This window comes from Ranitomeya variabilis, chromosome 2 (genome assembly GCF_051348905.1).
Source record: "Ranitomeya variabilis isolate aRanVar5 chromosome 2, aRanVar5.hap1, whole genome shotgun sequence".
In the NCBI taxonomy this organism is placed as follows: Eukaryota; Metazoa; Chordata; class Amphibia; order Anura; family Dendrobatidae; genus Ranitomeya; species Ranitomeya variabilis.
Window position 1 is genome coordinate 340489787 of NC_135233.1, and position 144179 is coordinate 340633965.

Genomic DNA, 144179 nt, shown 5'->3' on the forward strand with positions numbered 1-144179 from the left:
GTCTCAAAGATCCGTCCTTTTTTGCCACAAAAAAGAATCCCGCACCAAGAGGGGAAGAAGACGGACGAATATGTCCTTTCTCCAGAGACTCCTTGATATATGAACGCATAGCGGTATGTTCAGGTACCGACAGATTAAACAGTCTTCCCTTAGGAAATTTACTGCCTGGGATCAAATCTATAGCACAGTCACAGTCCCTATGAGGAGGCAGTGCACTGGACTCAGACTCACTGAAGACATCCTGATAATCAGACAAATACTCCGGAACTTCCGAAGGTGTAGAAGAAGCAATAGACACAGGCAGGGAATCCCCATGAATACCACGACAGCCCCAACTTGAGACTGACATAGCCTTCCAGTCCAGGACTGGATTATGGGTCTGTAACCATGGCAGCCCTAAAACAACCAAATCATGCATTTTATGTAAAACCAGGAAACGTATCACCTCGCGGTGTTCAGGAGTCATGCACATGGTAACCTGTGTCCAATACTGCGGTTTATTTGCTGCCAATGGTGTAGCATCAATACCCCTAAGAGGAATAGGATTTTCTAATGGTTCAAGAGTAAAACCACAGCGCTTAGCAAATGAGAGATCCATGAGACTCAGGGCAGCACCTGAATCTACAAACGCCATGACAGGATAAGATGACAGTGAGCAAATCAAAGTTACAGACAGAATAAATTTAGGTTGCAAATTACCAACGGTGACAGGACTAACAACCTTAGCTATACGTTTAGAGCATGCTGAGATAACATGTGTAGAATCACCACAGTAGTAGCACAAGCCATTCCGGCGTCTATGAATTTTCCGCTCATTTCTAGTCAGGATTCTATCACATTGCATTAAATCAGGTGTCTGTTCAGACAACACCATGAGGGAATTTGCGGTTTTTCTATCACATTGCACCGAATTAGGTGTCTGTTCAGACAACACCATGAGGGAATTTGCGGTTTTGCGCTCCCGCAACCGCCGGTCAATTTGAATAGCCAGTGCCATAGTATCATTCAGACCTGTGGGAATGGGAAAACCCACCATAACATTCTTAATGGCTTCAGAAAGACCATTTCTAAAATTAGCGGCCAGTGCACACTCGTTCCAATGTGTCAGCACGGACCATTTCCGAAATTTTTGGCAATACACTTCAGCCTCGTCCTGCCCCTGAGACATAGCCAGCAAGGCCTTTTCTGCCTGAATCTCAAGATTGGGTTCCTCATAAAGTAAACCGAGCGCCAGAAAAAAACGCATCAAGATCAGCCAATGCCGGATCTCCTGGTGCCAGCGAAAAAGCCCAATCCTGAGGGTCGCCCCGTAAGAACGAAATAACAATTTTTACTTGCTGAGCAGAATCTCCAGATGAACAGGGTCTCAGGGACAAAAACAATTTACAATTATTCACGAAATTCCTAAACTTAAACCTGTCTCCGGAAAACAGTTCAGGAATCGGTATTTTAGGTTCTGACATAGGATTTCTGATAACATAGTCTTGTATGCCCTGCACACGAGTAGCCAGCTGGTCCACACTTGTAATCAAGGTCTGGACATTCATGTCTGCAGCAAGCATAGCCACTCTGAGGTAAAGGGGAAGAAGAAAAAAAAAAAAAAAACTCAGAATCTTCTTTCTTATAATCCCTCTTCTGCAATGCATTAAACATTTAATACTGGCCTGGCAAACTGTTATGACCCCAATGGCGAGGGTCTCAGAGGAACGTGGAAGTCTGCAGAATACAAAAATCCAGCTCATAGGGCAGTGGTAACTGGGTTGACCATATATCTACTCCTAACGCCAACACTAGAAGTAGCCGGGGATCATTCCTACGTTGATTCTAGATGACACGCGCCAGCCGGAGAATCTAGCTACCCCTAGTAGAGGAAAACAAAGACCTTTCTTGCCTCCAGAGAAGGGGACCCCAAAGCTGGATAGAAGCCCCCCACAAATAATGACGGTGAGGTAAGAGGAAATGACAAACACAGAAATGAACCAGGTTTAGCACAGAGAGGCCCGCTTACTGATAGCAGAATAAAGAAAGGTAACTTATATGGTCAACAAAAACCCTATCAAAATCCACACTGGAAATTCAAGAACCCCCGAACCGTCTAACGGTCCGGGGGGAGAACACCAGCCCCCTAGAGCTTCCAGCAAAGGTCAGGATGTAGATATGGAACAAGCTGGACAAAAATACAAAACCAAAACAAATAGCAAAAAGCAAAAGGCAGACTTAGCTGATATAACTGGAACCAGGATCAGTAGACAAGAGCACAGCAGACTAGCTCTGATAACTACGTTGCCAGGCATTGAACTGAAGGTCCAGGGAGCTTATATAGCAACACCCCTAACTAACGACCCAGGTGCGGATAAAAGGAATGACAGAAAAACCAGAGTCAAAAAACTAGTAACCACTAGAGGGAGCAAAAAGCAAATTCACAACAATTGGCCAACCACCTAATGTGTATGGGGACAGAGATGACTCCAGCTTTTTTGTTGCTCAAGGTGAAAATTCAATAGGCATGCCTCCCTGCCGTTCAATATAACCTGACTATGTATAAATACAATCCGATCATTGTTTTTTGGATTGTACTTTTAACGTAATCATTGTATAGTAAAAGGGACCCATGATCATGATTCTCCAGGTTAATGAGATTACGCAATACCAAACTTTTCATAGATTTTTACTTTTTGTAAAAAAAAAATGGTTTGAGATGCCATTTTTAAAGACTTGTTTATTTTTTATTTTTTCATGGAGCTGTGTGAGGGCTAAGTTTTTGTGTGGTGAGTTGTTGCTTTTAGTAAAACACAATTTGAGAGTTACACATAACAACATTTTGATTTCTTTTTCCTGCATTTTGTAATGGAGGAGTGGTCACAAGAGCAGTTCTTTTACTTTGATTTTCCAGTCCACTAATTGCAGATGATAAAGTTGATGCACAGGTTGCACACCTCCGAGTCCCTGTTTGTCCAATATTTATTGTTTTCTAAATTTTGATATCAATATACACCCAGAAGTTTATAACAATCTGTCAATAACTTAAATATTATTTTAAAGCATCCAAAATGCCTCAAAACCCATCTGGGAACTTTTCTAAAAACCACCACTTTTTTCGCCAGGGATATTTGCTTGGATTTGCTTTTTGAAATCTAAACAGTCGAAGCAAATTTGGGACTGCTGGCAACTATTCACATCCCTGACCAAGTTATAAAATTGTTAAAATTCAGACTTTCTGACATCTCTAAAAAAGTAATAGAACATAGAATAAATCCTTTATTAAAATGTTATTCTCATTTTATCAAATTGGTATAGTTAAATAACATTAAAATACATACATACATTGTTTACAGCTTGGTGGTAAGGACACCGAACACCATAGCTTGACAAAAAATGTGCAGTAGATACATATGTCAACCTTTTATATCCTTCCTCTTCCTGTCAGCTCCTTGTCTGGTGCTGTTGCTATCAGTCCTGCAATATCACAAGCCTGTGGCCCACACCAATTAGCTGCTTTCCCAGAGCAGTTTTCCTTATCACTGTTCACTAGAGTTGAGCGACTTTTACTTTTTTAGGATCGAGTCGGGTTTCGCGAAACCCGACTTTGTCAAAAGTCGGGTCGGGTAAAATTGACCGATTATTGCGAAAAGTCGGGGGCCGACTGAAACATCAAACCCAATGCAAGTCAATGGGGAAACAAAGTCGGCAGAGAGTGGAGGACAGGAAAACACCTACAGTGCCTATTTTAATGCCAAAAATATCAATTCTTATTACTGAAGCTTGTCAATCTTAATTTACTTTATAATAATAGTTAGGCATTGAAAATTGGGGGTCATTTGGCTAAAGTTGGGGTGGGTATGGCTGGTTCAAGTTTTTCGTGGGCCCAGGAAACGCGGACTACATCACGGCGGTGGAGCAGGGAGAGGTAAGTATTTCAACTTTGCAAGTGCTGTGATCCTGAGCAAGCAGGGGGGGCCCACTCATTCGCATTGGCACTGGCATAGGGCCCCTCAAAGTACGGCGGTGTGTTTGACGGTGGGGGTGCCTCCCACCGGCGGAGAAACTTTTGCGTACTATGAGGGGCCCTGTGCTAGTGACGTAGCCAATGAGTATGCCCCCCACCTGATGAAGGAACCTGCACTTTCATCTGGACCTTCCTGTTTGTCCCCTTGTAAGGTGGTATAGTATGCGGGAAGGAGAACCTGACTCTCAGCAGGGTCAGATTGTGGCTGTGTAGAATGCAAGGGGAATGTAGTGGTCTGGGTCAGTGTACCAGCAGACTCATCTAGCAGTGGCTGGGCAATGGGCAGGAGGAGGAGGAAACACAGATATAGGCCCAAATAAAAAAGTAGGCTCAATGCAGTTTAAAATTGGTTACAGGGGTACACAGGCGGCATAGCGTAGTTCAGCGGAGGACAATTGTAAGGAGTGGCGCAGATAGACACAGGTAGTAGGCCTAAAATCAAAAAGTAGGCTTAATGCAGTTTAAAATTGGTTACAGGGGTACACAGGCGGCATAGCGTTGTTCAGTGGAGGACAATTGTAAGGAGTGGCGCAGATAGACACAGGTAGTAGGCCTAAAATAAAAAAGTAGGCTCAATGCAGTTTAAAATTGGTTACAGGGGTATACGGGCGGCATAGCATTTTTCAGCGGAGGACAATTGTAAGGAGTGGCGCAGATAGACACAGGTCATAGGCCTAAAATAAAAAAGTAGGCTCAATTCAGTTCAAAACGGGTTACAGGAGTGAACTGGCGGCATAGCGTTGTTCAGCGGAGGACAATTGTAAGGAGTGGCAGACACAGTTAGTAGGTCCAAAAAAGTAAGTAGGCTAAATGCAGTTCAAAATTGGTAACAGTAGTAAACTGGCGGCATAGCTTTGTTCAGTGGAGGACAACTGTAAGGAGTGGCTGACACAGTTGGTAGGCCAAAATAATAAATTGAGGTAAATGACTGCCAAAAAAATGTTCCAAAATAAACAGGTGGCATAGCTACGTACAGGGGTGGGCTCCTCTGCTGAGTAGCAGACAGTGGTAGTTGGCGCAAAGTATTAAATGGTCTAAATGGAGGCCAGGGCCCCTGTATATTTTAACTATCATCTATCATTAAAACAAATTTGTATTGGCAGTGCCATTGAAGGATTTATCAGCACAGACTACACTGTGGTGGAGCAGGGAGAGGTAAGTATTGCAAGTGGTAGAGCACTGTTCGACCAGGGGGGAACACTCTCTCGTGGGCGGCGGTACTGGCACAGGGCCCCTTATATTATGACGGTGTGTCTGACGTTGGTTGTGCAACACCACCATCAGAAACACTTCATTGTACTACGAGGGACCCTGTGCCAGTGCCGTCGCCCAAGAGTGGGCACACCCACCTGTCCAGGCAAACGGCACTCGCACGGGTGCTTGCGCTAGGTGGTGACCACGGCCCTGTGGGGGGGAGTCAGCCCATTTAGGGAGGTAAAAAAATGGCCTATGGTGGACATTCAGCAGCTGCAAATTGAGGAATTATAGCAGTCAGTAAGAGGAGGCCAAAAGCAAGACATTTTTCAGGCAAGCTACATGTCAGCAGGGGAAGGTGGGGCAAAATAATTTGAAATCCATGATTGGTTCATTTTAATGAAGGTTAGATCATCAACATTTTGGCTAGCCAGACGAGTCCTTTTTTCGGTCAGTATTGAACCAGCAGCACTAAAGACTCTTTCTGATAGCACACTAGCAGCTGGGCAAGTGAGCTCCTGTAATACATATTCTGCCAATTCAGGCCAGGTGTCTATTTTAGATGCCCAGTAATCAAAGGGGAATGACGTGTGAGGGAGAACATCGATAAGGGAGGAAAAATAGTTCGTAATCATACTGGACAAATGTTGTCTCCTGCCACTTTGAATTGATGCAGCAGTACCTGTTGTGTCTGCAGTCATTGCGAAATCACTCTACAACCTGGTCATAAAACCCCTCTGTCCAATGCCACTTCTGATTTGTGCACCTCTAACACCTCTGCCATGTTGCCCCCTGCAGCTCGTGTGAGAACCATCACCGCCGCTGTGTGCTGTGAATGCCTGAACCAAACGGTTTGGTAGCCAATATTTGCTCAAGGTTCTCATGTGGCATGATATTTTGTAATTTTCCTTTATATCGTGGATCCAGGAGGCAGGCCAACCAGTAATCGTCATCAGTCATCATTTTTATAATTCGGGGGTCCCTTTTTAGGATACGCAAGGCATAATCAGCCATGTGGGCCAATGTTCCAGGTGTCAATTCACTGCTTGTGCTGGGTTGAGGAGCACTTTCTTGCAAATCAACATCACTTGTCTCCCACAAAAACCCTGTACCTTACCTTGTAAAGCCACCAGTTTCTATTGCCCCCTGAGAAGCATCCTCCTCCCATAAATATTCATCCCCATCATCCTCCTCCTCCTCCTCTTCGTCCGCCACCTCGTCCAGGAGAGTTCCCTGAGCAGACAATGGCTGACTGTCATCAAGGCTTCCCTCATCCTCAGCTGCAGATGCCTGCTCCTTAATGTGCATCAAACTTTGCATCAGCAGACGCATTAGTGGGATGCTCATGCTTATGATGGCGTCGTCTGCACTTACCAGCCGTGTGCATTCCTCAAAACACTGAAGGACTTGACAGAGGTCTTGTAGCTTCGACCACTGCACACCTGACAACTCCATGTCTGCCATCCAACTGCCTGCCCGTGTATGTGTATCCTCCCACAAATACATTACAGCACGCCTCTGTTCGCACAGCCTCTGAAGCATGTGCAGTGTGGAGTTCCACCTTGTTGCAACGTCGATTATTAGGCTGGGGAAGCTTCAACGATCGCTGATGGTTCTGCATACAGCTGGAGTGTACGGGCGACCGGCGGATGTGTGAGCAAAGTCTTCGCACCTTCAGGAGCAGGGCTGATAACCCCGGATAACTTTTCAGGAAGCACTGCACCACCAGGTTCAAAGTGTGAGCCAGGCAAGGTTCTGAAAGGGCTATGGCAGCCATAAAATTCCTTCCGTTATCACTGACTACCTTGCCTGCCTCAAGATGTACACTGCCCAGCCATGACTGAGTTTCTTGCTGCAAGTACTCTGCCAGTACTTCTGCGGTGTGTCTGTTGTCGCCCAAACACTTCATTTCCAACACAGCCTGCTGACGCTTACCACTAGCTGTTCCATAATGGGATACCTCGTGTGCAACACTGGCAGCTGCGGATGGAGTGGTAGGGCGACTGCGCTCTGTGGACGAGCTTTTGCTTCTGGAGGAGGAGGAGGGGTGTCGAACGCCTACTGCCAACTGTTTCCTAGACCGTGGGCTAGGCAGAACTGTCCCACTATGGCTGTCCCCTGTGGACCCTGCATCCACCACATTAACCCAGTGCGCCGTGATGGACATGTAACGTCCCTGGCCATGCCTACTAGTCCATGCATCTGTTGTGAGGTGCACTTTTCTACTGACTGATTGCCTCAGTGCATGGACAATGCGGTCTTTGACATGCTGGTGGAGGGCTGGGATGGCTTTTCTCACAAAGAAGTGTCGACTGGGTAGGTCATACCATGGTACTGCGTAGGCCATCAGGGCTTTGAAAGCTTTGCTTTCAACCAACCATTAGGGCATCATCTCTAATGAGATTAGTCTAGCAATGTGGGCATTCAAACCCTGTGTACATGGATGAGAGGATGAGTACTTCCTTTTCCTAACGAGAGTCTCTTGTAGGCTGAGCTTGACTGGAGAGCTGTGCATATGGTGGAACTATCGGGGGTGGTGATGGACATGGCAGATTGAGAGAGGGTTGGTGATGATATTCTTGATGTTGGCCTACATACAGTGTTTCCTACCAAGAACCTGGTGATTCCCTGACTGCCTTGGCCTTGCGACGATACCTCCACATTTGCTGCAGGTGGTGTCCTAAATGGTGGGCTTACAGTGAGGGAAGCAATGTAGCGTTGCTGACTACCTTCATTCTGATCGGGTGCACCAACGTTACGGGATGTTTGGTAGTTAGTCCAGGCTTGCAAGTGCATGCTAGTTAAATGTCTACGCATGCATGTTGTATTAAAATTTAGTGGATTCTTCCCTCTGCTAAAGGTCTTTGAGCATTTCTTACAGATAACTTTGCACTGATCATTCGGATCTTGGTTAAAAAATTGTCACACTGCACTCTTCCTACTATCGAATACCTTTTCAGGCATTGCACGCTGTGCTACTTTCACCGGATGGCCACGCTGTCCTAAAACTGTTTTTGTTTTAGACACACGTTTTTGGCCTGATACGGGCCTGCCAGATGAAAGCTTTTGCGATGTTGATGCCTGCTGCGGATCATCGTCCTCCGCTTCAGAGCTACTGCCAGCGGCACCCTGTTCCCCAATGGCTGCCAATCTGGGTCAACAACTGGGTCATCTCTCACCTCCTCTTCAATGTCCTGTGCACCTTCCTCTGTGTCACCGTGTAAGGTGCTATAGCGTTCGGGACGGGGCACCATAGTCTCATCAGGGTCAGATTCTGGCTCAGTACACTGCGTGGGCAATGTAGTGATCTGAGTCAAAGGAACAGCATAATAATCTAGCTGTGGCGGTGCATCTGTGCACTCCATGTCCAATTCATCTTGTAATGGGCTGTTAACTATTTCCCTTTCTAACCCTGGCACGGTATGTGTAAAGAGCTCCATGGAGTAAACTGTAGTGTCGCCTGCCGCATCCTTCACTTTTGCTTTGGGTGAAGGACATAAAGAAGCGACTTGTTCCTGACCGGGAGCATCCACTGACGACTCGCTGCTTTTATATTTCGAACTTTCTGAAGAGGAGACGAAAGAGCTAGAGGCTGAGTCAGCAATGAAAGCCAAAACTTGTTCCTGCTGCTCCGGCTTTAAAAGCGGCTTTCCTACTCCCAGATAAGGGAGCCTTCAAGGCCTTGTGTAGCCAGACGATGACGCTGTCTGAACAACTCGAGCCTTAGGTGCTATTTTGCTTTTCCCACTACCACCAGATGCTCCACCACCACCACCAACATCATTACCAGCTGGCAATGACCACCGACGGCCTCTTCCACCAGACTTTCTCATTTTTGGGAAAATGTAACCAAACTAACAACCGTTATATGGTACTGTAAAACAAGAAGGTGGAGGTAGAAGGTGTATATAAACTTGTTGGCAATTTAAATCTCCCTTTTTTGTGTGGGAGACTGCTGCAAAAAACAGGCACACTGTATTACACTACACAATATAAGTGGCAGAACGTGGCTGACAGATATACGACAAACAGAGCTGACGCAGATCCACTTAGTGGCAATTTAAATCTCCCTTTATTATGTGGGAGACTGCTGCAAAAATCAGGCCCACTAAATTACACTACACAAAGTAAGTGGCAGAAAGTGGTTGGCAGATATACGACAAACAGAACGGACGAAGATCCACTTAGGGGCAATTTAAATCTCCCTTTATTATGTGGGAGACTGCTGCAAAAACCAGGCCCACTGTATTACACGACACAATGTAAGTGGCAGAACGTGGCTGGAAGATATATAAAAAAAGGGACTGTACTACAATAACAATCTCCCTACAATGATCTCAGGACAAGTATGGCAGCCAACAATAAAAAGGACTGCTGCACACAAAAATGTGGGCAAATAAACAATAGAACTGTGCAGAAAGGAGCAACAGGATTTTTGCTTTTAAAAAAGCAGTTGGTTTGCACAGCGGCATACAAACAGCAATGCAGCTATCAGGGAGCCTTATAAGCTACAGAGCTGATGCACAAAAATCTAGCCTCCACTGTCCCTGCAAAGAAAAGGTGGTGTTGGACAGTGGAAATCGCTACAGCACAAGCGGTTTGGGGGTTAATCTTCCCTCCCTAAGTATATCCCTGCTTCTGACGAAGCTGCAGCAACCTCTCCCTATGCTCAGATCGGAAGAAGTAAGATGGCGGTCGGCGTGCATGCCCCTTTATAGCCCCTGTGACACCGCAGAAAGCATGCCAATCACTGTCATGCCTTTCTCTAAGATAGTGGGGACCGAGACCTATGTCATCACGCTACCCACACTCTGCGTCCTCATTCATTGGCTGAGAAATGGCGCTGAAAGCGTCATACAAAACGCGACTTTGGCGCGAAGATCGCCGACAGCATGGCCGATCCCACACTGGGATCGGGTCGGGTTTCATGAAACCCGACTTTGCCGAAAGTCGGCGATTTTTCAATTTGTCCGATCCATTTAGCTCAACCGTACTGTTCACTGTTCTTAGGAGCTGCCAAGTTTTGTTGTTTGTTAAAAGACAATCTTAGTTCAAAAATGAAAGTATAGAGATAAAAATTAAGACTTTAAAACTCACACACTGTTGGACCTGAGTGTATCATAGTAGCAAATTCAGGTCAGTAGCAGTAGGATGCTGCTCCACCAGAACTGTTACTCAAAGAGGAGTCCTGCCTCCCCCCACCAACACTCAACACTCAAGCAACATGGAAGAAAGGAGACTGGGCAGCTGTGCACTCCTGAAGCCATATGTTCAGCAGTGGCATAACTATAATTAGTGTAGGGGTTGCAGTTACACTCAGGCCATGGAGCCTAAGGAGGCCCAAAAGGTCCCCTTGACACATATGAAGAGATAAACACTAGCAAAGACCTGTGTTAGGTGCCCTGTTGGAATTTTACTCTGTGGGTTAACCCAATAATGGCCACCGATACGCTTTTTAATGGAGGCAGTTAAGAATACTTAAGCCTCAGCGCCACTTTTTAACGGGCACTGAGAAATAAGTGTATAGCACCCCCGAGAGTCGGTAGACGAGACCCCAGAAAACATGATTCAGGTTTGTTTTTACCGACCCCAGTGTTGCGATCACCATTATTAACAGTACAACGGCGACCGCAGAAATGAAAAAAAAAGTCAGATTTTCCATTTAAGTTCTCTCCTCTAATGTGATTGCACATCAGAGGAGAGATAAATAGGATCCCCTGATCTCCCCCCAGTACTGCTGGTGTCCCTGCAACCCCCCACGAAGTCCCCTGGGCCGCCGGTGTCTTCTTTCTGGAGAAAATGGCAGGTGCATGCGCGGTACGACCATTGAGATCTGCAGGCCGGCACCCGGCAACAATAGGTAATTTTTCCTATTGGTTCATTTTGATCTTTAAAATAAAGAAAAATAGTAAATCAAACCCCTTTTTCACCCCCTTAGTTAATAATAATAATAATAATAATAATAATCTTTATTTATATAGCGCCAACATATTCCGCAGCGCTTTACAGTTTAACAGTTTCAAACACAACAGTCATAGGTAAGGTAAAAGTAATATAATTAAGGGAAATGTATTTATTTCCATTTTTCCACTAGGGTTAGAGTTGGGCTAAAGTTAGAGTTGGGCTAAAGTTAGGGTTGGGCTAGGGTTAGGATTGAGCTAAAGCTAGGGTTGGGTTAAAGTTAGGGTTAGGCTAAAGAGGGTTAGAGTTAGGCTAAAGATAGGGTTAGGAGATAGGAGAAATTGCACAACAGTATCTGTGGTCCATTCTCTCCTGATACCCTTGTGAAAATAAAAAAGGTTACAAAATAATTTTTTTGTGAAAAAAGTAAAATGTTCATTTTTTCATTCCACATTGCTATAGTTCTCGTGAAGCACCTGAAGAGTTAATAAACGTCTTGAATGTGGTTTTGAGCACCTTGAGGGGTGCAGTTTTTAGAATGATGTCAGTTTTGGGTATTTTTTGTTATATTGACCCCCTAAACTCACTTCAAATATGAGGTGGTCCCTAAAAAAAATGGTTTTGTAAATTTTGTTGGAAAAATGAGAAACCGCTGGTCAACTTTTAACCCTTATAATGTCCTAACAAAAATAAATTATGTTTCCAAAATTGTGCTGATGTAAAGTTGACATGTGGGAAATGTTATTTATTATCTATTTTGTATGACACCTCTCTCTGATTTAAGGGTACAAAAATTAAAATTGCTAATTTTTCAACATTTTTGCCAAATTTCCATTTTTTTCATAAATAAACACAAGTTATATCAAAGAACTCATACCACTAACATGAAGTACAATATGTCATGAAAAAAACATTCTCAGAATCAGTGGGATACATTGAAGCGTTCTAGAGCTGAAACCTCATAAAGTGGCAGTGATCAGCATTGTAAAAATTGGCCTGGTCATTAAGTTCCAAACTGGCACTGTCACAAAGGGGCTAAAGTTCCGTCACTGATGTTCAAACATACCTAAAAGCCTCTGCAATGCAATTCAATGATTGAGTCTTATAAAAACACTTGACCTATCAGACATATATTATTTTTCAGTATTTAATATTAATCAAAGCCATAGAAAATAAAATGTTTCTTTCTTATTTTATCATTTCCTATGTTCAAGAGTTTTTTGTGCAGCATTTAATAACAGATTTTAACTTTTAATACAACCAGTAATAATCCCTATCATTTTCCAGTAAAAGCAGGTGAGATAATCATGACTTTCTTACTTTACAATGTATGCAAATTTATCTTTCTATCTTCTAAGAGATGTATTTTGCAATTTAAACATCAGGACTTAATGATTTTCCTGTAAATATAAGAATATTTAATAAGATGGCATCAAAACAATGCTGAGAGTTTTTGTTTCTGAGATTGTTTGGTCATTCAGTTTTCCGAGATGCCCATAGATTTTAGATATCTTAGATAACTGTTGGTGGATTGCTTATTGATTCGACAGCTATCTTTTCCAACTCATTCATACACCTTGCACTGGTGTTTCCTTTATTGAGAAAGTGGACAAGTGACTGAAAAGAATGGATTGGGTGCTTTAATTCAGTCAAGAGAGAGTTGGGAGGCCATCAACTAATACATCTTAAATGTTTAGCAAATCTTACTGCTCTTCATGCCTTTCCCCACGTGATTTCCAGCCGGAGACCAAAAACTGAAAAGGTGCAATGGCAGCTGGAATGGAGATAAATTCTCTTCAGTGATGAGTTCCATTTTTGTCTTGGACAGAGTGATAGCTAGAAATTGCTCTGGAAACTATGTGCACAATGCCATGATCAGGTCTCTTTACAGTTGCGGGACCTTTAAAGTCTTCATTCCAGGTCCACACCTCGGTGTTATGTTGATTTGGTGGTGGAAACAGTGGTGCATTCATTTCTTAAAGGCAGGGGTGAGGAACCTTTTTTCTACCAAGGACCTTTTTGATATTTATACCCTAACACGCAAAATTGTTATTAGTGGGGAACCACACAAAATTATTAACTTGAAAATAATCATGGTATATTTGGTAAAATAGTTAATGATCTCACCCATAATGTGATGGCTAGAACTGCCTCTCTTTCATAAGATGATTGATGTTAGGTGGTATTTATTATCTTGCTACTCGCAACTGCTTTTCCACATTTGTGTCAGTCTGGAGTGCAGTCAACTCATTGTGATGATAACTTTCGTAAAGAACTCGCATTAGTACGTTGTTCTGAGCACAGATTACACTACATGACTTCTCACAGTTGGAAATTCATTACTGCTCACGTTATATTTATAGAATGCAAGCAGTGGGAGGTCTGCAGTATATACATCACATAGGAATCAATGGGGCTGGAGTATACACATCACATAGGAGACACTGGAGTTGGAGAAGATATAGACTGCTCAAAAAAATAAAGGGAACACTTAAACAACAGAATATAACTTCAAGTAAATCAAACTTCTGTGGAATCAAACTGTCCACTTAGGAAGCAACACTGATTGACAATCAATTTCACATGCTGTTGTGCAAATGGAATAGACAACAGATGGAAATTATTGGTAATTATCAAGACACACTCAATAAAGGAGTGGTTCTGCAGGTGGGGACCACAGACCACATCTCAGTACCAATGCTCTCTGGCTCATGTTTTGGTCACTTTTGAATGTTGGTTGTGCTTTCACATTCGTGGTAGCATGAGATGGACTCTGCAACATACAATACAAGTGACTCAGGTAGTGTAGCTCACCCAGGATGGCACATCAATGCGTGCTGTGGCAAGAAGGTTTGCTGTGCCTGTCAGCGTAGTGTCCAGAGGCTGGAGGCGCCACCAGGAGACAGGCCAGTACACCAGGAGAAGTGGAGGGGGTGGTAGGAGGGCAACAACCTAGCAGCAGGACTGCTACCTCAGCCTTTGTGCAAGGAGGAACAGGAGGAGCACTGTCAGAGCCCTGCAAATGACCTCCAGCAGGCCACAAATGTGCATGTATCTGCACATATGGTCAGAAACTGACTCCATGAGGATGGTCTGAGTGCCTGACATCCACAGATGGGGGTTGTGCTCACAGCCCAACACTGTGAAGGATGCTTGGCATTTGCTACAGAACACTGGGATTGGCAAATTCGCCACTGGCATCCTGTGCTCTTCACAGATGAAAGCAGGTTCACACTGAGCACATGTGACAGACGTGACAGAGTCTGGAGACGTCTGTCACGGGGATACAAGGAGGGCGAGAGCTAATAACCCGGGCCCCTGCAATTTCCCTCAGACTAGGGAAACCCTGTCTGACCCTCTACCTGAAGTTTACACTGAAGGTGTGCATGTTCAGGTCTCCACCCTCACCCTGACTCCTGATTCAGCCCTAGACTGAACACCACCCCCCACCACCCAGTGAATGCAATAGACCAATACCCACAGTTATAACAAACAAGGATAAAGGAAAATATACACCATGCCGCAGTCAATCAGGAATACACTATAAAGGTGCAGGGCAAAATAAATACAAATATAGGAAGGAGTAAATAAGACAAAGGAAAATACACCACCAGCAACGATTCTCCAACAACCAGCTCTCCACTCCGGACCGAGATAACTACGGCTAAGACAGAAGCTATAATCGGCGACGCCCAACGATCAGGAGAACCATTTAAAGGAAATGGGCATGGCCCAGCTTCCAATCCGAGGATCAGATAAATTAACCCCGGAGCAGCCAGATGAAAACTAGCCGACGCCAATGAGCAAACAGTGGTCAAACGCGGAATTACCGCTGTCTGTCAGACGACCTAGTCTGGACTGTGTCCGACATGACAGTACCCCGCCTTCTACGAGGGACCCCAGGGCCCTCACGGCTTATAGGACCCGGCTTGTCCGGATGGCGACGATGAAAACACCTGACCAGCCGATCCGCATGAATGTCTGAAGCTGGTACCCAGGACCTCTCCTCAGGCCCATAACCACGCCAGTGTACCAAATATTGTAAAGTGCGGCACACCACACGAGAGTCAACCACCCTGGAGACTTCAAATTCTAGGTTACCATCCACCAAGACTGGAGGTGGCATAGGCGCCGCGTCCACAGAACCCACCACCTTCTTAAGAAGAGACCTGTGGAACACGTTGTGTATTTTATACACCGTAGGGAGCTCCAGTCGGTACGCTACTGGGTTAATGACGGCGGTGACCCTAAATGGACCAATAAACCGTGGACCCAATTTAAGGGATGGTATCTTGAGTCTTATGTTTTTTGTGGATAACCACACCCAGTCATCCACACTCAGGTCCGGACCTGGCACACGCCTACTGTCAGCCACACGTTTGTACCTAGCACCCACACTCAACAGGCGCTGTTTCACTCTCCTCCAGACTGATGACAATTGTGTTCCTAACTGGTCTTCCTCCGGAACGCCGGAAGAGCCTCTCTGACTCAACGTACAAAACTGAGGATGTAGCCCGTAAACACAAAAAAACAGAGACACCCCAGACGACTCCTGGCGGTGATTATTGATGGCAAACTCAGCCAAAGGAAGAAAGGTAGACCACTCCTCCTGGTTATCAGAGACAAAGCAGTGCAAGTACTGCTCCAAATTTTGGTTCATACGCTCGGTCTGACCATTTGACTGGGGATGAAACGCAGACGAATGAGACAACTTGATCCCCAGCCGTGAGCAAAATGCTTTCCAAAATTTTGCTACAAACTGAGTACCCCTATCTGACACGATGTCAGACGGAACTCCATGAAGCCTGACCACCTCCTGCACAAACACCTGAGCAAGAGTCTTAGCGTTAGGTAAAAAAGGCAAAGACAAAAAGTGCAACATTTTTGAAAACCGATCCACAATCACCAAAATGACCGTGTTCCCAGCTGAGGGAGGCAAATCAGTGATGAAATCCATGGAGATTTCCGTCCATGGCTTACTAGGTACCTCCAGAGGAAGTAGTGTGCCAACAGGACGGGAGCAGGGCGTCTTCGCCCTAGCGCACGTGGTGCAAGCTGACACATATGAGACCACGTCCTGTAGGATTTTGGGCCACCAAAACCGACGTGACACCAACTCCAAAGTACCTCTAACCCCTGGGTGGCCAGCCAGGACAGTATCATGATGCTCCTCCAACACCTTTAGGCGGAGATGAAGCGGTACAAAAGATTTGTTGATGGGAAGCTCAGATGGTACCTCCTTCTGAGCCTCGGCAATCTCAGCCTCAACCTCGGTAGTGAGAGCCGAAACCACAACACCCTTTTGGAGGATGGGTACTGGATCTTCCCAAGGTTCTCCCCCCGGAAAACACCGGACAGAACATCCGCCTTAGTGTTTTTAGACCCTGGTGTGTAAGTGACAACAAAGTTGAACCGCGTGAAAAACAATGCCCAGCGAGCCTGCCTGGGAGACAGACGCTTGGCAGACTCCAAATACAGCAGATTCTTATGGTCGGTAATAACAGTGACCTGATGTACCGACCGCTCCAAGAAGTGTCGCCATTCCTCAAAGGCCAACTTAATAGCCAACAACTCCCTGTTGCCGATATCGTAGTTACGTTCAGCGGACGACAGTTTTTTGGAGAAATAGGCGCACGGACGCAAACCACTCAAGGATGAGCCTTGAGATAGTACCACCCCCACACCAACCTCAGACGCATCGACTTCCACGACAAAGGGTTTAGATACGTCTGGCTGCAGAAGAATGGGGGCTGAAACAAAACTGTTCTTGAGAAATTCAAATGTGCGAACAGCAGCCTCAGGCCAAACGGAGAAATTGGTACCCTTCTTAGTCATGTCAGTTAGCGGTTTAGCAATGATAGAAAAATCCTTGATAAATTTCCTATAGTAGTTAGAAAACCCAAGGAACCGCTGAAGTGCTTTCAGGTTATCAGGGCGTTCCCAATGCAGCACCGCTTGCACCTTAGCGGCGTCCATTTTAAAACCAGAAGCAGACACAATATAACCCAAGAACGGCAACTCTTGAGCAAAAAATACACATTTCTCAAGTTTAGCATACAGCTTATTCTCTCGGAGAAACTGTAACACCTGCCTGACATGATCTAAATGAGCATCACGGTCGCAAGAATATATGAGGATGTCATCTAGGTACACGATAACGAATTTCCCCAAAACATGCGAGAACACATCATTGATGAAATGTTGGAACACTGCAGGTGCGTTAGTTAACCCAAAAGGCATCACCAAATTTTCAAAATGACCCTCAGGGGTATTAAAAGCCGTCTTCCACTCATCACCTTGACGGACTCTTATGAGGTTGTACGCCCCCCTGAGGTCAAGCTTGGTAAACCACTTAGCACATGCCACCTGGTTGAACAAGTCAGGTATCAGTGGCATAGGGTATGGATCACGAACCGTAATCTGGTTCAACTCCCTGAAATCCAAACACAGGCGTAATCTGCCATCTTTCTTCTTCACGAAGAAGAACCCTGCTGCCACCGGAGAGGATGACGGCCTGATGTGCCCTTTGCTCAAACTTTCAGAAATGTAATCCTTGAGCGCTTGTCTCTCCGGACCGGAGATGTTGAACATCCTTGCTTTAGGCAACTTGGCCCCTGGTTTAAACCTGATAGAACAGTCATAGGAGCGGTGTGGCGGCAACTCTGAACAACCCCTCTCAGAGAACACATCCGCATAATCCTGAAGTGACTCAGGAAAGCTTGAAGTCACAGTGGACACACATGTGGTCAGGCAATTCTCCTGACAGAAATCACTCCACTGGATTATGTCCTGAGTTTTCCAGTCAATCACCGGGTTGTGTGTAGACAACCATGGAAAACCCAGAACCAATTGTGCCGGAAGACTCTTGAGCACCTTACATGTGACCTGCTCGAAATGAAGAACCCCAATGTGGAGTTTAACCTCAGCCACGAACTCAGTAATCTCCCCCTGTGGAAGAGGAGCAGAATTGATGGTGACCACACGGATAGGATGAGGCAGTTTTTCAATCTTAAAACCAGCAGTGCGCGCAAACTCCTCATCAATGAGATTTGTGGCAGAACCACTATCCACAAAAATAGTGATTGGTATCTCTCTGCCAGCGACAACAACTTTGGCAGGGAGCATGCACTGAGAAATCATCATGGAGGATATACATAAGCTCAGATTGGACTCCTCCACACCCTCTGAGCTCAGAAGTTTTCCGCCGTTGCGTTTTTCTTTAACAGCAGAGGACAGATATTAATAAAATGACCAGTTTTACCGGAGAAAAAACAGGCTCAATGCTTCCGGAGTACAGGGGTACGATTCTTAACATGTGACACCCCTGCGATTTGCATAGATTCCGTGGGCTCACCTGCAGCAACCTCACGTGAACCTAAACCTTCACCCACAGGTGGCGTCTCATGATTCCCCTGACGCAAACGGCGATCAATGCGGACAGCAAGACTCATAGCGGAATCTAGTGAAGCAGGAGTCTCGTACATCAGGAGGGCTTTTTTAACCCTATTAGAAACTCCATGAATAAAGTGACTCCGCAATGCTGGCTCATTCCACTGAGTGTCAACCGCCCAGCGGCGAAATTCAGAACAGTAATCCTCTGCAACACGCTCCCCCTGGCAAATAGTGCGTAACTTAGGTTCTGCTAGAGCCATTCTGTCTGGATCGTCGTAAATGTGTCCTAGACCAGAAAAGAAACTCTCCACTGAGTTAAATGCAACAGAATCAGACGGCAATGAAAATGCCCATGCTTGGGGATCCCCGCTCAATAATGACAACACCAGGCCCACACGTTGAGCCTCATTACCAGAGGAGATCTGGCGCATACGGAAATACAGTTTGCAAGCTTCATGAAAAGAAACAAATTTACTGCGTTCCCCAGCAAATTTTTCAGGCAAAGGAAACTTGGGCTCATTAACTCCTCCTGTCGCTCCAGCCTGTATATTAGATACTGCTAGTCCCTGTTGCTGCACTGCTCCCTTCAACTCAGTGACCTGTAGGGACAGCGCCTCCAACTGGCGGGTTATGGAAGTCATGGGATCCTTGACAAAACACAGAGTAGAGAAAAAAAAAAAAAGGAACCCCTTTTTTTTGTTGTTAGGCCAATTATAATGTCACGGGGATACAAGGAGGGCGAGAGCTAATAACCCAGGCACCTGCAATTTCCCTCAGACTAGGGAAACCCTGTCTGACCCTCTACCTGAAGTTTACACTGAAGGTGTGCATGTTCAGGTCTCCACCCTCACCCTGACTCCTGATTCAGCCCTAGACTGAACACCACAGCCCACCACCCAGTGAATACAATAGACCAATACCCACAGTTATAACAAACAAGGATAAAGGAAAATATACACCACGCCGCAGTCAATCAAGAATACACTATAAAGGTGCAGGGCAAAATAAATACAAATATAGGAAGGAGTAAATAAGACAAAGGAAAATACACCAGCAACGATTCTCCAACAACCAGCTCTCCACTCCGGACCGAGATAACTACGGATAAGACAGAAGCTATAATCGGCGACGTCCAAAGATCAGGAGAACCATTTAAAGGAAATGGGCATGGCTCAGCTTCCAATCCGAGGATCAGATAAATTAACCCCGGAGCAGCCAGACGAAAACTAGCCGACGCCAATGAGCAAACAGTGGTCAAACGCGGAATTACCGCTGTCTGTCAGACGACCTGGTCTGGACTGTGTCCGACATGACAACGTCATGGAGAGCATTCTTCTGCCTGCAACATCCTTCAGCATGACCGGTTTGGCAGTGGGTCAGTAATGGTGTGGGGTGGCATCTCTTTGGAAGACCACACAGCCCTCCATGTGCTCGCCAGAGGTAACCTGACTGCCATTCGGTACCGAGATGAGATCCGCAGACCCCTTGTGAGACATATGCTGGTGCAGTTGGCCCTGGGTTCCTCCTAATGCAGGACAATGTCAGACTTCATGTGGCCGGAGTGTGTCAGCAGTTCCTGCAATATGAAGGCATTGAAGCTATGGACTGGCCTGCACGTTCCCCAGTCCGGAATCCGATTGAACACATCTGAGACATCATGTCTCGCACCATCCATCAACGTCACGTTACACCACAGACTGTCCAGGAGTTGGCGGATGCTTTAGTCCATGTCTGATAGGAGATCCCTCAGGAGACCATCTGAAGCCTCATCAGGAGCATGCCCAGGCATTGTAGGGAGGTCATACAGGCACGTGGAGTCCACACACATACCACTGAGTATCATTTCCTTGTCTTGAGGCATTTCCATTGAAGTTGGATCAGTCTGTAACTTCATTTTCCAGTTTGATTTTGAGCATCATTCCAACTCCAGACCTCCGTGGGATATTAGTTGTGATTTACAGTGATCATTTTTAGGTTTTATTGTTCTCAACACATTCCACTATGTAATGAATAAAGATTTACAACTGGAATATTTTATTCAGTGATATCTATGATGTGGGATTTTAGTGTTTCCTTTATTTTTTGAGCAGTGTATATCATATGATAGAGTGTGGCTGGAGTATGTACATCACAGGAGACTATGGGGCTGGAGCACGGACATCATAGGAGACAGTGGGGCTGGAGCATGTACATCAGAGGAGACAGTGGGGCTGGAACATGTACTGTGGTTGGAGCATGTACTGTGGTTGGAGCATCTAAATCACAGGAAACAGTGGCCGAGCACTTCGGACCCTGGGACTCTGACCTGGGGTGGAGAACAGGTCATTGTGGACTGTAAAAAGTTAATGGGCCTGAGGTTTCTCACCCTGCTCTCTGGACATCTCAGGACATGTCTACCATAGAGCACATCTGGAATGTCATTGGTTGGCAATTGCAAAGGGAACTGCCAGATATGGATTATTTGCAACACCAAGTATATTAAGTGTGGCAGAACTTTCCTTATTAATAACCACATTAATATACTCCTCAAAAAATAAAAGGAACACTTAAACAACACAATGTAATTCCAAATCAATCACACTTCCATGAAATTAATCTGTCCACTTATGAAGCAACACTGATTGCGAATCAATTTCTCCTACTGTGCAAATGGAACAGACAAAAGTTAGAATGATAGGCAATTAGCAAGAAAACTCCTATAAAGTAGTGGTTCTGCAGGTGGTGACCAGAAACCATTTCTCTGTTCTCATCCTTTTGGCTGTTATTTTGGTTGCTTTTTCATTTTGTCAATACTCTGACCCCTAGATGTACAGTAGCATGAGGCGGTGTCTACAACCTACAGAAGTTGCTCAAGTGGTGCAGCTCATCCAGGATGACACATCAATGTGAACTGTGGAAAGAAAGGTAGCTGTGTCTGTCAGCACAGTGTCCAGATCATGGAGCAAATACCAGGAGATAGGCCAGTACACAAAAAAATGTGAAGGGAGACCACTTAGCAGCAGGACAATTTGATTTTCCACATTTTGTGTATCATTCCAAATGCAGACCTCCATGGGATATTAATTTTGATTTACATTGATCATTTTTATGTTTTAATGCTCTCAACACATTCCACTATGTAATGAATGTGTTAGGTGTCAAGTTCCCGCAGATGCAGAGGGGGAATCTCGAACCATATCCTCTGTGGTTACCCATTCTTCCACAGCCACAGAGGAGCCTGCTCATCAGAGACATCGGTCCCAGCATCTTGCTCAAGCTGATGCTGTGCGTCTGGTTACTGCTGCAGTTCCAGGTCCAGCTATTGTAACCAGCATTAGTCAGCGGCGAGCAGATGTTCCTGGGACTAAGTCCTGCTTTTGCCTACTGAGCATGCCCGTGGGACGACCTCTCATTGGAGGTCAGGGGTCACTTGCCCAGGTCCTCAAGCAGCTCCGATTGGACCACTGGGAAGGTCCCGGAAGGCTGCAACTATAAAAGGTTCACATGACCGCTCGGCCATGCGCTAGTATAACATCTAAATATGGTGTGTATGGATGCATGTATGTTCTGGTGAAAGCTCCTAATTGAATCCCTTCCCCAGCATTGTTGTTTGAGTGTGGGTGATTGGAGCTGACTAGGGCCAGTTAAGTGCCATCCAGCACTGAGCACGTTTTCTACAGCGTCATTAGCAGCATTCGCCAGTGCGGCACTGTGCGCAATTAGTGCGCTTTCCGGACTCTAGTTAGGGAGGTTAGTGGTGTCCGCCAGAGCAGCGCTGCATGCACTCAATGCACTAAATTTATTATTATAGTTTTTCCCTTGCACTGCAGGTGCAGCGTCGAATGCTAGTGGGCCTAGAGAGACTTTAACTCTGTGTCCTTGGGATAGAGTTCTGTGACAAAACACTAGCGTTCATTCAATAGTAGAGCGGCTCTTTGATGCAGCTGGGTCCGTCTCCATACATACCGGGTGACGTTAACCCATGTGAGTTCTCATTATACCGCCATATACTGTCCGCCATTACCGAGCAGCAGGTAATATCTCTGCACGGTGGACCCCGGGCTGCGAATGCACCTTATATCTTCCTTTATGTTATTTGGTGCGTTCCCCTAGCCCTAACAGAATGAAGATTTGCAACTGGAATATTTCATTCAGTGATATCTAGAATGTAGAATTTTAGAGTTCCCTTTATTTTTTTGAGCAGTGTAGAGGCCAAGGCATGTAAACACATGTATTTCTGCCCTTGGTGCTAATAGTCAACACTATTTAAATCAAGATGTTTAAAAAATATTGTTTTCATTTTTATATAATTTGCATATTATTACGATGTCTATTGATTCTGTGATTTCCATGATTTCACAACTTTTCCTTCTTGGTGCTGCAAATTTAACGTTGAGGAGTATACAAAAAGTCACGTGTCTTTTTATAAATTTGCTGGAGCTTGTATTTTATGACAAGCTCCTCTAAAAAATGCTGCAACAGTAAGGCCGGCCTCACACTAGCGAGTTTTACGGACGTATGAGCGCATAAACTACGTCCGTAAAATACGCATTACACACGGCCCAATGATTCTCTATGTCCCAGCTCCTATCTGCCGTATATTACGCATCCGTAATATACGGTCTTGTACGGCCGTAGAAAATCGCAGCATGCTGCGTTTGTCACCGTATTGCGCAAAAAATCACCAATGAAAGTCTATGGGGGCGAGAAAAATACGGATTCCACACGGACCAGCAGTGTGACTTGCGAGAAATACGCAGCGGTGTTAGTGAAAAGCCAGTAATTCAATTGCCGGCTTTTCATTTCTCCTTCACAAACCCGACAGGATATGAGACATGGTTTACATACAGTAAACCATCTCATATCCCTTTTTTTTTTGCATATTCCACACTACTGTTAGTAGTGTGTATGTGCAAAATATGGGCGCTGTAGCTGCTAAAATAAAGGGTTAAATGGCGGAAAAAATTGGCATGGGCTCCTGCGCAATTTTCTCCGCCAGAGTGGTAAAGCCAGTGACTGAGGGCAGATATTAATAGCCTAAAGAGGGTCCATGGTTATTGGCCCACCCCTCGCAAGCCTGCGAGAAAATATCGCAGTACGGATGCTATACGGATTACATATGGAGGATGCCATGCGCAAAATACGCTGACACACCATGCCTACGGATGAGATACGGAGCACTATTTTGGGGACTTTTCTGCGCATTACAGCCGTAAAAAACAGACCGTATTTACATACGCTGAGTGTGAGGCCGGCCTAAATAAACACTTTAAAACAGAATAACCCCTGTTTGTAACCATGCAACTGCAGAAGTTAGCTAGTGTAATCTCCGAACTCGTATTATTCTCTACATGTATGTAATGATAGTGCTACTTCAAGATTACCGTTATTCATTTGCAACCTTTAACCTAAGCAATCTATATATAATTCAAAGTAGTAATCATGCTTAATTATACAAACTCTGGTTGGCATGGACTTTTGCTGAAAGCTTTTATTTCCTTCTAGTCTTGTAAGAAAAAAGTTGTAATCAATTTAAATTCTATGCTCCTTAATTATAATGTTTATGGATGTTGTACAAGTTGTAGTACAGCAGTCTATTGAAATCTATTGGCCTATAATGCATCTCCATGAGCTTATGGCTTCATATTGACATAACGAGATGCTTTTCTAGTACACTCCTATTATTATGTTAAATTTTCTCTATTATGGAGCTGTTATACCAGAAAGTATTGCATCTTGAGGAGAATATAATATCTATATGTGGCAGGACACAAATTGAGATTTGGGTCTTTAACCCCTGGTTCTTATTGACGCGGGATGGATTATTACTAGTGTTGAGCGATATCGTCCCATACTTGAAAGTATCGGTATCGGAAAGTATCGGCCGATACCGGCAAAGTATCGGATCTAATCCGATACCGATACCCGATACCAATACAAGTCAATGGGACTCAAGTATCGGACGGTATCCCTGATGGTTCCCAGGGTCTGAAGGAGAGGAAACTCTCCTTCAGGCCCTGGGATCCATATTAATGTGTAAAATAAAGAATTAAAATAAAAAATATTGCTATACTCACCTCTCCGACGCAGCCTGGACCTCACCGAGGGAACCGGCAGCGTTCTTTGCTTAAAATGCGCGCGTTTACTTCCTTCCGTGACGTCACAGCTTGTGATTGGTCGCGTGCCGCCCATGTGGCCGCGACGCGACCAATCACAGCAAGCTGTGACGTAATTTTCAGGTCCTCAATGCCTAATTCTAGGCATTCAGGATTTTAAAATTACGTTCCGGATTGTGATTGGTCGCGTCGCGGTCACATGGGCGACGCGACCAATCACAAGCCGTGACGTCACGGGAGGCAGGAAATGCGCGCATTTTAAAATTACGTCACGGCTTGTGATTGGTTGCGTGCCGCCCATGTGACCGCGACGCGACCAATCACAGCAAGCCGTGACGTAATTTTCAGGTCCTGAATGCAGAATTAGGCAATCAGGACCTGAAATTACGTCACGGCTTGCTGTGATTGGTCGCGTCGCGGTCACATGGGCTGCACGCAACCAATCACAAGCCGTGACGTAATTTTAAAATGCGCGCATTTCCTGCCTCCCGTGACGTCACGGTTTGTGATTGGTCGCGTCGCCCATGTGACCGCGACGCGACCAATCACAAGCCGGAACGTAATTTTAAAATCCTGAATGCCTAGAATTAGGCATTGAGGACCTGAAAATTACGTCACGGCTTGCTGTGATTGGTCGCGTCGCGGCCACATGGGCGGCACGCGACCAATCACAAGCCGTGATGTCACGGAAGGAAGTAAACGCGCGCATTTTAAGCAAAGAACGCTGCCGGTTCCCTCGGTGAGGTCCAGGCTGCGTCGGAGAGGTGAGTATAGCAATATTTTTTATTTTAATTCTTTATTTTACACATTAATGTTGTTTCGATACCGATACCCGATACCACAAAAGTATCGGATCTCGGTATCGGAATTCCGATACCCGCAAGTATCGGCCGATACCCGATACTTGCGGTATCGGAATGCTCAACACTAATTATTACGTCCACGTGATCATGCACACAAAGAGACTGTGCACGCATGATCGCCACCTGGTGTCAGCTGATTCTGACAGCTGACACCATGCACTAAGTGCCAGGAGCAGTCCTGCACCGCTCCTGGCACTTTAACCCCCTAAATAATGCGATCAAACAAGATCACAGCATTCTGGGAGCAGGCAGTGGGATAACAGCACTTGGATCGGAGACCCCGCAGGGTCTCGACCGTTGCCATGATGACCTGAAATAGTCATGATTAGTGTTGAGCGATACCTTCCGATATCGGAAAGTATCGGTATCGGAAAGTATCGGCCGATACCGTCAAAGTATCGGATCTAATCCGATACTGATACCCGATCCCAATGCAAGTCAATGGGATGAAAATATCGGAATTAAAATAAACCCTTTCTTTCCTTGTAGGTTAATTCTACATGAAGGAAAACAACTAAGAGTAATGTAGGATGTATTGGGGGAGGTGGCGGAGACATTAAAGGCACAGAGGTTTAGCCCAATCAAATAGAATAGCAGGATTTTTATATTTTTTTATGACGTTCGGCGTTAGAAAGATTTTTACTATGTTAATTTTTTATTTATTTTGCCAGATATTGATGTTTCACTACTTCCACGCCCTTCACCTTCTTTTTTACTTCTCCCACACTTTCCTCTTCATTATCCTCATCATCAGCTTCTTTGACATCAACTTCTTCACCTTATTCATCTTCTTCTTCATCTTCTACCTATTATTTTTTTTCTTACATTGTTCATATTCTTTTTATTTAAGTATTATCTTCTTCGTATTCAACTTCTTCATCATATTCTTATTTGTGACAGCCAGGCATTCCCGTAGTTGTTATCTATAAAAGTTTGAAGATTACACCTTCCGTTCTGCCTCTCACAAAAGAGTTACATTTGTCCGCGTTCAGTTTGGCCTGCAGCATCAGGCTTTATCCAGGGGCACCATGAGGAGGAACGGACTCACCCCCATACACTGCTTAGTCTTCTTCTGCTTATAATTTAGATAATATCTTTTGCTCTGATATTTAGTCTTATGCTTAATGTTCTTCTGCTCTTTGTTCTGCAGCCTCTTGTTCTTCTGCTTCTCGGTCTTCCAGGTCGTCGTCGTCGTCGTCTCCATGGTCGTTGTCTCCGGGGTCGTCGTCATCGGGGTCGTCTTCAGGGTCATCGTCTCCAGGGTCGTCGTCATCTCGGTGGTTGTCGTCTCTGGTGTTGTCATCATCTTAGGGGTGGTCTTCCGGGTCATCGTCTTTAGGGTCTTGAACTTGGAAATGTAGCAGAAGGTACAAGAAGGCTGAGAAAATGCTGAGAAACAGCTGATGGAACTGGAACTCGGATGGCTACCCGAAGGTCCAAGAGCCAATGGAACTACCGAGGACCAGCTGACGTTACTGGAACCCAGTTACTAAGCAGGAGGTACCCGTGCCTGAAAGCACTACCAAGGACCACCTGACGTTGGTGGAACTCGGATACCCAGAGGGAGGCACCTAAGCCAAAGGCTCTGCCCGGAACCAGCTGACGGTACTGGAACCAGGATGGGGAGCAGAAGGTACAAGAGCAAAAGATACTGCCGAGAACCAGCTGACGGTACTGGAACCCGGATGGGTAGCCGAAGGTCCAAGAGCCAATGGAACTACCGAGGACCAGCTGACGTTACTGGAACCCGGTTACTAAGCAGGAGGTACCCGTGCCTGAAAGCACTACCAAGGACCACCTGATGTTGGTGGAACTCGGATACCCAGAAGGAGGCACCTAAGCCAAAGGCTCTGCCCGGAACCAGCTGACGGTGCTGGAACCAGGATGGGGACCTATTCAAGCTTGTCTTCCTAGAGCCCCAACTAGCAGTGTTGGAGCAAAGGGTCAGCAGGGGGAGCGGAGTGTAGGCCGAAGCCTGCACTGGCGGCAGCTTTGGGTCTGTTGTGTCTGCATGGCTGTTGCAGGACACGTTGCCGGCTACACAGCAGGGGAACAGCTGGCGGTGCTGAACCCCACTGACACATTGGCGAGGTGTTTGGCTTTGTGCAGCCAGCACATCTGGGCCCCAACTGGCGGTGTTAGAGCCCAGAGTCAGCAGGAGGAGGAGAGGGAGCGGAGTGTAGGCCGAAGCCTAATTGAACCAATTTCAAAGGTAACCTTTAACCCCCCCTCAGGTGTTACAAACTAGAAGAGCCACAGCTTATGCAGCAGTAGTGCTGCACAAGTCAAAGGTTGCTCTTTTAATTTTTCTCCTTGCACACGCTGAATGAAACACGTATAACATTTAGCCCTTTATACAGTCAAACTGTGTTGGAGGCGAGAGTTCCCTTCGTAATGAGACGCAGCACAGATGTCAAGAATCCCACCTTGGTGCTGGGCGCAGCCTCCTGAGCGTTGTTATTTGCTGTACAGGAGTCTGCGCTGTCGTGTTATCCCTTGGCCTTGCGCTGTTAGCGCTGCCCGTCTTCTGACATCATGTAATGTCGGCCATTGCAGTTTGCGATGACCATGAATCCCAGCCCCGCAGTGTCTTTACATAGTTAAAACACTGCGGGGCTGGGATTCATGGCCTGGCGCAGTACATATGTTCGCCTCTCACACTCGGGTCCTTACACCCGCTTCAGACTGTGCGGCGTCAGCTGATCCCTTATCGCATGCCACGGCCATGAAGCCGTACAGTCTGAAGAAGGCGGAAGGAGATGAGGGACAGGCGAACTTATGCACTGCTCATGCCCATCAATCACACCCTCGCAGTCCAAATAAATAAGACACCGAGGGGCGTTGTGTGGGTCAGGGCGGCCGCAGAGGCGCAGGCAGCCAAACAATGATGCCAGAAGACGGGCAGCGCTACCAAGGGGGTTGCAGCGTGTCATTACAAAGGAAAGTCACACCTCCGGGACGGTTAAATGGTCACACAGAGGACACATTTTAGACGTGTTCAGTTCCACATGTGCGAGGAGAATAAGTTTCTGAGCCACCTTGCACACATGCAGCATTACTGCCGTACAAGGTGGCTGTAAAACATAGAAACACCTGGGGGAGGGGGGACAGGTTTCCTTCAATTTCAGTTCTTGTGTCTGCGTGGCTGTTGCAGGACACGTTGCCGGCTACACAGCAGGGGAACAGCTGGCGGTGCTGAACCCCACTGACACATTGGCTGGTGTTTTTCTCTGTGCAGCTAGCACATCTGGGCCCCAACTGGCGGTGTTAGAGCCCAGGGTCAGCAGGAGGAGGAGAGGGAGCGGAGTGTAGGCCGAAGCCTGCACTGGCGGCAGCTTTGGGTCTGTTGTGTCTGCGTGGCTGTTGCAGGACACGTTGCCGGCTACACAGCAGGGGAACAGCTGGCGGTGCTGAACCCCACTGACACATTGGCGAGGTGTTTGGCTCTGTGCAGCCAGCACATCTGGGCCCCAACTGGCGGTGTTAGAGCCCAGGGTCAGCAGGAGGAGGAGAGGGAGCGGAGTGTAGGCCGAAGCCTAATTGAACCAATTTCAAAGGTAACCTTTAACCCCCCCTCAGGTGTTACAAACTAGAAGAGCCACAGCTTATGCAGCAGTAATGCTGCACAAGTCAAAGGTTGCTCTTTTAATTTTGCTCCTTGCACACGCTGAAAGGAACACGTATAACATTTAGGCCCTTACACAGTCAAACTGATTTTGAGGCGTGAGTTCCCTTCGTAAAGAGACGCAGTACAGCTGGCAAAAATGCCACCTTGGTGCTTTGCGCGGCCTCCTGAGCATCGTTATTTGTTGCACAGGAGTCTGCGCTGTCGTGTTATCCCTTGGCCTTGCGCTGTTAGCGCTGCCCGTCCTCTGACATCATTTCATGTCAGCCGGTGCGGTTTGCGATGACCATGAATCCCAGCCCCGCAGTGTCTTAACATTGTTAAAACACTGCGGGGCTGGGTTTCATGGCCTGGCGCAGTACATATGTTCGCCTCTCGCTTGGGTTCTTACACCCGCTTCAGACTATGCGGCGTCAGCTGATCCCTTATCGCATGCCACGGCCATGAAGACGCACAGTCCGAAGAAGGCGGAAGGAGATGAGGGACAGGCGAAGAAATGCACCATTCATGCCCGTCAATCACACCCTCGCAGTCCAAATAAATAAGACACCGAGGGGCGTTGTGTGGGGCAAGGCGGCCGCAGAGGCGCAGGCAGCCAAACAATGATGCCAGAAGACGGGCAGCGCTACCAAGGAGCTTGTTGCATGTCAATACAAAGGAAAATCACACCTGAGGGACGTTTTAATGGTCGCAGAGGACTCATTTTAGACGTGTTCAGTTCAACATGGGCAAGGAGAATAAGTTTCTGAGCCACCTTGCACACATGCATGTTATGGTTCTCAATGGCAAGAGAACATAGCCCAGCAAACATAATAACTAGCTCTTGGAAGGATGGAAACTAAACTGACCATGAACTAAACCGGCCGCACAACTAACAGTAGCCGGGTAGCGTAGCCTGCGTTTTATCCCTAGACGCCCAGCGCCGGCCGGAGGACTAACTAATCCTGGCAGAGGAAAATATAGTCCTGGCTCACCTCTAGAGAAATTTCCCCGAAAGGCAGACAGAGGCCCCCACAAATATTGGCGGTGATTTTAGATGAAATGACAAACGTAGTATGAAAATAGGTTTAGCAAAATTGAGGTCCGCTTACTAGATAGCAGGAAGACAGAAAGGGCACTTTCATGGTCAGCTGAAAACCCTATCAAAATACCATCCTGAAATTACTTTAAGACTCTAGTATTAACTCATAACATCAGAGTGGCAATTTCAGATCACAAGAGCTTTCCAGACACAGAAACGAAACTACAGCTGTGAACTGGAACAAAATGCAAAAACAAACAAGGACTAAGTCCAACTTAGCTGGGAGTTGTCTAGCAGCAGGAACATGCACAGAAAGGCTTCTGATTACAATGTTGACCGGCATGGAAGTGACAGAGGAGCAAGGCTAAATAGCGACTCCCACATCCTGATGGAAACAGGTGAACAGAGAGGATGATGCACACCAGTTCAATTCCACCAGTGGCCACCGGGGGAGCCCAAAATCCAATTTCACAACAGTACCCCCCCCTCAAGGAGGGGGCACCGAACCCTCACCAGAACCACCAGGGCGATCAGGATGAGCCCTATGAAAGGCACGGACCAAATCGGAGGCATGAACATCAGAGGCAGTCACCCAAGAATTATCCTCCTGACCGTATCCCTTCCATTTGACCAGATACTGGAGTTTCCGTCTGGAAACACGGGAGTCCAAGATTTTTTCCACAACGTACTCCAACTCGCCCTCAACCAACACCGGAGCAGGAGGCTCAACGGAAGGCACAACCGGTACCTCATACCTGCGCAATAATGACCGATGAAAAACATTATGAATAGAAAAAGATGCAGGGATGTCCAAACGGAAGGACACAGGGTTAAGAATCTCCAATATCTTGTACGGGCCGATGAACCGAGGCTTAAACTTGGGAGAAGAAACCCTCATAGGGACAAAACGAGAAGACAACCACACCAAGTCCCCAACACAAAGCCGAGGACCAACCCGACGCCGGCGGTTGGCAAAAAGCTGAGTCTTCTCCTGGGACAACTTCAAATTGTCCACTACCTGCCCCCAAATCTGATGCAACCTCTCCACCACAGCATCCACTCCAGGACAATCCGAAGATTCCACCTGACCAGAAGAAAATCGAGGATGAAACCCCGAATTACAGAAAAAGGGAGACACCAAGGTGGCAGAACTGGCCCGATTATTGAGGGCAAACTCCGCTAAAGGCAAAAAAGCAACCCAATCATCCTGATCTGCAGACACAAAACACCTCAAATATGTCTCCAAGGTCTGATTCGTCCGCTCGGTCTGGCCATTAGTCTGAGGATGGAAAGCAGACGAGAAAGACAAATCTATGCCCATCCTAGCACAGAATACTCGCCAAAATCTAGACACGAATTGGGTACCTCTGTCAGAAACGATATTCTCCGGAATACCATGCAAACGGACCACATTTTGAAAAAACAGAGGAACCAACTCGGAAGAAGAAGGCAACTTAGGCAGGGGAACCAAATGGACCATCTTAGAGAAACGATCACACACCACCCAGATGACAGACATCTTCTGAGAAACAGGAAGATCCGAAATAAAATCCATCGAGATGTGTGTCCAGGGCCTCTTCGGGATAGGCAAGGGCAACAACAATCCACTAGCCCGAGAACAACAAGGCTTGGCCCGAGCACAAACGTCACAAGACTGCACGAAGCCTCGCACATCTCGAGACAGGGAAGGCCACCAGAAGGACCTTGCCACCAAATCCCTGGTACCAAAGATTCCAGGATGACCTGCCAACGCAGAAGAATGAACCTCAGAAATGACTTTACTGGTCCAATCATCAGGAACAAACAGTCTACCAGGTGGGCAACGATCAGGTCTATCCGCCTGAAACTCCTGCAAGGCCCGCCGCAGGTCTGGAGAAACGGCAGACAATATCACTCCATCCTTAAGGATACCTGTAGGTTCAGAATTACCAGGGGAGTCAGGCTCAAAACTCCTAGAAAGGGCATCCGCCTTAACATTCTTAGAACCCGGCAGGTAGGACACCACAAAATTAAACCGAGAGAAAAACAACGACCAGCGCGCCTGTCTAGGATTCAGGCGTCTGGCGGACTCAAGATAAATTAGATTTTTGTGGTCAGTCAATACCACCACCTGATGTCTAGCCCCCTCAAGCCAATGACGCCACTCCTCAAAAGCCCACTTCATGGCCAAAAGCTCCCGATTCCCAACATCATAATTCCGCTCGGCGGGCGAAAATTTACGCGAGAAAAAAGCACAAGGTCTCATCACGGAGCAACCGGAACTTCTCTGCGACAAAACCGCCCCAGCTCAGATTTCAGAAGCGTCGACCTCAACCTGAAAAGGAAGAGCAACATCAGGCTGACGCAACACAGGGGCGGAAGAAAAGCGGCGCTTAAGCTCCCGAAAGGCCTCCACAGCAGCAGGGGACCAATCAGCAACATCAGCACCCTTCTTAGTCAAATCAGTCAATGGTTTAACAACATCAGAAAAACCAGCAATAAATCGACGATAAAAGTTAGCAAAGCCCAAAAATTTCTGAAGACTCTTAAGAGAAGAGGGTTGCGTCCAATCACAAATAGCCTGAACCTTGACAGGATCCATCTCGATGGAAGAGGGGGAAAAAATATATCCCAAAAAGGAAATCTTTTGAACCCCAAAAACGCACTTAGAACCCTTCACACACAAGGAATTAGACCGCAAAACCTGAAAAACCCTCCTGACCTGCTGGACATGAGAGTCCCAGTCATCCGAAAAAATCAAAATATCATCCAGATACACAATCATAAATTTATCCAAATAATCACGGAAAATGTCATGCATAAAGGACTGAAAGACTGAAGGGGCATTTGAAAGACCAAAAGGCATCACCAAATACTCAAAGTGGCCCTCGGGCGTATTAAATGCGGTTTTTCACTCATCCCCCTGCTTAATTCGCACCAAATTATACGCCCCACGAAGATCTATCTTAGAGAACCACTTGGCCCCCTTTATGCGAGCAAACAAATCAGTCAGCAGTGGCAACGGATATTGATATTTAACCGTGATTTTATTCAAAAGCCGATAATCAATGCACGGCCTCAAAGAGCCATCTTTCTTAGCCACAAAGAAAAAACCGGCTCCTAAGGGAGATGACGAAGGACGAATATGTCCCTTTTCCAAGGACTCCTTTATATATTCTCGCATAGCAGCATGTTCAGGCACAGACAGATTAAATAAACGACCCTTAGGGTATTTACTACCCGGAATCAAATCTATGGCACAATCGCACTCCCGGTGCGGAGGTAATGAACCAAGCTTAGGTTCTTCAAAAACGTCACGATATTCAGTCAAGAATTCAGGAATCTCAGAGGGAATAGATGATGAAATGGAAACCACAGGTACATCCCCATGCGTCCCCTTACATCCCCAGCTTAACACAGACATAGCTTTCCAGTCAAGGACTGGGTTATGAGATTGCAGCCATGGCAATCCAAGCACCAACACATCATGTAGGTTATACAGCACAAGAAAGCGAATAATCTCCTGGTGATCCGGATTAATCCGCATAGTTACTTGTGTCCAGTATTGTGGTTTATTGCTAGCCAATGGGGTGGAGTCAATCCCCTTCAGGGGTATAGGAGTTTCAAGAGGCTCCAAATCATACCCACAGCGTTTGGCAAAGGACCAATCCATAAGACTCAAAGTGGCGCCAGAGTCGACATAGGCATCCGCGGTAATAGATGATAAAGAACAAATCAGGGTCACAGATAGAATAAACTTAGACTGTAAAGTGCCAATTGAAACAGACTTATCAAGCTTCTTAGTACGCTTAGAGCATGCTGATATAACATGAGTTGAATCACCGCAATAGAAGCACAACCCATTTTTTCATCTAAAATTCTGCCGTTCACTTCTGGACAGAATTCTATCACATTGCATATTCTCTGGCGTCTTCTCAGTAGACACCGCCAAATGGTGCACAGGTTTGCGCTCCCGCAGACGCCTATCGATCTGGATAGCCATTGTCATGGACTCATTCAGACCCGCAGGCACAGGGAACCCCACCATAACATCCTTAATGGCATCAGAGAGACCCTCTCTGAAATTCGCCGCCAGGGCGCACTCATTCCACTGAGTAAGCACAGCCCATTTACGGAATTTCTGGCAGTATATTTCAGCTTCGTCTTGCCCCTGAGATAGGGACATCAAGGCCTTTTCCGCCTGAAGTTCTAACTGAGGTTCCTCATAAAGCAACCCCAAGGCCAGAAAAAACGCATCCACATTGAGCAACGCAGGATCCCCTGGAGCCAATGCAAAAGCCCAATCCTGAGGGTCGCCCCGGAGCAAAGAAATCACAATCCTGACCTGCTGAGCAGGATCTCCAGCAGAGTGAGATTTCAGGGACAAAAACAACTTGCAATTATTTTTGAAATTTTGAAAGCAAGATCTATTCCCCGAGAAAAATTCAGGCAAAGGAATTCTAGGTTCAGATATAGGAACATGAACAACAAAATCTTGTAAGTTTTGAACTTTCGTGGTGAGATTATTCAAACCTGCAGCTAAACTCTGAATATCCATTTTAAACAGGTGAATACAGAGCCATTCCAGGATTAGAAGGAGAGAGAGAGAGAAAGGCTGCAATATAGGCAGACTTGCAAGAGATTCAATTACAAGCACACTCAGAACTGAGAAAAAAAAAAAAAAAAAATCTTCAGCAGACTTCTCTTTTCTCTCCTTTCTCTGTCAATTAATTTAACCCTTTTAGGCCGGTCAAACTGTTATGGTTCTCAATGGCAAGAGAACATAGCCCAGCAAACATAATAACTAGCTCTTGGAAGGATGGAAACTAAACTGACCATGAACTAAACCTGCCGCACAACTAACAGTAGCCGGGTAGCGTAGCCTGCGTTTTATCCCTAGACGCCCAGCGCCGGCCGGAGGACTAACTAATCCTGGCAGAGGAAAATATAGTCCTGGCTCACCTCTAGAGAAATTTCCCCGAAAGGCAGACAGAGGCCCCCACAAATATTGGCGGTGATTTTAGATGAAATGACAAACGTAGTATGAAAATAGGTTTAGCAAAATTGAGGTCCGCTTACTAGATAGCAGGAAGACAGAAAGGGCACTTTCATGGTCAGCTGAAAACCCTATCAAAATACCATCCTGAAATTACTTTAAGACTCTAGTATTAACTCATAACATCAGAGTGGCAATTTCAGATCACAAGAGCTTTCCAGACACAGAAACGAAACTACAGCTGTGAACTGGAACAAAATGCAAAAACAAACAAGGACTAAGTCCAACTTAGCTGGGAGTTGTCTAGCAGCAGGAACATGCACAGAAAGGCTTCTGATTACAATGTTGACCGGCATGGAAGTGACAGAGGAGCAAGGCTAAATAGCGACTCCCACATCCTGATGGAAACAGGTGAACAGAGAGGATGATGCACACCAGTTCAATTCCACCAGTGGCCACCGGGGGAGCCCAAAATCCAATTTCACAACACATGCAGCATTACTGCCGTACAAGGTGGCTGTAAAACATAGAAACACCTGGGGGAGGGGGGACAGGTTTCCTTCAATTTCAGTTCTTGTGTCTGCGTGGCTGTTGCAGGACACGTTGCCGGCTACACAGCAGGGGAACAGCTGGCGGTGCTGAACCCCACTGACACATTGGCTGGTGTTTTTCTCTGTGCAGCTAGCACATCTGGGCCCCAACTGGCGGTGTTAGAGCCCAGGGTCAGCAGGAGGAGGAGAGGGAGTGGAGTGTAGGCCGAAGCCTGCACTGGCGGCAGCTTTGGGTCTGTTGTGTCTGCGTGGCTGTTGCAGGACACGTTGCCGGCTACACAGCAGGGGAACAGCTGGCGGTGCTGAACCCCACTGACACATTGGCGAAATGTTTGGCTCTGTGCAGCCAGCACATCTGGGCCCCAACTGGCGGTGTTAGAGCCCAGGGTCAGCAGGAGGAGGAGAGGGAGCGGAGTGTAGGCCGAAGCCTAATTGAACCAATTTCAAAGGTAACCTTTATCCCCCCTCAGGTGTTACAAACTAGAAGAGCCACAGCTTATGCAGCAGTAATGCTGCACAAGTCAAAGGTTGCTCTTTTAATTTTGCTCCTTGCACACGCTGAAAGGAACACGTATAACATTTAGGCCTGTGCACAGTCAAACTGATTTTGAGGCGTGAGTTCCCTTCGTAAAGAGACGCAGTACAGCTGGCAAAAATGCCACCTTGGTGCTTTGCGCGGCCTCCTGAGCATCGTTATTTGTTGCACAGGAGTCTGCGCTGTCGTGTTATCCCTTGGCCTTGCGCTGTTAGCGCTGCCCGTCCTCTGACATCATTTCATGTCAGCCGGTGCGGTTTGCGATGACCATGAATCCCAGCCCCGCAGCGTCTTAACATTGTTAAAACACTGCGGGGCTGGGATTCATGGCCTGGCGCAGTACATATGTTCGCCTCTCGCTTGGGTTCTTACACCCGCTTCAGACTATGCGGCGTCAGCTGATCCCTTATCGCATGCCACGGCCATGAAGACGCACAGTCCGAAGAAGGCGGAAGGAGATGAGGGACAGGCGAAGAAATGCACCGTTCATGCCCGTCAATCACACCCTCGCAGTCCAAATAAATAAGACACCGAGGGGCGTTGTGTGGGGCAAGGCGGCCGCAGAGGCGCAGGCAGCCAAACAATGATGCCAGAAGACGGGCAGCGCTACCAAGGAGCTTGTTGCGTGCCAATACAAAGGAAAATCACACCTGAAGGACGTTTTAATGGTCGCAGAGGACTCATTTTAGACGTGTTCAGTTCAACATGGGCAAGGAGAATAAGTTTCTGAGCCACCTTGCACACATGCAGCATTACTGCCGTACAAGGTGGCTGTAAAACATAGAAACACCTGGGGGAGGGGGGACAGGTTTCCTTCAATTTCAGTTCTTGTGTCTGCGTGGCTGTTGCAGGACACGTTGCCGGCTACACAGCAGGGGAACAGCTGGCGGTGCTGAACCCCACTGACACATTGGCTGGTGTTTTTCTCTGTGCAGCTAGCACATCTGGGCCCCAACTGGCGGTGTTAGAGCCCAGAGTCAGCAGGAGGAGGAGAGGGAGCGGAGTGTAGGCCGAAGCCTGCACTGGCGGCAGCTTTGGGTCTGTTGTGTCTGCGTGGCTGTTGCAGGACACGTTGCCGGCTACACAGCAGGGGAACAGCTGGCGGTGCTGAACCCCACTGACACATTGGCGAGGTGTTTGGCTCTGTGCAGCCAGCACATCTGGGCCCCAACTGGCGGTGTTAGAGCCCAGGGTCAGCAGGAGGAGGAGAGGGAGCAGAGTGTAGGCCGAAGCCTGCAGTGGAGCAAGTTGAAAGGGAACCTTTAACCCCCCCAGGCATTTGTAGCTGAAAGAGCCATCGTGTACAGCACTAATGCTGGAAAAGGTAAACTTAGCTCTTTTAATTATGGTCCTTGCACATGCTGAACCTAACACTTATGAAATGTGTCCCCTCCTACCGTGATACCGTCCGGTTGGTGGAACTTTCCTTTGTCATGTGACGCAGCACAGCTGTCTTTCTTACCCCCTTGGCGCCGTGCGCCGCCTCCTCAGCGTTGTTTGAATCAGTCCCGGAGCCTGCGCTGTTAGGTTAGCCCTTGGCCATGCACACATTTTGCGCTGCCCGTCTTCTGACATCATTTGGTGTCAGACTGGCTGTGCCTGTGCGGCTGCGCTGGCCAAGATCCCGCCTCGCAGTGTCGTCTAATGTAATCCCACCGCGGGCCTGGGATCCGTGGCCATGCGCAGTGCATATCCTCACCTCTCACTCCCCTCCCTACGGCTTCTTCAGACTGTGCGGTGTCACGGCCGTGGCATGCTATTAGGGATCAGCTGACACCGCACAGTCTGAAGAAGCCGTAGGGAGATGAGTGAGAGGCGGAGGTTCAGATATGCACTGCGCATGTCCATGGATCACAGGTCCGCAGTGGGATTAAATCAGAAGACACTGCGAGGCGGGATCTTGGCCAGCGCGGCCGCACAGGCGCAGCCAGCCTGACACCAAATGATGTCAGAAGACGGGCAGCGCAAAATGTGTGCATGGCCAAGGGCTAACCTAACAGCGCAGGCTCCGGGACTGATTCAAACAGCGCTGAGGAGGCGGCGCATGGCGCCAAGGGTGTAAGAATGATGGCTGTGCTGCGCCACATGACAAAGGAAAGTTCCACCTACCGGACGGTATCACGGTAGGAGGGGACACATTTCAAAAGTGTTAGGTTCAGCATGTGCAAGGAGCACCTCGAAAAGAGGCACTTTTTCCCTTTGCATCATTACTGCTGCACAAGGTGGCTCCTTCAGTAACAAACGCCTGGGGGGGGGGACAGGTTCCCTTAAATTTAACTTGTTGTGTCTGCGTGGCTGTCGCAGTACACGTTGCCGTATACACAGCAGGGGAACAGCTGGCGGTGCTGAACCCCACTAACACATTGGCGAGGTGTTTGGCTCTGTGCGGACAGCACTTCTGGACAGCAACTAGCGGTGTTGGAGCCCAGGGACAGGAGGAGGAGGAGGAGGTGGAGGAGATAGGAGGGATTGCCACACACACAGCTGGGGAACAGCTGACGTTACTGAACCCCAATAACAGAGGAGGGACTGTTGGGACTGTGCGTACAGCACTACCAGGCAACAACTAGCGGTGTTGGAGCCCAGGGACAGGAGGAGGAGGAGGAGGTGGAGGAGATAGGAGGGATTGCCACACACACAGCTGGGGAACAGCTGACGTTACTGAACCCCAATAACAGAGGAGGGACTGTTGGGACTGTGCGGACAGCACTTCTGGATGGCAACTAGCGGTGTTGGAGCCCAGGGACAGGAGGAGGAGGTGGAGGAGGAGATAGGAGGGATTGCCACACACACAGCAGGGGAACAGCTGACGTTACTGAACCCCAGAGGAGCGACTGTTGACTGTGCGTACAGCACTTCTGGACAGCAACTAGCCGTGTTGGAGCCCAGGGACAGCAGGAGAAGCAGAGGAACACAGTGTAGGCCGAAGCCTGATTGGAGAAAGTCTAAAGGGAACCTTTAACCCCCCCCCCCCAGGCGTTTGTAGCTGAAAGAGCCAGCTTGTGCAGCACAAAGGATGCAAAAGGAAAAGGTGGCTATTTTCATTATGCTCCTTGCAAACACAGAACTTAGCTATTTTTGTTTAGCTCCTTGCACACGCAGAACTTAACACTTATAAAATGTGTCCACTGATACTGTAAAACCGTCCCGGAGGTGGGACTTTCCTTCGTAATATGACGCAGCACAGCCGTCATTCCTACCCCCTTGGCGCCGTGCCCCGGCTCCTCAGCGTTGTTTGATTCCTTCCCGGAGCCTGCGCTGTTATGTTATCCCTTGGCCAGGCACACTTAGCGCTGCCCATCTTCTGACATCATTTGGTGTCAGGCTGGCTGCGCCTGTGCGGCCGCGCTGGCCGAGAGCCCACCTCGCAGTGTCGTCTAATGAAATCACACCACGGGCCTGGGATCCATGGCCATGCGCAGTGCATATCCTCACCTCTCACTCCCCTCCCTACGGCTTCTTCAGACTGTGCGGTGTCACGGCCGTGGCATGCTATTAGGGACCAGCTGACACCGCACAGTCTGAAGAAGCCGTAGGGAGATGAGTGAGAGGTGGAGGTTCAGATATGCACTGTGCATGTCCATGGATCTCAGGCCCCCAGTGGGATTAAATCAGAAGACACTGCGAGGCGGGCTCTCGGCCAGCGCGGCCGCACAGGTGCAGCCAGCCTGACATAGATGATGTCAGAAGATGGGCAGCGCTAAGTGTGCCTGGCCAAGGGATAACATAACAGCGCAGGCTCCGGGACGGAATCAAACAACACTGAGGAGCCGGGGCACGGCGCCGAGGGGGTAGGAATGACGGCTGTGCTGCGTCATATTACGAAGGAAAGTCCCACCTCCGGGACGGTTTTACGGTATCAGTGGACACATTTTATAAGTGTTAAGTTCTGCGTGTGCAAGGAGCTAAACAAAAATAGCTACCTTTTCCTTGTGCAGCATTACTGCTGCACAAGGTGGCTCTTTCAGTAACAAACGCCTTGGGGGGGGGGACAGGTTCCCTTACATTTCAGTTGTTGTGTCAGCGTGGCGGTCGCAGGACACATTGCCGGCTACACAGCTGGGGATCAGCTGACGTTACTGAAACCCAATAACACTGGGTCGTATGTTTTGACTGTGCAGACGGCACTTCTGAGCCTCAACTGGCGGTGTTGGAGCCCAGGAATTTAAGTTCAGGTGGTAGAAAGATGAACACAACAGGAGACCTGGATAACGTAGACAGTGACCTAATTATTTAATCAGGAAGAGGAGTGGCAAATTCCTGCGAGATCCAGGCCTTGTTCATTTTCAGGAAAGTAAGCCGGTCAACGTTATCGGAGGATAGTCGCATGCGACGGTCAGTTAGTACACCACCTGCAGCACTAAAGACGCGTTCCGATAATACACTAGCCGCAGGGCAAGCCAGCACCTCCAATGCATACTGGCTTAGCTCTGGTCATGTATCCAGCTTTGAGACCCAAAACTTGAAAGGTGAAGAGCCGTCTGGGAGTACAGCAAGAGGGCAAGACATGTAGTCTGTCACCATCTGACGGAACCGTTGCCTCCTGCTGACTGGAGCCGTCTGTGATGGTGTAGACTTTTGTGGCGGGCACAGAAAACTGTGCCACAGTTGGGCCATACTGGTCTTGCCTTGGGCAGAGGCACTGCTTCTGCTCCCTCTTTGTGCAGAGCCTCCACCACTGCCTGGACGCACTGAGCTGCTTTGTAATGCACTAGCAGCACTTCTCTCACTTGGAATGGAGAAGATGATGGAATTCACCAGTGTGTCTTGGTACTCCCGCATTTTTCGCTCCTGGTTCAATGGTGTGATGAGGCTTTCTACGTTGTCCCGGTAGCGAGGATCGAGGAGGGTGAACACCCAATAATCAGACATGTTGAGAATGTGGGCGATGCGGCGGTCGTTTCTCAAGCACTGCAGCATGTAATCCACCATGTGCTGCAGACTGCCAACTGCCCAAGAAATGCTGTCCCCTGCTGGAGGCGTGATCTCTGCCCGTTCGTCATCACCCCACCCTCGCTGTACACACTGAGTACTGGACAATTGTGTAACTCCCTCCTCTGGACGGATGTTTTCCTCCTCCATTGACTCCTCCTCATCCTCCTCACAAACTGTCCCCTGCCTATGCGTTTGTGAGGAACCACGTGGCGCTGACTGTCCAGAAGATGATGGAAATGGTGAATCCTCATCCTCCACCTCTTCCACAACATCATCCCTTAGCGCTTGCAGTGATTTTTCAAGCAGGCAGATAAGGGGGACAGTCATGCTGACTAGTGCATCATCTGCACTCGCCATCCGCGTGGAATAATCGAAGGGACGCAAAACCTGGCAGACGTCATTCATAGTGGCCCACTCTGTGGTTGTGAAGTCTGAACGGCGCGGAGTGCGACTTCTTTGCGCCTGATGCAGCTGGTACTCCATTACAGCTTGCTGCTGCTCACACAACTGCTCCAACATATGTAACGTGGAATTCCACCTGGTAGGTAGGTCACATATGATGCGATGTTCCGGCAGGCGGTGTCGGCGCTGCAGAGCCGCAATGCGCGCTTTTGCAGTGCTGGAACGCCGCAAGTGAGCACACTCTAGGCGGACCTTGTGCAGCAGTGCATCAAGATCCGGATAGTCCCTCAAAAAACTCTGCACGACCAAATTGAGCACATGTGCCAGACATGGGATGTGAGTGAGGTTGCCGAGGCCCAGAGCTGCCACCAGATTTTGGCCATTATCACACACTACCATGCCTGGCTGGAGATTCGCTGGCACAAACCACACATCGCTCTCCTGCTTGATGGCATTCCAGAGCTCCTGCGCTGTGTGGCTTCGATTCCCCAAAGAAATTAATTTCAAGACGGCCTGTTGACGTTTGGCCACGGCTGTGCTCATGTTGGTCGTAACAGGTAAACGTTCATCACGGGTCCATGTGGAGGTGGACTGTGACGGCTCCTGCAGCGATGATTCTGAGGAACTGGTGTAAGAGGAGGAGTCAATGCGTACAGAATGGATTCCTGCAATCCTTGGAGTGGGCAGGACACGTCCTGCGCCACTCGCATGGTCTGTACCCGGCTCAACGACATTAACCCAATGGGCAGTGAGGGAAAGGTATCGCCCATGTCCATGTTGACTGGTCCACGCATCGGTGGTGAGGTGGACCTTGCTACTGACGGCGTTCAGTAGCGCGTGTTTTATGTGTCCCTCCACATGCTTGTGCAGGGCAGGGACGGCTTGCCTGCTGAAATAAAAGCGGCTGGGCACATTGTACTGTGGGACTGCCAATGACATCAAGTCACGGAAGCTGTCAGTCTCCACCAGCCTGAATGACAGCATTTCCAGTGACAGAAGTTTGGCAATGCCTGCAGTCAGAGCCTGTGCTCGTGGGTGGTTTGCCGAGAAAGGCCGCCTTTTCTCCCATGCCTGTACTACCGATGGCTGTACACTGGGCTGGGAGTGTGTGGATGACTGGGAAAGTGGTGCTGCGGGTGGAATTACAGCGGGTCTCTGGACAACAGGGCCAGAGGTTCTTCCACGGCGATCCTGGGAGGAAGCCGAACCAGCTGCGTGTGAGCAGGAGGAAGAGGCAACACGAGCTGAAGAGGTGGTAGCTGCCGCTGTTGGTTGGCCTAGCTCTTCAGTGTGTCTTTCTAACTCCGCCGCGTGCCTGTTGCGCACATGTTTCCACATGTTGGAGGTATTGAGGTTGCTGACATTTCGACCTCTTTTGACTTTGTGATGACACACCTTGCATTTGACATAGCAAATGTCATCTGCAACTGTGTCAAAAAAGGACCAGGCACTGCAAGTCTTGGGAGCGCCCTTTTTGGCTTTTGGAAGAGACATGCTCCTAATGGGTGCCAAAGCGGAGGCTGCAGGATCCGCAGTCTTCCCCCTCCCTCTCCCTCTTTGGGCCGTACGGGGAATCTCTTCCTCAGAGCTGCTCCCACCACCTTCCTGTCCCTCACGCCAAGATAGGTCAAGGACCTCATCATCTACACTACCCTCTGTCCCCAACTGCTCCTCCTGGGTAGTCTCAGCAGCAGAGCACGCACCAGTAAGTGGCACCTGAGTGTCATCAGCGGATGCGTCCTGCGATGTGGTGACCGGAGCCACTGGCCCACCCGCCTCTTCAGACTCAGAGAGATAAAGCTGTTGGGCATCACTGCACCCTGCCTCTTCTTCCATTTCTCCAATGCTGCTTGGCTGGCCCCCTGTTTCCAAGCCAAGAGATTCAGAGAACAGAAGTAGAGACGGCTCCTGTCCTGGGCTCTCTGTCTGCCTGGGCAATTTGGCAGGTGGTGAAGAGACAGATGGCTGCTCTCCAGTGCTCTGTGTCTGAGAGGATGTGGCACTAATTGAAGTTGATGCATTAGCTGCCATCCATCCAACAACAACTTCAATTTGGTCTTCACGCAGCAGCGGTGTACGGCGCTCTGTGACAAAGCTGCGCATGAAAGACTGTTCCCTGGTGAAAGTGGGTGCTGATGTGTCACCGGTGCCCGCAGCAGGCACAGAATCCCCACATCCTCTCCCTGCTCCGCGCCCACGCCCACGTGCCTTACTCACTGCCTTCTTCATCTTGGTTGACTGATATAGATAAGCAGAAAAGTACTAACGGCTTTGTGTGCTTATTCCTGAACAACTCCTAACAGGTATAAGAAACACTAATTTTCTAAAGTGTGGACTAGACTTTAATATGAGCTAATGAGGCCTACACAAATGTAAAGTGGTGTCACTGGTGTGTTTGGTGAACTTTATTATTTATTTATTTTTGGGGGGCTGAACTGACAACAGAGAGAGCTGCAGTCACACGGAGACCGTGCAGACAGCCGTAAACGGCGCTGCAAGGCCCAAAAACCCTCCTCTACGTTATCCTATGTAGTGTTTTTCCACAAGTTAGCTGGAGACGGGTGGAAAGACACTAATAGGAATTTTTTGAAAAAATGTGCAGCAGCCTGCACTACTTAAAACAAAAGGAAAATTGATTTTACGGTATGACGCAGTGAAGAACCCTGAGCTGGAGACAACCAGGCTATGGCTGCTCACAGACTACAGGGCGAGCTGCAGTCACACGGAGACCATGCAGACAGCCGTAAACGGCGCTGCAAGGCCCAAGAACCCTCCTCTACGTTATCCTATGTAGTGTTTTTCCACAAGTTAGCTGGAGACGGGTGGAAAGACACTAATAGGAATTTTTTGAAAAAATGTGCAGCAGCCTGCACTACTTAAAACAAAAGGAAAATTGATTTTGCGGTATGACGCAGTGAAGAACCCTGAGCTGGAGACAACCAGGCTATGGCTGCTCACAGACTACAGGGCGAGCTGCAGTCACACGGAGACCGTGCAGACAGATGTAAACGGCGCTGCAAGGCCCAAAAACCCTCCTCTACGTTATCCTATGCAGTGTTTTTCCACAAGTTAGCTGGAGACGGGTGGAAAGACACTAATAGGAATTTTTTGAAAAAATGTGCAGCAGCCTGCACTACTTAAAACAAAAGGAAAATTGATTTTGCGGTATGACGCAGTGAAGAACCCTGAGCTGGACACAACCAGGCTATGGCTGCTCACAGACTACAGGGCGAGCTGCAGTCACACGGAGACCGTGCAGACAGCCGTAAACGGCGCTGCAAGCCCCAAAAACCCTCCTCTACGTTATCCTATGTAGTGTTTTTCCACAAGTTAGCTGGAGACGGGTGGAAAGACACTAATAGGATTTTTTGGAAAAAATTAGCAGCAGACTACACTACTTGGAAAAAAAAAAAAAAAAAAGAACAGTATGAGGCAATGAACCACCCTCCCTGAACTGAATACAACCAGCTATGGATGGCCTATGGCTGCACTCAGACTAGAGAGTGGGCTGCACTCACACACACACACAGACCTTGCAGATCGCTGTGAAAACAGCGCTACAAGGCAAAAGCAAGGTGATTAGTAGGTGAACACAGCGGTTGCTAAATTAGCCTTTGAAAAGCACAAAGAAGCAAATCGCTATCTCTAAACTGGCCCTCAGTCAGCAAACAGCGTCCTGTCACTAACTGAATTCACAGCAGAGTGAGCGCAAAATGGCGCCAGCGACTTTTAAACTGCATCATGACATCATTTCAGCAGCCAATCACAGCCTTGCCAGTAGTTTCAGGCCCTCCATGCTGAACAGGATGTGCCCACACTTGGAATCATTCTCATTGGCTGATTTCGTACAAAGTTGTGCAGTTTGAATCCTGGGAACTTCCGATTCCGGTATCCGATACGCGGCAAGTATCGGATCTCGGTATCGGAATTCCGATACCGCTAAGTATCGGCCAATACCCGATACTTGCGGTACCGGAATGCTCAACACTAGTCATGATGGCATCCGGGTCACCAGAGCAAGTAAAGTTGCTAGATCATGTGCAGTGCATGATCAGCAACATTGTCTCTCAGTGCAGTGCTGATAGTTTGTATAGCATGGGGATGCTGCTGCATCCCCACGCTATACAAGAGATCAGCCTGCAAAAAAAGATAGTCCCAGAGTGTGACAAAGTACAATAGTGAAAAAAGTTATAAAAAATAATTATATATTAAAATAATAATAATAATAATAATAATAATAATAATAATAATAAAATCTAAATGTATTTTAACCATAAATGACCTATAAAACTGTCCTACTAGTTAACCTCTTTAGTGAACACCATAAAAAATAAAAATAAAAAGCAAGGCAAAAAATAGTGCTTTATCATCGTACCGCTGAAAAAAGTAGAATAAAACGTGATCAAAAAGAAGGATAAAAATAAACATGGTACCACTGAAAACATTATCTTGTCCTGCAATAAACAAGCTGCCATACAGCTCCATAAGCAGAAAAATAAAAAAAGTTATAGATCTCAGAATAAAGCGATGCAAAAATAACACACAAGGAAATGGACAGCATGTGACTTAAATACGAGTGTCTGAGCAAAGGGACTGAATACTTATGACCATGTGATATTTCAGTTTTTCTTTTTTAATAAATTTGCAAACATTTCTACATTTCTGTTTTTTTCAGTCAAGATAGGGTGCAGAGTGTACATTAATGAGAAAAAGTGAACTTTTTTGAATTTACCAGATGGCTGCAATGAAACAAAGAGTGAAAAATGTAAAGGGGTCTGAATACTTTCTGTACACACTGTACATTTCACATACAATGGCATGTAAAAGTTATTGTGAACATTTAAGCAAGTTGAAGATGAAATGATCTCTAAAAGCCTAAAGTTAAAGATGACACTTTTCTTGTATTTTAGGCAATATTTTTTTTTATCTTTTACATTATAAGATCACAAAAAGGAAAATGGGGCGATGCAAAAGTTCGGACAGTCTGCATGGTTAGTACCTAGTAACACCCCCTTTTTGAAAGCATTACAGCCAAGAGTCTTTCCATTCCTGTTTGATAACGTTTCTCCTTATGGAGAGTGACATGCCAGCTGGCTTGTCAAGGTAAGGAGGCTTATTCGCCGTGCAATGCTCCTCTGGGAAATTAAATATGCAAATTGCCTCTTCTGGGGAAAAGAGGACTTAAACTCTATAGCGCCACCTGTTGGAAGTAGCGATCCTACAAGTCACAATCAACCCTTTAACGAGTCGTGCAATATGACTTAGGATAATAGCCAAATCAGTATCTCAATTCGCAGACACGGTGTTTCGGGCTGTTGGCCCTCGTCAGTGCGAAGCATGAGAACTGATTGAGGGATTTTCATCCATTCTTTCCATAGTTTATTGTGGATTTTGATATTTGTTTATGATCATTATCCATTTGTAGAAGCCATCTTCTTTTTAACTTCAGCTTTTTTACTCATGGTGTTAGGTTTGCCTCCAGAATTTGTTGAAATGTCATTGAATCCATTCTTCCCTCTACCTGTGAAATGTTCTCTGTGCCATTGGCTGCAACGCAACCCCAAAGCATGATTGATCCACCCCATGTTTAATGGTTGACAAGATGTTCTTTTCCTGAAATCGTCTGCCCTTTTTTTTCCACTCATACTTTTGATCATTGTTGCCAAAGAGTTCTATTTCAACCTCATCGGTCCACAGTACATGTTTCCAAAATACATCAGGATTTTTTGGATGTTCTTTTGCATACTTCAGACACTGAATTTTATGGTGAGGATGCAGGAGAGGTTTTCTTCCAATGACTGTACCATGAAGGCCATATTTGTGGACGTGTCTCTGAACAGTATAACAATGAACAACATCAGAATTTGCCAAATCTTGCTGAAGGTCTTTTGCAGTCAAGCATGGGTTCTGATTTTCCTCTCTAGCAATTATAAGAACAGCTCTCACTGAAATGTTGCTTGGTCATCCAGACCTTATCTTGACCTCCACTGTTCCTGCTAATTACCATTTATTATTTACATTTCAAACTGAGGAAAGTCAAACTTGAAAACACTTTGTTATCTTCTTATAGACTTCACCTGCTTTGTGGGTCTCCACCATTATCATTGTCAGAGTGCTAGGCAGCTGCTTGGAATGACCCATGACTGCTGTTTTTGGGCACAAGGTTAGAGAAGGCTGACAATGATTGTGAAAAAGCCATAACCCTAACAGGCTAATTTAGGTCTGAAACCTTGGTCAAAGTTATCTGAGCACACAAATCTCCAAGGGTGCCCAAACTTTTGCATTGGCCCATTTTCCTTTTTGCAATTTTTAAAATGTTAAAGAATATTTTTTTTACCAAAACGACAAAGGAAATTTGTCATCTTTAACTTTAGGCCTTTTAGAGATCATTTCATATTCAACTTGCTTAACTGCTCCCAACAACAATCATTTTGACCAGGGGCGCCCAAACTTTTACATGCTAGTGTACATTGTAATATGTTGAATTCTAATAATCAAAGCTTAAGATCACTGAGATGTTGGAATTTGCTATGAATAATTTACAGTATTTCCTCTCTTGATTGATAGATACATGTAATATTAAATACAGAAATTCTGATGGGCATAGTTTTATTTTTTTTATTGCTGTTATGTTTTGCTCTTATTTTCCATTATAGACTAGCTTTATTTTTCCAATCGATTTTGTGTTTGTCACGCTCTCTTATTTTTTAATTGGTATCTGTCATCATTACATTCCAAGTTATTATCTGTTTTGCTATATTTGAAATTGATTTTTTCCACTTTACATTTATTAGTCAAAACATAACTGGAATCACTTGGATTAATAAAAAAAAAATAATAATAATTGACAAGACTTTCGGTGTGACCTTAGACCTGAAGCAGTAACTGTGATTTATTTAATGCACGCACTCATTCCAGGACTGCATTGATCCTTATCTGTATTAATTTGTCTCCTATCCATAACTACTTTGTGATTCCAGCATTGGGCTTGTAAAAGTCAACTGGGTAGATCTAATCGATTCCATGTTCTATCTTAATGAAAATGAATAATATTCTAGGTTATAAACATTATTGAACTGTTAGTCAATGCTCGGTCTTCTCCGATATTACGTTATCACCAACAGCATCATTGTGACCACTGACTTCTTCCATGGGAGCAAACAAGATTTTTCTAAATTTTAATTCTGTCAGATGGACGTTATTAGTACGTAAGATCTAAGAAATGTGGATACATTTAGGAGCATTGTCCCATACAATCGAAGGTTTCTGAGTTGTTCTCTCTTGGGAAGTCCTTTAATATTTTATGTGGCTGTTTCTGACTTCTTGATCTCTTACACAAGTAAGAAATGTTTGATGAAAAGCTTAACTCTCATGTAGCCTTGCTGTATTCAATGATCAACATGTTCAGTTTACAGTACCTTACAGTTAATAAGGATCCTAGATACATTTTTGCATGTACTGTATAAATAATCTACGAATATCATTGATGTATGATTATTTTGTGAATAATTGTTCCAAACATCAAATCATTGGTTCCAAATCAGACTTCAATAGTATTGCTTTTGCTAAATATTTGGGACATATTAGTATGTCAGAACTTGGGCGAAATGGACAATTTCCTGGTTTTCTGAAGGACTAGGGTTCACCCTTACTTTTTACACAAAGTCTCTTCAAATTCCCTGCCATCTACAGTGGGGCAAAAAAGTATTTAGTCAGTCAGCAATAGTGCAAGTTCCACCACTTAAAAAGATGAGAGGCATCTGTAATTTACATCATAGGTAGACCTCAACTATGGGAGACAAACTGAGACAAAAAAATCCAGAAAATCACATTGTCTGTTTTTTTATAATTTTATTTGCATATTATGGTGGAAAATAAGTATTTGGTCAGAAACAAAATTTAATCTCAATACTTTGTAATATATCCTTTGTTGGCAATGACAGAGGTCAAACGTTTTCTGTAAGTCTTCACAAGGTTGCCACACACTGTTGTTGGTATGTTGGCCCATTCCTCCATGCAGATCTCCTCTAGAGCAGTGATGTTTTTGGCTTTTCGCTTGGCAACACGGACTTTCAACTCCCTCCAAAGGTTTTCTATAGGGTTGAGATCTGGAGACTGGCTAGGCCACTCCAGGACCTTGAAATGCTTCTTACGAAGCCACTCCTTCATTGCCCTCGCGGTGTGCTTTGGATCATTGTCATGTTGAAAGACCCAGCCACGTTTCATCTTCAATGCCCTTGCTGATGGAAGGAGGTTTGCACTCAAAATCTCACGATACATGGCCCCATTCATTCTTTCATGTACCCGGATCAGTCGTCCTGGCCCCTTTGCAGAGAAACAGCCCCAAAGCATGATGTTTCCACCACCATGCATTACAGTAGGTATGGTGTTGGATGGATGCAACTCAGTATTCTTTTTCCTCCAAACACGACAAGTTGTGTTTCTACCAAACAGTTCCAGTTTGGTTTCATCAGACCATAGGACATTCTCCCCAAACTCCTCTGGATCATCCAAATGCTCTCTAGCAAACTTCAGACGGGCCCGGACATGTACTGGCTTAAGCAGTGGGACACGTCTGGCACTGCAGGATCTGAGTCCATGGTGGCGTAGTGTGTTACTTATGGTAGGCCTTGTTACATTGGTCGCAGCTCTCTGCAGTTCATTCACTAGGTCCCCCCGCGTGGTTCTGGGATTTTTGCTCACCGTTCTTGTGATCATTCTGAATCCCACGGGGTGGGATTTTGCATGGAGCCCCAGATCAAGGAAGATTATCAGTGGTCTTGAATGTCTTCCATTTTCTAATTATTGCTCCCACTGTTGATTTCTTCACTCCAAGCTGGTTGGCTATTGCAGATTCACTCTTCCCAGCCTGGTGCAGGGCTACAATTTTGTTTCTGGTGTCCTTTGTCAGCTCTTTGGTCTTCACCATAGTGGAGTTTGGAGTCAGACTGTTTGAGGGTGTGCACAGGTGTCTTTTTATACTGATAACAAGTTTAAACAGGTGCCATTACTACAGGTAATGAGTGGAGGAAAGAGGAGACTCTTAAAGAAGAAGTTACAGGTCTGTGAGAGCCAGAAATCTTGATTGTTTGTTTCTGACCAAATACTTATTTTCCACCATAATATGCAAATAAAATGATAAAAAAACAGACAATGTGATTTTCTGGATTTTTTTTTCTCAGTTTGTCTCCCATAGTTGAGGTCAACCTATGATGTAAATTACAGACGCCTCTCATCTTTTTAAGTGGTGGAACTTGCACTACTGCTGACTGACTAAATACTTTTTTGCCCCACTGTATATATTACATGTAATTATATACATTTTTAAAACTGTCTCTGATATACCAGGAATAAATGTTACCTATACACAATTACAAACAAGACACACTATACAGACACACTATACAAAGATGAATTCCAGTAACAACATTTTCAAAGCCTAAAATAATACTGCTACACCATGATCACTACTATTACCACTACATAGGCAAAAAATTATATAACTACTAGATGGTGGCCCGATTCTAACGCATTGGGTATTCTAGAATATCTATAGTAGTATATAGCACAGCCCATGTAGTACATAGGATAGGCCACGCAGTATATAGCACAGCCCACGTAGTATATAACACAGCCCATGTAGTATATAACACAGCCCACATAGTATATAACAGCTCACGTAGTATATAACACAGCCATGTAGTATATAGCACAGCCATGTGGTATGTTGCCCAGCCACGCAGTATATAACACAGCCACGTGGTATATAACACTGCACACGTAGTATATAAACAGCCCACATAGTATATAACACAGCCACGTAGTATATAGCACAGCCCACGTAGTATATAGCACAGAGACGTAGTATATAACACAGCCCACGTAGTATATATCCCTGTTAAAAAAGAGTATGGAGGGGGCACTGACTGGAGGGGAGTAGGGATGGGCCAATTCATGGCCGGACTGTGCCTGTCGCTGATTGGTCATAGCCAGCCGGCAGCGACCAATCAGTGACCCAGGATTTCCGCGACAGACAGATGGAAGTACCCCTTAGACAATTATATATATAGATAGATGAGTAGATCACTCCTCACAAGCACGGTCTAGGTCTGTGCTCTCTTTCTGTGAAAAGGAACCGTGTGAATTTCCTTACTCTATGGGATCTAAGTCTTGGCTTATGATTTACCGAGCTAGCGCGTCATCGACTGTGCGCCACATGCTGCACAGATGATGTCACACCAGGCTGGTGAATCAAACCCTACATGAGGCAACTCGAAAGTCTGTGTAACAAGATCATATAAAGACTCAGGGGTAAAATTAATTTAAAGTGAACATATAATCCCTTAAAACAATTTATTTAACTCAAATATTAAAAAGACACCTACCCAGTGTAAACAATTGGGTAAATTACCAAAATGTAAGCATAGACCAAATAATCTACACAAACCCTACAGCAATCCTAGTTCTGAATCTGCCTAGCAGTGGAGGTTGGCACCCTAAGAGCACGATTTTTTGATAGCCCCACTCAACGAGGACTGTCCCTCACTTCTTTAGATAACCCTTCCAGAACAGATGGCAAAAAATGTAGATGAAAGATAAGAAATGAAGCAAAATACTGATGTTCCCTATCAGTATGTCTTTGGAATGTGGGAGGAAACCGGAGAACCCAGAGAAAACCCACGCAAACACGGGGAGAACATACAAACTCCTTGCAGATGTTGTCCAAGGTGGGATTAGAACCCATGACTCCAGTGCTGCAAGGCTGAAGTGCTATCCACTGAGCCACCATGCTGCCCATAGCAGGTGGATTTAAATAACCACCATTGGATAAAATCATCATAATAGACTCCACCCACCTAATGATCGATGGTTTGTTAGGCTGGATCCACTGCCCCCAATGTCTAGTAAAGATAACATTGCAGTTCTCACCTGTGCCGGAGGGCTTTCCAGACTTGAGAACAATAGTATCCAGCCAGACATACAGTACTAGTAATGTCATTTCTTAGCTCCCCTGATATTCCGGATGTAGTCACGCAGTATAATATGAGTTCCACCATGTGAAAAGCACATGCAGAAGCACCATATCGTCAATTCCTGTCACGTCTCCTGGATGGTTTTAGGTCGACGCCCTCCAGATAGTGACATGCCTTCCACAGCATGGAACGCAACCGCTTCCTGTATAAATCTAGGTATGCATACTAAAGCCTTAGAGAATTGCAATGTATGTCTATTGGTACACCCTACCGTGTAATGAGAGTAGATAGACTCAAATCATCATAGAAATAAAATCACTCTCATACATACTGGAGCTAAATAGAGGTATTAGACAAGAAAACTACACACTAACAAAAGGACTGTAGATACAGAAAAGCTAAAGATGGCTTAATTATCATATAGCATAAATAAATAATAGACCCTCATAATAGAGATCATGTAGAAACATGTAGTAACTAAGCAGTTCACCAGAATCACCCAGATAACACATCAGGGGAAAGGTACACTAAACAGAAAATCTCTATGGAGAAAAAATATATGTTAGGACCTATATAGAATAAGTGTAGATTTGGCTATCATCATTTATATAAAACAGAAGTAGGAGAGGAATTCATTCAGTCCCTTGGGGGAAAGAGATTACATCCTAAAGATTCACTCCGCCTCATGCCTTAGGATGATCTTATCTAAATTTCCTCCTCTATTTTTTGGTCTAATGAGTTCTATCACGCAGAATGTGATCTCCCCCAGGCAAAGAAATCATCCCTTCGGTATCCTCTTTTTTAGCAGGATCAGATACAATTAGTACTGTGTGTGTGCAGCTTACTGTACATGTATTTAATTATTAAAAGATTATTTTTCTGAAAAAAATGGCATTGGCTCCACCGTAATGCTCTTAAACAGCAGAGGGAAAGCCGATGACTATAACTTGTGAAGGGGTTAATACCCATTGGAGCTTCCCAGGCTATTAATAGCAGCTCACAGCTGTATACTTAGCCTTTACTGGCTACTGAAAAGGGGGACCCTCATAAATGATGTAGGGTCCCTCTATAATTAATATCCAGCAAAGGCGGGGCAGACAGTTGCGGGCTGATGTTAATAGCCTAGGAAGGGGCCATGGATACTGCCCCCCAGGCTAAAAACATCAGCTCTCAGCTGCCCCCAGAAAAGCAACATCTGTAAGATTCACCAATTCTGGCACTTAGCCTCTCTCTTCTCACTTGCCATGTAGCAGTGGCAAGTGGGATGATAGTTGGGGGGCTGATGTCACCTTTGAATTGTCATGTGAGAACAAGCCCAGAGGTTAGTAATGGAGAGGTGCCAGATCCTAAAGATGACTCTCATCATTCTCCCCTGCCCTGCACATGATCAGCATGAGCAGGGGAGAATGATGAAAGTTGCATTCAAGTGAGAATAATGACAGCAGACAGCAGCTTTCGGCACTATTACTCCAATCATCCTACACGTGCTGCCACTAATATCAGTGACTATAGGAGCGGCTGATGGGAGTATTCCTCACCCGCCGCCTGCGCTATAAATAAATAAATTAAAAAACGGTGTGAGTTGACCTTTACTTTTTATAACCAGCCAGGTAAAACTAACAGCTGGGGGCTGCAACCCCCAGCTGTCAACTTCAGCAAGGCTGGTTATCAAGAATATAGGGGTCCCCATTATTTAAATAAATAATTTTAAAAAATGGCGTGGGTTCCACTCATTTTTTACAACCAGCCTTGCTGAAGCTGACAGCTGAAGACTGGTATTCTCAGGCTGGTAAGGGGCCATGTATATTAACCCCCCAGCCTAAAAATAGCAGCTCACAGCCACCCATAAAAGGCACATCTATTAGATGCACCAATTCTGGCACTTTTCCTAGCTCTTCCCACATGACTGTAGCGGTGGAAAGTGGGATTCGTATTTCTGGGATTGATGTCACCTTTGTATTGTCAGGTGACACCAAGCCCACAGCTTAGTAATGGAGAACCGTCTATAAGACACCTATCCATTACTAATCCTATAGTTATATGGTAAAACAAGACAGAGCCAGAATAAAGTCTTCTATTAGAAATAAAACAAAACACACTTTTCCATTTTTATTCAGAAATAATAAACACAGTTATACTCAGCTAACGCCTAATTCCACTGAATCCCTTGTCTCCTGTAATAAAACAAAAATAAAAGACAACAATATCCCTCACCTGTCCATTGTTCTGTCCCATGCTGTAATCCGTGTCTGGGGATTAATAGTTTTCAACCTGGACGGTGCCAAGAGGCGATCGTCCAGGCTGAGAACCACTGGTGAATGAGCTGCTGTGAGCGCAGCCTCAGTGACAAGCGGTGATGTCATTGAGGTTACAACAGGTCACTGAGGCTGCGTTCCCAGCCAGGCTGAACTGTAGTGACCTCAGTACAGTGGGAAAACGTCAGTGATGAGGTCACCACAGTTCAAGCTCACAGGATCCATCTTCTGCCTGGTTTCCAGAAAAAAATGTCCTACAGGCTTGGAGGTTCCAGGGAACTAATCATTGGTACAATCATTGGAGATGTGTGGAGAAATCATCACCACTTCCCTTTTTTCCGAGATGGCAGCACACTTAGACTTGACAACTAACAGACCAGTAATGCAAGTTGACTAAGCACAACCGCAGGGACTGCGATTTGGTCAGGTGCAGCAAAAGTCAGGGCTTCTGATCTGGTATCTAGAGTCTGTGAGGAAAAAAATTCTTCCTGTAGCATATAGTCACCAAACAAAGATTCAAATATTTCTGAAAGTGAAGGTTCATGGGGAACAGCCTAAGCCTAATGCCTAAGCAAACTGTTATGTTCGTGCCCGCTAACGTGGATTTTGTTCACACTGTGCTTGTGTACCGAGGAGAACCTGGAGGGGCTTGACTTTTATACTAAGCACCAGAAGCCAATCATACAAGCCTGTTGCTGAATTTGTCTACATTTGTTTCTTTTTTATGGGATAGCAAAAAGTAAATTTTGTCATGTATAGCCTTAAAAGAAAAACAGTACACAGGCAGAGATGCTTACCTGTCCAAGACCTCCAAACAATTGCACTAGCCAAGGTGCAGCGCACCCAAGTTAAGATGGCAGATGGCAGATACACAATAATACCGATAATGCAGCCAGCCTACAATCAGGATTTGGCCGCTTGGCACACCTGTGCAAACAAATGATCTGTATGTGGCATGTTCACACCGAAATGCAGAGCATATGGCTCAAAGCCTATTAGTGACTCCATATAGCAGACTAACCATTGCTGACTATAATGCATCCTGTGTGAACAGAGGCCACAGTTTACAGGGCCATGTAAAGATGCACAGGTGTGCCAAGCGGCCAAATCCTTATTGTAGGCTGGCTGCATTATCGGTATTATTGCACCTGTGTATCTGCCATCTTAACTTGGATCCGCTGCACCTTGGCTAGTGCAATTGTTTGGAGGCCTTGGACATCTCTGCCTGGATCTTGATTGCAACTGCTTATCCACAATCCGAACTATCCTGCATTGCACTATTTCGTCAATTTATCTCTGCCTTCCATGTCCAGGTGCCATGGGTTATAAACGTCTTGATTATGTTGCACACCATGGACAAAGGAACATCAAGACATCAGGAGATGGACTTGTAAGATTGAAATTGTTGATATTTTTTAACAATTTTGGTTCTTAAGTCCTCAGAGAGTTCTCTTCTCCTCTTTCTGTTCTCCACAAACAAACAATGCAAACATTGAGTCAACTTCTCCCCTTTTTATCTGGTTACAGATGTGATTTTCATATTGCCCACATCTGTTACTTGCCACAGGTAAGTTTGCATCACATGCTTAAAACAAAGTTGTTTACCCATAATTTTTGAAAGATGTCAACATTTTTTCCTGTACTTTTGGGGGGTCTTGTGTGAAATGATTTCCAATTTGCCTTTTTTTCTCTGTTTTTTTTGTGTTGCTCCAATACACACAATAAACAAGGAAATAAACATGTCTGTAATAAAACATGTGTAATTGCAATCATTTTCTGGAAGAAATACTTAGTTTTCTGGAACAATTTCAAGGACGTCAACACTTTCAGCCACGACTGTAGAGTAATGAACTGTCACTAAAAGCAGTAAGGCTGTTAAGTTTGCACTAGGACTGTTAGCCGAGCAGGGTCCTGGAGTCACTGTGCCACGGACCAGACTTCCCCTGGAGGGGCGAGACTAAGCAGCTACCTTGATCTTCACTGGAGCCTCTAGTGGTAAGGTCAGACTTATGTGGAAAGTAGCTGCCAGGTATCACTCCAGGGTGGCATCTGGCAGTAGCGCCTGACCCACAAAGGGACAAGACACTGTAATGGCAGGTGCAGGCAGGTACTGTAGGTATACTGTCTGGCACAGCTGATTCACAGACAGGCAAGTACTGGCAGTCACAGCTAGTACGCAGACAGTTTGATGCAGGTGGTCACAACTAATATACAGGCAAATGCAGGTGGGCATGGCTGACATATAGACAGACAAGCGGACATGACTGATAGGCTGTCAGGCAGGCACCGCTGATTTACTGGCAGGCAGGTGAGCATAGCTGACATACAGGCAGGGAGGTGAGGGTGACTGAAACACAGGCAGGCAGGTAGGATCAAGTTCAGACTGGATGAACAGGAACAGCTTCAGGAAGAACTGGGTCGCTGGCAGGTACAACTGGAATAGAGAAACAAGTGGTAGCCAGTTCAGACTGGACAGACAGGAACAGATGGGTCTCAGGCAGGGGACTGGAACACAGGAATGAGCAGGACCCAGTTTAGACTGGACAGACAAGGGACTGCAGGTGCAGACAGGAAGGAAATGTAGATGTGGTCAAGCAGGTAACAGCAGATAAGGAAAAGAAGGGGTCCTCGCATGTGGACAAGCAGGAAACCACACATGCAGACAAGGAGGGAACCACAGGTGTGGAAAAGCAGTAAACCGCATATGCCATCAAGAAGGGAACCACAGATGTGGACAAGCAGTGAACCGCAGATGCGAACATGTATGGAGCTGCAGGTTCCCACAGAAGAGACAGGACTCAGTTCACATGGTACAGACAGGGACATGTTAACACAGAACAATTACAAGGACAAGTACTCTGTTGTGAATTCCGTTCTCGGACTCCCTCCTGTGGTCATGAATGGTACTTCGGTTAGTTCTGCTCTTGGACTCCCTCTGGTGGCTTTGAGCGGAACTGCTGGTCTCTGAGGTTTGCTTTCTCAGCTGACCTCGTTTACTGTTAGGCTGGCTTCCCTATTTAACTCTACTCAGGTCGTTACTTCATGCCAGCTGTCAATGTATCAGTATTGGTTCAGATCTCTCTTGGACTTCTCTGAGGACCTGTCTACTCCAGCAGAGGCTAAGTCTTTGCTAGTTCATTTGTTGTTACTGCTTCCTGAATATATTTCTTAGTACTGCTAATTTCTAGTCCAGCTTGCTATCATGATATTCCCTTGCTAGCTGGAAGCTCTGGGGTGCAGAGTGGCACCTCCACACCGTGAGTCAGTGTGGGGAGTTTTTTTGCTTACTCTGCGTGGTTTTTTGTAGTCTTTTGTGCTGACCGCATAGTTCCCTTTTCTATCCTCTGACTAGTGAAGTCTGGCCTCTTTTGCTAAAACCTGTTTCATTCCTGTGTTTGTGACTTTCCTCTTAACTCACAGTCAATATATGTGGGGGGCTGCCTTTACCTTTGGGGAATTTCTCTGAGGCAGGGTTAGGCTCTATTTCTATCTTTAGGGGTAGTTAGCTCTTAGGCTGTGAAGAGGCGTCTAGGGAGAGTTAGGTACGCTCCACGGCTATTTCTAGTGTGTGTGATAGGAGTAGAGTTTGCGGTCAGCAGAGTTCCCACTTTCCCAGAGCTTGTTCCGATTACTAGTTTACTCATCAGGTCATTCCGGGTGCTCCTAACCACCAGGTCCATAACAGTACAGCTGGACCACAAAGTGTTAATGCATCTCAAAAGAGGGATAAGAGAAGTTCTGAACCCATTTTTTTTTCTTTGCAGTGTGTTTTGTCTCTCTTTTCCCCTTAATCTCTGGGTGGTTCAGGACTCAGGTGTAGATATGGATATTCAAGGTCTGTCCTCTTGTGTGGATCATCTCACTGCAAGAGTACAAAGCATTCCAGATTATGTAGCTCAGAATCCGATGTTAGAGCCTAGAATTCCAATTCCTGATTTGTTTTCTGGGGATAGATCTAAGTTTCTGAATTTCAAAAATAATTGTAAACTGTTTCTTGCTTTGAAACCCCGCTCCTCTGGTGACCCCATTCAGCAAGTAAAAATTATTATTTCTTGGTTGCGTGGCGACCCTCAAGACTGGGCATTCTCCCTTGCGCCAGGAGATCCTGCATTGCTTAATGTAGATGCGTTTTTTCTGGCGCTTGGATTGCTTTATGACGAACCGAATTCCGTGGATCAGGCAGAGAAAATCTTGCTAGCTTTGTGTCAGGGTCAGGATGAAGCAGAGATATATTGTCAGAAGTTTAGAAAATGGTCTGTGCTTACTCAATGGAATGAGGGTGCCCTGGCAGCAATTTTTAGAAAGGGTCTTTCTGAAGCCCTTAAGGATGTTATGGTGGGATTCCCCACGCCTGCTGGTCTGAATGAATCAATGTCCTTGGCCATCCAAATTGATCGGCGTTTGCGTGAGCGCAAAATTGTGCACCATTTGGCGGTGTCCTCTGAGCAGAGGCCTGAGCTTATGCAATGTGATAGAACTTTGACCAGAACTGAACGGCAAGAACACAGTCGTCAGAATAGGCTGTGTTTTTACTGTGGTGACCCCACTCATGCTATCTCTGATTGTCCTAAGCGCACTAAGCGGTTCGCTAGGTCTGTCACCATTGGTACTGTACAGCCTAAATTTCTTTTGTCTGTTACTCTGATTTGCTCTTTGTCATCCTACTCTGTTATGGCATTTGTGGATTCAGGCGCTGCCCTGAATTTGATGGACTTTGAGTTTGCCAGGCACTGTGGTTTTTTCTTGGAGCCTTTGCAGTATCCTATTCCATTAAGGGGAATTGATGCCACGCCGTTGGCCAAGAATAAACCTCAGTATTGGACTCAGTTGACCATGTGCATGGCTCCTGCACATCAGGAAGATATTTGCTTTTTGGTGTTGCATAATTTGCATGATGTGGTCGTGTTGGGTTTGCCTTGGCTACAGGTTCATAATCCAGTATTGGATTGGAAATCAATGTCTGTGTCTAGTTGGGGTTGTCAAGGGGTACATGTGTCATGGTTCTCAATGGCAAGAGAACGTAATTAAGCATACAAAAGGACTAGCTCTTGGAAGATGGGAACTCGAGCTGACCATGAGCTCAACCTACCGCACAACTAACAGTGGCCGGGTTGCGTGCCTACGTTTTATCCCTAGACGCCCAGCGCCAGCCGGAGAACTGACTGACCCTAGCAGAGGAAAATACAGACCTGGCTTACCTCTAGAGAAATTTTCCCCAAAAGGCAGACAGTAGCCCCCACATATATTGGCGGTGATTTTAGAGGAAAATGACATACGAAGTATGAAGATAGGTTTAGCAAATTGAGGTCCGCTTACTAGATAGTAGGAAGACAGAAAAGGGAACTTCACGGTCAGCTGAAAACCCTTTCAAAACCATCCTGAAATTACTTTAAGACTCTAACATCAACTCATGACACCAGAGTGGCAATTTCAGCTCACAAGAGCTTCCAGCCTCAGAAATATTCAATCACAGAGAACTGGAACAAAAATGCAAAACAAACGTAGGACAACAAGTCCAACTTAGCTGATAGTAGTCTAGGAGCAGGAACATGCAACAGAAAGGCTTCTGGTAACATTGTTGGCCGGCATAGAAATGACTGAGGAGCAAGGCTAAATAGAAAACTCCCACATACTGATGGAAAACAGGTGAACAGAGGAGATGAAGCACACAAGTGCAGTACCACCAGAAACCACCGGGGGAGCCCAGAAACCAAATTCACAACAGTACCCCCCCCTCAAGGAGGGGGCACTGAACCCTCACCAGAACCACCAGGGCGATCAGGATGAGCCCTATGAAAGGCACGGACCAAATCGGAGGCATGAACATCAGAGGCTGTCACCCAAGAGTTATCCTCCTGACCGTAGCCCTTCCACTTGACCAGATACTGAAGTCTCCATCTGGAAACACGGGAGTCCAAGATCTTCTCGACAACGTACTCCAACTCACCCTCAACCAACACCGGAGCAGGAGGCTCAACGGAAGGCACAACCGGTACCTCATACCTGCGCAACAATGACCGATGGAAGACATTATGAATAGAAAAAGATGCAGGGAGGTCCAAACGAAAGGACACAGGGTTAAGAATCTCCAATATCTTGTACGGGCCGATGAACCGAGGCTTAAACTTAGGAGAAGAAACCTTCATAGGGACAAAACGAGAAGATAACCACACCAAGTCCCCAACACAAAGACGAGGACCAACACAACGACGGCGGTTGGCAAAATGCTGAGTCTTCTCCTGGGACAACTTCAAATTGTCCACCACATGCCCCCAAATCTGATGCAACCTCTCCACCACAGCATCCACTCCAGGACAATCCGAAGACTCCACCTGACCAGAAGAGAAACGAGGATGAAACCCCGAATTACAGAAGAAAGGAGAAACCAAGGTGGCAGAACTAGCCCGATTATTGAGGGCAAACTCCGCCAAGGGAAAAAAGGCAACCCAATCATCCTGATCCGCAGACACAAAACACCTCAAATAAGTCTCCAAGGTCTGATTAGTTCGCTCGGTCTGGCCATTAGTCTGAGGATGGAAAGCAGACGAAAAAGACAAATCAATGCCCATCCTAGCACAGAACGCTCGCCAAAATCTAGACACGAATTGGGTTCCCCTGTCAGAAACGATATTCTCCGGAATACCATGCAAGCGTACCACATTTTGAAAAAACAGAGGAACCAGCTCGGATGAGGAAGGCAATTTGGGCAAGGGAACCAAATGGACCATCTTAGAGAAACGGTCACACACCACCCAGATGACAGACATCTTCTGAGAAACAGGGAGATCAGAAATAAAATCCATGGAGATGTGAGTCCAAGGCCTCTTCGGAATAGGCAAAGATAACAACAATCCACTAGCCCGAGAACAACAAGGCTTGGCCCGAGCACAAACATCACAAGACTGCACAAAACCTTGCACATCTCGCGACAGGGAAGGCCACCAGAAGGACCTAGCCACCAAATCCCTGGTACCAAAGATTCCAGGATGACCTGCCAACGCAGAAGAATGGACCTCCGAGATGACTCTACTGGTCCAATCATCAGGAACAAACATTCTACCAGGCGGGCAACGATCAGGTCTATTCGCCTGAAACTCCTGCAAGACCCGTCGCAAGTCTGGGGAAACAGCAGATAATATCACTCCATCCTTAAGGATACCTGTAGGTTCAGAATTACCAGGGGAATCAGGCTCAAAACTCCTAGAAAGGGCATCCGCCTTCACATTTTTAGAACCTGGTAGGTAAGAAACCACAAAATTAAACTGAGAGAAAAATAACGACCAGCGCGCCTGTCTAGGATTCAGGCGCCTGGCAGACTCAAGATAAATCAAATTCTTGTGGTCGGTCAATACCACCACCTGATGTCTAGCCCCCTCAAGCCAATGACGCCACTCCTCAAAAGCCCACTTCATAGCCAAGAGCTCCCGATTACCAATATCATAATTTCGCTCAGCGGGCGAAAATTTACGAGAAAAGAACGCACAAGGTCTCATCACGGAGCAGTCGGAATTTTTCTGCGACAAAACCGCCCCAGCTCCGATTTCTGAAGCGTCAACCTCAACCTGAAAAGGAAGAGTAACATCAGGCTGACGCAATACAGGGGCGGAAGAAAAGCGGCGCTTAAGCTCCCGAAAGGCCTCCACAGCAGCAGGGGACCAATCAGCAACATCAGCACCCTTCTTAGTCAAATCAGTCAACGGTTTAGCAACATCAGAAAAACCAGTTATAAATCGACGATAAAAATTAGCAAAGCCCAAAAACTTCTGAAGGCTCTTAAGAGAAGAGGGTTGCGTCCAATCACAAATAGCCTGAACCTTGACAGGGTCCATCTCAATGGAAGAGGGGGAAAAAATGTACCCCAAAAACGAAATCTTCTGAACCCCAAAAACGCACTTAGAACCCTTTACACACAAGGAATTAGAGCGCAAAACCTGAAAAACCCTCCTGACCTGTTGGACATGAGAGTCCCAGTCATCCGAAAAAATCAAAATATCATCAAGATACACAATCAAAAATTTATCCAAATAATCACGGAAAATGTCATGCATAAAGGACTGAAAGACTGAAGGGGCATTTGAAAGACCAAAAGGCATTACTAAATACTCAAAATGGCCCTCAGGCGTATTAAATGCGGTTTTCCACTCATCCCCCTGCTTAATTCGCACCAAATTATACACCCCACGAAGATCAATCTTAGAGAACCACTTGGCCCCCTTTATTCGGGCAAACAAATCAGTAAGCAGTGGCAAAGGATACTGATATTTAACCGTGATTTTATTCAAAAGCCGATAATCAATACACGGCCTCAAAGAGCCATCTTTTTTAGATACAAAGAAAAAACCGGCTCCTAAGGGAGATGACGAAGGACGAATATGTCCCTTTTCCAAGGACTCCTTAATATATTCCCGCATAGCAGCATGTTCAGGCACAGATAGATTAAATAAACGAACCTTTGGAAACTTACTGCCCGGAATCAGATCTATAGTACAATCGCAATCTCTGTGCGGAGGTAGTGAACCAAGTTTAGGCTCCTCAAAAACGTCACGATAATCAGATAAAAATTCCGGAATCTCAGAGGGAATAGATGACGAAATGGAAACCAAAGGTACGTCCCCATGAGTCCCCTGACATCCCCAGCTTAACACAGACATTGCTTTCCAGTCGAGGACTGGGTTATGAGATTGCAGCCATGGCAATCCAAGCACCAACACATCATGTAGATTATACAACACAAGGAAGCGAATAATCTCCTGGTGATCCGGATTAATACGCATAGTTACTTGTGTCCAGTATTGTGGTTTGTTACTAGCCAATGGCGTGAAGTCAATACCCTTCAGAGGTATAGGAACTTCCAGAGGCTCTAAATCAAACCCACAGCGTTTGGCAAAGGACCAATCCATAAGACTCAAAGCGGCGCCAGAGTCGACATAGGCGTCCGCGGTAATAGACGATAAAGAGCAAATCAGGGTCACAGATAGAATAAACTTAGACTGTAAAGTGCCAATTGAAACAGACTTATCAACTTTCTTAGTACGTTTAGAGCATGCTGATATAACATGAGTTGAATCACCACAATAGAAGCATAACCCATTTTTTCGCCTAAAATTCTGTCGTTCGCTTCTGGACAGAATTCTATCACATTGCATAATCTCTGGCGCCTTCTCAGTAGACACCGCCAAATGGTGCACAGGTTTGCGCTCCCACAAACGCCGATCAATCTGAATAGCCATTGTCATGGACTCATTCAGACCTGTAGGCACAGGGAACCCCACCATAACATCTTTAATGGCATCAGAGAGACCCTCTCTGAATTTCGCCGCCAGGGCGCACTCATTCCACTGAGTAAGCACAGACCACTTACGAAATTTTTGGCAGTATATTTCAGCCTCATCTTGCCCCTGAGACAGGGCCATTAAGGCTTTTTCAGCCTGAATCTCTAAATGAAGTTCCTCATAAAGCAACCCCAAAGCCAGGAAAAACGCATCCACATTGAGCAACGCAGGATCCCCTGGTGCCAAAGCAAATGCCCAATCCTGAGGGTCACCCCGGAGCAAGGAAATTACAATCCTGACCTGCTGTGCAGGATCTCCAGCGGAGCGAGATCTCAGAGACAAAAATAATTTACAATTATGTTTGAAATTCTGGAAGCGAGATCTATCCCCAGAGAAAAATTCAGGTAAAGGAATTCTAGGTTCAGATGTAGGAGCATGAATAACAAAATCCTGTAAGCTTTGAACCTTCATAGCGAGATTATTCAAACCTGTAGCTAAACTCTGTGGATCCATATTAATCAGGTGAAATCAGAACCATTCAAGGATTAGAAGGAGAGAGAGACGAAGGCTGCAGTAAGCAGAGATGCTAGTGAATAACTAATGAGCAAACTCAGGAAAAAAAAAAAAATTCTCTGCAGACTTCTTTTCTCTCCTTTCTTCTGCCAATTATTTTAACCCTCGGCCGGCCAAACTGTCATGGTTCTCAATGGCAAGAGAACGTAATTAAGCATACAAAAGGACTAGCTCTTGGAAGATGGGAACTCGAGCTGACCATGAGCTCAACCTACCGCACAACTAACAGTGGCCGGGTAGCGTGCCTACGTTTTATCCCTAGACGCCCAGCGCCAGCCGGAGAACCGACTGACCCTAGCAGAGGAAAATACAGACCTGGCTTACCTCTAGAGAAATTTTCCCCAAAAGGCAGACAGTAGCCCCCACATATATTGGCGGTGATTTTAGAGGAAAATGACATACGAAGTATGAAGATAGGTTTAGCAAATTGAGGTCCGCTTACTAGATAGTAGGAAGACAGAAAAGGGAACTTCACGGTCAGCTGAAAACCCTTTCAAAACCATCCTGAAATTACTTTAAGACTCTAACATCAACTCATGACACCAGAGTGGCAATTTCAGCTCACAAGAGCTTCCAGCCTCAGAAATATTCAATCACAGAGAACTGGAACAAAAATGCAAAACAAACTTAGGACAACAAGTCCAACTTAGCTGATAGTAGTCTAGGAGCAGGAACATGCAACAGAAAGGCTTCTGGTAACATTGTTGGCCGGCATAGAAATGACTGAGGAGCAAGGCTAAATAGAAAACTCCCACATACTGATGGAAAACAGGTGAACAGAGGAGATGAAGCACACAAGTGCAGTACCACCAGAAACCACCGGGGGAGCCCAGAAACCAAATTCACAACATACATGGCGATGTTCCATTGATGTCAATTTCTGCTTCCACTCCTGAAGTCCCTGAGTTTCTGTCGGATTACCAGGATGTATTTGATGAGCCCAAGTCCAGTGTCCTACCCCCTCATAGGGATTGTGATTGTGCTATAAATTTGATTCCTGGTAGTAAGTTTCCTAAGGGCCGACTTTTCAATTTATCTGTGCCAGAGCACGCCGCTATGCGGAGTTATATAAAGGAGTCCTTGGAGAAAGGGCATATTCGCCCGTCTTCATCACCGTTGGGAGCAGGGTTCTTTTTTGTGGCCAAGAAGGATGGTTCTCTGAGACCCTGTATAGATTATCGCCTTCTCAATAAGATCACGGTCAAATTTCAGTACCCTTTGCCTCTGCTGTCTGATTTGTTTGCTCGGATTAAGGGGGCTAGTTGGTTCACCAAGATAGATCTTCGAGGGGCGTATAACCTTGTGCGTATTAAACAGGGCAATGAATGGAAAACAGCATTTAATACGCCCGAGGGCCATTTTGAGTACCTGGTAATGCCATTCGGGCTTTCAAACGCTCCATCTGTGTTTCAGTCCTTTATGCATGACATCTGCCGAAAGTATCTGGATAGATTCATGATTGTATATTTGGATGATATTTTGGTCTTTTCGGATGATTGGGAGTCTCATGTGAAACAGGTCAGAATGGTATTCCAGGTCCTTCGTGCTAATTCCTTGTTTGTGAAGGGGTCTAAATGTCTCTTCGGAGTTCAGAAGGTTTCCTTTTTGGGCTTCATTTTTTCCCCTTCTACTATTGAGATGGACCCTGTTAAAGTTCAGGCTATTTATGATTGGACTCAACCTACATCTGTGAAGAGCCTCCAGAAATTCCTGGGCTTTGCTAATTTTTACCGTCGCTTCATCGCTAATTTTTCTAGTGTGGTTAAACCTTTGACTGATTTGACAAAGAAAGGTGCTGATGTGGTGAATTGGTCCTCTGCGGCCGTTGAGGCTTTTCAGGAGCTGAATTGTAATTTTTCTTCGGCCCCTGTGTTGCGTCAGCCAGATGTTTCGCTCCCTTTTCAGGTCGAGGTTGATGCTTCTGAGATTGGAGCAGGGGCTGTTTTGTCTCAAAGAAGTTCTGATGGCTCTGTGATGAAGCCATGTGCCTTCTTTTCTAGAAAGTTTTCGCCTGCTGAGCGTAATTATGATGTTGGCAATCGGGAGCTGCTAGCTATGAAGTGGGCATTCGAGGAGTGGCGACATTGGCTTGAGGGAGCCAAGCACCGCGTGGTGGTCTTGACGGATCACAAAAATCTGACTTATCTCGAGTCTGCCAAGCGGTTGAATCCTAGACAGGCTCGATGGTCGCTGTTTTTCTCCCGTTTTGATTTTGTGGTCTCATACCTTCCAGGTTCTAAGAATGTGAAGGCGGATGCCCTTTCTAGGAGTTTTGTGCCTGATTCTCCGGGAGTCCCTGAGCCGGCTGGTATTCTCAAAGAGGGGGTAATTCTGTCTGCCATCTCCCCTGATTTGTGGCGGGTGCTGCAGGAGTTTCAGGCTGATAGACCTGACCGTTGTCCAGCGGATAAACTATTTGTCCCTGATAGATGGACTAGCAGAGTTATTTCTGAGGTTCATTGCTCAGTGTTGGCTGGTCATCCTGGGATTTTTGGGACCAGAGATTTGGTGGCTAGGTCCTTTTGGTGGCCTTCCTTGTCTCGGGATGTGCGTTCTTTTGTGCAGTCCTGTGGGACTTGTGCTTGGGCTAAGCCCTGCTGTTCTCGTGCCAGTGGGTTGCTTTTGCCCTTGCCAGTCCCTAAAAGGCCTAGGACGCATGTTTCCATGGATTTTATTTCAGATCTTCCTGTCTCTCAAAGGATGTCTGTCATCTGGGTGGTTTGTGATCGCTTTTCTAAGATGGTCCATTTGGTACCCTTGCCTAAATTACCTTCCTCCTCTGATTTGGTGCCATTATTTTTTCAACATGTGGTTCGTTTGCATGGCATTCCGGAGAACATTGTGTCGGACAGAGGTTCCCAGTTTGTCTCTAGGTTTTGGCGGTCCTTTTGTGCTAAGATGGGCATTGACTTGTCTTTTCCTTCGGCTTTCCATCCTCAAACAAATGGCCAAACCGAACGAACCAACCAGACTTTGGAAACCTATCTGAGATGCTTTGTTTCTGCTGATCAGGAGGATTGGGTGACCTTCTTGCCATTGGCTGAGTTCGCCCTTAATAATCGGGCTAGTTCGGCTACTTTGGTTTCGCCTTTTTTTTGCAATTCAGGTTTTCATCCTCGTTTTTCTTTTCGGGGCAGATTGAGCCTTCTGACTGTCCTGGTGTGGATTATGTGGTGGACAGGTTGCAGCAAATTTGGACTCACGTAGTGGACAATCTGACGTTGTCTCAGGAGAAGGCTCAACGTTTCGCTAACCGCCATCGTTGTGTTGGTCCCCGACTTCGTGTTGGGGATTTGGTTTGGTTGTCTTCTCGTTATGTTCCTATGAAGGTTTCTTCTCCTAAGTTTCATTGGTCCTTATAAGATTTCTGAAATTCTCAACCCTGTCTCATTTCGCTTGTTCCTTCCAGCTTCTTTTGCCATCCATAATGTGTTCCATAGGTCGTTGTTGCGGAGGTACGTGGCGCCTATGGTTCCCTCCGTTGATCCTCCTGCCCCGGTGTTGGTTGAGGGGGAGTTGGAGTATGTGGTGGAAAAAATTTTGGATTCTCGTATTTCGAGACGGAAGCTTCAGTACCTGGTTAAGTGGAAGGGCTATGGTCAGGAGGATAATTCCTGGGTTGTTGCCTCCGATGTCCACGCTGCCGATTTAGTTCATGCTTTTCATTTGGCTCGTCCTGATCGGCCTGGGGGCCCTGGTGAGGGTTCGGTGACCCCTCCTTAAGGGGGGGTACTGTTGTGAATTCCGTTCTTGGACTCCCTCCTGTGGTCATGAATGGTACTTCGGTTAGTTCTGCTCTTGGACTCCCTCTGGTGGCATTGAGCGGAACTGCTGGTCTCTGAGGTTTGCTTTCTCAGCTGACCTCGTTTACTGTTAGGCTGGCTTCCCTATTTAACTCTACTCAGATCGTTACTTCATGCCAGCTGTCAATGTATCAGTATTGGTTCAGATCTCTCTTGGACTTCTCTGAGGACCTGTTTACTCCAGCAGAAGCTAAGTCTTTGCTAGTTCATTTGTTGTTACTGCTTCCTGAATATATTTCTTAGTACTGCTAATTTCTAGTCCAGCTTGCTATCATGATATTCCCTTGCTAGCTGGAAGCTCTGGGGTGCAGAGTGGCACCTCCACACCGTGAGTCGGTGTGGGGAGTTTTTTTGCTTACTCTGCATGGTTTTTTGTAGTCTTTTGTGCTGACCGCATAGTTCCCTTTTCTATCCTCTGACTATTTAGTGAAGTCTGGCCTCTTTTGCTAAAACCTGTTTCATTCCTGTGTTTGTGACTTTCCTCTTAACTCACAGTCAATATATGTGGGGGGCTGCCTTTACCTTTGGGGAATTTCTCTGAGGCAAGGTTAGGCTCTATTTCTATCTTTAGGGGTAGTTAGCTCTTAGGCTGTGAAGAGGCGTCTAGGGAGAGTTAGGTACGCTCCACGGCTATTTCTAGTGTGCGTGATAGGAGTAGAGTTTGCGGTCAGCAGAGTTCCCACTTTCCCAGAGCTTGTTCCGATTACTAGTTTACTCATCAGGTCATTCCGGGTGCTCCTAACCACCAGGTCCATAACAGTACTCACAGGACAGACAGGACCAAGTTCACACAGGACAAATAAAAGGACAGGTACACACAGGACAAACAGGGCCAAGATCACACAGGGTACTTACAATGAAGTAGCAAGTGTGAACACTAATCACCAATGCTGCACAGCAACAAGAGAATAGAGATATGGCCTGATTCAGACACTACAGGTCTTGATAATGATACTGGTTTAGACACTGCAGGTTTTAGAGACTTGTACAGACACAAGAGGTTTAGGGAGAAATCCAGACTTAGATACAAACAAGTTCAGGGATATTTGCTAATACAGACAAGAACAGACAGAGGTACAGGTTAAGGGTGCAGGCCTGGGTACACAGACCCAGGAACACAAAAACAGACAAGAACAGATAGTGGTACAGGTTTCAGGGTACAGGCTTGGGCATACAGAGCCAGGGAAGCAGGTTCAGGCAAGATCAGAAACAGGACAGGACATGGCAACTCAGTAGTTTTTGGGGCGTCTGTTGACTAACAGCTAAGTGTTCGGTCCCCTTTTTTTAGGGGGACAATATCTCTATTACTGGCTGTTTTGTGTCAAACTTTTTTCTTGTGTTATTATTTTAGTCCAGTATTCCACACATAAATATAGACACCTACTATTGTTTATTATCTATAGGCATCTATATATTACCTCATTCTATGCGCTGCTAGGCGTAAGGATATTAGCTGGATGTATGGGCATATATTTATGATAACTGTATATATACTGCCAGCAAGTTGGTTATGCAGGGTTTTCAACTAACCTGGACTGAACCAGGTCATTTCTTTATGCTTTTTTCCTCCCATTTTTTGTATTGATATATGGGCTCTTTCTAGTCATTGTGTTATACAAGTACTATACAAGTATTTTGAGTGACATTATATATTGTCCTGTGTGGGACGCTATCAAGGGAGGTTATTTGGCATTATTTGTGCACCTAGTCTCTTTCTGCCCTTCCTTCATCCCTTTTATTGCTTTTTGTTTTCCCGCCTGTAGCTGGTTAGTAACTTTATAGGGCCAGCAGGTGAAAGCCGTCGCGGAGTGGGGGCGCCAAAAAATATCTATCAGGGTGCCAACCTCCACAGGCCAGGAAGGGATAGCAGGAGAGTGTAGGGTCAGTACATTAGGACAGGAGCACTTGGTAGATCTGTTATAAATGTTTTTTGGTCTCACTGGGAAGTGGAATTTTTAGAATATACCTAATAAAATTTAAACTTTTAAGGGGTTATTTATGGTACACAGTTTGATTTTCCCTTTTGCTTTATTATTTTACTGTATGTTTTTATGCAACTCAGTAGTTGCACCAACACTGAAAGAGAAGGTTGCTCAGGCAACCCCTGTTAGGTGGAGGTGCCTTAAGTACCAAGTGCCTCTCAGCACTAGGCTGGGGACACATTAGGAATGAGTGCACTGTCTCTTTAAAATTAGAAAGTGCACGCGGAGCCCCTTAAGCATACACAGCAAAGAGAGGATCAGGAGCTCACTGCACACTGCAATCAGAGGACAAGGAGATTGCTGCATGGCCTGGGGTGGTAAGTATGTTAGAGTTCCTGCATGGTTGGGGTTGGGAAAGCCATGCAGGGATGAAGGCAATGGTGTTACAAAGGCTTTCTGAGAACTACAGTTTTGGAACATATATTTAGTGCCTTTTTTAATTCATAGAATAGTAATCTATTTATTTTTTTATATTTTTATTCTGCCTCTATCCGTGCTGTCTTATGGGTATCTTGTTGCTTTTACATGGATTTATTGCTTTTGGTCCTTTTGGTGTGTTTTAATTGCTAATTAGTATTGACCAACATGTTAGTCATCGTTAAAAACCAGTCAATATTAACTAACATACTGTTCAATGGTAATTGTTGCTTAACATTAAGAAACTAATTGGTCAATAACTATAGTTAATCAATGCTGAATGATAAAAAAAATACAAATGGAAGGGTAAATGTTGCATTTTACTTTCTAGTGCAAATTACTGATTTATGTCAGACTATCTGTATAAATGTCATCATTTCTTTGCAACTATCTAACATATAAAAGGCACTGAATAGTTAAAAAACTAAGAATTAGGACGATTGACATGTTTATTGTATTGGCTCACATTTAAATATCATTTAAAGGAAATCTGTCAGCAGGATTTAAGCCCCCAAATTATTTTTTGCACATACAAATCTTTCACAGAGAGGTTCAGCAATATTGTTTACTTGGTTTTCCATTCCTCCATCAGTGAAAAATCAGCATTTGAATTGATATGCAAATGAGTTTAAAGGACTATGGTAGATCTGAAGCCTTTGTCAGAACAGCTCTATTCCCACCCAGCGCCACCTCCATCTGCTTGACTGACAGCTACTATGCTTGAAGTCACACAACATAGGGGTTGCCAGTCAAGCAAGAGGAGGCGGCGCTGCGTGAGGAATAGAACTGGAGTGATAGAGGCTTCAGATCTGCAATAGTTCTTCAACCTCATTTGCTTATTATTTGAAACACTGATTTCTCAGTAAAGGAGGAACGAACTGGCCATAAAAAGGTATTGTTTGACTTGTATGTGAAAGCTACATGTACATATAAATAGTTTGGGACATGAGATCCTGCAGACAGATTCTCTTTAAAAATTAAAATAAAGGGACACATGGAGAATTATATGCTGTTCAGTGCAATATTATTGGTGATAAAATATGCTTTAATTGTCTCTCACCGCTGCATTTTCTAAAGGCATGGCCCTATTCCAGGTACCTGGCAATGCGGACCTTAACAATAAATTCCCCATATGTATATTTGTATGCGGATCACTGAGGAAAGCTCTGTTCATACGGATTACTAAATAGCTTTCAGGAGGTAAGGATTTTCTGTCACTCTAAATCAGCCAGCATGCAATAGGTGCAGAAAATCCTCGTTTCGGCTTTGCAGTTTTGTATTTTTATTCCTGCTGTCAACCCAAATGTTCTGCTAAATATATCATGATGCTCTTTTTTGTGTGCTAATCTCTACCAATACAGACACAGGGAGCATTAAATTACCCAATCCCATAAAGCTGAACTGGTTATCTTGATTCTCTGTTGATCAAAAAACAAGTCGATCATTTATGTGATGGCATCACGAGAGGGGAAAATAAAGGGTTATTCCCATTTTAACATGTTATCATCTATCCACACGACTGGTGATAATTTGTAAATCTGTGGCGGTCCAACTACTAGGGCGTCGATTGATCCAGAAAATCGGGCTCTGAAACACCTCTTAAAATTCATTGGCCACACATGCACACCATAGCTGCATTGTCAGTGACACTGCTATTTTACAAGGAACCTGTCAGGACCCTCATACCCCAAGAGTCACTGCCAGTTGCATTTGTAAATTCCCTGCCTAACAGTCCCTTTATTACATTACACATAAACAGATCTTTAGAAAAAGTATTTCTTAAGTCCTTTTATGATATGTAAATGAGACTTTTGACTAATCAAGGGGGCGTTAGAGTCCCCGGACTAGTCGGCCCACTAATTCTATCACGCCGCTGTGGGCATGATAATGTAGCTTACAAGTGCTATACATACCTTGCACATGCGTGCGGCTTCTTATCCTTGCTGCATTCATCATCTGAAGCCAGGTGTATGCATGTCGGCTTCAGAGAGGCCTCATTTACATATCGCAAACGGACTGTAGAAATACTTTTTCTAAAGATCTGTTTATGTATGTAATGTAATAAAAGAGATTGTGGAAAGGGTATTTATTGATGTAGACACAACTGCAAGTGATTCTGGTGGCACCGGGCACCTCACAGGTTCCCTTTAACAAAAGTCCTATAATCAAGAAATATGGAGATCCCAGGGATGGGACCTACAGTGATCAGCAAGTTAACACCGATATACATAAGTGAGAAGATTCTGCACAAATCCTATTCAAAATATTTTTTTTCAAAATGTATAAAAATTTATGAATCTAAATAATTCTCGATAACATCCAGATGTATTGCTCATAACAGCTGATGACATTTTCCAACTGTGTAAGACAGAAGAAGAATCCCATGACCTCAGCATGGCCCAGTGGGCTTCCCTATAATGATTTGCAGTTATCCTAATTCCAGAGATAGGATAGGACCATCCCGATTGGGTATACCTTGTCATGGTGGGGTGGCTTTTATGCATTATTTATCAAAACATTGTTAACCAAGTACCCTATGTGATATACATGTACTATTAGTATTTACTTATTTACTTACTACAGGGTATTTCCTCTTTTTTTTTCTTTTTGGATTTTGTCTGTGAAATGTTTTAAAAGCCCTAACTCAAGACTATTAAAGTTTAACTTTTAATTGTATTTATAAATTGGAATTTATGTGCAAGATATAAGCACATTGGTTAGTGACAGTCTGTCACTATTGGGATACAGTTATCCAAAGTTGATAATCAAACAGATTATGGAACAGTTTTGTCTGACTAGATCATTCCCAGTAAGGTATACATGCTAATCTATTTACTTGAGTTCTGTGTGGCCTTTGACCAATGCTTCCTAGATACACACTTACACACTTATTGATGACTATCTGACTAAACATATGCCTGTTTGAAATGAGCGACCATTAACCTCCCTAACATGTTTCATCTTACTGGTGTCATCAGGGAATGAGGCTATAATAGGAAAGCAGGCTCTGACACTGTGTTAGACAGGGAGCTGCTGCTATCAGTGCTGCAATTCACTCAATCAGTTTGCACTTTGCATATTTTGTACCCTTGCAGTGTCTGCTTTTTCTGCACCCAATTTTGCTGTAATTTCTGTGTCAAACCTCTAGTATTAAACTCTACACCACCATTTATTCTGCTCCAGTCTGTGACAATTTAGAAAATTAAATATTTTTTATCAATTTAAGCATTAAAAAGTCCAACAGTGTATCAGTCAGCTGATCTTTGTCACTCCCATAAGAATAAATGGAGAGGCAGTGTGCATGATCAATTGCCACTCCTTAAATTTGTGGCATTTCAGAGTACCGATTCTTGGGATCAGTAAGGGTCCCAGCAGTCAAACACCCAGCAATTGGGATGTTATCTCAAATATTATAGAGAGGGGATAACTTCCAAACTTGAGATAATCTGCTTTAATACAATCACTATCTTAGTAATATCAAAGTGATTTCAACATATCTGGAAATGGGTAAGAATGGGTACAAAATCTACCTGTAATTGAAATCCTAAACTTGACCATGTTTTCAACTCCAATAGCCAAAATGTAGGATAAAACTTATAAGGAGCCTCCACCATGCTTCATTGCTGCCTGCAAACTTTCAATATTGCATTTTATTGTATTGCTTTGAGGCCCTTTGGCAAAAATCTTCCTTCTGCTACAAATATTTCAAATTTTGATTTGTTAGTCCATAGAATCTACTGCCATTTACATCTACAGCCCCTTCTATTTTCATGCATACTTGAATCACTTGGCCTTGTTTCCATATTTAACCCCTTTACCCCCAAGGGTGGTTTGCACGTTAATGACCGGGCCAATTTTTACAATTCTGACCACTGTCCCTTTATGAGGTTATAACTGTGGAACACTTCAAAGGATCCCAGTGATTCTGACACTGTTTTCTTGTAACATATTGTACTTCATGACAGTGATAAAATTTCTTTGATATTACCTGCGTTTATTTGTGAAAAAAACAGAAATTTGTCAAAAATTTTGAAAATTTCGCAATTTTCCAACTTTGAATTTTTATGCAATTAAATTACAGAGATATGTCACACAAAATACTTAATAAGTAACATTTTCCACATGTCTACTTTACATTAGTACAATTGTGGAACCAAAATTTTTTTTTGTTAGGGAGTTATAAGGGTTAAAAGTTGACCAGCAATTTCTCATTTTTACAACACCATTTTTTTAAGGGACCACATCTCATTTGAAGTCATTTTGAGGGGTCTATATGATAGAAAATAACCAAGTGTGACACCATTCTAAAAACTGCACCCCTCACGGTGCTCAAAACCACATTCAAGAAGTTTATTAACCCTTCAGATGTTTCACAGGAATTTTTGGAATGTTTAAATAAAATGAACATTTAACTTTTTTCACAAAAAATTTACTTCAGCTCCAATTTGTTTTATTTTACCAAGGGTAACAGGAGAAAATGGACCCCAAAAGTTGTTGTACAATTTGTCCTGAGTACGCCCATACCCCATATCTGGGGGTAAACCACTGTTTGGGCGTATGGCATAGCTCGGAAGCAAAGGAGCGCCATTTGACTTTTCAATACAAAATTGACTGGAATTGAGATAGGACACCATGTTGAGTTTGGAGAGCCCCTGATGTGCCTAAACATTGAAACCCCCCACAAGTGACACCATTTTGGAAAGTAGACCCCCTAAGGAACTTATCTAGATGTGTGGTGAGCACTTTGACCCATTAAGTGATTCACAGAAGTTTATAATGCAGAGCCGTTAAAAAAAAAAAATCATATTTTTTCACAAAAATGATCTTCTCGCCCCAATTTTTATTTTCCCAAGGGTAAGAGAATAAATTGGACCCCAAAAGGTGTTGTACAATTTGTCCTGAGTACGCTGAAACTCCATATGTGGGAGTAAACCACTGTTTGGGCTCATGGGAGAGCTCAGAAGGGAAGGAGCGCTGTTTGACTTTTCAATGCAAAATTGACAGGAACTGAGATGGGACGCCATGTTGCGTTTGGAGAGCCCCTGATGTGCCTAAACATTGAAACCCCCCACAATTGACACCATTTTAGAAAGTAGACCCCCCAAGGAACTTATCTAGATGTGTTGTGAGAACTTTGAACCTCCAAGTGTTTCACTACAGTTTATAACGCAGAGCCGTGAAAATAAGAAATCCTTTTTTTTCCACAAAAATTATTTTTTAGCCCCCAGTTTTGTATGTCCCCAAGGGTAACAGGAGATATTGGACCCCAAAAGTTGTTGTCCAATGTGTCCTGAGTACGCTGATACCCCATATGTTGGGGTAAACCCCTGTTTGGGCGCACGGGAGAGCTCGGAAGGGAAGGAGCACTGTTTTACTTTTTCAACGCAGAATTGGCTGGAATTGAGATCGGACGCCATGTTGCGTTTGGAGAGCTCCTGATGTGCTTAAACAGTGGAAACCCCCCAATTATAACTGAAACCCTAATCCAAACACATCCCTAACCCTAATCCCAACGGTAACCCTAACCACACCCCTAACCCTGACACACCCCTAACCCTAATCGCAACCGTAAATGTAATCCAAACCCTAACCCTAACTTTAGCCCCAACCCTAACTTTAGCCCCAACCCTAGCTGTAGCCTTAACCCTAGCCCCAAGCCTAACCCTAGCCCTAACCCTAACTCTAGCCCTAACCCTAACCCTTGCGCTAGCCCTAACCCTAGCCCTAACCCTAGCCCTAACCCTAACCCTAGCCCTAACCCTAGCCCTAACCCTAGCCCTAACTCTAGCCCTAACCCTAGCCCTAGCCCTAACCCTAACCCTATCCCTAATGGGAAAATGGAAATAAATAAATTTTTTTAATTTTTTAATTTTTCGTAACTAAGGGGGTGATGAAGGGGGATTTTATTTACTTTTATAGTGGCTTTTTTAGTGGATTTTTATGATTGGCAGCCTTCACACACTGAAAAACGCTTTTTATTGCAAAAAATATTTTTTGCATTACCACATTTTGAGAGCTATAATTTTTCCATATTTTGGTCCAAAGAGTCATATGAGGTCTTGTTTTTTGCGGGACGAGTTGATGTTTTTATTGGTAACATTTTCGGGCACGTGACATTTTTTGATCGCTTTTTATTCCGATTTTTGTGAGGCAGAATGACCAAAAACCAGCTATTCATGAATTTCTTTTGGGGGAGGCGTTTATATCATTCCACGTTTGGTAAAATGGATAAAGCAGTTTGATTCTTCGGGTCAGTATGATTACAGCGATATCTCATTTATATCTTTTTTATGTTTTGGCGCTTTTATACGATAAAAACTATTTTATAGAAAAAATAATTATTTTTGCATCGCTTTATTCTGAGGACTATAACTTTTTTATTTTTTCTTTGATGATGCTGTATGGCAGCTTGTTTTTTGCAGGACAAGATGACGTTTTCAGCAGTACCATGGTTATTTATATCTGTCTTTTTGAACACGTTATTCCACTTTTTGTTTGACAGTTTGATAATAAAGCGTTGTTTTTTGCCTCGTTTTTTTTTTTTTTTTTTAACGGTGTTCACTGAAGGGGTTAACTAGTGGGACAGTTTTATAGGTCGGGTCGCTACGGACACGGCGATACTAAATATGTGTACTTTTATTGTTTTTTTTTATTTAGATAAAGAAATGTATTTATAGGAACAATATATATATATATATATATATATATTTTGCATTTGTTTTGGAATTTTTTTTAATTTTTTTACGCATGTGAATATTTTTTTTTTACACTATAACATTGCCCCAGAGGGGGGGCATCATGTTATAGTGTAAGATCGCTGATCTGACACTTTGCTCTGCACTGTGTCAGATCGGCGATCTGATGTGCACAGATCCAGGCTTCCCGGCGCCTGCTCTGAGCAGACGCTGTGAAGCCACCTCCCTGCAGGACCCGGATGCCGCGGCCATTTTGGATCCAGGCCTGCTGCAGGGAGGAAGAGGTAAGAGACGCTCGGAGCAACACGATCACATCGCGTTGCTCCGGGGGTCTCAGGTAAGCACGTAGGGAGCCCCCTCCCTGCGCGATGCTTCCCTATACTGCCGGAACACTGCGATCATGTTTGATCGCAGTGTGCCGGGGGTTAATGTGCCGGGGGCGGTCCGTGACCACTTCTGGCACATAGTGCCGGATGTCAGCTGCGATAGTCAGATGACACCGGCCGCGATCGGCTGCGCTCCCCCCGTGAGCACGGCCGATCGCTATGACGTACTATCCCGTCGAGGGTCAGATAGGCCCAGGTCACCTCGACGGGATAGTATGTCTAAGGTCAGAGAGGGGTTAAGGTATGGTTTTTGGCCTCAATTCTTCCATGTTGACCACTCCTTGCTAGACTTCTCCAAATGCTAGATGGGTGTAGCTGGATCTCATTGACTGCTGTCAGTTTATACAGATGGCCCTGCTTTTGATTCTGAAGGGAAGTAAGCGTGATGTATCTTTCATCTGCTACACTAAAATTCCTTTGCCGACCCCTGCATCTACGGTCCTCAACAAGGCCATTTTTATGGCGTCCATAATGTTGACAAACACAAGCAAATATTTATCTATTAAAGGAATGCCATCAGGGAGTCCTCTCCAAATTTATTATGCAATAGGACAACAACCCCAAACATATAGCCAATGTCATTAAGCACTATATTCAGCATAAAGAAGAACAGGGAGTCCTAGAAGTGTTGATATGTGTCATGATTCTCAATGGCGAGAGAACATAGCCCAGCATATATGAGAACTAGCTCTTGGAAGATGGAAACTATACTGACCATGAACTAAACCTGCCGCACAACTAGAAGTGGCCGGGTAGCATGCCTACGTTTTTTATCCCTAGATGCCCAGCGCCAGCCGGAGAACTACCTAATCCTAGCAGAGGAAAAGACAGTCCTGGCTCACCTCTAGAGAAATTTTCCCAAAAGGCAGACAGAGGCCCCCACATATATTGGCGGTGATTTTAGATGAAATGACAAACGTAGTATGAAAATAGGTTTAGCAAAAATCGAGGTCCGCTTACTAGATAGCAAGAAGACAGAAAGGGCACTTTCATGGTCAGCAGAAAACCCTATCAAAACACCATCCAGAAATTACTTTAAGACTCTAGCATTAACTCATAACACCAGAGTGGCAATTTCCGCTCGCAAGAGCTTTCCAGACACAGTAACGAAACAGCAGCTGTGAACAGGAACAAAATGCAAAAACACACAAGGACAAAAGTCCAACTTAGCTGGGAGTTGTCTAGTAGCAGGAACATGCACAGAAAGGCTTCTGATTACATTGTTGACCGGCATGAAACTGACAGAGGAGCAAGGTTATATAGCGACTCCCACATCCTGATAGGAGCAGGTGAACAGAGGGGATGATGCACACAAGTACAATTCCACAAGTGGCCACCGGGGGAGCCCAGAATCCAATTTCACAACAGTACCCCCCCCTCAAGGAGGGGGCACCGAACCCTCACCAGAACCACCAGGGCGATCAGGATGAGCCCTATGAAAGGCACGGACAAGATCGGAGGCATGAACATCAGAGGCAGTGACCCAAGAATTATCCTCCTGACCGTATCCCTTCCATTTGACCAGATACTGGAGTTTCCGTCTGGAAACACGAGAGTCCAAGATCTTTTCCACAATGTACTCCAACTCACCCTCAACCAACACCGGAGCAGGAGGCTCAACGGAAGGCACAGCCGGTACCTCATACCTGCGCAACAATGACCGATGAAAAACATTATGAATCGAAAAGGATGCAGGGAGGTCCAAACGGAAGGACACAGGGTTAAGAATCTCCAATATCTTGTACGGGCCGATGAACCGAGGCTTAAACTTAGGAGAAGAAACCCTCATAGGGACAAAACGAGAAGACAACCACACCAAGTCCCCAACACAAAGCCGAGGACCAACACGACGACGGCGGTTGGCAAAAAGCTGAGTCTTCTCCTGGGACAACTTCAAATTGTCCACCACCTGCCCCCAAATCTGATGCAACCTCTCCACCACAGCATCCACTCCAGGACAATCCGAAGATTCCACTTGACCGGAGGAAAATCGAGGATGAAACCCCGAATTACAGAAAAACGGGGACACCAAGGTGGCAGAGCTGGCCCGATTATTGAGGGCGAACTCCGCCAAAGGCAAAAAAGCAACCCAATCATCCTGATCCGCAGACACAAAACACCTCAAATATGTCTCCAAGGTCTGATTAGTCCGCTCGGTCTGGCCATTAGTCTGAGGATGGAAAGCAGACGAAAAAGACAAATCTATGCCCATCCTAGCACAGAATGCCCGCCAAAATCTAGACACGAATTGGGTCCCTCTGTCAGAAATGATATTCTCCGGAATACCATGCAAACGAACAACATTTTGAAAAAACAGAGGAACCAACTCGGAAGAAGAAGGCAACTTAGGCAAGGGAACCAGATGGACCATCTTAGAGAAACGGTCACACACCACCCAGATGACAGACATCTTATGAGAAACAGGCAGATCCGAAATAAAATCCATCGAGATGTGCGTCCAAGGCCTCTTCGGGATAGGCAAGGGTAACAACAATCCACTAGCCCGAGAACAACAAGGCTTGGCCCGAGCACAAACGTCACAAGACTGCACAAAGCCTCGCACATCTCGTGACAGGGAAGGCCACCAGAAGGACCTTGCCACCAAATCCCTGGTACCAAAGATTCCAGGATGACCTGACAACGCAGAAGAATGAACCTCAGAGATGACTCTACTGGTCCAATCATCAGGAACAAACAGTCTACCAGGTGGGCAACGATCAGGTCTATCCGCCTGAAACTCCTGCAAGGCCCGCCGCAGGTCTGGAGAAACGGCAGACAATATCACTCCATCTTTAAGGATACCTGTGGGCTCAGAATTACCAGGGGAGTCAGGCTCAAAACTCCTAGAAAGGGCATCCGCCTTAACATTCTTAGAACCCGGTAGGTAAGACACCACAAGATTAAACCGAGAGAAAAACAACGACCAGCGCGCCTGTCTAGGATTCAGGCGCCTGGCAGACTCAAGGTAAATTAAATTTTTGTGGTCAGTCAATACCACCACCTGATGTCTGGCCCCCTCAAGCCAGTGACGCCACTCCTCAAAAGCCCACTTCATGGCCAAAAGCTCCCGATTCCCAATATCATAATTCCGCTCGGCGGGCGAAAATTTACGGGAAAAAAAAGCACAAGGTCTCATCACGGAGCAGTCGGAACTTCTCTGCGACAACACCGCCCCAGCTCCGATTTCAGAAGCGTCGACCTCAACCTGAAAAGGAAGAGCAACATCAGGCTGACGCAACACTGGGGCGGAAGAAAAGCGGCGCTTGAGCTCCCGAAAGGCCTCCACAGCATCAGGGGACCAATCAGCAACATCAGCACCCTTCTTAGTCAAATCAGTCAATGGTTTTACAACATCAGAAAAACCAGCAATAAATCGACGATAAAAGTTAGCAAAGCCCAAAAATTTCTGAAGACTCTTAAGAGAAGAGGGTTGCGTCCAATCACCAATAGCCTGAACCTTGACAGGATCCATCTCGATGGAAGAGGGGGAAAAAATGTATCCCAAGAAGGAAATCTTTTGAACCCCAAAAACACACTTAGAACCCTTCACACACAAGGAATTAGACCGCAAAACCTGAAAAACCCTCCTGACCTGCTGGACATGAGAGTCCCAGTCATCCGAAAAAATCAGAATATCATCCAGATACACAATCATAAATTTGTCCAAATAATCGCGGAAAATGTCATGCATAAAGGACTGGAAGACTGAAGGGGCATTTGAAAGACCAAAAGGCATCACCAAATACTCAAAATGGCCCTCGGGCGTATTAAATGCGGTTTTCCACTCATCCCCCTGCTTGATTCGCACCAAATTATACGCCCCACGGAGATCAATCTTAGAGAACCACTTGGCCCCCTTTATACGAGCAAACAAATCAGTAAGCAGTGGTAACGGATATTGATATTTAACCGTGATTTTATTCAAAAGTCGATAATCAATACACGGCCTCAAAGAGCCGTCTTTCTTAGACACAAAGAAAAAACCGGCTCCTAAGGGAGATGACGAAGGACGAATATGTCCCTTTTCCAAGGACTCCTTTATATATTCTCGCATAGCCGCGTGTTCAGGCACAGACAGATTAAATAAACGACCCTTAGGGTATTTACTACCCGGGATCAAGTCTATGGCACAATCGCACTCCCGGTGCGGAGGTAGTGAACCAACCTTGGGTTCTTCAAAAACGTCACGAAAGTCAGACAAGAATTCAGGAATCTCAGAGGGAATAGATGATGAAATGGAAACCAAAGGTACGTCCCCATGAGTTCCTTTACATCCCCAGCTTAACACAGACATAGCTCTCCAGTCGAGGACTGGGTTATGAGATTGCAGCCATGGCAATCCCAGCACCAAAACATCATGTAGATTATACAGCACCAGAAAGCGAATAACCTCCTGGTGATCCGGATTAACACGCATAGTCACTTGTGTCCAGTATTGTGGTTTATTACTAGCCAATGGGGTGGAGTCAATCCCTTTCAGAGGTATCGGAGCCTCCAATGGCTCCAAATCATACCCACAGCGTTTGGCAAAGGACCAATCCATAAGACTCAAAGCAGCGCCAGAGTCGACATAGGCGTCCGCGGTAATAGATGACAAAGAACAAATCAGGGTCACAGATAGAATAAACTTAGACTGTAAAGTGCTAATTGAAACAGACTTGTCAGGCTTCTTAGTACGCTTAAAGCATGCTGATATAACATGAGTTGAATCACCACAATAGAAGCACAACCCATTTTTTCGTCTAAAATTCTGCCGCTCGCTTCTGGACAGAATTCTATCACATTGCATATTTTCTGGCGTTTTCTCAGTAGACACCGCCAAATGGTGCACAGGTTTGCGCTCCCGCAGACGCCTATCGATCTGAATAGCCATCGTCATGGACTCATTCAGACTCGCAGGCACAGGGAACCCCACCATAACATCCTTAATGGCATCAGAGAGACCTTCTCTGAAAATCGCCGCCAGGGCGCACTCATTCCACTGAGTAAGCACAGACCATTTGCGGAATTTTTGGCAGTATATTTCAGCTTCATCTTGCCCCTGAGACAAGGACATCAAGGCCTTTTCCGCCTGAAGCTCTAAATGAGGTTCCTCATAAAGCAACCCCAAGGCCAGAAAAAACGCATCCACATTGAGCAACGCAGGATCCCCTGGTGCCAATGCAAAAGCCCAGTCTTGAGGGTCGCCCCGGAGCAAGGAAATTACAATCCTGACCTGCTGTGCAGGGTCTCCGGCAGAGCGAGACTTCAGGGACAAAAACAATTTGCAATTATTTTTAAAATTTTGAAAGTGAGATCTATTCCCCGAGAAGAATTCAGGCAAAGGAATTCTAGGCTCAGACATAGGTGCATGAACAACAAAATCTTGCAAATTTTGTACCTTTGTGGCGAGATTATTCAAACCTGTAGCTACACTCTGAAGATCCATTTGAAACAGGTGAACACAGAGCCATTCAAGGATAAGAAGGAGAGAAAGAGAGGAAGGCTGCAGTATAGGCAGACTAGCAAGTGATTCAATTAAGAGCACACTCAGAACTAGAGGAAAAAAAAAAAAAAAAATTGTAGCAGACTTCTTTTTTCTCTCCTTTCTCAGCCAGTAATTTAACCCTTTTTTTTAGGCCGGTCAAACTGTCATGATTCTCAATGGCGAGAGAACATAGCCCAGCATATATGAGAACTAGCTCTTGGAAGATGGAAACTATACTGACCATGAACTAAACCTGCCGCACAACTAGAAGTGGCCGGGTAGCATGCCTACGTTTTTTATCCCTAGATGCCCAGCGCCAGCCGGAGAACTACCTAATCCTAGCAGAGGAAAAGACAGTCCTGGCTCACCTCTAGAGAAATTTTCCCAAAAGGCAGACAGAGGCCCCCACATATATTGGCGGTGATTTTAGATGAAATGACAAACGTAGTATGAAAATAGGTTTAGCAAAAATCGAGGTCCGCTTACTAGATAGCAAGAAGACAGAAAGGGCACTTTCATGGTCAGCAGAAAACCCTATCAAAACACCATCCAGAAATTACTTTAAGACTCTAGCATTAACTCATAACACCAGAGTGGCAATTTCCGCTCGCAAGAGCTTTCCAGACACAGTAACGAAACAGCAGCTGTGAACAGGAACAAAATGCAAAAACACACAAGGACAAAAGTCCAACTTAGCTGGGAGTTGTCTAGTAGCAGGAACATGCACAGAAAGGCTTCTGATTACATTGTTGACCGGCATGAAACTGACAGAGGAGCAAGGTTATATAGCGACTCCCACATCCTGATAGGAGCAGGTGAACAGAGGGGATGATGCACACAAGTACAATTCCACAAGTGGCCACCGGGGGAGCCCAGAATCCAATTTCACAACAGATATGGCAGTAAACAGACCTGATCTCAAAATCATCCAGTCTGTCTAGGATTACATGGAGAGACAGAAGGATTTGCTCAAGAAGCGTCATCCACAGCTCTCCGTGATGTTTGGTACCACCTCCCTTCCGATTTCCTTCAAAAACTGTGTGCAACTATATCTAGAAAAAGTGATGCTTTGATGCTGTTTTGAAGGTAACGGGCAGACACATCACATATGATTTAATTTAGATTTATCTTTGGCTCATTCACTTTGCATTTTGCTAATTGATAATTATAAGCTATTAACTCTTCTATTTTTTTAACGCATTCTTACTTTGTAGCATTTTTCCCACTTGCTTAAAACTTTTGCACAGTACTACATATGCTACTGTGTATTTACTACATCCAGACGTTATGTAATACATATACTAGATATGGTATACATACACTATGCATATGCTATACTTTACTTTGTAGACTTGATAACATAGAATAAAAAGTTGCCCTCCCCCCCACCACTTGTGCAGGCTGACTCATTGCAATGATTTTAATATTTTTGATGTTATTGCAAGGAAAAAATTCAATAGTAAATACATTAGAAGGAACCAGATAGGAAAGTTACATTGTACTGGATGCTGAAGATCACAAAGTCCAATGCATTTAGAAGACATCATTATTCATTCAGGTCGTGACAGTGAGAATTACTTTGCCGTGTTCTTGCAATGTAGGAAATTCTGTATTTTAATTTTAATGTAATTATAAAAGATAGGTTTTATTATATCAGGATTACACATATGCTGATGGAGGATGTAATTTGCCAACCATCTCAGGTCATTATTTGGTTGAAATTTAGTTGGCTTCTGCAAATTTAGTTAATATTATTTCATTAAATCCATACCATTTGTCTGAGACTGAAAACCTTTTCCAATTCTCGTGAAATGCAATTGCCTAACTGATATAAATATGAGGATTATGCAATAATGCTCTGGGACATTTACTGAGACTGAGAGACAAAGAACAAAATTTAAATTGGCCACATTCCCGCTTTACTCCTGTGAGCCCACCTTACCCTACCATAATTTTGTAATTTAACTAAGTTTATAACTAGAAATGAAAAGCTCTATGCATTTGTGGAGGTTTGAGTTTGAGTGGAATCTCCTGAAATAAACTGTTTCACACTAATTCGAACATTTTGGGATACGATTTGCAGTTGATGCATCAGATAGTGGACTTACATCACAGGGCTCTCCATATTGCCCTGCAGCTATGACATTTAGCAGATTCTCATACCTTGTACAATGGTTGTCAGTACCTGGGCTATCACAGATCAGTGATTCCCAGTGGAGCACAGTTTATATCGTGGAGGTGTTTTGCATCTCCAGAGTCACTAGGTAAGTCTCTCTCTTTTAGAGACTGTAAGCTTTTTGGTTAACAGGGTCCTCTCTCTCCTGTAGAGTGTAAGCAATTATGATCAACAGAGTCCTCTCTCCTGTAAAGTGTAAGCTCTTTTCATCAACAGGGTCCTCTCTCCTGTAGAATGTAAGCTCTTTTGATCAACAGGGTCCTCTCTCTTCTATAGAGTGTAAGCTTTTATGATCAGCAGGGTCCTCTCTCTGCTGTAGAGTGTAAGCTCTTATGGTCAGTGAGTTCCTCCCTCTCTTTCTCCTGTAGCGTGTAAGCTGCTATGGTCAATGGGCACATCTCTCTATCTCCTGTAGACTGAAAGTTACTATGTTCTGCAGGGTCCTGTCACTTGCTCTCTCATAGAGTGTAAGCTTTTATGGTCAGTGGTTTTTTTTCTCTCTTTATCCTCTCCTTCACATGTATCTTCTGAGCAATTACTAGCTTTCCAGTATTGAAATTTGAGCAAATGTATTTTTCATTAATAAAATTTTGGGGGAAAATTTGGCAAAGATGTCGAAATCGAATTTCAAAAGATCCACTCACCTTTCCTTATAACCATAGATCAGATTGGGAAAATGTGAGTGCCTTCCTATCCAAAAATCCCTACTTCAATAACGTGACTTTACCACATTTATTCCTGTCTCCTCATTTTTTCCTCAGGACCTGATTGACAAAAAATTACGCCCTAGCCACCATGCCAAGTAGAGCCTCTTATATTTGACATTTTTAGACAGTTTTCAAATTTTAGCTTTTATCATACTACCTTATAGTGCCAAATTAATGTTGTCATGTATAAAATCAAATAATATGCAATTAAAATTCTTCATTTTAGTCCTTCTTTACTGGGATTATTTGCTTTTATACTACTTTTTTCTTCCTCTTCTCCTGAGCACCATAACTTTTATACTTTTCCATCAACCTAGCCATATGAAAACCATGTGAACTGCTATAGCTCCAAGCCTCAAAAGGGAGAAATGGAGATATCACCGGCGATTCCCAGAAGCAGAGTTAGTCTATAAACACCCAGTCCAGGTGCGTCAATTAGAGCCGGAGGAGGTTGCCACTGGGTCCAAGAGTCAGAAGGACTAGGAAGGCATGTGCAAAGCCAACCACAGAGATCTTCTGCAGCCAGATGCTGTGCAACTGTCTGCAAGGTCTAGCACACCCGTGTCAAGTTAAAAATAATAAAATAATTTTTTTTGCACTTTTCCATTAGGGATGGCATTGGGGCTAGGGTTAGGGTTGATGTTAGAGCTAGGGTTAGGGTTGGGTCTAGGGTTAGGGTTGGGGCTAGGATTAAGGTTGGGGTTAGGTTTGTGTTTTGGGGTTACAGTTGTGGTATTGGGGTTAGGGTGGTGGTTAGGGTTGTAGTTAGGGTTGGAATTAGGGTTAGGGGTGTGTTGGAGCTAGAATTGGAATTAAGGCTGTGTTAGGTTTGGAGTTAGATTTAGGGGGTTTCCAATGTTTAGGTACATCAGGGGGTCTCCAAACGCGACACCGCGCCTGCCATTGATTCCAGACAATTTTGCTTTCAAAAAGTCAAATCGTGCTCCCTCCCTTGTGAGTCCTGCCATGCACCCAAACAGTGGCTTTTCCCCACATAAGGGGTATCAGCGTACTCAAGAGAAACTTCACAAAACATTTTGTGGTCCATTTTCTCCTGACACCCATGTGAAAAAAAAAGTTTGGTTCCAAAGTAATTTTTTTGCGAAAAAAGTAAAATGTTCATTTTTTTCCTTTCACATTGCTTTAGTTCTCATGAAGCACCTGAAGAGTTAATAAACTTCTTGAATGTGGTTTTGAGCACCTTGAGGGGTGCAGCTTTTAGAATGATGTCACTTTTGGGTATTTTGTGACATATTGACCCCCCATCTCACTTCAAATGTGAGGTGGTCCCTAAAAAAATGGTTTTGTAAATTTTGTTGGAAAAATGAGAAATTGCTGGTCAACTTTTAACCCTTATAACATCCTAACAAAAAAGTATGCTTCTAAAATTGTGCTGATGTAAAGTAGACATGTGGGAAATGTTATTCATTAACTATTTTGTGCGATATGACTCTCTTATTTAAGGGCACAAAAATTAAAAGTTTGAAAATTGCAAAATTTTCCAAATTTTTGCCAAATTTCTGTTTTTATTCATAAATAAATGCAAGTCATATTGAAGAAATTTTACCACTAACATAAAGTACAATATGCCACAAAAAAACAGTCTCAGAATCAGTGGGATCTATTGAAGTATTCCAGAGCTATAACCTCATAAAGTGACAGTGGTCAGAATTGTAAAAGTTGGCTTGTCATTAAGTACAAAATTGGCTCTGTCACTAAGGGGTTAAACCTCAATCATATTTGACAGTAGGTGCTGTGCTCTTTTCTTTGTAGGTTTCCTTCTGCTTTCGTTAAACAGTGGAATGATGTGCTTTACCAAAAAGCTCTATCTTAGTCTCATCTGTCCACAAGATGCTTTCCCAGAAGGATTTTGATTTGTTCACATACATTTTTACAAACTGCAGTGTAGCCATTTTATGTCAATGTGTCAGCAGTGGGATCCTCCTATGTTTCCTGCTGTAGTGCTTTATTTCATTCAAATGTCAACAAATAGTTTGAGGTTACACTGATGCACCCCGAACCTGCAGGACAGCTTGAATTTCTTTGAAGCTTGATTGGGGCTGCTTATCCACCATCTGGATTATCCTTCGTTGCAACCTTTCATCAATTTTTATCTGCGGCCATGACTGTATAGGTATATACTTTGTATTTTCATTTCCTGAGATTCATAACATTTTTATTTTTATCTCTACATTAATAAATATTTCTTTTTACACTTTTGATTACACCATTTTGAGATAACTGCAACATTTTGATAAATCCTATTGATTTTTTGAGGGTGGTATAGTAAAAAAACATTTTGGTGCTTTGATCTTTTTTTTCAGTTTTTTACCTTTACCATATAGGTTCATTAATTATGGTATATATCTTCATAATCAGACTTTTGTAAATGGGTGATGCAAAATATGGAGTTTAATTCAAACTTTTATAGTTTTAATTTTAAAAAATGTTCTTCCTTTTAATTTTTAACTGTCTTTAAATTGGTATTTGGATCAGCCTGAATATTGTACTATTATGATCAACTATAGTAATGTGATGTGAAATTTTCAATATCTGGCCAAATCTTTATACAAGATATAAAGTAGCGTTACTGGTATGGTTATTGCAGTTAACTCAACCATATTTAATTATCTATTAATACTTCATTAGGAAATGCTTATCTAATAAGTGTGGGGGATAAGGGCTGTTTTAGGACTTTCCCTTATTTTGGAACATTTCTCAATTTGAAGGACTCAGTACGTCTGTAACTTACATGGATAGTCAATTGAATTAATTGGGAACTGTGTAATACCCCCTTTCCCCTGTAGTGGAGCTGCAGGTTAGTCAATTATTTTCTGCAATCATCACCCCAAGATTAGAAGAGATGGGTTGCAGCAGGACACCCTATGATTAGCTTATTAGGGTTGAGCGAAACGGATCGGTCATTTTCATAAGTCGCCGACTTTTGGCAAAGTCGGGTTTCATGAAACCCGACCCAATCCCTGTGTGGGGTCGGCCATGCGGTACGCGACTTTCGTGCCAAAGTCGGGTTTCAATGACGCTAAAAGCGCCATTTCTCAGCCAATGAAGGTGGACGCAGAGTGTGGGCAGCGTGATGACATAGATCTCAGTCCCCACCATCTTAGAGGAGGGCATTGCAGTGATTGGCTTGCTTTCTGCGGCATCACAGGGGCTATAAAGGGGCGTTCCCGCCGACCGCCATCTTACTGCTGCTGATCTGAGCGTAGGGAGAGGTTGCTGCCGCTTCGTCAGAAGCAGGGATAGTGTTAGGCAGGGTACATTCACCCCCAAACCGCTTGGGCTGTAGCGATTTCCACTGTCCAACACCACCTTTTGTTTGCAGGGACAGTGGAAGCTACTTTTTTTTTTCCTCAGTGCTGTAGCTCATTGGGCTGCCCTAGAAGGCTCCCTGATAGCTGTGTTGCTGTGTGTGTACGCCACTGTGCAAACCAACTGCTTTTTTCAAAGCACAAATCCTGTTGTTCCTTCCTTTCTGCACAGCTATCTTGTTTGTTTGTCCACACTTTTGTGTGCAGCTGTCCTTTTTATAGCTGCCTGCCATACTTTTCTGAGATTACTGCAGGGAGATAAAGATTGGCAAGTCTGCCTCTGTGCCAGTGCTGTGTGTGGCATCTGTCTCTCATTGTGTGCCACAGAAAACCTAGTGTGTAATACTGGGCCATTTGGTTTTTTTTAATTCTCCCTGAAAAAAACTAAATAAATAGTGGGAGATAAAGATTGGCAAGTCTGCCTCTGTGCCAGTGCTGTGTGTGGCATCTGTCTCTCATTGTGTGCCACAGAAAACCTAGTGTGTAATACTGGGCCATTTTTTTTTTAAATTCTCCCTGAAAAAAAATAAATAAATAGCGGGAGATAAAGATTGGCAAGTCTGCCTCTGTGCCAGTGCTGTGTGTGGCATCTGTTTCTCATTGTGTGCCACAGAAAACCTAGTGTGTAATACTGGGCCATTTTTTTTTTTTTAATTCTCCCTGAAAAAAACTAAATAAATAGTGGGAGATAAAGATTGGCAAGTCTGCCTCTGTGCCAGTGCTGTGTGTGGCATCTGTCTCTCATTGTGTGCCACAGAAAACATAGTGTGTAATACTGGGCCATTTTTTTTTTTAATTCTCCCTGAAAAAAAATAAATAAATAGTGGGAGATAAAGATTGGCAAGTCTGCCTCTGTGCCAGTGCTGTGTGTGGCATCTGTCTCTCATTGTGTGCCACAAAAAACCTAATGTGTAATACTGGGCCATTTTTTTTTTTTTTTAATTCTCCCTGAAAAAAACTAAATAAATAGTGGGAGATAAAGATTGGCAAGTCTGCCTCTGTGCCAGTGCTGTGTGTGGCATCTGTCTCTCATTGTGTGCCACAGAAAACCTAGTGTGTAATACTGGGCCATTTTTTTTTTTTAAATTCTTTCTGAAAAAAAATAAATAAATAGTGGGAGATAAAGATTGGCAAGTCTGCCTCTGTGCCAGTGCTGTGTGTGGCATCTGTCTCTCATTGTGTGCCACAGAAAACCTAGTGTGTAATACTGGGCCATTTTTTTTTCATTCTCCCTGAAAAAGAATAAATAAATAGTGGGAGATAAAGATTGGCAAGTCTGCCTCTGTGCCAGTGCTGTGTGTGGCATCTGTCTCTCATTGTGTGCCACAGAAAACCTAGTGTGTAATACTGGGCCATTTTTTTTTTTAATTCTCCCTGAAAAAGAATAAATAAATAGTGGGAGATAAAGATTGGCAAGTCTGCCTCTGTGTCAGTGCTGTGTGTGGCATCTGTCTCTCATTGTGTGCCACAGAAAACCTAGTGTGTAATACTGGGCCATTTTTTTTTTTTTTTAATTCCCCCTGAAAAAAATAAATAAATAGTGGTAGATAAAGATTGGCAAGTCTGCCTCTGTGCCAGTGCTGTGTGTGGCATCTGTCTCTCATTGTGTGCCACAGAAAACCTAGTGTGTAATATTGGGCCATTTTTTTTTTTTTTAATTCTCCCTGAAAAAAAAAAATAGTGGGAGATTAAAATTGGCATTTCTGCATGAGTGCCGGTCCTGGGTGTGCCATCTGTCTCAAATTATTGGGGCACAAAAAACCTAGTGTGTAACATTGGGCCTGATTTTCCTTTCAGTGTCAGGCACCTATAAAGGTATATATAAATCCTACAGAAGTTTGAGTTCACCTTATAAGTTGTTTTACTGTAACAAATACCGTTACTTTGGTTACGTTTTGCAAACAATGAGGAAGTCTGGTGGAAGAGGTCGTGGCCGTGGGCGGTCATTGTCAGCTGGTAATGATGGTAGTGGTGGTGGAGCATCAGGTGGTCATGGTAAAAGCAGTACAGCACCTAAGTCTCGAGTTGTTGAGCCAGGTTCATCGTCTGGTTACACAAGGCCTCGAACGCTCCCTTTTCTGGGAGTAGAAAAACCGCTTTTAAAGCCGGAGCAGCAAGAACAAGTTTTGGCTTTCCTTGCTGACTCAGCCTCTAGCTCTTTTGCCCCCTCTTCTGAAAGTGCTAAATGTAAAAGCAGCGCGTCGTTAGTGGATGTTCATGGTCAGGGACAAGTCGCTTCCTTGTCTTCTTCACCCAGAACAAGAGAGAAGGATGCATCAGGCGACACAACGGGTTACTCCATGGAGCTCTTTACACATACCGTTCCTGGGTTAGACAGTGAAACAGTTAACAGGCCATGCCCATTAGAAGTTGAATCGGACATGGAGTGCACAGATGCACAGCCAGATTACTATGCTGTTCCTTTGACTCAGACCAGAACATTGCCCTCGCAGTGTACTGAGCCAGAATCAAACCCAGCGGAGACTATGGTGCCCCGTCACGAACGCTATACCACCGGCTTACACGGTGACACAGACGAAGTTGCACACGACATAGAAGAGGAGGTCATAGATGACCCAATTGTTGACCCCGATTGGCAGCCATTGGGGGAACAGGGTGCAGGCGGCAGTAGTTCTGAAGCGGAGGAGGAGGAGCCGCAGCAGGCATCAACATCACAACAGGTTCCATCTGCCGGGCCCGTATCTGGCCAAAAACGCTTGGCAAAACCAAAACCAGTTGGAGGACAGCGTGGCCATCCGGTTAAAGAAGCTCAGTCTGCAATGCCTGAAAAGGTATCCGATAGTAGAAAGAGTGCAGTCTGGCATTTTTTAAACAACATCCAAATGATCAGCGCAAAGTCATCTGTCAAAAATGTTCAACTACCTTAAGCAGAGGTCAGAATCTTAAAAGTCTACAAGTTGCATGCATAGACATTTAACCACCATGCATTTGCAAGCCTGGACTAACTACCAAACGTCCCTAAAGGTTGCAGCACCCTCGGCCAATGAAGCTAGTCAGCAACGTTACATCCCTTCCCTCCCTGTAAGCCCACCATTTCCCGCACCACCTGCAGTATCTGTGCAGCTTTCGTCGCCAGGCCAAAGCAGTCAGGGAATCACCAGGTTAGTAGTAGGAAACACTGCATGTAGGGCACCGGCTAGAATACCATCTCCAACCCTCTCTCAGTCACCCATGTCCACTGGCACCCCCTGCTAGTTCCACCGTATGCAGCTCTCCAGTACAGCTCACCCTTCATGAGACTCTCGTTAGGAAAAGGAAGTACTCATCCTCGCATCCGCGTACACAGGGTTTGAACGCCCACATTGCTAGACTAATCTCATTAGAGATGATGCCCTACCGGTTAGTTGAAAGCGAAGCTTTCAAAGCGCTCATGGACTACGCTGTACCACGCTACGAGCTACCCAGTCGACACTTTTTTTCGAGAAAAGCCATCCCAGCCCTCTACCACCATGTTAAAGAGCGCATCGTCCATGCACTCAGGCAATCTGTGACTACAAAGGTGCACCTGACAACAGATGCATGGACCAGTAGGCATGGCCAGGGACGTTACGTGTCCATCACGGCACACTGGGTGAATGTGGTGGATGCAGGGTCCACAGGGGACAGCAATATTGGGACAGTTCTGCCTAGCCCACGGTCTAGGAAACAGTTGGCTGTAGGTGTTTGCCCCCCCTCCTCCTCCTCCTTGTCCTCCTGCAGAAGCAAGAGCTCGTCCACAGACTGCAGTCGCACATCCGCTCCATCCGCAGCTGCCACTGTTGCACACCAGGTGTGCCATTATGGGACAGCTAGTGGCAAGCGTCAGCAGGCTGTATTGGCAATGAAGTGTTTGGGCGACAACAGACACACCGCGGAAGTTCTGTCCGAGTTCTTGCAGAAAGAAACCCAGTCATGGCTGGGCACTGTACATCTTGAGGCAGGCAAGGTAGTGAGTGATAACGGAAGGAATTTCATGGCTGCCATATCCCTTTCCCAAATGAAACACATTCCTTGCCTGGCTCACACCTTAAACCTGGTGGTGCAGTGCTTCCTGAAAAGTTATCCGGGGTTACCCGACCTGCTCCTCAAAGTGCGCAGACTGTGCTCTCATATCCGCCGTTCGCCCGTACACTCCAGCCATATGCAGAACTATCAGCAGTCTTTGAACCTTCCCCAGCATCGCTTAATCATCGATGTTGCAACAAGGTGGAACTCAACACTGCACATGCTTCAGAGACTGTGCGAACAGAGGCGTGCTGTTATGTATTTGTGGGAGGATACACATACACGGGCAGGCAGTTGGATGGCAGACATGGAGTTGTCTCCTGTGCAGTGGTCGAAGCTCCAAGACCTCTGTCAAGTCCTTCAGTGTTTTGAGGAATGCACACGGCTGGTTAGTTCAGACAACGCCATAATAAGCATGAGCATCCCCCTAATGCGCCTGCTGATGCAAAGTTTGACGCACATAAAGGAGCAGGCGTCTGCAGCCGAGGAAGAGGAAAGCCTTGATGACAGTCAGCCATTGTCTGGTCAGGGCAGTCTACAGGATGAGGTAGCGGGCGAAGAGGAGGAGGACGAGGAGGATGATGGGGATGAGTATTTTTTAAATGAGGAAGCTTCTCCGGGTCCAATGGAAATTGCTGGTGTGTCAAGGCCGGGTTCAGGTTTTTTGAGGGAGACAAGTGACGGAGATTTGCCTGTAACTGCCCCTCAAACCAGCACAACCGCAGATTTGACTACTGGAACTTTGGCCCACATGGCGAATTATGCCTTACGTATCCTCAAAAGGGACCCATGCATTCTTAAAATGATGACCGATGATGATTACTGGTTGGCCTGCCTCCTTGATCCTCTCTATAAAGGCAAATTGCAAAATATTATGCCACATGAGAACCTCGAACAAATATTAGCAACCAAACAAGCAACTCTTGTAGACCGTTTGATTCAGGCATTCCCAGCACACAGCGCCGGTGATGGTTCTCACACGAGCTGCAGGGGGCTACAGGGCAGAGGTGTTAGAGGTGCACAAATCAGAAGTGGCATTGGACAGAGGGGTTTTCTGACCAGGTTGTGGAGTGATTTCGCAATGACCGCAGACAGGACAGGTACTGCAGCATCTATTCAAAATGACAGGAGACAACATTTGTCCAGTATGGTTACTAACTATTTTTCATCCCTTATCGATGTTCTCCCTCAACCGTCATTCCCATTTGATTACTGGGCATCCAAATTAGACACCTGGCCTGAATTGGCAGAATATGCATTGCAGGAGCTTGCTTGCCCAGCAGCTAGTGTGCTATCAGAAAGAGTATTCAGTGCTGCTGGTTCAATATTAACCGAAAAAAGGACTCGTCTGGCTACCCAAAATGTTGATGATCTAACCTTCATTAAAATGAACCACTCCTGGATTTCAAATTATTTTGCCCCACCTTTCCCAGCTGACACCTAGCTTTCCTATAAAAAGGTCTTGCTTGTGGACTGGTCTTACTGAGTGTTCCAATCTCTTAATTTGCAGCAGCTGTTTGTCCAGCATACGACATGTTTACACCTCCCTAAATGGAAAAACTACCCCCACGGGGCCGTGGTCTCGCCACTTGGCGCAAGCACCCGTTAGAGTGCTGTTTGTCTGAAGAGGTGAGTGTGCCCATTTTGGTCGACGGCACTGCCACTGGGTCCCTCATAGTACAATAAAGTGTCTCTGGCGGTGGTGGCACGCAACCAACGTCAGACACACCGTTGTAACATGAGGGGCCCTGGGCCTGTACCGCCGGCCACAAGAGAGTTCCCCCCCCAGCTCAAACTGTGCTCTACCACGTGCAAAATTATCTCTCACAGCTCCAACAATGTTTAGTCTATGTGCTGACATCCTTCAATGCCTGGCACTGACAATACCAATTTGTTGACATGTATGATGCTAGTTAAAAAAGTCAGGGTCAGTGTCCTATATTGACACCAGTAAATACGTATTGCCAAATTACTATGTCTGAAACTCAGTAGAGGCGCCCACCCCTGTACCTAAGTATGCCACACTTTTTTTTTTGTTTTGTTGTTTTGCGAGACATTAACATCTATTTATTTTTTGGGAGTACTAACTGTGTCAGACACTCCTTGCAATCGTCCTCCGCTGACCACACCAATGCTGCCTGTGTACCCCTGCGAGATAACTCTAAGTGCCTTGAGCCTATTTTTATTTATTTTAGGCCTAGTAAGCCTGTCTGCGGTCCCTCCTTGCAATCCTCCTCCACTGACCACACCAATGCTGCCTGTGTACCCATGTAACCTATTTAAAACTGCCATGAGCCTATTTTTATTTATTTTAGGCCTAGTAAACCTGTCTGCGGTCCCTCCTTGCAATCGTCCTCTGCTGACCACACCAATGCTGCCTGTGTACCCCTGCGAAATAACTCTAAGTGCCTTGAGCCTATTTTTATTTATTTTAGGCCTAGTAAGCCTGTCTGTGGTCCCTCCTTGCAATCCTCCTCCACTGACCACACCAATGCTGCCTGTGTACCCACGTAAACTATTTAAAACTGCCTTGAGCCTATTTTTATTTATTTTAGGCCTAGTAAGCCTGTCTGCGGTCCCTCCTTGCAATCGTCCTCCGCTGACCACACCAATGCTGCCTGTGTACCCCTGCGAAATAACTCTAAGTGCCTTGAGCCTATTTTTATTTATTTTAGGCCTAGTAAGCCTGTCTGCGGTCCCTCCTAGCAATCCTCCTCCACTGACCACACCAATGCTGCCTGTGTACTCATGTAACCTATTTAAAACTGCCTTGAGCCTATTTTTATTTATTTTAGGCCTAGTAAGCCTGTCTGCGGTCCCTCCTTGCAATCCTCCTCCACTGACCACACCAATGCTGCCTGTGTACCCATGTAACCTATTTAAAACTGCCTTGAGCCTATTTTTATTTATTTTAGGCCTAGTAAGCCTGTCTGCGGTCCCTCCTTGCAATCGTCCTCCGCTGACCACACCAATGCTGCCTGTGTACCCCTGCGAAATAACTCTAAGTGCCTTGAGCCTATTTTTATTTCTTTTAGGCCTACTAAGTCTGCGTCTTCGGTCCTTCCTTGCAATCGTCCTCTGCTGACCACACCAATGCTGCCTGTTTACCCCTGCGAAATAACTCTAAGTGCCTTGAGCCTATTTTTATTTATTTTAGGCCTAGTAAGCCTGTCTGTGGTCCCTCCTTGCAATCCTCCTCCACTGACCACACCAATGCTGCCTGTGTACCCACGTAAACTATTTAAAACTGCCTTGAGCCTATTTTTATTTATTTTAGGCCTAGTAAGCCTGTCTGCGGTCCCTCCTTGCAATCGTCCTCCGCTGACCACACCAATGCTGCCTGTGTACCCCTGCGAAATAACTCTAAGTGCCTTGAGCCTATTTTTATTTATTTTAGGCCTAGTAAGCCTGTCTGCGGTCCCTCCTAGCAATCCTCCTCCACTGACCACACCAATGCTGCCTGTGTACTCATGTAACCTATTTAAAACTGCCTTGAGCCTATTTTTATTTATTTTAGGCCTAGTAAGCCTGTCTGCGGTCCCTCCTTGCAATCCTCCTCCACTGACCACACCAATGCTGCCTGTGTACCCATGTAACCTATTTAAAACTGCCTTGAGCCTATTTTTATTTATTTTAGGCCTAGTAAGCCTGTCTGCGGTCCCTCCTTGCAATCGTCCTCCGCTGACCACACCAATGCTGCCTGTGTACCCCTGCGAAATAACTCTAAGTGCCTTGAGCCTATTTTTATTTCTTTTAGGCCTACTAAGTCTGCGTCTGCGGTCCTTCCTTGCAATCGTCCTCCGCTGACCACACCAATGCTGCCTGTGTACCCCTGCGAGATAACTCTAAGTGCCTTGAGCCTATTTTTATTTATTTTAGGCCTAGTAAGCCTGTCTGCGGTCCCTCCTTGCAATCCTCCTCCACTGACCACACCAATGCTGCCTGTGTACCCATGTAACCTATTTAAAACTGCCATGAGCCTATTTTTATTTATTTTAGGCCTAGTAAACCTGTCTGCGGTCCCTCCTTGCAATCGTCCTCTGCTGACCACACCAATGCTGCCTGTGTACCCCTGCGAAATAACTCTAAGTGCCTTGAGCCTATTTTTATTTATTTTAGGCCTAGTAAGCCTGTCTGTGGTCCCTCCTTGCAATCCTCCTCCACTGACCACACCAATGCTGCCTGTGTACCCACGTAAACTATTTAAAACTGCCTTGAGCCTATTTTTATTTATTTTAGGCCTAGTAAGCCTGTCTGCGGTCCCTCCTTGCAATCGTCCTCCGCTGACCACACCAATGCTGCCTGTGTACCCCTGCGAAATAACTCTAAGTGCCTTGAGCCTATTTTTATTTATTTTAGGCCTAGTAAGCCTGTCTGCGGTCCCTCCTAGCAATCCTCCTCCACTGACCACACCAATGCTGCCTGTGTACTCATGTAACCTATTTAAAACTGCCTTGAGCCTATTTTTATTTATTTTAGGCCTAGTAAGCCTGTCTGCGGTCCCTCCTTGCAATCCTCCTCCACTGACCACACCAATGCTGCCTGTGTACCCATGTAACCTATTTAAAACTGCCTTGAGCCTATTTTTATTTATTTTAGGCCTAGTAAGCCTGTCTGCGGTCCCTCCTTGCAATCGTCCTCCGCTGACCACACCAATGCTGCCTGTGTACCCCTGCGAAATAACTCTAAGTGCCTTGAGCCTATTTTTATTTCTTTTAGGCCTACTAAGTCTGCGTCTTCGGTCCTTCCTTGCAATCGTCCTCTGCTGACCACACCAATGCTGCCTGTTTACCCCTGCGAAATAACTCTAAGTGCCTTGAGCCTATTTTTATTTATTTTAGGCCTAGTAAGCCTGTCTGTGGTCCCTCCTTGCAATCCTCCTCCACTGACCACACCAATGCTGCCTGTGTACCCACGTAAACTATTTAAAACTGCCTTGAGCCTATTTTTATTTATTTTAGGCCTAGTAAGCCTGTCTGCGGTCCCTCCTTGCAATCGTCCTCCGCTGACCACACCAATGCTGCCTGTGTACCCCTGCGAAATAACTCTAAGTCCCTCCTAGCAATCCTCCTCCACTGACCACACCAATGCTGCCTGTGTACTCATGTAACCTATTTAAAACTGCCTTGAGCCTATTTTTATTTATTTTAGGCCTAGTAAGCCTGTCTGCGGTCCCTCCTTGCAATCCTCCTCCACTGACCACACCAATGCTGCCTGTGTACCCATGTAACCTATTTAAAACTGCCTTGAGCCTATTTTTATTTATTTTAGGCCTAGTAAGCCTGTCTGCGGTCCCTCCTTGCAATCGTCCTCCGCTGACCACACCAATGCTGCCTGTGTACCCCTGCGAAATAACTCTAAGTGCCTTGAGCCTATTTTTATTTCTTTTAGGCCTACTAAGTCTGCGTCTGCGGTCCTTCCTTGCAATCGTCCTCCGCTGACCACACCAATGCTGCCTGTGTACCCCTGCGAGATAACTCTAAGTGCCTTGAGCCTATTTTTATTTATTTTAGGCCTAGTAAGCCTGTCTGCGGTCCCTCCTTGCAATCCTCCTCCACTGACCACACCAATGCTGCCTGTGTACCCATGTAACCTATTTAAAACTGCCATGAGCCTATTTTTATTTATTTTAGGCCTAGTAAACCTGTCTGCGGTCCCTCCTTGCAATCGTCCTCTGCTGACCACACCAATGCTGCCTGTGTACCCCTGCGAAATAACTCTACGTGCCTTGAGCCTATTTTTATTTATTTTAGGCCTAGTAAGCCTGTCTGTGGTCCCTCCTTGCAATCCTCCTCCACTGACCACACCAATGCTGCCTGTGTACCCACGTAAACTATTTAAAACTGCCTTGAGCCTATTTTTATTTATTTTAGGCCTAGTAAGCCTGTCTGCGGTCCCTCCTTGCAATCGTCCTCCGCTGACCACACCAATGCTGCCTGTGTACCCCTGCGAAATAACTCTAAGTGCCTTGAGCCTATTTTTATTTATTTTAGGCCTAGTAAGCCTGTCTGCGGTCCCTCCTAGCAATCCTCCTCCACTGACCACACCAATGCTGCCTGTGTACTCATGTAACCTATTTAAAACTGCCTTGAGCCTATTTTTATTTATTTTAGGCCTAGTAAGCCTGTCTGCGGTCCCTCCTTGCAATCCTCCTCCACTGACCACACCAATGCTGCCTGTGTACCCATGTAACCTATTTAAAACTGCCTTGAGCCTATTTTTATTTATTTTAGGCCTAGTAAGCCTGTCTGCGGTCCCTCCTTGCAATCGTCCTCCGCTGACCACACCAATGCTGCCTGTGTACCCCTGCGAAATAACTCTAAGTGCCTTGAGCCTATTTTTATTTCTTTTAGGCCTACTAAGTCTGCGTCTGCGGTCCTTCCTTGCAATCGTCCTCCGCTGACCACACCAATGCTGCCCGTGTACCCCTGGAACCTATTTTAAAGTGCATAGAGCCTATTTTTTTATTTTATTTAATATTAATAAAGCCAAGATGGACTACGCTGTTCCACGCTACGAGCTACCCAGTTGACACTTCTTTTGCGAGAAAAGCCATCCCAACCCTCCACCAGCATGTAAAAGACCGCATTGTCCATGCACTCTGGCAATCTGTGAGTACAAAGGTGCACCTGACAACAGACGCATGGACCTGTAGGCATGGCCACGGACGGTTACGTGTCCATTACGGCGCAATGGGCTAATGTGGTGGATGCATGGTCCACAGGGGACAGCCTACTAACTCTGTCTGCAGTCCCTAATTCAAATTGTCCTCAATTCAGGTTTTCGGTCTTTTTTAAAAAATAGGAAACTGCATTTGGGCTACTAGTTTGGTTGGGGCCTACTGTTGATGTCTTCCGCTCCTGGGTGTTCTCCTCCTCCTGGGTGTTCTCCTCCTCCTGGGTGTTCTCCTCCTCCTTGGTGTTCTCCTCCTGGTTTCCTTGTCTGAGCTTCAACCTTCAGACTCTCATAAAGTATTTTTAAATGTAACACTGCAGTTGCCCTGCTACCTGGGTTGGGGCCTAGTAACGGTGTCTGCCGCTCCCTGGTGTTCTCCTCCTCCTTGGTGTTCTCCTCCAGGTTTCCTTGTCTGAGCTTCAACCTTCAGGCTCTCATTAAGTATTTGTGTTTAAAAATTGGTGGTTGGGGCCTACTAACGGTGTGTGCCGCTCCATGGTGTTGTCCTCCACTGTATAAAGCTGAGCTTCAATCTTAAGGCTCTCGTTAAGTAGTTGTTTTTAAAATGTGTGGTTGGGCCCTTAAAACGGTGTTCGCAAAACCCGACTCGATCTTAAAAAAATGAAAGTCGTTCAACCCTATAGCTTATTGTTGGAGGTAAATGCTAACTGAAGACGAACAAAAATGACTATCATACTTTTATTATTGAATGGAAATCAATTTTTATCCTTCAGTACGTTGTAAAAAATAATTTGGTTTTGATTTGTGAACCAGTTTGTTATATTCATCAGCTGGCGAAGAAAAATGAACATTAATTTTATTGATTTGATGTAGAGAATGCTTTTAAATCATCTCATATGTCTGAACTGATCTGTAAATGGAGATTTATTTTTCTCTTCTGAGAACTGAACAAAGCTCGACCTACTTAGATTTATCCTGTTTTCACAGAAGCAAAGTAATACTATGAAATGGATTTTCACATTATGTTTCAGTTTGTTAATTGTTATAGAATAGATGCAGCATGTGACGTGTCGCAAGAAATAAGGGACAGGTAAAAGAGAGAATGCTGCAAGGGCAGACTACAAGAGGATTATTTGTAGTCTGTTACCGTGGAGACACTCCTGAATCAGTTGTCCACATTTTTCATTGATAGTCTTTTGTGGATGGTTAAGTCTGCAGGGCCAGATAATCAGGGGAGATAATAGTGAAATATAAATGTAAACCAGCATTCACAAAACTTCATAAAAAAATTCTTCTTTTCTTAATCCAAAAGGGGCATATGAGAAAAAATTGAGATCCAAGAAACCAAGACGTTTCGAGTGGATAAACCACTCTTACTCCTGGTATAAGAAAGGACACATCTGTGCCTGTGTTTTTTGTAATGGCTAACTGTATTGGAAAGTGCAGCAAGTACAAACAGTAATTAAAATGGTATAGTGAAATATATCTGAAGTATGGATGCCAACATTTATCAAATAAGTACATAAAACATATACAGTATATTTACTATACAGTACACAAAATACACAAATTTACAGAACCACATGTTCGGGAGATTTTTCCATTCCAAATGACATTCTAACTTTGAAGCATTTGTTCTTTGTATAATTAAAACCCCTTAGCGACCTTTGACGCATACGCTGCGTCATGAAAGTCGGTGCCAAAGCGACCTATGACGCAGCGTATGCGTCATGGAGGGATCGCGTCCCTGCAGATCGGGTGAAGGGGTTAACTCCCATTTTACCCGATCTGCAGAGACAGGGGGAGTGGTGCTTCAGCCCAGGGGGGGTGGCTTCACCCCCCCGTGGCTACGATCGCTCTGATTGGCTGTTGAAAGTGAAACTGCCAATCAGAGCGATTTGTAATATTTCACCTAAAAAACTAGTGAAATATTACAATCCAGCCATGGCCGATGCTGCAATATCATCGGCCATGGCTGGAAAACCTGAAGTCACCCCCCCCACACCCACCGATCGCCCCCCCAGCCCTCCGTTAGTCCTCCGGTCCCCTCCGTCCGCCTGCCGGCTCCCCCGTCCTCCTGTCCGCTCCCTCCTTGCTCAGGATCCCCCCCCCCCTGTGCTCCGATCACCCCCCCTGTGCTCCGATCCACCCCCCCACCACCCCTTCATACTTACCGATCCTCCCGGTGTCCGGCCGTCTCCTCGCTGGGCGCCGCCATCTTGGAAAATGGCGGGCGCATGCTCAGTGCGCCCCCCGAATCTGCCAGTCGGCAGATTCCTTACAGGTACATTTTGATCGCTGTGGTAGGTTCTATCACAGCGATCAAAATAAAAAAAATAATAAAGAACCCCCCCCCCCCTTTATCACCCCCATAGGGACAATAATAAAATAAAGAATTTTTTTTTTTTTTTTTCCACTAGGGTTAGGGTTAGAACTAGGGTTAGAACTAGGGGTAGGGTTAGGGGTAGGGTTAGGGTTACGGGTAGGGTTAGGGGTAGGGTTATGGCATGTGCACACAGAGCGGATCGGCCGCGGATCCGCAGCGGATCGGCAGCGGATCGGCAGCGGATCGGCAGCGGATCCGCAGCGGATCGGCAGCGGATCGGCAGCGGATCGGCAGCGGATCGGCCGCGGATCCGCAGCGGATCGGCCGCGGATCCGCAGCGGATCGGCAGCGGATCGGCAGCGGATCCGCAGCGGATCGGCCGCGGATCCGCAGCGGATTGGCAGCGGATCCGCAGCGGATCGGCCGCGGATCCGCAGCGGATCGGTAGCGGATTGGCCGCGGATCCGCAGCGGATTGGCAGCGGATCCGCAGCGGATTGGCCGCGGATCCGTAGCGGATTGGCCGCTGCGAATTCGAAGCAGTTTTCCATCAAGTTTACAGTACCATGTACACCTAAGGAAAACCAAATCCGCTGTGCCCATGGTGCGAAAAATTCCGTGCAGAAACGCTGCGTTGTATTTTCCGCAGCATGTCAATTCTTTGTGCGGATTCCGCAGCGTTTTACACCTGTTCCTCAATAGGAATCCGCAGGTGAAATCCGCACAAAACAACACTGGAAATCTGCTGGAAATCCGCAGGTAAAACGCAGTGCCTTTTACCTGCAGATTTTTCAAAAATCGTGCGGAAAAATCTCACACGAATCCGCAACGTGGGCACATAGCCTTAGGGTTAGGGTTGGAATTAGAGTTAGGGTTGGAATTAGGGCTAGGGTTTGAAATAGGGTTAAGATTAGGCTTGTGGTTAGGGTTACGGATAGGGTTAGGGGTGTGTTGGGGTTACAGTTGTGGTTAGGGTTGGGATTAGGGTTACGGTTGGGATTAGGGTTAGGATTAGGGTTGGAATTAGGGTTACGGGTGTGTTGCGGTTAGGGTTGTGGTTAGGGGTGTGTTGGGGTTAGGGTTGTGATTAGGGTTATGGCTACAGTTGGGATTAGGATTAGGGGTGTGTTGGGGTTAGTGTTGAAGTTAGAATTGAGGGGTTTCCACTGTTTAGGCACATCAGGGGTCTCCAAACGCAACATGGCGCCACCATTGATTCCAGCCAATCTTGCGTTCAAAAAGTCAAATGGTGCTCCTGCCCTTCCAAGCCCCGACGTGCGCCCAAACAGTGGTTTACCCCCACATTTGGGGTACCAGCGTACTCAGGACAAACTGGGCAACAACTGTTGGGGTCCAATTTCTCCTGTTACCCTTGCAAAAATAAAAAATTACTTGCTAAAACATAATTTTTGAGGAAAGAACAATTATTTTTTATTTTCACGGCTCTGCTTTATAAACTTCTGTGAAGCACTTGGGGGTTGAAAGTGCTCACCACACATCTAGTTAAGTTCCTTCGGGGGTCTAGTTTCCAAAATGGGGTCACTTGTGGGGTGTTTCTACTGTTTAGGCACATCAGGGGCTCTGCAAATGCAATGTGACGCCCGCAGACCATTCCATCAAAGTCTGCATTTCAAATGTCACTACTTCCCTTCCGAGCCCTAACGTGTGCCCAAACAGTGGTTTACCCCCACATATGGGGTATCAGTGTACTCACAACAAACTGGGCAACAAATATTGGGGTCCAAATTCTCCTGTTACCCTTGTGAAAATAAAAAATTGCTTGCTAAAACATCTTTTTTGAGGAAAGAAAAATGATTTTTTATTTTCACGGCTCTGCGTTGTAAACTTCTGTGAAGCACTTGGGGGTTGAACGTGCTCACCACACATCTAGATAAGTTCCTTGGGGGGTCTAGTTTCCAAAATGGGGTCACTTGTGGGGGGTTTCTACTGTTTAGGCACATCAGGGGCTCTGCAAATGCAATGTGACGCCCGCAGACCATTCCATCAAAGTCTGCATTTCAAATGTCACTACTTCCCTTCCGAGCCCTGACGTGCGCCCAAACAGTGGTTTACCCCCACATATGGGGTATGAGCGTACTCACAACAAACTGGGCAACAAATATTGGGGTCCAAATTCTCCTGTTACCCTTGTGAAAATAAAAAATTGCTTGCTAAAACATCTTTTTTGAGGAAAGAAAAATGATTTTTTATTTTCACGGCTCTGCGTTGTAAACTTCTGTGAAGCACTTGGGGGTTCAAAGTGCTCACCACACATCTAGATAAGTTCCCTTGGGGGTCTAGTTTCCAAAATGGAGTCACTTGTAGGGAGTTCCTACTGTTTAGGCACATCAGGGGCTCTGCAAACGCAACCTGATGCCCGCAGAGCATTCCATCAAAGTCTGCATTTCAAAACGTCACTACTTCCCTTCCGAACCCCGACGTGTGCCAAAACAGTGGTTTACCCCCACATATGGGGTATCAGCGTACTCAGGAGAAACTGGACAACAACTTTTGGGGTCCAATTTCTCCTGTTACTCTTGCAAAAATAAAAAAATTCTGGGCTAAAAAAATATTTTTGAGGAAAGGAAACACATTTTTTATTTTCACGGCTCTGCGTTATAAACTTCTGTGAAGCACTTGGGGGTTCAAAGTGCTCACTATGCATCTAGATAAGTTCCTTGGGGGGTCTAGTTTCCAAAATGGGGTCACTTGTAGGGGAGCTCCAATGTTTAGGCACACAGGGGCTCTCCAAACGCGACATGGTGTCCGCTAACGATTGGAGCTAATTTTCCATTCAAAAAGTCAAATGGCACGCCTCCCCTTCCGAGCCTTGCCGTGCACCCAAACAGTGGTTTACTCCCACATATGAGGTATCGGCATACTCAGGAGAAATTGCCCAACAAATTTTAGGATCCATTTTATCCTGTTGCCCATGTGAAAATGAAAGAATTGAGGCTAAAAGAAATTTTGTGTGAAAAAAAAAGTACTTTTTCATTTTTGCGGATCAATTTGTGAAGCACCTGGGGGTTTAAAGTGCTCACTATGCCTCTAGATGAGTTCCTTGGGGGGTCTAGTTTCCAAAATGGGGTCACTTGTGGAGGAGCTCCAATGTTTAGGCACACAGGGGCTTTCCAAACGCGACATGGTGTCCGCTAACGATGGAGATAATTTTTCATTCAAAAAGTCAAATGGCGCTCCTTCCCTTCCGAGCCTTACCATGTGCCCAAACAGTGGTTTACCCCCACATGTGAGGTATTGGTGTACTCAGGAGAAATTGCCCAACAAAATTTAGGATCCATTTTATCCTGTTGCCCATGTGAAAATGAAAAAATTGAGGCAAAAATAATTTTTTTGTGAAAAAAAAGTACTTTTTCATTTTTACGGATCAATTTGTGAAGCACCTGGGGGTTTAAAGTGCTCACTATGCTTCTAGATAAGTTCCTTGGGGGGTCTAGTTTCCAAAATGGGGTCACTTGTGGGGGAGCTCCAATGTTTAGGCACACGGGGGCTCTCCAAACGTGACATGGTGTCCGCTAAAGATTGGAGCCAATTTTTCATTCAAAAAGTCAAATGGCGCTCCTTCCCTTCCGAGCCCTGCCGTGCGCCCAAACAGTGGTTTACCCCCACATATGAGGTATCAGCGTACTCAGGACAAATTGGACAACAACGTCCGTGGTCCAGTTTCTCCTTTTACCGCTGGGAAAATAAAAAAATTGTTGCTAAAAGATCATTTTTGTGACTAAAAAGTTAAATGTTCATTTTTTCCTTCCATGTTGCTTCTGCTGCTGTGAAACACCTGAAGGGTTAATAAACTTCTTGAATGTGGTTTTGAGCACCTTGAGGGGTGCAGTTTTTATAATGGTGTCACTTTTGGGTATTTTCAGCCATATAGAACCCTCAAACTGACTTCAAATGTGAGGTGGTCCCTAAAAAAAATGGTTTTGTAAATTTTGTTGTAAAAATGAGAAATCACTGGTCAAATTTTAACCCTTATAACTTCCTAGCAAAAAAAAAAATGTATTTCCAAAATTGTGCTGATGTAAAGTAGACATGTGGGAAATGTTATTTATTAACTATTTTGTGTCACATAACTCTCTCGTTTAATAGAATACAAATTCAAAATGTGAAAATTGCAAAATTTTCAAAATTTTCGCCAAATTTCCGTTTTTTTCACAAATAAACTCAGAAATTATCGACCTAAATTTACCACTAACATGAAGCCCAATATGTCACGAAAAAACAATCTCAGAATCGCTAGGATCCGTTGAAGCGTTCCTGAGTTATTACCTCATAAAGGGACACTGGTCAGAATTGCAAAAAATGGCAAGGTCATTAAGGCCAAAATAGGCTGGGTCATGAAGGGGTTAAATACTTACAAAATATGAGCAAATGTATTTGAGTGGAATTGAATACTACGCAAATATTATAAAAATCCACATTCGCCAAAATGTGGATTTTTTGTAATTTGCTTCTGCACAGGTTCAGCAACATGGCATCTGCTAGCTGCCATTATTCTGATCCATTAAAGGACTGTCAAAATCTTAAAAAATAAAAAAAAATGTACTTTCACCTTACCGCTCACCTCTCTGTCTCTTCTGCTCCTCACTGTCACTCTTCTGGTTTTCGTTGCATCTTTTAATCTACTCCATGAGTGCTAAAATCCTCTTGCTCAGGACCCTTGCTGTTCTCATCAGAGTTGGAAGTATCAAGCCTAGAGTGAGGGGTCCGGTTTCTCAGGAAAATACTCATGAATAGGCAAATTTTAATTTTGTCTGATCCATTCTATTCCTCTCTAATACTTACCATTATCTTACCACAGGCAGATGTGATATAATTCTGAAAACAATTCTGAAAAAAAAGAATTAGACTTACTGGTAATTCGGTTTCTAGAAACCTTCTATGACAGCATAGGAGGTTATCTCCATGCCCCAATGGGGGACAGGAAACACAAAGAGGTTAAAAGGCCCTCCCTCCATCCACTTGCCAGTGATTTATAACGAACACCATAGCACTGGTTACCTTTAAGCTCCCAGGGATTTAACCAAGGAACATAGGGAAGAAAATAGTGCTGTTGTGGAAAGTTCAGAGAAACCGAATTACCAGTAAGTAGTGTTGAGCGATACCGTCCGATACTTGAAAGTATCGGTATCGGAAAGTATCGGCCGATACCGGCAAAGTATCGGATCCAATCCGATACCGATACCCGATACCAATACAAGTCAATGGGACTCAAGTATCGGACGGTATTCCTGATGGTTCCCAGGGTCTGAAGGAGAGGAAACTCTCCTTCAGACCCTGGGAACCATATTAATGTGTAAAATAAAGAATAAAAATAAAAAATATCGCTATACTCACCTGTCCGACGCAGCCTGGACCTCAGCGAGGGAACCGGCAGCGTTGTTTGTTTAAAATTCGCGCTTTTACTTGGTTACGTGAAGTCCCGGCTTGTGATTGGTCAGGGCGGCCATGTTGCCGGGACGCGGACCAATCACAGCAAGCCGTGACGAAATTACGTCACGGCTTGCTGTGATTGGTCCGCGTCCCGGCAACATGGCCGCCATTAACCAATCACAAGCCGTGACGTCACGGGAGGCTGGACACGCGCGCTTTTTAAAAAGCGCGCGTGTCCAGCCTCCAGTGACGTCCCGGCTTATGATTGGTCACGGCGCCATGTTGCCGGGACGCGGACCAATCACAGCAAGCCGTGACAAAATTACGTCACGGCTTGCTGTGATTGGTCCGCGTCCCGGCAACATGGCCGCCATTAACCAATCACAAGCCGTGACGTCACGGGAGGCTGGACACGCGCGCTTTTTAAAATGGGCGCGTGTCCAGCCTCCCGTGACGTCCCGGCTTGTGATTGGTTGCGCCGCGGTCAACCAATCACAAGCCGGGAGGCTGGACACGCGCGCATTTTAAAATTTTAAAATGCGCGCGTGTCCTGCCTCCCGGCTTGTGATTGGTTGATCGCGGCGCAACCAATCACAAGCCGGGACGTCACGGGAGGCTGGACACGCGCCCATTTTAAAATGCGCGCGTGTCCAGCCTCTCGTGACGTCACGGCTTGTGATTGGTTGCGTCTCCCATGTGACTGCGACGCAACCAATCACAAAGCCGGGACGTAATTTTAAAATCCTTAAGGACCTGAAATTACGTCACGGCTTGCTGTGATTGGTTGCGTCGCCCATGTGACTGCGACGCAACCAATCACAACGCCGGAACGTAATTTTAAAATCCTGAAGGACCTGAAATTACGTCACGGCTTGCTGTGATTGGTTGCGTCCCGGTCACATGAGCGGCACGCAACCAATCACAAGCCGGGACTCACGTAAAGGAAAGAAAAGCGCGAATTTTAAACAAAGAACGCTGCCGCTTCCCTCGGTAAGGTGCAGGCTGCGTCGGAGAGGTGAGTATAGCAATATTTTTTATTTTAATTCTCTCTTTTACACATTTTTACATTAATGTTGTTTCGATACCGATACCCGATATCACAAAAATATCGGATCTCGGTATCGGAATTCCGATACAACAAGTATCGGCCGATACCCGATACTTGCAGTATCGGAATGCTCAACACTACCAGTAAGTCTACTTCTATTTTCTCTAGACACCTTCCACGACAGCATAGGAGGAGTACCAACTAATTCTGCACTGGGGGGACAATAGTCTGGAGAACTTTCAGGCCAAAGGCTAGATCCCTATTGGACATTAAGTCCAACCTATACTGTTTAGTAAAGGTAAGAATTGATGACCGTGTGGCAGCTCTGCAAATCTGCTCCATAGAAGCACCAGCTCTCTCAGCCCAGGAGGTTGAGGTACATCTTGTAGAATGAGCCCTGACACCGCCTGAGGGTGTCATATTTTGGGCTTGATAAGATTCAGAGATGGCCTTTTTAATCAAGTTTGCGATAGTACTCTTCGCCACCTTCCTTCCCTTATTCTGTCCTGATGGATGAATAAATAGGTTTGAATTAATTCTCCATGAATTAGTCTGTTCTAGATAGTGTAAAACCACACTTCGGACATCCAGTGTATGGAAATCTTCCTCTCTTGGATTTTTTGGATTCTGACAAAAGGAGGGGAGCACAATATCTTGTGAACGGCGGAAATCAGACACAGCTTTGGGCAGAAAGGATGAGTCGAGACGAAGGACTAAGCAATCATCTTGAATTGTTAAATAGGGTTCTCTTATGGATAGAGCATGTAATTACCCTATGCGTCTTGCCATGGTGATAGCCACTGTAACGCTCATGCCCAGACTGGTTGGCGTGGGGGTCTGTGGGTGTGGCCCCACTGGACCACTGACCAGACTACCCTGGAAGGGCGTAACTAAGTAGCTTCCTAGGTGTTTGCTGGAGCCTCTGATGCTGAGGTCAGACTTGTGCGGAAGGTAGCTACCAGGTACCACTCCAGGGTGGTGTCTGGCTGTGAATGCTGATCCCACCGGGGGACAGGACACAGGCAGGCAGGCATGGTGGGCAGACGGGCTTGATGGAGACACAGGCAGGCGGGCATGACTAGCACTCTGGCAGACAGGCGGGCACGGCTGGCACTCTGGCAGGTCAGATGGACAGGGCTGATACTCAGGTAGGAACTGGTATCCAGGCGGGTGTATAGAAAAAGGTAAGAACCTGTTCAGACTGGAGGGTATATGGGAACAGATAGGGACCTGTTCCGACTGGTGAATATAAAGAAACAGGTAGAAACCTGTGCGGCAAGTTGCAGAACGGAGATAGAGCAAGACCACAAGAGCAGATGCAAAGCAGAACCACAGGAGGCAGAGTTCAGAGCAGGAGGCAGAGCCAAGAACAGAAACACAGGAGGCGGAGCCAAGAGCAGGAGGCAGAGCCAAGAACAGAAATGCAGCTAAAGGTACCTTCACACGAAACGACTTTACAACGAGAACGACAACGATCCGTGACGTTGCAGCATCCTGGATAGCGATATCGTTGTGTTTGACACGCAGCAGCGATCTGGATCCTGCTGTGATATCGCTGGTCGTTGATTAAAGTTCAGAACTTTCTTTGATCGTCAGATCGGCGTGTATCGTCGTGTTTGACAGCAAAAGCAACGATGCCAGCAATGTTAAACATGGAGCTAACGACCTGTGAGAACGATAAGTGCATCACCGTTACGTCACAGGATCGCTCCTGCGTCGTTCTGGAGTTGCTGTGTTTGACATCTCTACAGCGATGTAAACAGCGACGCTGCAGCGATCGGATCGTTGTCATTCTCGTAGTAAAGTCGTTTCGTGTGAAGGTACCTTAAGAGCAGAGAAGGAGAAGACAGAGCTAAGAGCAGAGAAGAGGAAGGTGGAGCTAAGAGCAGAGAAGGAGAAGTCGGAGCTAAGGACGGAGCCACTGGGGGCGGGGCCAAGAGCGGAGATGCTGGAGGCGGAGCCAAGAGCGGAGACACTGGGGTGGAGCCAAGAGTGGAGCCGCAGGAGGCGATGCCAAGAGAGGAACTGCAGGAGGCAAAGTCAAGAGCCAGAAGGTGCAGAGCCACAGGTTGTGGCGAGCAGAGCAGAAAGGTGCAGAGCCACTGGTAGAGGCAAGCAGAGCAGAGAGGTGCAGAGCCACTGACTGTGGCAAGCAGAGGGGAGAGGTGCAGAACCACTGATAGTGGCAAGCAGAGCAGAGAGGTGCAGAGCCACTGATAGTGGCAAGCAGAGCAGAGAGGTAATGCAGAGATACACACAGCAGAGTGGGAATGGCAAACAAACAAAGAAGGAATAGGAACAGACATAAACCAGAGTGCAGGCAAGCACAGACACGGATACAGAAACAAAACACAGATATAGGCCTGCATATTGCAGCCCTCAGAAACAGAACATGACCTGGCAGCTCAGTAGCAAATACTAACTGAGGGAAAAAGTTTGCTTAGGCGTCCTCTAATGGGTGAGGACGGTTTAAGTATCAGAGGCCTCTAGGCAATTGGCTGGGGACACCATAGGGAGGTGCACACAGTCCCAATAACAATCCAGATTTGCCAGCGCCACCCCCCTATGCACACAGTCACAAAGTGTACACAGAGCAAGCGGGCATGAAGCACATGGCATGGAGCCGGCAGCAGACAGATATCACAGCATGGCACAGGGTGAGTGAGTTGATGTAACAGGCAGGTGGGGGATGGTAGGCCATGCAGTGATGCCGGCAGGGCTGTTACAGCCACTAGGAAATCTGTTTTACAGGAGAGCAACTGAGAGATGCAGCAGTCTAAATGTTCAAATGGTGGCTTTGTAAGTCCCCTGAGGACTATATTTAGATCCCTTGAGGGAATAACAGGCTGTTTTCTAGGGGATTGTCTAAGGGCCGACACCATGAATCTTTTAATCCAACGGTGGTTGGCTAAATTCTGGTCGAACACTGAACTCAGAGCAGAGACCTGACCCTTTAAGGTACTAGGCCTAAGGCCCAGCTCTAGTCGCTTCTGTAAGAAATCCAAGGTTTGTGAGATGTTGGGGTGAAGAGGGTCTGGTGTATTAGGTGTGCACCAAGAGGAGAATTTCTTCCATACTTTATTGTAAATTGCATTGGTGACTGGCTTTCTGGATGTCTGCAAGGTAGCAATTACTTTTACTGAGAGCCCCTTTGCCCGCATGACTTGGGCTTCAGCAGCCAAGCAGCTAACCTCAACTTCTGGGGATCTGGATGATTCAGAGGACCCTGAGAGAGAAAGTCTGTATCTGAAGGTAAGTGAACTGGGCCGTCCACCTGAAGATCGATAACCAGGTTGAACCAGCTCTTTTTGGGCCACATTGGAGCCACCAGCATGGTCAGGACCTGATCCTCCCGAATTTTGTGAAGAGTTTTCGATAACATCAGGATTGGAGGGAATGCATAAGCCAGATGAAAGTTCCAATGTTGAACAAATGTGTCTACTCCTTTTGATCCGTCTCTGGGATTCAGGGAGAAGTAATTCTCGAGTTGTGAATTCTGACCCAAGGCAAACAGATCGATTTGTGGTAGGCCTCACCTTGCTACCAGCATACTGAAGACTCAGGTAGTCTGCCTGAAGATTGGAGGACCCTTTCAGAAGAGCCGCTGTCAGGGAGAGGAGATGTCTCTCGGCCCAGTAAAATATTTGGCTTGATACATTTTTTAAGCTGTCAAATTTTGTGCTCCCCTGATGCTTGAGTTGAGTTACAGTGGCAATATTGTCCGAATATATCTTGACATGATGACCTGTGATCATGTTGCTTGCTGCAAGAAGGGTCTCCTCTACCGCCTTCAGCTCTCTGAAATTGGATGACCTGGTGCTTGTCTCTGGACTCCAGAGCCCCTGAAAGTGGGTGTGTAGTACCGCATCTCCCCACCCCCCTCTTGCTGGCATTGGTTGTTACCATAATTAGAGGTAACTGAGACCAGGCTAGACCTTTTTGGAGATTTCTGGGATTTAACCACCAAGCCAGGGATGATTTCACCCTGCCCCGAGTGCGGACCTTCCTGTTTAGAGAGCAGGGGAGTCAGTTCCAGTTCCCCAGAAAAAGGGCCTGCAAGGTCCTGGTGTGGGCCTGAGCCCAAGATATGGACTGGATACAGGCAGTCATTGCCGCGCGGAGGGTAGTAGAGCTATGTTTCCTGAACTCGGATATTTTGGATATCAGACTTAGATGATGATCCTCGGGAAGGAAAGACATCAGCTTCCCCAATTCTAGGATCATTCCTAAGAACCTTCTTGTTGTGGAAGGTTGGAGTTTTGATTTCTCTAGTTCGGGATCCACCCTAGGGACTGCAGGATGCCCAGTGACTTCTTCACATGAATTCTGAGTACCTGAGAAGACTGAGGTATGATTAGTAGATCATCTAAGTATGGTATGATACAGATCCGCTGTCCCAGGATTTAGGCTACTGTCTCTGACATAATTTTTGAGAATACACTTGGTGCTGAGGAGATGCCAAAAGGGAACACGTTGTACTGGTAATGCTTCACCTGCTTGTTTTGAAGAATGGCAATCCTTAAATATCTCCTGTGCCGAGAATGAATGGGGACATGAAAGTAAGCATCTTTCAAGTTGATGGTGGCCATCACAAAATGGGGTCCTATCAGCAGAATTGCTGATTTCACTGAATCCATCTTGAACCTTCTGTAGCACACATGTCGATTGAGACCCTTCAGGTTTATGATGATCTGTGCGCCCCCTGAAGGTTTCTTTATGATGAAGAAGCAAGAGTAATGACCTTCTCCCTGCTCTTTTGCTGGCACAGGGGAGATTACATTCGAACTGAGAAATTTCTGTAGACCCGATATCAAGAGGTCTTTAGCTCCCTTGGACGGTATGGAGGTGACTCAGACCCCGAGGGGGAGGACTCAAACTATAAAGAGGCCCTCCTTGATGATATTAAGGACCCACTGGAAATTGGAAATCACCAGCCACTGATGAAAAAATATTGAGAGCCTCCCCCCAAGGCATCGGAGTCATTGTTTATCCTGATTCTGCTGCTGGGGAACAAGGATGTTTCTGCTTTTCCCCTTAGCGTAGCTCCATCTTCCCATCTTTCTCTTACCTCTGGCTTTTTCTTAGCAGGTTTCTGCTCCGGAAGGGTTTTCTTTTTGTCTGTCAACTTTTCTAATATATCATCAAGAGCAGGCCCAAAGACAAACTCTCCTTTAAAGGGGATGGAGCATAGCTTAATTTTTTATGTAATATCTCCACTCCACATCTTAAGCCACAAGCCTCTCCTGGCAGAGTTTGACTGGACCATGGATCTGGCAGATATACGAACTGATTCCGCTGAGGCATCAGCTAGAAATCCAGCTGAATTTTTCAGCAACGGAAGGGAATCTAATAATTCCCCTCTTGAGGTCCCTCTTGATATGTGACTCTCCAATAGGTTCATCCATCTACAGAGGGATCTAGCCACGCATGTAGAGGCTTTATTAGTTTTGAGAGAAGAGGAGGATGTGTACCAGGATTTTTTCAGGAGACTCTCCACTTTTCTATCCATAGGGTCCTTTATCTGAGAGGATTCCTCGAAGAGGAGAGCAGTTTTCTTAGCTACTCTCGCAACTTGAACGTCTACTTTAGGAACATCCCAGGAGACAGAATCACCCTCTAGAGGAAATCTATGCTGTAACTCCGAAGGGGTGCTCAGACATTTTTCCGGAAACTCCCATTCTTGGGAGATCATGTTTATGATGTTCTCATGAACCGGGAACCCTATTTGCCTCTCTGCTTTCAAGCCCCCAAGCATCTGATCTTGTACTGTTTGGGGAACCTGTTCCTCCTCAAGGCCCATAGTGTTATGGACCACAGTTATTAGTTCCTCCATGTACTCCGTAGGGAAGAAGTATTTCCTAGCTTCTGTGCTGAGATGAAGAGTCTTCCCATCTCCCTGAGGCCGAACTGTAAGAGCCCTCAGAATCTGAATCAGAGTCCTCAACCTGCAGCTTCCTTTTCTTAGGGAGAGATGGTCCCAGAGAAGGAGTAGGAGTGGGTGCAAAGGTAGCTAAGGAGGACTGGACCTTCTGCTTCACTAGGGTACAGATTTCTTCTAGGAGCAAAGGATGTTGGGCCCTAACCACCCTGTCCATACACTCCTGACATAACTTCTTCTCCCATGGGGATGGAAGTTTCTTAGCGCAGAGGGCACACTTAAGAATTTTCCTTGCTGGGTTTTTGTGGGTAGATTTGTCCCCCTGCCGAAGAAAGAAGAGAGTAGTATCACTAAGGGAACCCACTAATACAAAAAACAGGACCTGGATTACGACCTCCCACTTCCAGTACTTATTGGGGCTGGGGCAGTGCTGGGTTTTGCAGAAGCAGTGCCAGAGGTGGAAGCACCCTCCATAGTGTAGGGGATAACCCTTACCTGAGGGTGCCTTCTGCCAGGTTTATATAAGAATAAACCCTGCTCACAGCACCACAATCATTTCCCCTCCCTGGGTCCAGAGCAGGCTTCCGCTGACTTCCACGTGCTCTGCATGCCGTTTGGAGGTCTGGAGGCTGAAGGGGGCTGAAACCAAGAAGTACATGTGCTCCAGCGGTGGAACGCAAGACCCGGAAGTGACACTCGCCCTTTGATGACATCACTTCCGGGTCACCTGAACAGCGCGCGCGCAGGAGGAGGTAGACCGGAGAGCTCAGGGAGGTCTCCGGCATGGGGGTCCTGGCCCGTTTTACCCTCACAGGCCAGGGGAGGGTCCTAGAATCCACACAAGGGGAGACAGGAGCAGAATGGAGGAGGGAAGCAGAGCCCCGACCACCACTGCCCGACTATACAAATACCAGGTAACTGCAGTCGCCGGCTACACAGCATACCAGAACCTCTCCATGCCCCATTGGGGACAGGAAAGACACTTGCAAGTGGATGGAGGGAGGGCCTTTTAACCTCTTTGTGCTTCTTGTCCCCCATTAGGGCGTGGAGGCAACCTCCTATGCTGTCATGGAAGGTGACTAGAGAAAAGAAAAGCTATTTTTATTAGTGCCGATAAAATGTTTTTAAGCCATATCCATATTTAACTTTAAAAGATTAGGAAATTACATTGACGTAGAAGAAAACATAGCTGTATGACATCAATATCAAACTTAGCAATACTGATTCTAACAAAAGAAAACTATCCATATCTAAAATTTTTATTATTAATTGTTATAACTTTCTTATTTGCAGAGAACATTTCACCAAACGTTTTGTGTGAAATTGGACACACAATGAAATAGTGGCTGTGGAGCATAATAAAACGTTTCTGCTTTTTGTTTTGTTTTGTATAAATTGTATTAGAGATCAAAGTATTTGGAGTCTAACGACTTATTTTTCAAATAGTCCAAGTAGGTGTTATCAGATAGTTTTTACTGGTGGCATTTACCTTCTCCTCATCCTTTATAATGGTGTCTTATTATAAGCAGGCAGCCACACTCAGTGGACTATAATAGCTTAGAGCAGTTTTCTCAGTGTGTAAGCTGTATAAGGGTACTGTCACACTCTGCAACTTTCCAACGATCACGACCAGCGATACGACCTGGCCGTGATCGTTGGAAAGTCGTTGTGTGGTCGCTGGGGAGCTGTCACACAGACCGCTCTCCAGCGACCAACGATGCCGAGGTCCCGGGTAACCAGGGTAAACATCGGGTTACTAAGCGCAGGGCCGCGCTTAGTAACCCGATGTTTACCCTGGTTACCAGCGTAAAAGTAAAAAAAAAAAAAAAAACGTACATACTCATATTCCGGTGTCCTTCAGGTCCCTTGCCGTCTGCTTCCCGCTCTGACTGAGTGCCGCCGTAAAGTGAAAGCAGATCACAGCGGTGACGTCACCGCTGTGATCTGCTCTTACTTTCCGGCCGGGAGTCAGTCAGAGCGGGAAGCAGACTGCGAGGGACCTGAAGGACACCAGAATGTGAGTATGTACTGTTTGTTTTTTTTACATTTACGATGGTAACCAGGGTAAACATCGGGTTACTAAGCACGACCCTGCGCTTAGTAACCCGATGTTTACCCTGGTTACAAGCGAACGCATCGCTGGATCGCTGTCACACACAACGATCCAGCGATGACAGCGGGAGATCCAGCGACGAAAGAAAGTTCCAAACGATCTGCTACGACGTACGATTCTCAGCAGGGTCCCTGATCGCTGCTGCGTGTCAGACACAGCGATATCGTATGGATATCGCTGGAAAGTCACGGATCGTACCGTCGTAGCGACAAAAGTGCCACTGTGTGACAGTACCCTAACAGTCAGAACTGATAACTATCACCTTTCAGATAAGGTCCCTGTGGGGGAGAAACAGCACTGCTGAGTTTAGCTGTGTCACATTATAAACTCTCATTACAATAAGTTGTCCTGCTCTCATAACTAGAGATGAGCGAATTTGTTCGATTTTTGTCCCTGAATCTGATGTTGACATATTCGTGCCATATTTGAACACTTTCCATGCCAAATGTATGTTTGATGATCAGTTCCAAATATATTCGGAGATTTGTACTCCCACTGACTCTAATGACGTTCAGCTGTGTTCGACAAATATTGCAAAAAACAATATTCAATGCCAATCGTATTCGGAACCGAATCCGAGCAAATTCGCTCATCTCTACTCATAACACTGAACAGATCAGGCAAAATTAAAATTCTCCTGTTTTCATGTTTTTCCCAGGAAAATCATTAAGTAGCGAAGTTATTCTCTGTAAATTTAACATCCCTTATAATGCCCTGGAGTCTCTTCAGACCCCAGAACATAATAAATAAAATATGTAAAAATTGAATGAAAATGTTATACTCATCTTCTTCAGTTCTCTCACACTGAGCTGGACTTCAAGGTGTCATGGCGTCCGTGAGGGTTCTGCGCAGGTGCATGGGAGGTCAATGGTATCATGACATCATACCATGTGCCGTGAACTTCAACACGTCTGTGTAGAATACCCAGGGGTGCCAGGACATCCAGAAGTCTGACACATTGCAAGAGGCCCAAAGATTTCATTTCAAGTGGCGAGGGATCAAAAAATGCAGAGAGGACCAGACTGATGGTGGTGAGTAAAGGATGGGCCAGAATTGTGAGTGGTGAGGTGAGTTTAATATTTTTTTTTACCTTTAGATGGCCTATTATGTGTCAGAAAAATGTTGGCCTGCGGCCACCAATTTGCAGCATCCATGTGGAAGCAAATTGAAAAAAATCCGCATTTTGACAAATGCAGATTATTGTAAAATTTTAGTAGAATTTAATTCCGCTCACATTTATTCACTCGTCTCTGTCACCCATGCTATACTGACCCTCCCCCCACATTGCCTGTCCAGAGATATGTCAGTAACCACATCTATGTTTGTTGTGCTCACAGCAACATATAGGCACTCTCATACACAGGAGTAGCATAGAAAAGGTTACTCCTGTGTGAGACATATAATGACAATGAGCTATAGAGTGAGTACAAGTTCCTGTGACCACAAAAGACATGTGTGATTACTGACACATCTCACGACAGGCAGTGTGTGGAACGGGAAGTACAACAGAGGTGGCAGTGATAGGAGAGGAGGAGAGCTGATATAAATTTTTCAAATGTGACACAGCTAAACACAGCTGCACTTCTTAGTCACCATGCGGTCTAACCTCCCGTATGATTAGAAAATGATGTGAGTCTCTACTCCCAGCACTATCTAATCATATTGGAGGTTAAACCAGGAGAACAGAGCTGTCTGTCAAACATCTCACATGTTAAGAAACCGGCTCTAAGGTATGGTGGGGAGTTGTTCTTTTTCTTTTGATTCGGCTCATAGGAGAAAGAAATACAAGTCCCCCAGTGAATGCTACCTGATAACACCTACTTGGACCTAATGAAAATTAACTCATTAGGTGCAAAATACATTTATTGTTAATATCTCTGCAACGGAGAGGCGAAATAAAAAAAAAATGTTTTATTCCAATCTGCAGCCACTATTACATAATTTGTCCAGCTCAACATGAAAATTTGGTAAAAGAGCCTCCTTAAGCAGCAATGAGGTCAAGATCATATTTCTGTCTGTGTGTATTTCTGAGATTATGAAATGTCCATTTTTTATCAGATTTCGACAATGCCTGAGAAAACCTTCTGAATTCACTGAATTACCATTTGTGCCTCAGGCATTTTCATTCATGTTAGTTAAAAATAGGCCTGCTATGTGACATCAATGAAACATAGATGGCAAGGGATTCGGAAGCAAAAAATCTGATTACATATTGTAAGAAGAAGTACTATAACTTTCCAAAAACAATGCTCACATTTTAACATACTATTGTCTAGTTTATATCTTTTAAAAAAAAAGTGTACCCAGTGATCTGTACTGTTTATTAGCTTCATTCATATGATGGCTGCCCATTCCATTCATTTCATTTTGGGGTACAGTATGAGAAGACTTGAATTTGTGTGGACCTTTTTTCCTCACTATTAGGCCCCCTTCACACGTCCGTGTCTCCGGTACATGTGGTGACAGTTTTCACACATACCGAAGACACGTACACAGGTAGACCCATTCAAATAAATTGGTCTATGCACATGCCAGTGTGTTTCCACTGACCATGTGTCCATGGGCAAAACACGCTCATGTCCATTTTTTGCTGTCAGCACGGACGGCAAAATGTCCTGCAAACGTGCACAGGGAGAACACACTTTGATGTCCTCCATGTGACATGGACAGCCTCCGGGGAAGAAGCGCTACTCTAAGCGCTGTTCTCCGGCGGCTGGTGATGAAGCCAGCTGTCGTCATTCTCCCCTGCTCTGCCAGCGAGCAGAGGAGAATGATGAGCGGTATATTAAAGTCCGAACGACAGCAGGTGGGTGCTTTTGGGACTGTTACCCCCATCATCAGACACCTGCTGTCGATAATAACAGTGACAGTAAGTGCAGAGGATGGAGCTATTCCACAGCTGCCGACTGCGATTGTTCTGAAATAAATGAATGGAAAAACTCAACATAGCTTCCTACCTATTTTATTGAACCAACCAGACAAAACTCACAGCTGGGGGCTACAATTCCCAGCTGTCAGCTTCTGCAAGGTTGGATATCAAGAATAGAGGGGTCCCCATGCTGGTTTTAATTATTTAAATAAATAATTAAAAAAACGGTGTGGGGTCACCCCTATTTTGGACAACCAGCCTTGCTAAAGCTCACAGCTGGGGGCTGCTATTCTCAGACTGGTAAGGGGCCATTGATATAGGCCCCCCAGCCTAAAAACAGCAGCCCGCTGCTCCCCAGAAAGGGTGCATCGTGTGCCACACGTAGTACACACATGGACACATGGACACGGATATCTCCCGTACTGATTTTTTCCGGTATCGGAAATATACGGACGTTTGAAACCGGCCTTAATGTCAGCTTCTAGATTTGATACCATTTATAATCTTTAATCTGGTCTTCTTCTATTAACTAACAACAAGCCTCTTTTTCATCCACTACATCACCAAGGGGTTATCATATACCGTTAATATTTTCAATAAAATTCTTTGGGATCTGATACAATCTTCGATGTTGTTTCTTATAACCTTAAAATAGATTTTCTTATTTCTGTTTCTTTGCTGTTTTTTATTTTACAGATGTCATAATTCCCATTTGCATCACTAAAAATGGTTTCGGCTCTGATACAGTAGAGCTGTTACGCATGGCACAGTCTCAGCTGACTCCAATCCCTTATATAACATTAAACTTGCTGACATATCTCTCGTAAGAGAATACACCAGTGTAAGGACTTGAAGATAAAAGTAAAGGGTGAACAGATGTAAATGGTTTTCGAAAAGCGTGTTTCCAAGGGAATGTATAAAATACAGAAAGTAGAAACATGTGTATCTTGGAGAATAGCAAAGGTTTCCTGTCTGTTTAAAAAAACTAATGCTACATCAATCTAAAATGAACTGAAGCATACCTTGCTGTAATCTATAAAATATTCCAAGGAACAAGATGTGCACCCCACACTGAATTTAACATCATACACCTTCTGGAACAAGAAAATCAATCTATCTTCTCAGATATTTCTAATGAAAGAATGAAAAAATTATAACGGCTACATGTAATTCAGACATTTACTTTTGGGTTGAAACCAAAAAGTTCTTTCATTTTATCTTGTAGTGTAATGTAACTTTTACTGTAACAAGGTAACAACATAACTAGGTGTGAAATAACATCTTCCCATAGGATAATAGGAGAGGGTTTTGCTGCAGGCTGTGAAAATTGGGATTAGGCTGCTGTCTTCTTGCAGGATGACAATATTAAGTTCTCTTGCAAGTTCCTAAATTACTTCTTTGATGGGATGTACTCTCTCGAATTAGAATGAGACTTGTTCTCAGAAGAGATGTACTCCTCCAAATGTGGTTTACATGTTCCAGAACTGGTACGGTATTTGTATTATCTATAGAAACACATTTTGGAAAGTTTCAGTTTCTAGACATTACTGGTATTGAAGAGAATGTAAAATTGTCAAATAGCAAAAATCTAATGTACTTTAATGTAAAGTAGTATAAATATTAAATATCTGTCATTTTATAACATCAAAAACCATTGACAATATACTCCAAGCAGCAGATAGTTCCCAGTGCTCTGCCTCTAAAGCATGCATAGCCAGCAGAGATGAGTGGATTGATTCCCAGAAGATCGAGCTTGAGTTGAATTTACTGAAATTTGCAGTTTCATGAGAATTTGAACATACTGAGATTTGATTCACAGTTTGTAAAATCAAGATTTGCCCTCCACCATTTCCCACACTGTTCAAGCATCAGAGAGCGGCCTGCCCTATAGCTATGACATCTAGAGGATTATCATGCCCTGCACAGTGGTGGTGAGTTTGTGGGCCTTCACAGATCAGTGGTGCCCAGTGGAGCACAATTTGTACAGCAGAGCCATTTTCCATCTCCAGAGTCACTGGGTTAGTGTCTTTCTAATGTGGAGTGTAACCTATTAGGGTATGTGCACACATTGCAGATTTGCCTGTGGAATTTTCTGCGCAGATTCTGCATCTCTTGGCAGAAAACGCAGGTAAAAATCCATGCTGATTTGATGCGTTTTTTATGCGGATTTTCATGTTTTTTTCATGCGGATTTGTATGCGTTCTTGAAAGCTAAATAAAGATCTATTATTGAACAAAAAAAAAAAAAGAATTGTGATGTCATTTCTTGTCAAACCTCTTTATTTATTTTACTCCATTGAAGAATAATGTTTACACACACAGAAAGATAGATAGATAATAGATAGGTATATAGATGGATACATAGGTAGATAGATCTATCTATAGATAGATCTATAGATAGATAGATCTATAGATGTTAGGTGTCGAGTTCCCACCGCTGCACAGGGGTCTGCGGTCTCCCATTCTCCTTCAGCTGCAGTGGAGCCTGCTCAGTATTCACAGACCACAAAAATTTGGTCTACTTGCAAACAGCCCAGCGGCTAAATTCTCGCCAAGGCCAGATGGTCCCTGTTCTTCTCCCAGTTCCATTTCACTCTCCACTTTCTATCTGGGGAGAAGAACATTCGTGCCGATGCTCTCTCGCTCCATTGTATCATCCGAGGAAGAGGAAGAGGAGCCTCGGCTTATTGTCCCTTCTGAGAGCCTGAGAATTGTGGCTCCGGTTTCGCTAGAGTCTGTGCCCCCGGGCAAGACTTTTGTTCCTTCAAATTTGCATCTGGAGGTTCTCTCTTGGGGTCACTCGTCCAGGGTAAGTGGACATTTTGGGACCAAAAGGATGTCTGAGCTACTGGCGAGGACGTACTGGTGGCCGCATATGGCCCGTGACGTTGGAGATTATGTTCGAGTGTGTGTTTCCTGCACCAAAAACAAGTCTCCTCGACAATGGCCAGCTGGGTTGCTTTACCCCCTACCGGTGGCAGACAGGCCCTGGGAGATGGTTGGGATGGATTTTGTGGTGGGCTTACCCAAGTTTCGTAGCTGCACCATTATCTGGGTTATCACCGACCATTTTTCCAAAATGGTGCACTCGGTGCCTCTTCCACGGCTACCTTCTGCACGGGCTCTGGCAGCGTTGTTTATTAAACATATATTTCGCCTATACGGTATGCCGGACAAAATTGTCAGTGACCGGGGTTCCCAGTTTGCGTCTCGGTTCTGGAGAGAGCTTTGTTGTCTACTCAGCATTGAGTTGAATCTCTCTTCAGCATATCATCCCGAGACAAATGGGTTGGTAGAGAGGGCCAACCAGACCTTGGTCACATATCTGCAACATTTTGTTTCTGCCAGGCAGGATGACTGGGCATCCTTGCTACCGTGGGTGGAATTTGCCCTTAACAACGCCGTAGCCAATTCCACTGGTCAGAATCCCTTCCTCCTTAATTACGGCCAGCATCCGCAGGTTCCTGTGCCTATGCCTATGTCTTCCGCTGACTCCAGGGTGCAGACTGGGCTGTGGAGGCATGGGACATTTGGGACCGCACTCAGGATGCCATCTGGCCTTCCAAGGAGAGAATGAGGTCCTCCGCCGATGCACATCAGCGCTCTGATCTTTGCTCCTGGCAACTTAGTGTGGCTCTCCGCCCGTAACATCAGGCTGCGAGTTGAGTCCACTAAGTTTGCACCTCGCTACTTGGGTCCCTTCAAGGTCCTCGAACAGGTTAACCCTGTGGTCTACCGCCTGGCTCTTCCGCCATGCCTAGGTATCACCGACACCTTTCATGTGTCCCTTTTAAAGCCCGTACACATGTCCCGGTTTTCCGAGTCATCTGCCGAGACATCGGGTTCGTCTACGGATGATTACGTGGTGAACGCCATTTTGGGGTGCAAGGTGGTACGTGGCAAAAAAATGTATTTGGTGGACTAGAGGGGTTATGGGCCAGAGGACAGGTCCTGGGAGCCTGCTGAGCACATTCAAGCTCCGCAGCTAATTGCTGCCTTCGAGCATAGCGAGGTCCAAGGAGGGGGGTAATATTAGGTGTTGAGTTCCCACCGCTGCACAGGGGGAATCTCGAACCATGTCTGCTGTGGTCTCCCATTCTCCTCCAGCCGCAGTGGAGCCTGCTCAGCGGAGACGTCGGTCCCAGCATCTGGCTCAGGCTGATACTGGATGACTGGTTACTACTGCCCTTCCAGGCTCTGTCATTGTAGCCAGCAATGTTCAGCAGCGAGCAGGTCTTTCTGGGACTAAGTCTCGCTTTTTTCCCATACTGAGCATGCTAACGGGACGACCTCCCATTGAAGGTCTGGGGTCACATGCTCAGGTCCTGTAGCAGCTCCTATACAGCTATAAAAGGTTTGCATGGCCGCACGGCCATGCACTAGTATCAACCTATTTTCATATAAGAAAAGAACCGGCCTATGTATATGACACTTCCATAACCATAGAATAAACCAAAAAAGCAGAAATAGGAAGCCAAAGTCATAAGTACAAATTTGCACAGAAAATTTTATTAAATATTTTTTAAAAACACTCCTTTAAATATATTAAAAAATGGAGACAACACATGTCAGAAAAACTACACAACGTAAGCCACGGATGACATATCACCGTAACACCTTCAAATTGGTTACTCCAAAGAGCTGCTGACCACCCCTATTGCTTTAAGTATGTGGACTCTAATTTTACCCACTGATTTTAGTCCTATGGTGGACATAACACAATGTCTATGCTGTATATAGATATAAGGTGCATAGTGCTTCACTAGACATTAAGCAGTGATTAGTCCACAGGTTGTTACCATAAATATAGGCCAAATTCTATTGTGAGCCAAACCATATCACAATATACTGCTGGTTAAAGTAACCGAAAACCGTATTAAGCAAAAACATTTGGAGGTTTAAATGTCATACATGACCTGCACGTGTAGTCCTGAGCCCCAACGCACGTTTCGCGTTAGCTTCGTCCGGGGGAATGTGTGCCTAGATGCAATATAGAACTCTATTTATAGTGTTTCCTTTCATAGGTGGCAGCGGTGTTGTAATGGCGCTCACATCGCTGGCCCCGACCATAGCGCATGCGCAGCTCGGCGTCCCACGTCACCGCTCCACTTCCCTGCTCGACGCGTCAGAGCAGGGGGCGGAGTCAGAGACGCGTGAGGACGCGTTGCCACGGCAGCGCGGCAGTCCAGGACAACAAGGGAGCGCACCAGCCGCATGATGGAATATGTAAGGGCACGTGTAATCTTACGGGATATATCTAGGATGCATATATGTGGATAAATAATTGCATTTGGATTATGCGATGTGTATTTTACAAAGGGTAAACCCATATATAATTAGCTTACAACTAAGGGGTGTGAAGGGGCGGGGTCAGAACGTGACAAAACATGTTGCTGCAGCAACGCGGCAATGCAGAACAACAATAGAACATATCTGCTGCAGTGAAGAGGGTGTTGCAGACACAGGTAATTAATGGGGACAAAATCCTATAAAATGTGTCTAAAATACACACATATAAATAAGTCATTGCAATTTACTGTTGCAATATGTATTTTGAAAAGAATATATATATAAATCTAGATGAAAGTGAACCTCCATATAGGAGATAGGATCAAAAAAGCAAAAAAAGCTGAAGGCCAAGATTTAGTGTGTGGAGGCCAAGTTAAAATACATATATGTAAATATGTGATGAATAATTAAATTGTGCAGTGTGTATATTTTTTTGAAAAATAAGTCTCCATATACATATGTGAAACTAAAACCAGACGTGCAAGTCCTGTATGCCATCCAATATAACTAAATATTGGTAAGAGATATACAAATTGAATTATATCCAATATATACCACTATGATGGTAAACACATACCGGTATCCTAAAAATTAAAAAGTAATATACAGTTGTGTAAATTATGGGTATATTAAATTACCAAACTAAAAATACATATCAACAGTACTACATTGACTATGTTGTTACATTACATTAGAACTATATCACAAAGCAAAAAAAAATTTTTTCCAAAGCAAAAAAATTTTTAGTGGGAAAATACATGTGATAATACTATATTCCCATGTATAAAGTTCCTATCTGTATTATAATCTGGGGTCCCATCTTTGTCCTCTTAAATTGTTCTTTCTCTTCTTCTTTCACAGATAAAGATCCTCCACAGTGCTATAGTCCAAAGTCTCCAACCATCAAAACGCCATGCATTCCTCCCATCAATTCCAAATCCATGCTTCCGCGCAAACCACCATTAGGTAAGTATAAGAGCTAAAACTAAAGAAAATAAGATTAAAATATATGTACAGCATTAAAAACACACAAAGAAAAAGGACAACACATATTTACTAAAGAAAAGGGGCAAAACTCAACTTTTCATTTAACCCTTTAGGTTGGACACAGTCAATCCTTTTTATCCACCTGGTCTCTAACTGCGCTAGAATTTTCTTCCAGTTCCCACCTCGCTGATCAATAAACACTTTGTCAATCCCTGATACCTTTAAAAGTTTGGCATTGCAATTATGCATTTGTTTAAAATGCCTCGGTATAGGCTTTAAAGTTGACAAATCAGTTTCCTCCTGGGCATTTGTTATATCCCTATAATGTTCCCTGACCCTAATTTTTAGTGGTCTAGATGTTAAACCAACATAGATCTTACCGCAAGGGCAGTTAGCATAGTAAATCACACCTACCGTGTTGCAGGTTATATGTTGTGTGATGGTGAAAGTTTTTGTTCCGTCACTAGATTTGAATGTCAATGCTTTCTGCATGTTAGGGCAGGCAATACAGTCATTACAGGGGTAAAATCCGCACTTGGGTCCTTTTGATCCGAAGGCTTTACTCGGTTCTTCACCAGGATAGTAGCTGTGTACCAGCATGTCTTTTAGATTCTGTGATCTCCTATAGGTGATGGATGACCTATTGCTAATATGTTTGGTCAAGGCTTGATCCGTTTTTAATATTGCCCAATATTTATTAAGGGCTTGTTTCATATCCGTCCATTTTTCATTGTAAGTTGATATAAATCTGACCATGTCGTTCTGTTTACTAGTTTTTGTTTTCGATTGAATGAGGTTTGTTCGATTTTCGGCCGCTGCTCTTCTGCGAGCCCTTTTAATGCTTCTATTCGAATAACCCCGATTTCTGAACCTGGTTGCTAAATCATCCGCCTGTTTATCAAACAGGAAGTCGTTGGAACAAATTCTTTTAACACGCAGGAATTGGCCTGTTGGTATCGCATTTACCACTTGATGAGGGTGAGAGGAGGATGCGTGGAGGAGAGAGTTCACAGCAGTCTCTTTTCGGAATACATCAGTCTGTAGGGTTTTTGAAGGTCCTTGTTAGATGAGGATATCCAGAAATTCAATACATTCTTGGTTGTACTTGCATGTTAGTTTCACGTTGATATCATTGTTGTTCAGTATGTCCACAAAAGTGAGGAGTTCTTGTTCCGTACCCTGCCAGATCATAAGAATATCGTCAATAAATCTAGCCCAAAATAAAACTTTTTCAATATCTGCTATTGGGTTGGTAAAAAAGATTTTCCTTTCCCACGCCCCTAAAAATAAATTGGCATATGAGGGGGCAAACGCCGCCCCCATAGCCGTTCCCTGCTTTTGTACGTAGATAGTATTTTTGAAAATGAAATAGTTGTGTTCCAATGCAAATTTTAATAGGGACATCAGAAAGTCAATCAAACCTGTATCATATTCAGACATTGAAAGAAACATTTGTGTCGCACGTATACCATCCTTATGTTGGATTGAGGTATACAATGATTCAACGTCAAGGGTGACGAGCCACATGTCGTCCTCCATTGGGATGCCCTCTATTTTACCTAATACATCACCGGTATCTTTAATATGTGATGGTAGGTCTTGGACAATCGGCTTTAAGTAGAAATCTAAATACTTACATATAGTCTCACACAAGCTTGCATTCCCTGAGACAATTGGTCGTCCGGGCGGGTTGGATAAACTCTTGTGTACTTTTGGAATGAAGTATATGCATGCAGTTCTGGGATACATTGGTATTAAATTATCCCTCAATTTTTTCGTTATTATTCCTTCTTGAAATGCTCTGTCCAAAATATTGTATAGTTCATTCTGAAAGGCAGATGTGGGGTTATATGTTAGTTTTTTATAACACGTGCTGTCCCTAAGTTGTTTGAACGCCTCTTTTTCATATTGTTTCTGTGGCCAGATAACAATGTTTCCCCCTTTATCTGAGGGTTTGATTACTATTCCTTTCATCTTTTTGAGTTCATTTAGTGCTATCCTCTGATTGTTAGACATATTATCATTGGAGATACCTCTAGTTATTTTTTCAAACTCCTCAGTGACCAATTTAACAAATATTTCGATGTTCGGATAAATATTCAATGATGGAAATTTCTTTGGAACTGGTACATTGAACTTACTCTTATTTGTTGGTTCATCTTGTTCACCACTTAATTCCTCCAACGTTCTTATGGCCTCCATTTCCTCCACACTCCATTCTTCACCCCTCTCAGATTTCTCATGTAGCTTCTTTAAGACCAATTTCCGTGCAAACAGATGGATGTCTTTTATGGCTAGGAAGGAGTCAAACGGGGAAACAGGAGAAAAAGTTAAACCCAAACTTAACACATCCAATTGTGCCTCTGACAATTGGATTTCCGATAGGTTAATCACCTGTAGTTTGGATGAAGATTGGTCAGTCTTCCTATCGTTTTTCTTTTTATAGTCATTCCCTTTTCTGTTGTAATTCTTTTTCCTCAAATTGTAGTTGCGATATCTTGCTCCTGATTCCCCTTCATCATCCCTCGATGACATGGATGAGAATGATGAAGATCTTGATTTGTCCTGTTCTCTATTTATCATTAGGCGCCATCTATAGATGTTGCCACTCTTGAAGTCATTCAAGTCTCTCTGGAGAGACTTGAATGACTTCAAGAGTGGCAACATCTATAGATGGCGCCTAATGATAAATAGAGAACAGGACAAATCAAGATCTTCATCATTCTCATCCATGTCATCGAGGGATGATGAAGGGGAATCAGGAGCAAGATATCGCAACTACAATTTGAGGAAAAAGAATTACAACAGAAAAGGGAATGACTATAAAAAGAAAAACGATAGGAAGACTGACCAATCTTCATCCAAACTACAGGTGATTAACCTATCGGAAATCCAATTGTCAGAGGCACAATTGGATGTGTTAAGTTTGGGTTTAACTTTTTCTCCTGTTTCCCCGTTTGACTCCTTCCTAGCCATAAAAGACCTCCATCTGTTTGCACGGAAATTGGTCTTAAAGAAGCTACATGAGAAATCTGAGAGGGGTGAAGAATGGAGTGTGGAGGAAATGGAGGCCATAAGAACGTTGGAGGAATTAAGTGGTGAACAAGATGAACCAACAAATAAGAGTAAGTTCAATGTACCAGTTCCAAAGAAATTTGCATCATTGAATATTTATCCGAACATCGAAATATTTGTTAAATTGGTCACTGAGGAGTTTGAAAAAATAACTAGAGGTATCTCCAATGATAATATGTCTAACAATCAGAGGATAGCACTAAATGAACTCAAAAAGATGAAAGGAATAGTAATCAAACCCTCAGATAAAGGGGGAAACATTGTTATCTGGCCACAGAAACAATATGAAAAAGAGGCGTTCAAACAACTTAGGGACAGCACGTGTTATAAAAAACTAACATATAACCCCACATCTGCCTTTCAGAATGAACTATACAATATTTTGGACAGAGCATTTCAAGAAGGAATAATAACGAAAAAATTGAGGGATAATTTAATACCAATGTATCCCAGAACTGCATGCATATACTTCATTCCAAAAGTACACAAGAGTTTATCCAACCCGCCCGGACGACCAATTGTCTCAGGGAATGCAAGCTTGTGTGAGACTATATGTAAGTATTTAGATTTCTACTTAAAGCCGATTGTCCAAGACCTACCATCACATATTAAAGATACCGGTGATGTATTAGGTAAAATAGAGGGCATCCCAATGGAGGACGACATGTGGCTCGTCACCCTTGACGTTGAATCATTGTATACCTCAATCCAACATAAGGATGGTATACGTGCGACACAAATGTTTCTTTCAATGTCTGAATATGATACAGGTTTGATTGACTTTCTGATGTCCCTATTAAAATTTGCATTGGAACACAACTATTTCATTTTCAAAAATACTATCTACGTACAAAAGCAGGGAACGGCTATGGGGGCGGCGTTTGCCCCCTCATATGCCAATTTATTTTTAGGGGCGTGGGAAAGGAAAATCTTTTTTACCAACCCAATAGCAGATATTGAAAAAGTTTTATTTTGGGCTAGATTTATTGACGATATTCTTATGATCTGGCAGGGTACGGAACAAGAACTCCTCACTTTTGTGGACATACTGAACAACAATGATATCAACGTGAAACTAACATGCAAGTACAACCAAGAATGTATTGAATTTCTGGATATCCTCATCTCACAAGGACCTTCAAAAACCCTACAGACTGATGTATTCCGAAAAGAGACTGCTGTGAACTCTCTCCTCCACGCATCCTCCTCTCACCCTCATCAAGTGGTAAATGCGATACCAACAGGCCAATTCCTGCGTGTTAAAAGAATTTGTTCCAACGACTTCCTGTTTGATAAACAGGCGGATGATTTAGCAACCAGGTTCAGAAATCGGGGTTATTCGAATAGAAGCATTAAAAGGGCTCGCAGAAGAGCAGCGGCCGAAAATCGAACAAACCTCATTCAATCGAAAACAAAAACTAGTAAACAGAACGACATGGTCAGATTTATATCAACTTACAATGAAAAATGGACGGATATGAAACAAGCCCTTAATAAATATTGGGCAATATTAAAAACGGATCAAGCCTTGACCAAACATATTAGCAATAGGTCATCCATCACCTATAGGAGATCACAGAATCTAAAAGACATGCTGGTACACAGCTACTATCCTGGTGAAGAACCGAGTAAAGCCTTCGGATCAAAAGGACCCAAGTGGGGATTTTACCCCTGTAATGACTGTATTGCCTGCCCTAACATGCAGAAAGCATTGACATTCAAATCTAGTGACGGAACAAAAACTTTCACCATCACACAACATATAACCTGCAACACGGTAGGTGTGATTTACTATGCTAACTGCCCTTGCGGTAAGATCTATGTTGGTTTAACATCTAGACCACTAAAAATTAGGGTCAGGGAACATTATAGGGATATAACAAATGCCCAGGAGGAAACTGATTTGTCAACTTTAAAGCCTATACCGAGGCATTTTAAACAAATGCATAATTGCAATGCCAAACTTTTAAAGGTATCAGGGATTGACAAAGTGTTTATTGATCAGCGAGGTGGGAACTGGAAGAAAATTCTAGCGCAGTTAGAGACCAGGTGGATAAAAAGGATTGACTGTGTCCAACCTAAAGGGTTAAATGAAAAGTTGAGTTTTGCCCCTTTTCTTTAGTAAATATGTGTTGTCCTTTTTCTTTGTGTGTTTTTAATGCTGTACATATATTTTAATCTTATTTTCTTTAGTTTTAGCTCTTATACTTACCTAATGGTGGTTTGCGCGGAAGCATGGATTTGGAATTGATGGGAGGAATGCATGGCGTTTTGATGGTTGGAGACTTTGGACTATAGCACTGTGGAGGATCTTTATCTGTGAAAGAAGAAGAGAAAGAACAATTTAAGAGGACAAAGATGGGACCCCAGATTATAATACAGATAGGAACTTTATACATGGGAATATAGTATTATCACATGTATTTTCCCACTAAAAATTTTTTTGCTTTGGAAAAAAATTTTTTTTGCTTTGTGATATAGTTCTAATGTAATGTAACAACATAGTCAATGTAGTACTGTTGATATGTATTTTTAGTTTGGTAATTTAATATACCCATAATTTACACAACTGTATATTACTTTTTAATTTTTAGGATACCGGTATGTGTTTACCATCATAGTGGTATATATTGGATATAATTCAATTTGTATATCTCTTACCAATATTTAGTTATATTGGATGGCATACAGGACTTGCACGTCTGGTTTTAGTTTCACATATGTATATGGAGACTTATTTTTCAAAAAAATATACACACTGCACAATTTAATTATTCATCACATATTTACATATATGTATTTTAACTTGGCCTCCACACACTAAATCTTGGCCTTCAGCTTTTTTTGCTTTTTTGATCCTATCTCCTATATGGAGGTTCACTTTCATCTAGATTTATATATATATTCTTTTCAAAATACATATTGCAACAGTAAATTGCAATGACTTATTTATATGTGTGTATTTTAGACACATTTTATAGGATTTTGTCCCCATTAATTACCTGTGTCTGCAACACCCTCTTCACTGCAGCAGATATGTTCTATTGTTGTTCTGCATTGCCGCGTTGCTGCAGCAACATGTTTTGTCACGTTCTGACCCCGCCCCTTCACACCCCTTAGTTGTAAGCTAATTATATATGGGTTTACCCTTTGTAAAATACACATCGCATAATCCAAATGCAATTATTTATCCACATATATGCATCCTAGATATATCCCGCTTTACTTTGTCTTCATAAGATTACACGTGCCCTTACATATTCCATCATGCGGCTGGTGCGCTCCCTTGTTGTCCTGGACTGCCGCGCTGCCGTGGCAACGCGTCCTCACGCGTCTCTGACTCCGCCCCCTGCTCTGACGCGTCGAGCAGGGAAGTGGAGCGGTGACGTGGGACGCCGAGCTGCGCATGCGCTATGGTAGGGGCCAGCGATGTGAGCGCCATTACAACACCGCTGCCACCTATGAAAGGAAACACTATAAATAGAGTTCTATATTGCATCTAGGCACACATTCCCCCGGACGAAGCTAACGCGAAACGTGCGTTGGGGCTCCGGACTACACGTGCAGGTCATGTATGACATTTAAACCTCCAAATGTTTTTGCTTAATACGGTTTTCGGTTACTTTAACCAGCAGTATATTGTGATATGGTTTGGCTCACAATAGAATTTGGCCTATATTTATGGTAACAACCTGTGGACTAATCACTGCTTAATGTCTAGTGAAGCACTATGCACCTTATATCTATATACAGCATAGACATTGTGTTATGTCCACCATAGGACTAAAATCAGTGGGTAAAATTAGAGTCCACATACTTAAAGCAATAGGGGTGGTCAGCAGCTCTTTGGAGTAACCAATTTGAAGGTGTTACGGTGATATGTCATCCGTGGCTTACGTTGTGTAGTTTTTCTGACATGTGTTGTCTCCATTTTTTAATATATTTAAAGGAGTGTTTTTAAAAAATATTTAATAAAATTTTCTGTGCAAATTTGTACTTATGACTTTGGCTTCCTATTTCTGCTTTTTTGGTTTATAGTATCAACCTATGTTTTCTGCATTGCTACTGTGTGGTCATATTTGCATGAGGTCAGGGTTGGCTGAAATAAGCCCCTAGAATAGGGTTGCGTTCCGCCAACCCTAAAAATAGATATATCTATCTATATATCTGTTATCTATCTATTATCTATCTTTTTATTATCTATCTATCATCTATCTATCTATCTATCATCTATCTATCTATCTATCTATCTATCTATAGATAGATACATCTATAGCTAGATGGATAGATATACAGTATCTATAGATAGATAATACCAAGCGTGATGTTTAGTAATAAACATACTAAAATGGTACATAAGGAGTTAAATAAAGACACACACACAAAATTTGCGTTAGGCCGGGGTCACACGAGTCTCGCACCTCAATATCTGGCACTGTCACTGGCACTCTGTTTAATTATCTGTTTAATTTATTTAAAAAAAAAATTTAAATGGCGTGGGCTCCAGTGCAATTTTCTGCACCAGAGACGGAAAGCCAGCGACTAAGGATCGATGTTTATAGCCTGGGAAGGGGTTAATACCCATGGATCTTTCAAGGCAAAGAATATCATCCCGCAGCTGTATATATAGCCTTTACTGGCTATTAAAATAGGGGGACCCTATTTTCTGGCTGCATAGCCAGAAAAGACTATGCAGACAGCTGCGGGCTGATATTCATAGCCTAGGAAGGGACCATGGATATTTCCCCCCAGGCTACAAACACCAGCACTCAGCCGCCCCAGAAATGGTGCATCTCTAAGATGCACCAATTCTGGCACTTAGCCTCTGCGGTTTTGATGCAGATTGGCCTGACACAATGGAAGTCAATGGGTGCAGAAACGCTGCAGATCCACAAAAAGAATTGACATGCTGCGGAAAAACAAAAGCTGCAATTCTACATTTTACATTGACTAACATTGCTTGTGCACTACACTGCGGATTTGGCGCAATTCCGCGCAACCAAAAATGCTGCGGATCAGCATCAAAATCCGCAACATGTGCACATAGCCTTTAGGTCAGTGGGGTCCTCCTTCTATATCTCTCCTGTAGTATCTAACTTCTTATGGTCAGAGGGATCCTCTCTCTCTCTCCTATAAAGTGTAAGCTCTTATGGTCAGCTAGGATCTCTCACTCTCACCTATAAAGTATAAGCTGTTATAATCAACAGGGTCCCTTTTTTCTGTCCTGTAGAATGTTTGCTCTTATAGTCAGGGGGTCCCATCTCTTTCTCCAATAAAGTGTAAGCTCTTATTGTCAGTGGGATCCTTTCTCTCTCCTGCAGAGTATAAATTGCTATGGTCTGCAGGGTCCTCTCCCTGTAGAGTGTAAGCTCTTATGGTCATCATGGTCCTCTCTCTCCTGTAGAGTGTAAGCTCTTATGGTCACCAGGGTCCTCTCTCTCCTGTAGAATGTAAGCTCTTATGATCAGTGTTGTCCTCCCTCTCTCTCCCGTAGAGTGTAAGCTCTTATGATCAGCGGGGTCCTCTCTCTCCTGTAGAGTGTAAGCTCTTATGATCAGCAGGGTCCTCTCTCCTGTAGAATGTAAGCTCTTATGGTCAGCAGGGTCCTCTCTCTCCTGTAGAGTGTAAGCTCTTATGGTCAGTGGGGTCCTCTGTCTCCTGTAGAGTGTAAGCTCTTATGATCAGCAGGGTCCTCTCTCCTGTAGAGTGTAAGCTCTTATGGTCAGTGGGGTCCTCTCTCCTGTAGAGTGTAAGCTCTTATGGTCACTGGGGTCCTCTCTCTCCTGTAGAGTGTAAGCTCTTATGGTCAGCAGGGTCCTCTCTCCTGTAGAATGTAAGCTCTTATGGTCAGCGGTGTCCTCTCTCCTGTAGAGTGTAAGCTCTTATGGTCAGCAGGGTCCTCTCTCCTGTAGAGTGTAAGCTCTTATGATCAGCAGGGTCCTCTCTCCTGTAGAATGTAAGCTCTTATGGTCAGCGGTGTCCTCTCTCCTGTAGAGTGTAAGCTCTTATGGTCAGCAGGGTCCTCTCTCCTGTAGAGTGTAAGCTCTTATGGTCAGCAGGGTCCTCTCTCCTGTAGAATGTAAGCTCTTATGGTCAGCGGTGTCCTCTCTCCTGTAGAGTGTAAGCTCTTATGGTCAGCAGGGTCCTCTCTCCTGTAGAGTGTAAGCTCTTATGGTCAGCAGGGTCCTCTATCTCCTGTAGAGTGTAAGCTTTTATGGTCAGGAGGATCCTCTCTCTCTCTCCTGATTTTTTTTTTCCATTTTCCATAAACTATGTGGTAAATTGAACAGTGTCATTAAAAACTACAAATCATCCCCCAACAAAAAAAGAATCCCTCATATGGCTATATCGATGGGAAAATTAAAAAAAAAAAGGTAATGATTCTTGGAAGAAAAGGAGAAATGAAATGAGCGCTCGCTAATAAAAGGAAGAGGTTAAAGTAGCATGTTGATATTGTAATTGCTCGCAAATCAAGATGGAAGTTCTGCAGCATCTGCGCTATGTGTGAACATACCTTAATGATTTAGGAGAATCCTAAATTGTTTCTTGTAAATACAGTAACAGGCTTGCTAGCTTCTCCTGCGTCCTGTTAGTTCTGCACCATCTGTTGTTTGAATGCATTAAACACAAAATGAGCCACCAGCCAGGAATTTAAGTGATTTGTTTAAGGATGAAGCGTTTCTTGCAAATATCTGTTGATTTTGTTGCTATTATTAAAAAAGTGTTCAATTTTTTCATCTATTTTCATACATTTTCCCATATAAGCAGCTAAAAGACTCCCACTCCTTGAATGTCAATTATTGCTTTTTATTTACTGTTTTTCGAAAATTTTGAAAGGAGTGATACAAGTAATTATCATCTATCTACTGGTATTTCTTAGCTTTAACCCCTTTACCCCCAAGGGTGGTTTGCACGTTAATGACCGGGCCAATTTTTACAATTCTGACTACTGTCCCTTTATGAGGTTATAATGTCTGGAACGCTTCAACGGATCTTGGCGATTCTGACAATGTTTTCTCGTGACATATTGTACTTCATGATAGTGGTAAAATTTCTTCGATATAACTTGCGTTTATTTGTGAAAAAAATGGAAATTTGGCAAAAATTTTGAACATTTCGCAATTTTCCAACTTTGAATTTTTATGCCCTTAAATCACAGAGATATGTCACACAAATACTTAATAGGTAACATTTCCCACATGTCTACTTTACATCAGCACAATTTAGGAACCAAATTTTTTTTTGTTAGGGAGTTATAAGGGTTAAAAGTTGACCAGCAATTTCTCATTTTTACAACACCATTTTTTTTTAGGGACCACATCTCATTTGAAGTCATTTTGAGGGGTCTATATGATAGAAAATACCCAAGTGTGACACCATTCTAAAAACTGCACCCCTCAAGGTGCTCAAAAACACATTCAAGAAATGTATTAACCATTCAGGTGTTTCACAGGAATTTTTGGAATGTTTAAATAAAAATTAACATTTAAATCTTTTTTTTACACAAAATTTATTTCAGCTCCAATTTGTTTTATTTTACCAAGGGTAACAGGAGAAAATGGACCCCAAAAGTTGTTGTACAATTTGTGCTGAGTATGCTGATACCCCATATGTGGGGGTAAACCACTGTTTGAGCGCATGACAGAGCTCGGAAGGGAAGGAGCGCCATTTGACTTTTCAATGCAAAATTGACTGGAATTGAGATGGAACGCCATGTTGCGTTTGGAGAGCCCCTGATGTGCCTCAACATTGAAACCCCCACAAGTGACACCATTTTGGAAAATAGACCCCCTAAGGAACTGATCTAGATGTGTGGTGAGCACTTTGACCCACCAAGTGCTTCACGGAAGTTTATAATGCAAGAGACAGCATAGAGGGTGGCAGGATTTTTGTCCCTCCTTTTTAGCACACAGGCACTTTATCTCCATGCACAAGCGAGTCCCCTGAAGAATCAGCTTGGAAGAAACGCGTCGGGACAGACGATATAGGGAGAGTGCAGGGCATGTGCATATAGGGGTAGCTGTGGACTGCCCTTGTAAGGGCAGGAGCTTTGGGGATAGTTTACTGATAGCCCCATAGGGACTGACATAGGGACTGTCGTCTCTTCCCTTCGGATTTTCCCCTGACTAGAGGCTATCCGACGCTCCTTTGCCTACACCTAGGAACGGGTGAGATTGTTCCTTTTTTTACTATATGTATATAGTTACCAGTGGCACTGGTTATATCATATGTGTGTGCTGCTGGCAATCTATTGTTTTTACATGTTACTAGGTATATGATGATGCTGAGTGTTAATTATGTATCCTACTTCGGCTCTCGCATAGGATATATCCTAGTGTTTTATTGATTTCTCTAGAAATATGCTTATTGATGAAATCATATAAACCTGTTAGGGGATGACTGGTCTGTATGATCATTATACCAATTGTCAAAGACCTTAGCCCCTTTTTTATTCACTTGGGTGTTTGGTTTTGTTTTTGTGTGGCTTTAGATAATAAAAGTTACGTTTTATTCTTTCCACTTTTGCTTTGTTATATCTATTTTTTGGTTTACCTATCAGGTCAGTTCATGGTTCCTACCACCAGGACCATAACAGTACAGCAGGCCCGTAAAGTGTTAATGCATCGCAAAAGAGGGATAAGAGAAGCTCTGAGGTTTTTTTTTTCCTCTGCAGTGTGTTTAGCCTCTTTCCTCCCCTTAATCTCTGGGTGGTTCAGGACTCAGCTGCAGATATGGACATTCAAGGTCTGTCCTCTTGTGTGGATCAGCTTGCTACAAGGATACAAAGCATTCAGGATTATGTAATTCACAGTCCTATGTCAGAACCCAAAATACCAATTCCTGAGCTGTTCTCTGGAGATAGGTCTAGGTTTTTGAATTTAAAAAATAATTGCAAATTGTTTCTTTCTCTGAGACCTCGTTCCTCTGGTGACCCTGCTCAGCAAGTTAAAATTATTATTTCTTTGTTACGTGGTGACCCTCAAGATTGGGCATTCTCCCTGGCGCCAGGAGATCCTGCATTGCTAAATGTGGATGCGTTTTTCCTGGCGCTTGGATTGCTTTATGAGATACCTAATCTAGTGGACCAGGCAGAAAAGATTTTGCTGGCTCTCTCTCAGGGTCAGGATGAAGCAGAGGTTTACTGTCAGAAGTTTAGGAAGTGGTCTGTGCTCACTCAATGGAATGAGTGTGCCCTGGCAGCGAATTTCAGAAAGGGTCTTTCTGAAGCCCTTAAGGATGTTATGGTGGGGTTCCCCACGCCTGCGGGTCTGAATGAGTCAATGTCTTTGGCCATTCAGATTGATCGGCGTTTTCGGGAGCGCAAACCTGTGCACCATCTGGCGGTGTTTTCTGAACAGAAGCCTGAGTCTATGCAATGTGACAGGATTCTGACCAGAATTGAACGGCAAAATCACAGAGGTCAGAATGGGTTGTGCTTTTACTGTGGTGACTCCACTCATGTTATCTCTGACTGTTCTAAGCGCACAAAAAGGTTCGCTAAGTCTGTCACCATTGGTACTGTACAGCCTAAATTCATTTTGTCTGTTACTTTGATTTGCTCTCTGTCATCCTACTCTGTTATGGCTTTTGTGGATTCAGGCGCTGCCCTGAATTTGATGGATTTGTCATTTGCCAGGCGCTGTGGTTTTATCTTGGAGCCATTGCAATTCCCTATTCCACTAAAGGGAATTGATGCTACGCCACTGGCCAAGAATAAGCCTCAGTACTGGACTCAAGTGACTATGTGCATGACTCCTGCACATCAGGAGGTTATTCGCTTTCTGGTGTTACATAATTTGCATGATGTTGTCGTGTTGGGTCTGCCATGGCTGCAGGTTCATAATCCAGTCCTGGATTCGAAAGCAATGTCTGTGTCAAGTTGGGGTTGTCAAGGGGTACATGGCGATGTTCCTTTGGTGTCAATTGCTTCTTCTACTCCTTCTGAAGTCCCTGAATTTTTGTCGGATTACCAGGATGTATTTGATGAGCCCAAATCCAGTGCCCTACCTCCTCATAGGGATTGTGATTGTGCTATAAATTTGATTCCTGGTAGTAAGTTCCCTAAGGGTCAACTTTTTAATTTATCTGTACCAGAACATACCGCTATGCGGACTTATATAAAGGAGTCCTTGGAGAAAGGGCATATTTGTCCGTCCTCGTCACCCTTGGGTGCAGGGTTCTTTTTTGTGGCCAAGAAGGATGGTTCTCTGAGACCCTGTATAGATTATCGCCTTCTACATAAAATCACGGTCAAATTTCAGTACCCTTTGCCTCTGCTGTCCGATCTGTTTGCTCGGATTAGGGGGGCTAGTTGGTTCACCAAGATAGATCTTCGAGGAGCTCATAATCTTGTGCGTATAAAGCAGGGCGATGAATGGAAAACAGCATTTAATACGCCCGAAGGTCATTTTGAGTACTTGGTGATGCCTTTTGGGCTTTCTAATGCCCCTTCCGTGTTTCAGTCCTTCATGCACGACATCTTCCGAGAGTATCTGGATAGATTTATGATTGTGTACCTGGATGATATTTTGGTCTTTTCTGATGATTGGGAGTCTCATGTGAAGCAGGTCAGGATGGTGTTTCAGGTCCTGTGTGCCAATGCCTTGTTTGTGAAGGGCTCTAAATGTCTCTTTGGAGTCCAAAAGGTTTCCTTTTTGGGCTTTATTTTTTCCCCTTCTACTATCGAGATGGATCCAGTTAAAGTCCAGGCCATCTGTGACTGGACTCAACCTACATCGGTGAAGAGTCTTCAGAAGTTCTTGGGCTTTGCTAATTTTTACCGTCGCTTCATCACTAATTTTTCTAGTGTGGTTAAACCTTTGACGGATTTGACTAGAAAGGGTGCTGATGTGACGAATTGGTCTTCTGCGGCCGTTGAGGCCTTTCAGGAGCTGAAAAGTCGGTTTTCTTCGGCTCCTGTCTTGCGTCAGCCTGATGTCTCTCTTCCCTTTCAGGTCGAGGTTGATGCTTCTGAGATTGGAGCAGGGGCTGTCTTGTCACAGAAAAGCTCTGATGGCTCGGTGATGAGACCATGTGCTTTCTTTTCTAGAAAGTTTTCACCTGCCGAGCGGAATTATGATGTTGGTAATCGGGAGTTGTTGGCAATGAAGTGGGCATTCGAGGAGTGGCAACATTGGCTTGAGGGAGCCAAGCATCGTGTGGTGGTCTTGACGGATCACAAGAATTTGATTTATCTCGAGTCTACCAAGCGGTTAAATCCTAGACAGGCTCGTTGGTCGCTGTTTTTCTCCCGTTTTGATTTCGTGGTTTCGTACCTTCCGGGCTCAAAGAATGTGAAGGCTGATGCCCTTTCTAGGAGTTTTGTGCCTGACTCTCCGGTAGTTTCTGAGCCGGCTGGTATCCTCTGCGAAGGGGTGATTTTGTCTGCCATCTCCCCTGATTTGCGGCGGGTGCTGCAGGAATTTCAGGCCGATAGACCTGACCGTTGTCCACCGGAGAGACTGTTTGTCCCGGATAGATGGACCAGTAGAGTTATTTCCGAGGTTCATTCTTCGGTGTTGGCGGGTCATCCTGGGATTTTTGGTACCAGGGATCTGGTGGCCAGGTCCTTTTGGTGGCCTTCCTTGTCGCGGGATGTGCGTTCCTTTGTGCAGTCCTGTGGGATTTGTGCTCGGGCCAAGCCTTGCTGTTCTCGTGCCAGTGGATTGCTTTTGCCTTTGCCTGTCCCGAAGAGGCCTTGGACGCATATTTCCATGGATTTTATTTCGGATCTTGCAGTCTCTCAGAGGATGTCTGTCATCTGGGTGGTTTGTGATCGTTTTTCTAAAATGGTCTATTTAGTGCCCTTGCCTAAGTTGCCCTCCTCCTCTGATTTGGTTCCGCTGGAACCAGAATGTGGTTCGTCTGCATGGTATTCCGGAGAACATTGTGTCTGACAGAGGATCCCAGTTTGTGTCCAGATTTTGGCGGTCCTTTTGTGCTAAGATGGGCATTGATTTGTCTTTTTCTTCGGCCTTCCATCCTCAGACAAATGGCCAAACCGAACGAACTAATCAGACCTTGGAAGCTTATCTGAGATGTTTTGTTTCTGCTGATCAGGATGATTGGGTGACTTTTTTGCCATTGGCTGAGTTCGCCCTCAATAATCGGGCTAGTTCTGCTACTTTGGTTTCGCCTTTTTTTTGTAATTCTGGTTTTCATCCTCGTTTTTCCTCGGGTCAGGTTGAGCCTTCTGACTGTCCTGGGGTGGATTCTGTGGTGGATAGGTTGCAGCAGATTTGGAACCACGTAGTGGACAATTTGACGTTGTCACAGGAGAAGGCTCAGCGCTTTGCTAATCGCCATCGCTGTGTGGGTCCCCGACTTCGTGTGGGGGATTTGGTATGGTTGTCATCTCGTTACGTTCCTATGAAGGTTTCCTCTCCTAAGTTTAAACCTCGTTTCATCGATCCTTATAAAATTTCAGAAATCCTCAATCCTGTGTCATTTCTAGTGTTGAGCGATACCGTCCGATACTTGAAAGTATCGGTATCGGAAAGTATCGTCCGATACCGGCAAAGTATCGGATCTAATCCGATACCGATACCCGATACCAATACAGGTCAATGGGATACCAAGTATCGGACGGTATCCTGTATGGTTCCCAGGGTCTGAAGGAGAGGAAACTCTCCTTCAGGCCCTGGGATCCATATCAATGTGTAAAAGAAAGAATTAAAATAAAAAATAGGGATATACTCACCCTCCGACGCAGCCTGGACTTTACCGCCGTAACCGGGAGCCGTTGTACCTAAGAATGCGCGCTTGAAGGGCCTTAGATGACGTCACGGCACTCTGATTGGTCCGTAGCGGTCGCGTGACCGCTACGCGACCAATCACAAAGCAGTGACGTCACCTAAGGTCTTTCAAGCGCTTGAAATACCTTAGAAGACGTCCGCAGCTTCTGATTGGTCGCGTAGCGGTCGCGTGACCGCTACGTGACCAATCACAAAGCAGTGACGTCACCTAAGGTCTTTGAAGCGCTTGAAAGACCTTAGGTGACGTCACTGCTTTGTGATTGGTCGCATAGCGGTCATGCGACCACTACGGACCAATCAGAGCGCCGTGACGTCATCTAAGGCCCTTCAAGCGTGCATTTTTAGGTACAACGGCTCCCGGTTACGGCGGTAAAGTCCAGGCTGCGTCGGAGAGGTGAGTATATCCCTATTTTTTATTTTAATTCTTTCTTTTACACATTGATATTAATCCCGATACCGATTCCCGATACCACAAAAGTATCGGATCTCGGTATCGGAATTCCGATACCCGCAAGTATCGGCCGATACCCGATACTTGCGGTATCGGAATGCTCAACACTAGTCATTTCGTTTGGATCTCCCAGCATCTTTTGCCATTCATAATGTGTTCCATAGGTCATTGTTGCGGAGGTATGTGGTGCCTATGGTTCCTTCTGCTGATCCTCCTGCTCCGGTGTTGGTTGAGGGAGAATTGGAGTATGTGGTGGAGAAGATCTTGGATTCTCGTATTTCGAGACGGAAGTTTCAGTACTTGGTTAAATGGAAGGGCTATGGTCAGGAGGATAATTCCTGGGTTGTTGCCTCTGATGTCCATGCTGCCGATTTGGTTCGTGCCTTTCATTTGGCTCGTCCTGATCGGCCTGGGGGCTCTGGTGAGGGTTTGGTGACCCCTCCTCAAGGAGGGGGTACTGTTGTGAATTCCGTTCTTGGGCTCCCTCCTGTGGTCATGAGTGGTACTTTGTGAGTTCTGTTCATGGGCTCCCTCTGGTGGCTTTGAGTGTTATGGCTGGTCTGTAGCTGGACTCCAGCTGCCTCGTTTCCTGCTAGGCTTGCTGTCTATTTAACTCCACCTGGACCTTTACTTGTTGCCTGCTGTCGTTGTATTCAGTACTGGTTCAGATCTCTCTGGGACTTCCCTTGTGACCTGTCTCCTCGTGGAGAAGCTAAGTTCATGCTAGTCTATTTTTGCTCATTGCTATTTGAAAATGTTTCTCAGTATATGATGAGTTCAGTCCAGCTTGCTTATATGCTATTTGATTGCTAGCTGGAAGCTCTGGGGTGAGGAGTTGCGCCCCTCACATCATGAGTCGGTGTGGGGGTCTTTTTGTATTCTCTGCGTGGATAATTTTTGTAGTATTTTATACTGACCGCACAGATTCCTTGCTATCTTCTGACTATTTAGTTATTAGCGGGCCTCATTTGCTAAAACCTGTTTTCATTACTATGTTTGTGTTTTCCTCTTAACTCACCATCATTATTTGTGGGGGCTGCTCTCACTTTGGGGAAAATTTCTCTGAGGCAAGTGAGGCTTTGTTTCTCTCTAGGGGTAGCTAGTTTCTCAGGCTGTGCAGAGGCGTCTAGGCCGAGTTAGGAACGCTCCTCGGCTGCCTATAGTGTGTGTTGATAGGATCAGGATTGCGGTCAGTAAAGTTCCCACATCCCCAGAGCTTGTCCTATTTTTTGGTTTACCTATCAGGTCAGTTCATGGTTCCTGCCACCAGGACCATAACAGAGAGCCCCTGATGTGCCTAAACATTGAAACCCCCCACAAGTGACACCATTTTGGAAAGTAGACCCCTTAAGGAACTTATCTAGATGTGTGGTGAGAACTTTGACCCAACAAGTGCTTCACAGAAGTTTATAATGCAGAGCCATAAAAATAAAAAATCATATTTTTTCACAAAAATTATGTTTTTGCACCCAATTTTTTATTTTCCCAAGGTTAAGAGAAGTAATTAGACAACAAAAGTTGTTGTGCAATTTGTCCTGAGTACGCCGATGCCCCATATGTTGGGGTAAATGACTGTTTGGGCGCATGGCAGAGCTTGGAAGGGAAGGAGCGCCATTTGACTTTTCAATGCAAAATTGACTGGAATTAAGATGGGACGCCATGTCGCGTTTGGAGAGCCCCTGACGTGCCTAAACATTAAACCCCCCCACAATTGGCACAATTTTGGAAAGTAGACCCCCTAAGGAACTTATGTAGATGTGTTTTGAGAGCTTTGATCCCCCAAGTGTTTCACTACAGTTTATAACGCAGAGCCGTGAAAACAAAAATT